The sequence below is a fragment of the Maniola jurtina genome, chromosome 24 (genome assembly GCF_905333055.1).
Source record: "Maniola jurtina chromosome 24, ilManJurt1.1, whole genome shotgun sequence".
Lineage (NCBI taxonomy): Eukaryota > Metazoa > Arthropoda > Insecta > Lepidoptera > Nymphalidae > Maniola > Maniola jurtina.
The window spans coordinates 4,391,235-4,535,413 of NC_060052.1; the positions used below are offsets into that span (position 1 = coordinate 4,391,235).

Here is a 144,179-nt window from a genome sequence, read left to right on the forward strand (position 1 = left end):
CCCGTAATCCCGGTCACACACATTTTACTCCTCAGATTAGCCAAGGTAATAAGTTCCGTACATTTTATTGACTTAGGACGTCCCGAGACTGAAATAATAAATAAACATTTCCCGGCAAGCGCTTACCAGATTTAAGAGGTGTTTGTCTGGAAGACCCGGCATTTGGTAAAATTTGATTGCCCTTTTATTCGAATTGTGTAAACATAATTGGGGGAAACGGCCGTTTGCTTTTTTTAAAGGTCTGTTAATTTTTTATAGCTGAATCAAAACAGTTTAAGGTGGAATCATAATATAATTTATAGATGTTGGAATTATAACTCACAATTTAAAAACCTCTATAAGAAAACTAGAAAAGAGCTGATAACATTCAAAAGGCTGAACCGATTTTCTTCAATTATAGCTAAGAGCACTCTCGATCAAGCCACCTTTCAAACAAAAAAACTGAATTAAAATCGGTTCATTAGTTTAGGAGCTACGATGCCACAGAGTAGATACACAGATACATAGATACACAGATACACACGTCAAACTTATAACACCCCTCTTTTTAGGTCGGGGGTTAAAAATACAAACATCTACTACTAGTGTTCAACTTAACTTCTAAGTTACTCTGGCTCTCCTTAGGATCTCCTCATTTCTGATTTGATCACGTAGAGCAACTCCAAGCATCGTTCTCTCCATTGCCCGTTGAGTGACAGGTTCAGACTTAAGTCAATATTAAAATGAGACAGCGCTATACCGTTGGCATAAATCTGCCTCGTTTTAACTGAAACTTAAGTCTAAGCAAAGTCAAAGTTCGTTCTATAGATTTCAACCTCAGAGCTTTCATAAAAGGCTCGTAGTTAGCGATCATGTCTCGGATCCATAATATGTCATCATTGGCTATACGCATCTGTATAGCCAATGATGATATCGAAGAACTGAATCTTCAAGCACTAAGGAATTTTGGACGAGAAGAATATCGAAGCTTCTTGAACGCTGCGCAGCCAAGTTGGGTTCAGCAGTTAAGCTTTTTCCCGAAATTAGACGTCCTAGCTGGATTGTGTGTCCCAGTCTACAATTTTGAGTGCAAAATTCTCAAAAATTACTGGATGGGGCGAGGCATGATTACTTTACCATTCGGTGTTGTAGGCAAAATTTTGAATCTGACAGAAAAATAAAAAAATAAAGAAAAAATAAAAATAAAACTTTTATTTCAGGCCGTTACCCATAATTATGTGTTAGTACAACAACAATCACTTAATCTATGTTAGTACTTATTTCTAGCTTAACAACTAATCCTACTAAATTAAAACTAATCCTACCGCCTACTAACTAACCTACCTATTAATACATAATAACGTCTCATTGCCATCCATCGCGTACTTATAAATTTGATCAGAAGTTCGTTTCGCTTTTGTCCCAAACTGGGGTTTCTAAAGTCGATACGGATTATTCTTTGTGCTTGACCCCTTTTCAACCAATAATAAGCATAATCCTTTTTATGAGATCAAATCGGAAACGAGGAAATCCGTAGCAGAACCAAAGTAACCGAGATTGCTCAACGGGTTCGAAACTGAAGTAAATGGCGGTGTATACCTATAGCTCGAAGAATCGTTAGACGTTAGAGACCGTTATCCCTATCATCGATTCGCAAAGCAGATTCTACTGAGAAGAGACTACAAGAACTATCATAGTCTAGCTACGTCAAACGTTATTTAAATCAATATAAATCTGTCCACATGAACGAAATTCACTGTAATCAAAAGAACATTTTCAATTACAAATCTCGTAACATAATTTAAATTAAACACTCGGACATCGTTTCAGTTTAATTAAAACTGTGCGATAGTATTTCCATTCGATAGGTATTTTATGATACTTCGTTAATTACAGCGTAGGTACGAACACAAATGGGGTGCCAGCCAGGCAACCTCCCAGTGTGCCTGGATGATGCTGGTCACTTTTGGATGCGTCTGAGTGCGATGGTAATAAATTTTTCTTCGGGGAAATTGTTAGCTATGGCTAATGACCTGGTACGGGGAATCGCATTTCCCAGCTATAAAAAATTGTGCGAAAACTAATAACTAATTATTCAAACTTTATACCTCTTCGTGGTCTGTCGGGAATAATTTATTAGTGTCATAAATTTTTACAACACTGCACCAAATTTTTCCCGACTCAAAAACCGCTGTGTGTCAAGATAAAAGTTGTGAAAAAAGAACTGGTGAAACTGTAAGAAATAGTACTAAGAAAAATTTTGTACTTTAGATATAAGTGTTATTTTTTACTTCTAAGAGGGTAAAAAGGGATTTGAAATTTGTATAGTCCACACGGACGAAGTCGCGAGCATAAAGTACTTAATAGAAAAATATAAAATAAATCTGCAAAATTAAAAAAAAAAAACAAGATACTCTCAAACAAAAGTCAACAAATTGAAGACGCTTACACGTCTCAAGACGTAAGAACAAAAGCTGAATAATTGAGTCACGATTCCAATTATCCAGGGCTTCCCTTCATCTCACCCCATTCCGCCCCGACTTACCCTTTCTAACAAAGAATTGACAATGACGTTAAATGGCCACCATTTTCACTAGACCTGTTTTCAAATTTAATTAATTCTACAATTTTACAACTTCATCATCATCATCATCCTATGGCCGATCACTTCTGGACATAGGCCATCTCTAGAAAGCGTCATCACACCCGGCTTCCCCCCAGCTTCTTTAAGCATCTTCGGTCCATCGTGCTGGAGGACGCTATACTATTTATACTTTCTTATACTCGTACTCCAGGACTTTCCAGCTCCAATGGCGATCTCCCCTACGACAGTAAAACAAGTGTAAATTAAAAATTTATAACACCCCCGACAAGTGAAGGTTACAGTAACTAGAAAAGACCGAAAAGAGCTGATAACTTTCAAACGGCTGAACTGATTTTCTTGGACTATTCCGCGCCTACGATCTAAAGTATCTGGGTTTTCCAAAACATCATTTTCAAATAAATAATTATGTATTTAGCCAACGTCCCTCTTGACAGCTTGACATGTGTCAATTGACATAATATTATGAACCTAACGGTTATCTAACCTTCTTTTCTACAAGAAAACTAGAAAAGAGCTGATAACTCTTAAACGGCTGAACCAAATTTTTTGGATTATAGGTAAGAACACTCTCGATCAAGCCACCTTTCAAACAAAAAAAAGTAAATTAAAATCGGTTCATTCGTTTAGGCGCTACGATGCCACAGACAGATACACAGATACACAGACACACAGATACACAGATACACACGTCAAACTTATAACACCCCTCTTTTTGGGTTCGGGGGTTAAAAAATCAGCTTGCTCCATCCAGTAGTTCAAGCTATGCGTTGTTGAATTAGTTAGTCAATCACCTTTTCCTATTATATATTTAAATAGATAGGTTAACAGGTATATAAAATAAGTAAAACAAGTGTAACTTAAAAATTTATAACACCCCCGACAAGTAAAAGTTAAAGTAATTAGAAAAGAGCTGATAACTTTCAAATGGCTGAACCCATTTTCTTGGATTATAGCTAAGAACACTCTCGATCAAGCCACCGTTCAAACAAAAAAAAACTAAATTAAAATCGGTTCATTAGTTTAGGAGCTACGATGCCACAGACAGATGCACAGATACGCACGTCAAACTTATTACACCCCTCTTTTAGGGTCGGGGGTTAATTAAACTTTATTGAAACAAATTAACCTAATTATATAACGGCTAATTTATAGCAAACTAGTTATATAAGATGTGGGTGAAAACGTAATAGTTTCCGAACTTCTGGTCAATTAAGGGAAACTTATTTCAAAGTTGTTCTAAGAGTCTTAACCTCTAAACGACGTTCGGAATTCTAAACAGCGTCTCAAGTTGGGACAAAGAAACGTTAATGAGACGACAGAAGCTTTAATAGACATTTATTCAAGTTTCACGAAACGATTTTGTTGAACTTTTTTGATATGAATCGAAACGTGTAAGACGATCATCAAAATGCAATCCATACTTTTCTATACTTTATTTTATTTTCATCCATTTTTATTTTATTCAGATACAAGTTAGCCCTTGACTGAAATCTCACCTGGTGGTAAGTGATAATGCAGTCTCAGATGGAAACGGGCTAACCTGGAAGGTTTGGTTATGGAAAATCAAAAAAAAACAATTTGGTCATGGAAAAGCATAAAAAAATCGACTTTTGACAGTTTTATTGGAAATCTATCAAAAGTCCCCATTCCAGGTTAAAAAGAGCTTAGAGTCACAGTTCACGACATGCAATGATCTTTCTAACAAAACTCCCGAGGCTTCGACGTCGCTAGCATGCGTACAGTTAGCCCTAAGGTAGCCCTATTTTTGTATGATTTTACGTCACCGTAGCCTAATATTTCACATATCGTCGATTCAGAATCAAACTAAGAGTTTCCACACTCTAGTTTACTCTGTTAGGTGGAATAATAAGTTGATTCAAGTTGATCCCCGACCCAAAAAGAGGGGTGTTGTAAGTTTGACGTGTGTATCTGTGTATCTGTCTGTAGCATCGTAGCGCCTAAACGAATGAACCGATTTTAATTTTGTTTGTTTTTGTTTGAAAGGTGACTTGATCGAGAGTGTTCTTACCTATATAGTTTGAAATTTATCAGCTCTTTTCTAGTTACTGTAACCTTCACTTGTCAGGGGTGTTATAAATTTTTCATTTACACTTGTAATATACTAAATTAGTATACTTAAGCGTTTTAGATGTTACTCTATAAGTTATAAATTAAAGGGAATTTAACTATTTGCCTTCAATGCTTACATAATACAAGTATTAAGCTATATAATTGTACAGTTTATGGTAGGCTACGTAGCCGACATGATTTATAAGCGTAATAATTCAGTGGGTTAACGGAGATTAGGACAGTTGCACACAGAGAGCTATTTAATAATGTTATACTCATTGGTACCCTACATGATCTATTTCTTTTTCTCTCTGTCTTTGCATTGTATTTTTCACTGCTGAAAGTTGTTAGTGAAAGTGAAAATGTTAAGATTAAAAATAAAAAATAAAATATATATCTTTCTTTATTTTTATTTTACTTAGGTAAACAAAAATCTATACTAACTCCAATATACGAATATTGTAAATACGAAAGAATCTGTCTGTCTCCTAGGTTTTCACGGTCAACGGTTTAACCTATTTTGACGAAATTTGGTACGGAGATAGATTGCATCCCATGGACAGAAACAGGCTACTTTTTGTCACTCAATCAGTTCCTACAGAATTATTAAAAACTTATATTATCTACGTAGTTGAAGTCACGGACATCATGTATGTGGTATTTGGATAGCTTCCATCCTGAAATGAATAGGACAGACACTACTTTTATCCCACAAAATCAAAGAGTTCCCACAGGATTTTTGATCAACTTAATCCACAAAAACGTCGTAGACATCGTCTAACATACCCAATATAAATATTGAGACATTAATGTATATGAGAAAAATGTCTCATTCATAAATAACTTAGAATATTAAATATCTCATTGAAACACCAACTTTATTGCCGTTTGAACGCTGGTGGGTCGTAAAATAAATTATAGCCACATAATTCTCAGTATTTGCATGCGTATAAAATCGGCAAAAAATTAAAATACTACCACGGGTTACATTGTGTTAAGAATAAATTAAACGAAAATATTTGAATGTTTATTTTATTGAATCGCTAAGTGGTGTCCGCGACTTCATCACTTGAATTTTTCAAAAGTTGTAGGAACTCCTTGGTGTTACCTAGTCCCGTTGTCCCCGTCAGCCGTGTCCCCGTTAACGGGGACAGCGGGGTTTGCATAAAAGTAGCCTATTGCTACCGAGATGCATCATGCAAGCAATCTCAATCCATACCAATATTATAAATGCGAAAGTGTGTCTGTCTGTCTGCTACCTTTTCACGGTCCCATTCTAACCGATTTTATTGAGTTGCGGAGTAAGCCTACATCCCAGGGAAGGACAAAGGCTACTTTTTATCCCGGAAAATCAAAGAGTTCCCGCGGGATTCTTAAAAGCCCATCTATTTAACCGATTTATCTAGGTACAGAGGTAGCTTGCATTCCAGAAATTGACAGTAGCAACTTTTTATCCTGGAAAATCGAAGAGTTCCCGCAGGATTAAAAAAACCTATATCCACGCAGACGAAGTCGCGGGCGCCATCTAGTGCCAAATAGATCGTGCCCACTAGGAGTAGGATCTAGGATTTTTTTTAATATCGTGATTCGTGTTAAGTAGAAGCACGTACGTTTACTATGGGCCTGCTTATGACAGCGAATACCATTCGATAGCTTCGGGTAAGCAACATTGACGCAAGTTTATGAATGGATTACATACTTTGCAGAACCGAATTACCTAAATCTTATTGATTTCTCCGAGCTTCGTAGAGTAGGTACGTTAAGCCGTTGGTTTTGGTTAAAGTTACCAAAATCTAATAATACGTCCAGTGCACGTACCCCTAACTTTTCGAAACTATGTATAATACTTACCTACTTGTTAATTTTCCCTTTAGTTCCCAAAAAAGTGAGAACTGTTAAAAGAGTGAGAGCCTTCGCCTTTAGCCTTCCTTTATAGGTGTTTATGTACACATGGCTAAAAGTATTCATTAAACGTGTGTGTATGTGTGTGTATGTGTGTGTGTGTGTGTGTCTGTGTGTGTGTGTGTGTGTGTGTGTGTGTGTGTGTGTGTGTGTGTTTACGTTTTGCACTTTTAGTCTCAGTCTTGATTTCTTTCTTTTCCTATTTATTATACGAAAAACCAAAACAAGACGTTACAAAAATTGGCAAGCGCTCTATTCCTTACAAATGCACGTCTCACTCATACACAGTTCGGAAATAAAACGCAACAACAAGTTGGAAGGTCATTTGGATTGTTTGCGGGCAAGTATAAAAGGAATTCTACATTTTTCCTTCAGCACAAATGCTGCACAACTCGTATCCTTTTCTTTTATCCTTTGGCATTGATATTGGTATTGTTCAATGCAGAGTGCGATTAACTCTACATGTTACAGCGAGCTATACAATGGATTACTATTCCTATTTCGTCAGGCTATGATAGAAGGATTGACTGGGGGAGTTTTCAACTGGTATATCAACCTTAGTATATTAGCGGTCTTGCCTATGATAGGGATCCGAAACATGGTAAGCTTAGACATTAGACCACAGAACTTCAAATATGTAGTGCATTAGACACTCAGCCAGCAATGGAGAAAGTTATGCTCGAAATTTCTTGACGGGATCAAAATTGTATAATGAGATCCATAGAAGAACCAGAGTTACTGACATACTTCAACAGGTTGTAGGTATGGAGCAATGGAGAGGCACATAGTTCAAAACCCATAGACTGGTAGAATAGGGTCCGAAGGTGCTGGAATGACAACCTTGCACTAAAATGCGTAGCGATGACAGATCTCCAATAGATGGACAATCAATTCCTCTAATCAATTTCAATTTTTCTCTTAAAATCTAAACTTGATCTAATAATATGATTTTAATAATTTGTTTGATTTCTTTCTCTGATTATTTTTTCTTGTTTTTCACGTTATTATGCTTGAAAACAATTTACGACGCACTTAATTGCCAATCGGTTCGCAAATCAACTCCCGGAAAACATTTTTAACGAATCATAATTTCGTTGGGGGAAAATTTTATTACATGATGTTCCGACCCGTAAAAATATAAATTAATCATTATATCTTTTATCTAATGATTAATTTATAATAACTTATTACTTTACTTTGGAAGGATTAAGTATATAGGTGCATACGCAGGCTAATTTATGATCATGTGAATTTTGACAAAATAAGCTTGCTGATATTTTTTTCTTTCCTTTATTTGAATTGAGAAGTGGAAATTAAAAATTTATAACACCCCCGACAAGTGAAGGTTACAGTAACTAGAAAAGAGCTGATAACTTTCAAACGGATGAACCGATTTTCTTGAATTATAGCTAAGAACACTCTCGATCAAGCCACCTTTCAAAAAAAAAATACTAAATTAAAATCGGTTCATTAGTTTAGGAGCTACGATGCCACAGACGGATACACAGACAGATAGATACACACGTCAAACTTATAACACCCCTCTTTTTGGGTCGGGGGTTAAAAAGGGGAGGACTTTGGGCCCTCAAGGGTTACACTACCTAGAAGCCTCAATATGGCTTAATCCGGCTCTGTAACCATGCAGTGATTTTATATCTTTCCGTTTATTGAATATTCTGCTAGCGTTCGAACCACAAACCCTAACTTTGTTCAGTTAATCTAAAGTTTTATTAGTTTTCGCATAGCAAGGTGATAAACAACTAGGTAGAGGGAAAATTCAGAGTTTCTTACCATTACGTGTTCAGGTTGTATGGAGGAAAAAAGTAAAATTGTTATTAGCAAGGAGTTTCTTTCTGGTGCTGTATCATTTTTTTTGCCCAGCGTAGCCCAAACATGGCTCTTTGAAAACTCTTTTCTTGAACTTTTCAAAGATTAGCTCACTATTTTTTTTAAATGTCAGTTAGTCAGTAAGTTTATCCTTTTTTTATGATCCTCTAAATAAAAAACATTGGTCCACGCTGGGAACTGGATGGTTGACCTTAAAGGTCAGAATTTGGGTATTTGTATACATGAGCGCTGAAACAAATTTCCCCGCATTCTTTCGTATTTTCTCGTTCCAAAAAGGAGACCTTTTAATAAATAACTTATTTTATATTATTTATCGTAATAAATAATTTTGGAAATAACGAGCAAACGAACAGGCGGGTCACCTGGTGTTAAGTGATTACCGCCGCCCATAAACATTTGCAGCACCAGAGGCACCACCGATGCGTTGCCGGCCTTTCAGGAATTTGTTGGTCCGCCCCTTGAATAACCCCATGTTGTAATCTAGTGGGAACACCACCAAAGGTAGTTGATTCCACTGTTTGCATGTCCGTGGAAAAATTGAATTGTAATATTTTGCAGTTTTCCGGTAGGGTCATAGGAGAAGTTATGAAATGAAAGAAATGCATGCTGTCTCTCTATCAAATTTCGTCAAAATTAGTGAACCGAATGGGCTTTTAAAAATTCATGCGAAATCTTTTATTTTCCGGGATAAAAAATAACCTATGTCCATCTTCGGGTGCAAGCTATCTGCGCAAAATTTTGTGAAAACCGGGTAAACGGATCGGTCGTTGAAAAATATGAAACAGATAGATAGACATGATATTTTTACGTGCCATGTTCTAGGAACTCTTCATAAATTGTGATTAGTTTCATTTAAATTGTCTCACTGAAACTCCAATGAAATTAAAATTTTTGAAAAAATTGAAGTAGAAAATAGCTAACTGGCTATTGCTGGCAAAATGATTATTGTAATTTGTACCTTCAATTGTTTTTCCTAGTTAGTGTTCTACAAATGCGGTTTACAATAAAAATTGTTCCCTCTTCCTTAACCCTCCCTACCTAAGATTGCTTTTTTGCAATCTTCTAAGTGGTCTTGTTCTTAGCAAAACTAATTAGGTTAATCTACAATAGCAATTTGCTGCATTTCTGTAATCACATTCTCAAGTTTATTTGTAGTTATTTATGTAAGTAAGATAAAATATATTAATTAACATTGCTTTCATCGCAGGTGCGCCATGAAAAACCTACTTTCACTTTAAACTTTAACTTGAATTAACCCACCTAGACACCGTGGAAGGTTTAAGCTATAATATTCATGTTAAAAATATTTTGATTTGGTTTTCATGAGCTCAACTCAACTGAGCTCGGGGCTCTTCTAAGAATGAGAAGTGTTTAGAAATGCGTGGCCGGAATCGAACCACGAACCCCCCAAATAGAAGGCCGACGTCTTAACTACTAGACTATCGCCACTTATGACATAATTAATAAAAAACCGGCCAAGTGCAAGTCAGACTTGCGCACCGAGGGTTCCGTACTCGGGTATTTTTTTCGACATTTTGCACGATAAATCAAAAACTATTTACAGACACGACGGACGGACGGAGACAGACAGACAGATAGACAGACAGACAACAAAGTGATCCTATAAGGGTTCCGTTTTTCCTTTTGAGGTATGGAACCCTAAAAATCCATAATTATTCCAGATCATTTTAGAGGTTTGTCTATAACATACTTTATGATATAAAAGCGGGTGTAAATATAGCCAACCTTAACAGGGCTCTCTCCGTCACTCGCTTCATACAATCGTAGTTCCAATACCAAAGTCCATGAAATTTTGCAGACATATTCTAGAAACTAGTTCTGTGTTTGTGGTGTTTTAGATTTTTCTAAAAAATCTTTAAAAAACCTTCATGTCTCACAAATGCAAAACTCATTTCAACAGTACTCAGAACAAAAAGGAACATAATTTTTTAGCTGACTCCGCGAATATTTTATGGCGGCGCTTTCAACCATAAATTCGAGTTTGTGCAATCAAAATTTTTGTCTTTTTAACCGTTCTCCTTTACCTCATCACGTTATTTCGTTTTTATTTATGCCAATCCGTTGCTATTTTGTCGAATTTAATATCGCCATATTGCGGCAACAGGCGGCAGCTTTCTAGGGTACCGTACACAAAGGGTAAAATCCACAGAAATCCAAATAAATACAATTATATCTATGGTAAAATCAGAGTCCTATTAATGTCACTCTGCTGTCTGTCTGTCTGTCTGTCTGTCTGCGTGTCACAGGTCTCTAACTCGTAGACTAAATGAGTTGCAAACCTGAAATTTTCGTGTTTGCTGTAGGACGTTGCCCCAAAACCAAATATTGAATTAAAAAAATAAATTAGCAGGTTTTACGAAACACCGGACTGGTCTTACTATTGTAATATTTAAAATGTATTTTTGTTATAAAATAACATGAAAAATTTATTATTATTTTTATGTACAAAATTAATATAAATAAAAGTAAAGACTTGAAATTCACAATACGGGCCACATTTATATAATGCTGTCTCTTCTACTCTTGTCCAAATATTTCGACAGATATTGGATGGGAAATCTATCAATTCATTCATCTGTTCGGTTGTCAGGGTTGTCACGATTGAAAAATCAGCGCTCTTAGCCCTTAATCAAGTATCTGACATTTTGTGAGGGATGACGTCACCCTCTCTCACAATTCGATGCCAGACGGTTTCCAAATTGATGATAGGCGTGGACCAAGGCGTTGACGGAATCGAATTTCCTTTGAAAATTCCTTTGATATTGTAACATCAGATCATTGTTCAGGAAGTATTTACTATCAATATTATGGTGTGTTCATACTTTTATTGTATCTGAATAAAAATAGTGCAATTTGAAATTATCTTTTTAAATTATTATTATTTTTCTCTATAGTCTGTCTATCTGTCTGTCTGTCCGTCTGTCCATCTGCCCGTCTGTCGTGTCCGTCAAGAAAACCTATAGGGTACTTCCCGTTGACCTAGAATTACGAAATTTGGCAGTGTTCAAGACAATCGCCTGACAAAAGTGTGGAGCAAATGAACAACTCGTTATTTTAACTATGTGTGCCGTGTTTTTTCTTCTTGTCATAAAAGTCAAGCTGTCAGTACTATAATTCTTTTCTGTTCCTTAAAAATAATTAAATTCAGTCCTGTGAATTCGAAACCAAGTTGTTTTAATATTTTGAGCCACAAAGTACAATCATTGGTCAGCTTCGAGCCCAGATTTGCGCCAGAAATCAATAATCAAGAAAATTGAATTCGCTACAGGCGTGGCTACTGGCGGTGGAGGTCATTTGGACAAAGAACGAATTTGGAAAGAATTTCAGGAGTGAATCTTGGACAAAGTCGGTATAATGTGTGCCTTGTCTTTTTCTTGTCATAAAAAAACTGTGCTGTCAGTACTATAATTCTTTTCTGTTCTTTAAAAAATAATTAAAATCAGTCCTGTGAATTAGAAAAACAAGTTGTTTTAATATTTTGAGCCACGAAGTGCAATCAGGCAGGTAGGTAGGTCTTATAGCACAAATAAAGGGAAAAATCTGAAAAACGTGTGGTTATATCACTAAAAAATGTGTTCATGATGAAATTAGTATTTTAATTTTCAAAGTAAGATAACTTTACCACGTAGGATATCATATAAAAGGGCTTTAGATATACATTCTAAAACAGATTTTCATTTATTTTTACGCTCAATAGTTTTTGATTTATCGTGTAAAGTGTCGGGAAAAATACCCGAGTACGGAACCCTCGGTGCGCGAACGCACTTAGCCGGTTTTTCAGTATTACGCTACACTTTAGTAGGTACCTACGTAACGCTCAAAACAATAAAAGGTACCTTATCGAGGTAAAATATTATAACTGTTATATTCGTACTTGAACGAATTTACGAATGGACACGTTTTGCCCCAAAAAAGTGTTATAACATCATGATCACACGCAAACCATGAAAAAACCTACCCTTTTTCGTCAAAATTATGTAGTAAAGTGAAGGTTACATAATATTTTAAGAGGGCTCTCTCCGTCACTCGTTTCATACAATCGTAGTTCCAATTTCATTTGAATATTAAGCAACCAAAGTCCATGAAATTTTGCAGACATATTCTAGAAACTAATATCTATGTCTGGTTTTCCAGATTTCTTTTAAAATATTCGGTTTCAAAGTTACGCGGTCTTAAAAATTTTCATACAAATCTTTGAGCCCCTGTAATTTTAAAACTACATATTTTTAGAAAAATCTAAAACACCACAGACACAGATATTAGTTTCTAGAATATGTCTGCAAAATTTCATGGACTTTGGTTGCTTAATATTCAAATGAAATTGGAACTACGATTGTATGAAACGAGTGACGGAGAGAGCCCTGTTAATACCGGCTGAAAATTCTGTAATGCGCATAAAGCTTAATGTTGGGATTTCATTAGCACTTATTATTTCAATACCCAAAAGTCGGTCGGTACTAAAATATAGGCTGACTTTCATTTTGCCACAGTCGAAATTAAAGTTGGGAACTTAGTCTCGAATTTTAGTTTTAAACTAGCTAAACTTCAGCTTTGCTTTCTTAGTGGAGATCTATACAACGTAGCAATAGATGACATAATTTTTTGCACGTATATAGTTAAAAATATAAAGAGTGACATGGGATACTTTTTATCCAAGAAAATAAAAAAAATTCACGGGTTTTTAAAAACTTAAAACCACGTGTAGGCATCAGCTATTACCTGTTGTACAAAGAAAATAAAAATATATAAGAGGTAGGAAGTATTTTAGTAGGTAAAGTTCGCATTAAGTTGTTATCTTGGGTTAATTAACAAGTGTAAATTAAAAATTTTCAACACCCCCGACAAATCATTTTCAAATAAATAATTATGTATAATGTATATCTAGGCAACGTCCATCTTGACAGCTTGACATTATTTTGTCAATTGACACTTGAATATTATGAACCTAAGGGTTATCTAACCTTTTTTTCTACAAGAAAACTAGAAAATAGCTGATAACTTTTAAACGGCTGAACCATTTTTTTTGGATTATAGCTAAGAACACTCTCGATCAAGCCACCTTTCAAACAAAAAAAAGTAAATTAAAATCGGTTCATTCGTTTAGGCGCTACGATGCCACAGACAGATACACAGATACACAGATACACAGACACACAGATACACAGATACACACGTCAAACTTATAACACCCCTCTTTTTGGGTCGGGGGTTAAAAAATATATTTCGCATAAGTATCTAAAGTTTTTTACTATTTTTGCGTGACAGAAGCAAACAATCAAAATCTATTTTCAGAATTTATTGTCTGTTTAGCAAAACAAATTTATATAACTAGCGTTACTCCTAAAATAGGTTCTGAATAAAAAAATATTGTCTGTGACACGCAAACGGATATGATGAAACTTTGGTAAGGGTTTCCTGTTTTACTACCCATAAAATTGGAGCCAAGAATAAGTATTTTATAAGTCGTACTAGAATATTCAAGGCCTTTAGGCTTAAGAAGGAATTTTGTAGAAACGTTCCGGGAACTAATATCTATGCCTGTGGTTTTCCAGATTTCCATTAAAATATTCGGTTTCATAGTTAGGCGGTCTTAAAAATTCACATACAAATCTTTGAGCCCCTGTTATTTTAAAACTACATATTTTTAGAAAAATCTAAAACACCACAGGCACAGATATTAATTTCTAGAACATGTCTGCAAAATTTCATGGACTTTGGTTGCTTAATATTCAAATGAAATTGGGGCTACGATTGTATGGAGTAAGTGACGGAAAGAGCCCTATTAATCACTAGGCTATCACGGCTCGCAAGATGATAATCACACAACAGCCATAAAAGATCTTCAGCAAGACTTTAATAACCTGTGCAAATGGTCTCACGATGTTGGACTAGTGCTCAACTCGCAGAAAACAAAGCTTTTACACGTACGTTCTAGCTATAACAAAAGTACTGATAAAATACACCTCATATCGCACACTCATGACTGCCTACACTCCCTTCCGCCAACGTGCAATTGCAAGGCCATTGACGAAGTTACAGAACACACTTACCTTGGTTTGGTCCTGGATCATAGATTTAATTGGGATAGACACATCGAGATCGTATGCAACAAACTCAGGACAATTATGGCAAAATTATATTTAGCTAAAACCAAATTGACATTTAAAACAGCCCTATTATTATACACTGCACTCATGGACAGTGTTTTGTCATACGGTCTTAGTGCGTACGGACGAACATTCAAAACCTACCTTACTAAAATACATAATATACAAAAACGGACCCTAAAAATGATTTTACCCCCTAACCTTAAAGAAAAATTTAGACAAAATGAGGAAGCAGTATTCAAATTCTGTAAAGTACTACCAATAGAAAAAAAAGTCAAACATACCCTAATTACTCAAAACTACTTTGAATATTATCAAAACTATGTCACACACAGTATTACGACGAGGGCCGTATCGGGACACAAGGTAATTACGACCAAAGCAAACAATTTTTACGGTGAACGAACCACGAATTATCTATTACCAAAATTAATCAACGAATTACCAACGGAAATTAAAACTAAAATAACAAAAAACAACATAAAGTATAAAATCAAGGAATATTTATTAAACACGTCTTCCCTTACGTAAAAAATTCAATAATATATACATAATAACAGAAACCCAATTGCTTACATAAATACACGCACACGTATACTACGCATAGTAATTCATAATTACATTCTATAAATATCCTATACTACTTATAGTTTTTATCTAATTTTTATCTACATAGAACAGCCTGTATAGTGAATAAGTCCGGTAACGAGCTGGCTAGCATCGCCTCGGTGCCGAGCGCCACAAATACCTACCTAATGTTCGTGCGCTGTGCAACCGAGTAGGTACCCTTCCTTTGCATAATATAATATTATCTTATACCGACATAATATGATATTGAGTGTACTGAGTAGTCTCACCCGTATAATATGATATTATTACAGTTAATTTTTAGAGGAATGTGCAGCGCCCAGACAAGTCGCCAAGACTTCAGGGCGCTAAGAATTCAATGTAAATAGTTTTAGAATATTGTAAATACAATAAAATAAATAAATAAATAAATAATATTAGATAATGTTTGTCAATTCAATGAAATATTTGCCAATCTACGGGTCATAGACATAGATGGGCGCCTCTGGGATGGGTATTACCTGCAATATGTGTCTGCGTAACTAGGTCAATGTACAAAGAGTGCGGGCATAGAGTATAAATTTACTACGTTACATATATACTCATACTACGTTATATGATAGATTGATTTTGCAATATTGGTCATATTGTTGCTAGCTTTCTATGTTGGATTACGGAAAGGTGCATCCAATCTCATTTGTTGTGATTGGTTGAATTTATGGAATTCTTGTCGCAACAATGCATTGTAGCCAATACGACATCGCCCACACTCCATACAAGCTGACAATTTATTTTCCTGCTGCTACCGGAACACCGGCCTGTCCCCACAGGATTTGCGTGTGTGGATAACGTGGACTGTAATCTGAGTGAAGCTACAGGTACGTAAGCAACACCAGTGCTTCTCTTTCATGTGACGAAAGGTAAGTGACGCCAACTTGGCATTAGGTGAGAACCAAGGTGACAGATGCCGCGTTGGGCAGTGCCAATAGCCGTGCCATTACTTTGCAGGCGACGATAAATTGGCAGGGAGGAGTCAGTGTCGCTTCTTTACATAGTAATAAGCTCCCTTGCATTTTTGCCATGGTCAGCTTATCATGCTAGCCAATTTAAAAGAGTAGATATAATTTTTACTTGGGACTCCGAACTTTGATCTAAGATTTTATCAATGACAGTGATTATGGCCATCATTGTTATAGAAAGGGCTTAAGGTACCTTTTCATTTTTTAGGTTATAATTTCCTTTTAGAATTTCTTTTTGTGCCCAGTATTTCTTCCATGTTATGTTTATTCTTCTGTCCACTTCTTTTTCATTAGTGTTCGCTTCAAAGGAGACCAGTTTACCCAAGTACACATAGCTGTCCACATACTCTACTGACTTTTGTTCTATTTTGATTGTTCTCTTGTGACTGTTTGTCATGATTTTAGTTTTGGTAGTATTCATGTGCAGACCAACTTTTTGACTTTCTGAGTCTAAACTCTGTAGCATTTTCTCCAGATCTTTGGCGGTCTCGCCAAAAATAGCTATGTCGTCCGCAAACCTCAAATGTGTTAGCCTTTTGTGTAGCACCCATATTCCCTTATTTTATTTATATTGATAATAATGGATTCCTGCATCCTCCCAAGCCTAACTTATGCAAGCCAAACATGGGTATTCACCGAAAAAGTCAAAAACAAAATCCTGTCCTGCCAACACGCCATGGAAAGAAGCATATTGAAGCTGAGAAGAATACAAAAAACTAGAAACATAGACATCCGTAAGAAAACTCAGATAATAGATGCTCTTCAGTATGCCCTGGAACAAAAGTGGAAATGGGCAGGACATATATCAAGGTATAAGGACAAAAGGTGGACTTATTTAACAACAAAATGGCAGGGCCCTACAGGCAAAAGGAGTGTAGGAAGGCAGAGGAAAAAGTGGGAAGACGAAATTATAGGCGTCGCAGGAAGAAAATGGATGGAAGCCGCAATCGACAGAGAGGCCTGGAAAAGGATGGGGGAGGCTTTTACCCGCAGGGGGCCGCACGCCAAGATTGTTAAAATATTGTAAAAAAATAAAAATTGTAATAGGTGCTAATTAGGGTGTGGAAAATTAAAGCTTTAATAATAATAATAAGGTACCTTTTGTAGGCATTATAAAGTTTGTCCAAGAGCTATAAGACGCAATCTACGGTATTGTCGGTTTCCTTATACAAGTTAAAGGGCATTTGTGGGATGATAAAATTGTAATTATCGCATCTGCGCGTCGTACATATATTTTTTTGTAATAGATTATTTTCTCTCTCGTCTGGCTTTACAAAAATTAGCCAATGTCAAGTTTGTAGTTATTTGTAACAAGTTAGTTAAACTATACAAGTATGGACCCCGTTTGTGCCGGCGCTCGCCGACATATGCACGGCACCCCCTTCTAGAGCGCTTTCCAGTTAGTTTTGACAAAAAAAAAATACGAAAAAGGCAGAGCACGCCCTCCAGCTAACACCAACACAGACGAAGTCCTAATAGATTATTAAAATATTTTATTCCTTTGTCGTTATGTTCAACAATTGTAAGCTATTTCATTCAAACGATCTAATAATAAAATACGGTTTACTTTGCAATATTTTTTATGAGAAAATATTTATATTGATAAAAATCGAGTAACCCCAACCTCTCAGCTTATTGCCTGTACGCAATACTATAAATAAAACACGGTTTACTCTATTATATGACGCGTCAGTTCAGTCGGGAAATCAATAGTGCGGTGAATGACCGAGCTTCGTCCGGGTATGCCAAGGGCGGTTATGTTGTCCCTACTATTTAAGGAAGGCCATGGTTGTACAAATATGTCTATTTTTAACCCCCGACCCAAAAAGAGGGGTGTTATAAGTTTGACGTTTGTATCTGTGTATCTGTCTGTGGCATCGTAGCTCCAAAACTAATGAACCGATTTTATTTTTTTTATTTTATTTGAAAGGTGGCTTGATAGAGAGCGTTCTTAGCTATAATCAAAGAAAATTGGTTCAGCCGTTTGAAAGTTATAAGCTCTTTTCTAGTTACTGTAACCTTCACTTGTCAGAGGTGTTATAAATTTTTTATTTACACTTGTGCGTTTAAGTGGGTCGTATGTGAAAGTTGGATAAGTCTATAATGACATGAAAAATCCTACAATTACCTACGTAATTAATGAAAGGGTTAACAAGCCTTGGAAATAAGTTATGGAAAAGGATATACCTACCTTCCATCATGCTTCAGAAACTGTGTAGAAATACCAAAAATACGATTTCAGCAAAATACGAAAATACTTTCATATTTTTTTGCTGTGTCATGGATACCAATATTGTCCCAAGAATAAAAGAAAGCACGTTCTTTTAATCCTTTGGAATTTGCGTTGAAAATGATAAATTACTTTTTCAGCTTACGAGAGTTGAGTTTTTCACTGGGATTTATAACTTTTTCGGTGATTATTATTTTGAACGATGAGAAAAAAAAGTTGTTTTACTTACTTAGTTATAAAAAATAGTCAATTTTAGAAATGCACTTCTAGGCAAGCGCGCTTCATCTTAGGCTGCATCACTTGCTAACAGGTCTGATTGCAGCCAAGCGCTTTTATATAAACTAAAAAAAAAAATATAGAGTATCAGATTTATACAACTTTAAGATAGCTGATGGTAGGTAAGAAAAGACAGAAAGAAAGAAAGAAATATTTTCTTACTTACTTCTTAAATTGTGCCACATAAACATAAAAAAAATAGGGATTATAAATTTGTGTAGTCTACATGGACGCAAATGATCATTGTATATATTATAAATAATTAATTAATTAAGGTTAATTTACGGAATTATGTATTAAACATTGCTACGAACATTAACAAATGTGTGATATAAATGTAGGTAGTTGGTTATTACTGTTTGTACAGTTAAGAAAATAAAATTGTTTAATTTATTTGAAAAAAACTGGTAAATGCTGGATCCACACTGCATTGTATGTACTTGCATTTAATATAAGTGCCTCTATAAAATATTTGCACGCCATCGCATGGCAAATGTGGTGATACTAAAATGAATAATTGTAATATCTTTGTTAACCTGCATTTAGAGCAAATAAATGATTGATTTGATTTGAACACAATGTTTATTTATTTATTTAAACAGCTTTATTGCACAAAAATTCAAAGATAATAATAAATAATACAATTTTAGAAATGCAAAGGGCGACCTTATCACTAAAGTGATCTCTCCCAGGTAACCCGTATGTTCGAACCTACAGAACTATAAGAGGAGGAGGAGGAGAATGTTAAATACATAAGAGTTGGTTATCCCGGCCCTTCCTAAAGCAACTACTTGAGCAATAAAGCTAAAATGTCTCACAGGTACACCAACAAATAAAGAAAAATATTACTATGGGTAATTTATTTAAGCTAGAAATTGGCAATCGTAGCAGAGTTAATAGGTCATTCTGGCGTAGTGAGGTCAAACCTCTAAATTATCAGCTAAATTAGTGTGTGCCAAAAGAATGGGAATTTATTACAGTCTAGGGCGTAAGCCACATATTTTACTCGGACTTTATTAAATCTTGCAATGTAAGCCGAAAACATAAAGATGGATCCATGTGAACAATGTATGCGCATAATATGGGGTCCATACGCACATATTAAAGATTCAAAGCGAAATTCGTGGCTTAGCATTTCGTAGGTAAGAATATTCTCATTAATTCTGACTTTCTTATTGTTACCAGAATACAAGTGTAAATTAAAAATTTTATAACACCCCTGACAAGTGAAGGTTACAGTAACTAGAAAAGAGCTGATAACTTTCAAACGGCTGAACCGATTTTCTTAGATTATAGCTAAGAACACTCTCCATCAAGCCACCTTTCAAACAAAAAAAACTAAATCAAAATTAGTTCATTAGTTTAGGAGCTACGATGCCACAGACAGATACACAGATACACACGTCAAACTTATAACACCCCTCTTTTGGGTCGGGGGTTAAAATTATTACTATGGGTAATTTATTTAAGCTAGAAATTGGCAATCGTAGCAGAGGTAATAGGTCATTCTGGCGTAGTGAGGTCAAACATCTAAATTATCAGCTAAATTAGTTTGTGCCAAAAGAATGGGAATTTATTACATTCTAGGGCGAAAGCCACATATTTCACTCGGACTTTATTAAATCTTGCAATGTAAGCCGAAAACATAAAGATGGGTCCATGTGAACAATGTATGTGCATAATATGGGGTCCATACGCACATATTAAAGATTCAATGCGAAATTCGTAGGTAGGTTATATTCTCATTTTTAATTTTTTATTTTTATTTTTATTTATTGTATTTACATAATTCTTACAACTATTTACATTGTATTCTTAGCACCCTGAAGTCTTGGGGACTTGTCTGGGATTCCGTGGAATTCTGACGTTTCTTATTGTTACTACAATAAAATAGTTCCCCCAAATGAAGGTGACCAAGCCAAGTGTGGATAGGCAGACTTCACATACCTAGCTTTGAAAATATTGTGAAGAACTCTTGGACATGCAGGAGTTATTCATGATGTTTGCATTTACCGTTATGTAACTGCCACTTCCTTTTAAAAGGCAAAATGTCAAGTGGGCTCTACGAAACTGAACGAACGAACGAACTGCGAATCACGAGTGTAGATGTTGTTCATCGGGCTTTCCCCGATCAGTGTCGGTTGTTAGTCCGCGACAAAAAGTTTCGTGCATAGTCACGAACAAGACTGTGAAGATTTGCGAGTGTGGAGGGACACAGTTCACGCGTGGATCGCGGCATACGTTCACGGCGTGAAATAACGGCGCGACTTCGCGTGCGAATGAAGTGAAATAAAGTCGATTGACAATCTACCGTTTAGTCATAATATTACTAGTGAGATTGTAATATCCCGGCTTTGACAATATACCTGCGACATATACATGGAAATGAAGTTGTTTCACTCAAAACCCCTTACGAATTAAGAACCTTGGTTCAGACTGTGAAGATCAAAACACAAACATGCTTATTAAGTATAGCCTTGTACTATCACAGCGGGCCCTCAAGACCTTGATAGACGCCGATAGGTCTGAACAATCGAGGAAATAAGGTAGATTTACTTTATTTGTATTTTTTTACTTGATTGTACTTGAACTATGAATTTTGATGTATGGTACAAGATGATGCCTAATATACATAGAGGAGACGTTACAAGTGTAAATTAAAAATTTATAACATCCCCGACAAGTGAAGGTTATAGTAACTAGAAAAGAGCTGATAACTTTCAAACGGCTGAACCGATTTTCTTGGATTATAGCTAAGAACACTCTCGATCAAGTCACCTTTCAAAAAAAAAAAAACTAAATTAAAATCGGTTCATTAGTTTAGGAGCTAGACAGATACACACGTAAAATTTATAACACCCCTCTTTTTGGGTCGGGTGTTAAAAAGGAATGTATTTGAAGTGCACTCCATATGAACAAAGTTTGATTTCTATTTGAATATTTACTAATTAAACTCAAATTATGTACTAACGCTCTACAAATTAATATTTGTTTCTGTGATTTGTCAGATTCCCGAGAAAATATGTATCTACCTAACAGTTTCAAAGTTACAGAATACCTACTTAAAGATTTATAATACAAAGTAATCTTTGTATCTTTGAAATAACATATTTTTACGGAAATCTGGTAAACCACAGGTATTTATTGTTTATTTACTGTCTATAAAATTTTAATGTTTTTTAAAATCAAATTTATTTAGTCCTGTTTTGGTCTATAGTGAAAATGCCTATAGACTTTCAACCATAAAACATAACTTAATCTGATTGGCTAACATTCAAATAAGGAACAAAAAGTTTGTATGGAGCGTGCTCCAAATGCACTCCCGGAGGAACTCTGCACGCGTGTTTAGACACTATGTAGTGAGATTAGTGTGATCTATAATATAATATCACACTAATATTATAAAGGCGAAAGTTTGTGTGTCTGTGTGTGTGTGTATATTTGTTACTCCTTAACGCAAAAACTACTGGACGGATTTGGCTGAAATTTGGAATGGAGATAGATAATATCCTGGATTAGCACATAGACTACTTTTTATCCCGGAAAATCAAAGAGTTTCCACGGGATTTCGAAAAACCTAAATTCACGCGGGCGAAGTCACGGTCATCGGATAGTAATTAAATATCTCTGTAAAAGAAGGTGGAACAAATAAGCACTTTTACAAGGGCTCGGTTTATTTTCTTCCTGGAACTCTAATAAGATAAAATTACCAATTCCGGAAACTCGGTGACTTGGCAACATTACGCTTATATGCCTATCCATGTCAAATAAATCGACGTGACCCGTCGCACTTCCCTATGTCAGACACATTGGCGACTTCCAAGGATAACCTTGATCAATGGAGGTTATTTCTGTCGTTTATCTTCGGTACCATTTATTTTGGTTATAGTTTAGTTGTTTCTATTTCTATACTTTATTCAAGGAGAGAAGTAACTATAACTATAGGCACAGTAACGCCTCATTTACACGAGAGCCTTTTTATCGTACGTTAGTCTGTTAAGAGGGGTCTCTCCGTCACTCGCTCCATACAAACGTAATTCCAATTTCATTTGAATATTAAGCAACCAAAGTCCATGAAATTTTGCAGACATATTCTAGAAACTAATATCTATGTCTGTGGTTTTCCAGATTTCTGTTAAAGTTTCAAAGTTACGCGGTCTTAATTTACATACAAATCTTTGAGCCCCTGTACTTTTAAAACTACATATTTTTAGAAAAATCTAAAACACCACAGACACAGATACTAGTTTCTAGAATATGTATGCAAAATTTCATGGACTTTGGTTGCTTAATATTCAAATGAAATTGGAACTACGATTGTATGAAGCGAGTGACGGAGAGAGCCCTGTTAACACGCTATGACTTTTTGTCCTTTTCATTTATATAGGATTATGTAACAGAGACAGCCTTATATTAACTCTTCTCCGTGATAAAGTATAAGTGGGCTCCTAGAATATCACTCAATGACAGCGACAATTGTTTGCAAAGTTCTCCAACCGAAAATCGACCCGAATACCTTTTGATTGTATGTTTGCCATGCAATCAAAAGATTCCCGAGTCGGTTTTGATTGTACAGTAAACATTATCTAGCTTGAAAACAGCGATATAAATGTTCCGCTAGATGAGGCGCTTCCCGTAATAGGCTCGCATATCCTACGCTCCGCCTCAGGAAAATGGGAAAGTCATTTGTGGGAATGAGCGTAATCTATACTAATATTATAAAGAGGAAACCTTTGTATTTTTGTATTTTTGTATGTTTGTATTGAATAGGCTCAAAAACTACTGGACCGATTTCAAAATTTCTTTTACCATTACTTAGAGGAATTCTTCCGAATCCGTATAGGCTATATTTTATCGAGGAAAATAGAAAAAATAAATGTCCACCCGTGCGAAGTCGGGGCGGGTCGGTAGTATTTTATTATAAAATTCCACAATCAATTTTAAAAAATCTATTAAAAGTATGCTCCTGAAAAAAGCTTATTATACAATCGAAGATTATGTAAATGACAAAAAAGCTTGGATTTGACTTGCTCCAGCAATACACGGCGCTGCAATTGCTTTTATACAGTGTGGGATATTATTGTAAATTGAATACTTGAAAAGAGCAACCGCCGAGTTTCTTGCTGGTTCTTCTCGGTAGGAACGGCATTCCGAACCAGTGGTAGATTATTTTGACGATTCAAAAGCACTTGTAAAAGTTTAATTGAATAAAAATATTTTGAATTTTGAATTTGAATTTTTCATGTGCACGTACCTCATCCGCGTTAGACCCATTCCGTTTGTAAAAATAAAACTTGCGCTTTGCGTTAACACTAAATTATTATTCACTTTATCATATTTATGTAGGTTAATAGGTAGCTTTAGTACTACTATCTGATGCCCGCGAGTTTATCCGCGTGGATTTAGGTTTTTAGGTGAGAACTCTTTAATTTTTCGGGATAAAATGTAGCCTATGTCTCTCTTATGCATGGTTCTAACTGAGTCTTTAACTATAACCATATAAGAAATCACGTCAATCCGTTGCTCAATTGCAACTGGTTGTAGGATAAATCAACAGACCAATAAATACACTTTCGAATTTATAATATGGGTCGGGATGGGTGGTGATAGTCTGTTCTAACTTATCAATATGTTCGTAAAAATGTATAACACCCCCGACAAGTGAAGGTTACAGTAACTAGAAAAGAGCTGATAGCTTTCAAACGGCTGAACCGATTTTCTTCGATTATAGCCAAGAACACTCTCAATCAAGCCACCTTTCAAACAAAAAAAAAACTAAATTAAAATCGGTTCATTAGTTACGAGCTACGATGCCACAGACAGATACACAGATACACAGACACACAGATACACAAATACACACGTCAAACTTATAACACCCCTCTTTTTGGGTCGGGGGTTAAAAAACGGACTGTAGCGTCTAAATTAGATTAAGTTTGACAAGAGTCCGGACACCGATTTTCGTTGACACATTATGTTTGTTACTTTGAAATGACCCATCTAGTAAAATATTTCTTTCTCTGCTTGAGAACTATTCAAAACGTGTGCAGAACTGCACTTGACCTCAACAAAATCACCCGGCGTCGATTCGTCTACGAACCCTGAACTGGCGAAGCTGAGAAAGTTTGGCAAGCGCTCGTGAAATTTTTATTAGCAGAGCGTTTGGAACGATTTTCCGTTTATACGGCGTCAAATATGAAGGTCTGTATGTACTCGTATGACGTCAGATCATACGAGTGTCTTAAGGTCAAGTGTTTACTGGCAAACGACTTCTATACACTAGAACGGGTATTTATAGGTCCATGACTATAATATATCCGCGGAAAGAAGTTAGTATAGCACTCGTAGCTTTAGTTTTAAGTTACGTAATTAATTATCACCACTATATCGTACAAATTTAACAATTTCGACCATTAAAAAGAGTACAATTGTACCTACTTTGAATAAATGATTTTGACTTTGACTTTGACTTTGACTCTCTCTGTTACGTTATCCCATACAAATGATAGAGCCAAACATATCATCGATCCAAAATCAAACCGAGAGTTCCCTCACTCTAGTTCACTCTGCTATAGGGCTCTCTCTGTTTCGTAATCTCATACAAATGACAAGGACAAAAGAGTCAGTACGCGTTTACCATTTTGAGACATCAACCAATCACTTAGAGCAACTCACTCTCTTAAGAGGGGTCTCTCCGTCACTCGCTCCATACAAACGTAGTTCGTCTCTCATTTGAATACTAACCAGTCATACTCCATGGAATTTTGTAGGAACGTTCCGGGAATATCTGTGCCTGTGGTTTTCCAGATTTCCATCAAAGTTACGCGGTCTTAAAAAATCTTTGAGCCCCTGTAATTTTAAGACTACATATTTTTAGAAAAATCTAAAACACCACAGGCACAGATATTAGTTTCTAAAATATATCTGCAAAATTTCATGGACTTTTGTTGCTTAATATTCAAATGAATTTGGGACTACGATTGTATGGAGTAAGTGACGGAGAAAGCCCTGTTAACGCCGAAGCGTCATTCATCCATGGGTGAATCACAAACTAAGGTGACATGACAAAATAAGTCTTTTCTCAAACACATAAAGTACATATATTATTATCAAAACTTTGGGTTCTCAAGGCAAATCGCAGCGAAAAGTGTGTAGGAAGAAGCGTGGGCACCTGTAAAACGAAAAATAAGACAAAAGATTTATTTCAAAGTTGGTACAGTGCACACTTTTGTAATTACAACAGTGTTAAACTAAGTAAGTCGCGGGCATCGATTATTATAATATAATAGCAGAATACACTGATCAAATTTTAAGTCTGTTATATATTTGCATTCACGCAAATCTGTCAAAGTCTCTCTGCTTCGTAATTCTCATTGCTGAGGGTCGAACCCAGGCCATTGATGAGATAATGGTAGTGGTTTTCTTGAGTAAATAATATGGTTGGCTCCAAGATCGCTTCGCGAATACATCCTTAGGTAAAGATTTATATAATGGCAGTCGAATCTAGGTCACGCCACCCTTAACCTCTAAAAATAGGTACATTACAAAGCTTGCGAAAAGATTTAATTCATTAGTGCCAGCGTTGGCCTGTCTGCCAAATCGGAAAGATCAAGGTTAACGGCGGGTTACAATCAATGTAAAAGGGTTGCAACTATATATTTAAGCTATATATATAAGAGTTGACTGTAATGCTCTTTACGTACTGCATCCGATCAGAATCCGAAAATTCTCATAGCCATAGCATTCACATCTATGTCCTTTTATAAGTGTGGGGGACTGAACTTATAAAAGACCACTAAGCAAACCTCGATAGCTCAACGGTTGAGGAGCAGACTGAATTCCGAAAGGTCGGCGGTTCCAAACCCCACCCGTTGCACTATAATGTCGTACCCACTCCTGGCACAAGCTTTACGCTTAATTGGAGGGGAAAAGAGAGTATTAGTCATGATTAGCATGGCTAATATATATATATATATATATATATGTAGGGAAGCCCTCAGCAACCTGGTTTACTTCGCTTCTGGAGCGAGTGGAGAGCGAGAGAAACTCCGTTGAAGCACGAAAACCAGCCCAGAAAAGAAAGATGAAAGGAAAAGGGGTTTTGCAATAGATTTAGTTTTACGGTTGTCAAATTTGGAAAACGAAGTTGGGATCTAATACGCAACCCCTTATACAAATAGTAGGTACTATGGCAACTTTGGATCGAGAATTCTCGGATACGGATCGTCATCGGATCGGATGCAGTGCATAAAGAGCCTTAGATCGACCTCAAACATCCGGAATAGCATGCTGAATTAAGAAACTGAATTTAGAATCTTAAAATTGGACACTTGCCTTACAATTCGCTTATAAATTCAGATCCCTTTGAAGTCTCTTGGGTCCTATTGTAAATGCGTCGCTCGAAATGAAATAATGAAAGAACAAGTGTAAATTAAAATCTTATAACACTCCCGACAAGTGAAGGTTACAGTAAATAGAAAAGAGCTGATAACTTTCAAACGGCTGAACCGATTTTCTTGCATTATAGCTAAGAACACTCTCGATCAAGCCACCTTTCAAACAAGAAAAACTAAATTAAAATCGGTTCATTAGTTTGGGAGCTATAGTGCCACAGACAGATACACAAATACACACGTCAAACTTATAACACCCCTTTTTTTGGGTCGGGGATTAACAAAATGATATATTATATTCATCGTGCTTTTGTCAACCATAAATAAATAAAACCTTACCTTGATTTTCAGAATACTCACAAAAATCTGCTCATTTCCTGATCCTGAAATCTGATCATGAAAAATTTCATTTCCTCGGTGCCTAAGAGATAAGCGGTTATATCTGATTTTAATATTGCCGTCATGAATCCGCATCAGACGATTGAAGCATTGTACCAGTTACAGTTGTTACAGTGTACCAAGTTTGAAATAAATCTTTTTTGTGTTTTTTAGGGTTCCGTACCTCAAAAGGAAAAACGGAACCCTTATAGGATCACTTTGTTGTCTGTCTATCTGTCTGTCTGTCCGTCCGTCCGTCCGTCCGTCCGTACGTCGTGTCTGTCAAGAAACCTATAGGGTACCTAGTCAAGTAAAAGTACAGGAATAAATCCGAAAACCGTGAATTTGTATTTAAATCATTAAAAAAAAAAAATGTGTTTCAATTTTCAAAGTAAGATAACTATACCATGTGGGGTATCATATGAAAGAACTTTACCTGTATATTCTAAAAAAGATTTAAAGATGTATCCTTGGCCTTATAATTACAAAAAGTGTACAGTGTTTTTACCTTGAGTTTAGATTCTATGAACCCACTGCATTACTATACCGAGTACCCCCTACCATTAAAAAGTTAATGAATAGGGGTCACGACCATCAGTAATGAGAAATACGACCCAAGGAAGAACAAACCCAAAATACCCATTTTTCAAAGACGACACTCAATATCGTTGTGGTTGGTCCAAATTAATTTCTCTCAGCAAAGGCTACGCTCCAATACGCCTTAATTGATTCCACCCCTTCTCGAATAGAATGACATCAGCGCCTTTCAAGTTGAAGATGTTTTGCTTGTATTGTTGTTTATGTAAATTAAACGTCTATTTTCAGCCCGTTCTGTGCTATTATAAATTTCCTTTATAAGGTTATTGACACGGACAGTAATGACTAATTAGTAATCGCAAAGTTAATAATGATATTCGTACTAAATGATGCCCGCGACTTCGTCCGCGTGGATTTAGGTTTTTAAAAATCCCGTAGGAACTGTTTGATTTTCCGTGATAAAAGTTGGCTATGTCAGCTTCGTTCCTTTTCCGAATCCCGTGGGAACTCTTTGATTTTTCGGGATAAAAATTAGCCTATGTCCTTCCCCGGGATGTAAGCTAGTACTTACTAGCTAAACTGTTGCGCCGTGAAAAGGTAGTAGACAGACAGACACACTTTCGCATTTATAATATTAGTACGGATTTGAATTTACAATGCAATCGCATACATCTCCTGAGGATGCTCCGGTATCGGGGCAAAACGTGCGTCGCGTGGTTTTAGGATTTGTGTGGTGCTGCGTGGTAGTGGTGCGAATTGCTTGCTTGGTGGCTGGCTTTTCCTGCATGTTTAGTAGTGGTAGGACGTGCAGTCCATATCGCATGCTGCAAGTTGCACCATACAGATCTGTCTGTTTCAGCGGACTATAGCAAATTAAGATTTTGGTTCCCATGGCTTTTGGTTCATGGACCTCCGCAAAGTAACGCATGCTTCTTTCTATACAACAATAATAAATTTGACTCTACCAATATTGACTCTACTAGATTAGGCCATATTTCGAAAAGAAATATGCCTATAATGCGATCACACCTGGTATTAAGTGATGACTGACAATGCAGTCTAAGACAGATGCGGGCTAGCTTGAAAGAGGTATGTAGGTAGCTGTGCCAGTTTTTTACTATCTACAACCAGACTGGGAGCTCTGGCATATAAGACCACAAAAGTCAGCACTCACCATCAAGTCGTTATAAATTTCAAAAAGCATTAAACAGCGCAGCGTAGCGACTTATGTGAAAACATTTTTAATCATTTGAAAAATATAAAAAAAAAAACAATGTTTCTGTTATTCATGTTTCCATTAATTGAGACTACGATTAAAAAAAAATTGTGGCGCTCCAATATAACTTAAAAATAATTTTGCATTACTTCTACATCAGCTAAGGAATTACTTAACTAAAACAAAGCCATGAACAAAAGTTTTAAGTTAATAAGTCTTCAGGAGACAATATAAATGAAAATGCTGGCCAGCAGTAACTGAGCAGCTAAGAATTTCCATTCATTTCTTACATTCTCTTTCAACTTTTACCGGACATTGATGAATTAAGTACGATTATTTTTATTCATTTTAATTATAACAGAGTGATCTAATTATAGTGTCAAAAGTGGGTCTGATAAGAAAGCTCAAAATCATGAAATTTAGTCAAAAATGAGAATTTAGGCGACGATGGGGCTGGCGTGTCTGTGTTGGACAAAAATTTCACAAAAAGTAAGATAATCCATACTAATAAAGTTAATGTGAAAGTATGTCTTTTTGTCTGCTGGCTTTTCATAGCCCATCCGTTTAACAAATTTTGACGAACGAAAGGTAGAGATACTGCTAGCATCCCGGGGAAGGACATAGGCTAATTTTTATCCCGGAAAATCAAATAGTTGCCACGAGATTTTCAAAAACGTAAATCTGCGCGGATGAAGTCGCGGCAGTCATCCGTGTTGTAATCATAGACGTACAATTTTCGCTTCTTGGTTGTAATATATAATGATAAAATCTTCGCATCCATTACGAAATGACAGTCCATGTAGGTAACAAACAGTGATATAGGCGTACATTTTAAGAGGGCTCTCTCCGTCACTCGTTTCATACAATCGTAGTTCCAATTTCATTTGAATATTAAGCAACCAAAGTCCATGAAATTTTGCAGACATATTCTAGAAACTAATATCTGTGACTGTGGTGTTTTAGATTTTTCTACAAATATGTAGTTTTAAAATTACAGGGGCTCAAAGATTTGTATGAAAATTTTTAAGACCGCGTAACTTTGAAATTGAATATTTTAACAGAAATCTGGAAAAACACAGACATAGATATTAGTTCCTAGAATTTGTCTGCATTTCATGGACTTTGGTTGCTTAAAATATTCAAATGAAATTGGAACTACGATTGTATGGAGTAAGTGACGGAGAGAGCCCTTTTAAGTCAACCCTCATTTTCATTGCTATTTTCAATGACAGCGGTTTATCGATTTCAATTTTTATACGCCTCGCAATTTGTTATTAAAATCTCTTGATATCTTGTTATCGATCTTATTATTTAGGATTTAAGGTAAATTTTACAATAACAGGCGATACCTACTGGGGATATGCAATTGTCTCTTCAATTTTTATTCTTGTCAAGAATAACAAGGCTTTGAAACATCGTAACCTGATAGATTATTATGCGTATAACCTGAGTTTACGCCTGCAATCTTATGAAATGGTATATTATATTTTTTAAAATCTGCACAGTTGCACACTGGGCTTTTTTCGCATTGCATACTATCCGAATGCGAGAAATCTCACTCCAAAGTAGCCAAAAAATAATCTTTGAGTTATCGTCAAAAAATGCTAGAATTTTCAAAAACCAATACTCTATTAAAAAGAATACTACCTCGAATTCAAGTTATTAGTTAGTTTTCGTTCTTTTAAAAAAAAATTTGTATAAAAAACCATTGTCTCGTCCGAGTACAGTTATCAGTACAGGTATAGATAGCATTGTAGTTTGTCTGGTTAAAAACAGCAAAAATATTAAACAATTTTAAAAATCAAACAAAAAGTGTACAATGTCACCCATTAGGAATAAAATATGCTTTGAGTTTTAAAATTGAGTATATTAAAAAATAATACCCATAATATTAACTGTACAATCATAGGCCACAGAGCACAACAATTTCGCGCGCAATCAACACAAAAAAAAAACCTTTAAAACCGACACTTTTAATTTAGGAAGTGAAAATTAATACATTTTACACACATTTTTCCCAAAACCGCCATTCCGTGGTCGCGCGCTTGTCGCCCGGGACCGGTCCGCTTTATGACCGGAACGTTATTAAACCGACATGGTTTTAATTATTTTCGACTTTTGTTCTCTCAGTTTTGCGTATCCCCTCGACGCGGCGGGTGCATATAAAGTTGAACATTTCAGAATTTTCATGATACATTCACTAGCATTATTATCGGTCACTTTGTTCCACAGACGTTTTCCAAAAGAATTCCGCGAAACTATTGCATCAAAAATCTGTCACACTTATGACTTTTTCTATAAACACGCCACACGCAATTGCATGTATGCATAACTGTGCAACGTGGATATATTCGGCCTTTGACTGTACCTTCATGCAATGTACAAAAATTTCAATATTACAAAACAAACCTATCACAAAGGATTATATAGATGACTAGAAGATGCCCGCGACTCTGTCCGCGCGGATTTTTAAATAAACCTAATATTTAAAAACCCCGTGGGAACTCTTTGCTTTTCGGGTATAAAAAGTTGCCGAAGTTAATATTCGGGACGTAAGCTACCTCTGTACCTTTCATATAAATCGGTAAAACGGATAGATTCTTAAGAGTCCCGTAGGAACTCTTTGATTTTCCGGAATAAAAAGTAGCCTATGTCCGTCCCCGGGATGTAAGCTAACTCTGTTCCAAATTTCATTAAAATCGGTTCAGTGGTTGAGCCGTGAAAGCAGACGGACAGACAGACAGACAGACAGACACACTTTCGCATTTATAATATTAGTATGGATGGATAAGAAAGCTTTGAAATGAGTTGCCTAAACAGCTTTTAGTCTGAGTTACTGCCATGCATTTAGCATTTATCACAAGTCAATCATTTTTTTATATTGTATTTTTGTGAGTACGCGACAGGTCGATATGGCAATCGGGGTATGAGGCGGGGGGGGGGGGGGGGGAGCCCCGCACAATCAGCTCTTTACTAGTTACTGTAACCTTCACTTGTCGGAGTGTTATAAATTTTTAATTAACACTTGTAAACGAAGTTATATGCAGCAGTTGCGCCAATCTAACAAACAAATCAATCTAGTAAACAAACGTTGCTAGTCCACCAGTTCAAACAGTAGATTACTTTGGAACTGTGTAGAATCTACACATTCAAAGTTCTACTTTTCAACAGTGGCATAACTTATCTCTGCCGTATATCGACTTTATTCATACGACCGACTCATTCCCACATTAAACGGAATGGTACGGGCGCTACAGCAGGATCCGCTTGGCGAATTGATCAAATGATCAATTATTGAAATGTTAATAAGCGCGCTCCATCTTAAGCTGCATCATTACTTGTCAGCAAGATTCCTTGCACCCAAGCACGGATGGACGGACGGACGGACAGACGGACGGTCGGACGAACGGACAGACAGACAAACAGTATACATTGTATAATTAAGTATTATTTCTATTAAAAGGTACCTACTGACCTCAAGAAACAGGAGGTAACCTCCAAGCTTGCAGAATTGTGAGCAGATTTTTTTTATAAATGTTAGAAGAGCGCAAGATCTCTAGGTACATAGGTTGAGCCACTTTTTACGAACTCAAAGATTGACCCATTCAAACAAATAACATAGACTCAATAAGGTACAAAGAATGACAATGCCGGCAATGGCAATGCAACAATGCGAACTTTGATCTGTAGAATCTATTGTCCACGGTACTAATATCCGACTATACCATAGTATAAAGAGACTCTGTGACTATACTATACATACCAGAACATACCTACTATATATACCAAAGAGATGTCATACACGGTGTAACCAACGCTAGCAAAAACGAAGACAAGTGATAGTACTCATGATTACTGATAAGATGCCATAAAAAAACTACGAAAAAAACACTTGTATTTTTAAATAATTCACAATACGTTGCAAATATAAGTAGAGATAACCGGCAGAGGTCAACGGACGTTCCGTAAATAGGTCATTTGAAGTATGCTACGTCATAGGCGGGGCATTGACTCGTTTTTATATACGCGGTTTTGAAAAATACTAAATCACTAAAACTACAAGAGTATGCAAATGGTTATTGGCATTGGATTGTGTTAAGCTATTTATTTGCTAGCAAAACTAAGCTTTATTATTATACCCTTTTGTTTATAAAACGGATGAGAGCAAGCACAAGCTGCAATTTTATATTTTTGGACTATAAAAAAATGCTGGTCCAATGACCAGCCGGTCATTTAACCACACGAGCGTATCCAGCCGCTTAATCTACTTCTGTGGTCACCCACCGAGACAAATCCACATCGTTCAGTTGATACAGCGTGATGGCTCATCTTCCCTAACCAAGCATCAGAGCAAGGAACGGGTCAGTTAAATGACTGGCGGTCAAATAGCCGTCTCGATTCATAATATAGCAATGCATAAATCATAATGGCATATTATTATTGTAAATTGAATACTTGAAAAGAGCAACCCCCGAGTTTCTTGCTGGTTCTTCTCGGTAGGAACGGAATTCCGAACCAGTGGTAGATTATTTTGACGATACAAAAGCACTTATAAAAGTTTAATTGAATAAAAATAATTGGAATTTGAATTTGAATGTATATGAGTGCTCGCACATGTGGCAATTTTTCCACATCATCGTGTCGTGTGGTGCAGTATAAATTTAGGTGTGTATAATTATTGACTGCTGGTCGTTTGACCACCCATGCATTATCCATATTAATTTTTCCATATTATAACATTATAAATACGAAAGTGTGTCTGTCTGTCTGTCTGCCTCTCTATCTGTCTGTCTGTCTGTCTGCTACATTTTCACAGCCCAACAGTTTAACCGATTCTGACGAAATTGGGTATAGAGTTAGCTTATATCCCGGGGATGGACATAGGCTACTATTTATCCCAGAAAAATCAAATAGTTCCCACGGGATCTTTAAAAACCTAAATCCACGCGGACGAAGTCGCGGGCATCCTCTAGTAACTTATAACCCAAAATCGCGTTAGATTATTATTTATTCTAGACCAAGCTATTTACTTACAATTTCGTACTTATACACGAGGATGACTAAATAACTCATTTGTAACTCCACATAATTTATTTTAAGTACCCTACAAAACTCAGCGCCTAATCCCACTTCAGAAATACTAGAACAAATGGAACCTCAAAAAGTTTCCAAAAGTTCTAGCATCAATCATCACAAAGGGTCGTAAGTTCATCAGATACAACCCGAAACTTTGTCGGATTGCCCAAATTAATTTACCCTATTAACATTAGTATAAAAGTACCCTTGAGTGTAATCTTCAACGGTATAAATTGTTGCTGAAAATCCTAAAGGTGTGTGCGTACTGATCAGACCCATTATGTTATTTCGGAATTCAATTTTGAGCATTTTTTAGGGTTCCGTAGTTCAAAAGGAAAAACGGAACCCTTATAGGATCATTTTGCTGTCGGACTGTCCGTCATGTCTGTCAAGAACACCTTTAGGGTACTTCCCGTTGACCTCTACCATCATGAAATTCAGCACGTAAATAGCAAGCAAGTAAAGGAAAAATTCGAAAACCTTGAGTTCCTGGTTTCATCAAAAAAGAAAAAAATGTGCTCACGAAAAATGAATTTACTAAATCTCATATAGATGGCGCAGTCCGTAATTAACTTGCAGTGTTCCCTACATAAAAGTGTTAAGTACATCTTGTACGATAGTGCCAAGAATACTGACCGCATGCATTCCCTCGTTGGACAGCCAGGTTGATCATTTACCTAAGAAATGAGACAGCCTTTTTGTGGCCAGATGCGCCTATTAACTGCGGTGAAAAGTCTCCAAATTTTTTTTTTACACAAATAGCTCGTCCACACAGGCTGCGTAAGCGTAGACGTAGCGCGTACCATTGCGTTGTTATATATGGAACTGTATGAAACGTGGCATATGTGTGAGGGGTTTACGCGTGTCACTACGCACGTGTCACGTGTACGCAATTGGTGTGAATCGGCATGGCCCCAGGTCTCCACGGCAAACGGAACATTCTGAGCATTATATTACAATGGTGTAACAAGTTACTACTAATGATCGGAAAAATATTTTTTATTTAAAACTTATTTTTTATGAAACCCAATGATACTTATCCTTAATGGATTCCTACGTAGCATCTTATATTGCTAAATAACTTGGCAAAAATTTTTCGCCAGTATTATGCCCTCATTTTTGAGACAAAATAAAATGGTTTCTAATAATTATGATTATAATACCGCCAGAATGCGAAATTAATGAAGAAATTCGATAATACTCAAAGATATGGTGGATTAATCTCCAACATATAAATCAGTCCTCTATTTAAACTTTTAGGAGATTCCATTTGTCGTTTAGATGATCCCTTCGTTACTGAGTAACCTCGAAATGGACTTTACTGCAATGAGGATAAAAACCATTTTGCAAATTAAGGACCTGTTACACGAGTCTAAAACAATCTTGTGGTTTGCCTTCGCAAAACTTTTTTTAATACGATATCGAACTTTATCTTGCTAAAGTAAAGAGTCACTGTGGTTTTAAAGAATGTTTTTTGAATGCTTGTTAAGTTGGTAATGAAATTTTATTCTCACGGTGTAGAAGGTTTTGAATTGTTCATTTCGCTCATGTTTTTCTTCAGTTCTGCGGATTAAGTTTCTTTCCCTCCAAGAAAACAGTGTGGCAGCTACGTGATAAATTTTATTTTTTATTCCAATGCATTTTTAACATGATTGCGAGCAAATTCCTACATTTTGGAAGAAAAATCTAATACTGAGACTTCTAGACTCCCAAAGTTTTGCTTACATACCTCATCACAGATTTTTTAATAATTTAAAACGAAAAATATATTATGTTGTTTTAAAACCTAGTAATAATGTTGTCGATTTTCATCAACACATTTACCCGTAATGCCATATTAATATAATAATATGCGAAAGCGTTTCTGTCTGTCTTTTTTTACTTTGACAAGCTGTGGTTTAGGGCATAGGCTTTTAATACTGAAATTCAAATATTTATTTTTTTAATTTCAAAATAACCGTAAACCGTAATACCGTATAATTACCGTAATACCGTTCAAGATAACCGTAACCGTAATAAACCGTATCCGAAGGGTGCCAAGTGCCAACGGAAGCCTATTATTAGCCTCCACCGTCCGCCCATCCCTGTCTGTCCATCTATCAGTCTATCTACAGCGAGCTCTACCTACCTATCTCATAAATACGAAGTAATAAGTAGAGAGATGAAATTTTCACGGAGTTATCTATTGCCGCTATAATAAAAAACCGGCCAAGTGCGAGTTAGACTCGCGCACGAAGGGTTCCGTACTCGGGTATTTTTTCCGGCATTTTACACGATAAATCAGAAACTATAATGCATAAATAAATAAAAATCTGTTTGAGAATGTAGAGGTAAAGCCCTTTCATATACCCCATTAGGTATTATCTTACTTGAAACACATTATAATTTTTTTTAATGATGTAACCACTTTACAGTTTTCAGATTCATTCCTTTACTTGTGCTATAGATATAAGACCTATTCTACCTGCCAAATTTCATGATTCTAGGTCAACGGGAAGTACCCTATAAGTTTTCTTGACAGACACGACGGACGGACGGACGGACGGACGGACGGACGGACAGACAGACAAACAGACAGACCGACAGACAGACAGACAGCAAAGTGATCCTATTACCTTTGAGGTACGGAACCCTAAAAATAATAAAAAACCAAGATGGCGAATTTCAATATCGCCGCCATACAAATTTAGAAAGTGCACGAATCCGACTCGCACTTGACCAGTTTTTTTTAAACTATCAACTAACATTACAGGCAGTCCATACAGTAGAACTAATTGACTTCTACGAATAGGCAATAAGTAAGGTCGCTCAGAATTTCCTATTACATCGATCGCGATTGTCCTTGCAAAAATTGTAGAGCTGGCTATGAAATGAATGTCAACCTCTATTGATTATAGCCTTCGTAACGATTCTTTTAATGAATATCGGACTTTACTACCTACTTCTACTACCAACGGCGCTAGTTATATTGAAAAGGAGAATATTTTTCTTATCTAATCTGAGCCGACTGACTGACTGATTGATGTGATCTATCAACGCACAACACGAAGCACTGGAATAAACACTCAAATTCAAAGTATTTTTATTCAATTAAACTTTTACAAGTGCTTTTGAATCGTCAAAATAATTTACCACTGGTTCGAAATACCGTTCCTACCGAGAAGAACCAGCAAGAAACTCGGCGGTTGCTCTTTTCAAGTATTCAATATACAATAATATATGCCATACTGTATACAAGCAATTGCAGCGCCGTGTATTGATGGAGCGAGTTAAATCCAAGCTTTTTTGTCATTTACATAATCTTCGATTGTATAGTAAGCTTTTTTTCAGGAGCATACTTTTAATACATTTTTTAAACTTGTGTAAAGTACTGGATGCAATGTGTAAAGAGCCTAATCAATGTCAATGATCATAGTCAAATTCAAATTCGATATAAGTACATCAAAACTAATTGCACACGAGCTCACTATCAATAATAAAATTGATAAGAGCTTGCAAAACTACATTTGCATTTTATGGTTTTGAATTTAAATTCAGAATAACATGCATAATCTACAAAGCGTAGTTCGTTAGAACTGTAAAACTTCACTTAACTAAAATCTAACTTCACTGATAACATAATACGCGAAAGTTAGTTACTCATTCACTCGTTCAGTTGATATAAAGTTGTTACTATATGTAAACTAGCCGATGCCCGCGACTTCGCCCGCGTGGTTTAGGTTTTTCGAAATCCCGTGGGAACTCTTTGATTTTCCGGGATAAAAAGTAGCCTAGTGCTAATCCAGGATATTATCTATCTCCATTCCAAATTTCAGCCAAATCCGTCCAGTAGTTTTTGCGTGAAGGAGTAACAAACATACACACACACACACACACACACACACACACACACACACACACACACACACACCTTTCGCCTTTATAATATTAGTGTGATTTTCGAACATCGATCGCCATGAGCATCGCAAACATAGAATCGGTCAAGTTGAAGTAATGTCAATTACGGATGGTATACACATAGTCGGCTTGGCATAGCCTAATGCTATAAGAGCCAGTGCGTGCCAGACCTTCGTTATTTTATAAAAGCTGAAAGTTTCTCTGCGTATTGTCACCAACACAGGGAAGAATTATCAGCGACTATGATGTTTGGATGATGATGGCTTTAGGAGATAACGGATAATAAATGTGTAGACATCCTGAAACTTTGAAACTCATGGCGCATCTAGCAGGGGGTTACCCGTGACTTCGTCCGCGTGGATTTAGGTTTTTTAAGATCCCGTGGGAATAAAATTAATTTAATTCCGGGTTAAAAAGTAGCCTATGTCCATCCCCGGGATGTATCCCAAGTCTGTACCACATTAAAATTGGTTTAGTGGTTGGACCGTGAAAACGTAGCAGACAGACAGACAGACACACTTTCGCATTTATAATATTAGTATGGAGGAAGTATGGATAGAGTGGACATACTTTGTTGTAAGATTGTTTACCCCTCCAAACTTCATGGTCGCTGATCGTTCCTCCCTGTGTTGGGGGCAATACACAGAGAAACTTTCAGCTTTTATAAAATAACGAAGGTCTGGCATGCGCTGGCTCTCTCTCTATAATGAACTTGACTGAATTTGAAAATTCAGAGCTTGGATAAAATCGGCCGGTTTAACCGCATGAAAGTCGAATATAATATCTATAACTAGAATTATTATAGGAGTTACATGAATGAATTTTGTTGCTGGTGTTTGTCTCCTCTCTTAGGTAAATAGAAGGATTTAAAATAGTGAAGTAAAAATAATAAAAAAATCTCTCCTGCAGACCAAACCGACATACATGTAATGATTACATAATGTAATTATTACATGTATTATATAATAATGTTCAAGCACATTACAAAAAAAAAACACGGGTATGTTATTGGAGATAATTAGTCCCACTTAACAGGGCTCTCTCCGTCACTCGTTTCATACAATCGTAGTTCCAATTTCATTTGAATATTAAGCAACCAAAGTCCATGAAATTATGCAGACATATTCTAGAAACTAATATCTGTGTCTGTGGTGTTTTAGATTTTTCTAAAAATATGTAGTTTTAAAATTACAGGGGCTCAAAGATTTGTATGAAATTTTTTAAGACCGCGTAACTTTGAAACCGAATATTTAAACAGAAATCTGGAAAACCACAGACACAGATATTGTTTTCTAGAATATGTCTGCAAAATTTCATGGACTTTGGTTGCTTAATATTCAAATGAAATTGGAACTACGATTGTATGAAACGAGTGACGGAGAGAGCCCTCTTAAAAAGCTCCATATCAAAACGTTCCATTTGACCTAAAATTGACGTGGAAGCGTAAACTAGTCATTAATAACTGCAACATCACAATATCTTTTCATTAAAAATCCACAGTCATTTTATAGATAGATATTCATTAAAATGTAAAACTGGCTCTCTTGCTTTTATAAAAAAATACTTTATCAAGTTAATAAATAAAACTCGCACAAAACCTTTTTATTAAAAATGCAAACTGAGATCGGTATGTACACTAACGAAGTCCGTGACTGTTCAGAAAAATATTTAACGTTTAGTAATAAATTTATTTAATTTTTAATATTAACTGCATTAAAATTAATATATGCCTGTCTATTTCTCTATTAGCCGTAACACGTTACCTATGCATTCGCGATTTGAGCATCCGATCGAGTTAAGACTTTTTTACAATTGTTGTAGGGACTTGCGGGAAGATTTTCGGTTCGGGGTTATGGATCAATAAATCTCCGAAAGACCGGCAACGCATTGACGGTTCTTCTGATGCTACAATTGTTCATGGGCGACGGTAATCATTTAACATCAGGTGGCCCGCCTGCTCGTTTGCTCGCCATTTTTATTTAAAAAAAAAAACCACACCTCAGAGCCCGAACAATACGCCAGAAAGGTCGTAAATTGTTATCGAAGACTCATGTAATATTTTATTAAAGTAACAGACAAATAAAGAAATCAAAAATCTTTCGTTTAGCGTTCATTGTATTCATTGTTATTTCAAATACGTACCAATACAAATAATTTCTATAAAACTTCTTTGTCATCATCGACGAGCTTCGTAATTTCTCGCTTCGATTTCTTTTCATCTTCTAATGAGGTGTTGCTTTCGAAGTGAATATAATATCTATAACAAGCTATGCCTGCAGCTTTGTCCGCGTTTTGGGTTATCCCGTTGGACCCGGATTTCCAGGATCCAACCCATGTGACTCTTTAGTTCTATAACTATACCTACCCATGTAAAAGAAGGGCAATCCGAAAATGAAATATCTAAATATGTAAAAGGAAAAGCTAACTAACTGCACAACGCACAGCTCAAACTACTGGACGGATTGGGACGAAATTTGGCGAGCAGATAGCTATTAGACACGTAGACATCCGCTCAGAAAGGAATTTCGAAAATTCAGCCCCTTAAGTGGTATAATAGGGGTTGAAATTTGTGTAGTCTATGCAGACGAAGACACGGTCATAAGCTAGTCTGAAAAGACGTCACGGCTCGATGAATATTTTGATCAGTTGTTATATTATATACTTATATTCTTGTTTCTCAAAAAATTGTTGGTATATTTATTTTAGTTGTATTAGCATCGATCGTTACTCGTTATATTTATATTTTGATGTCTCAAAAATTGTATAAATTTTTCCGTAGGCCATTAAAATATTTAATTTTTGTTTTAACTGTTTCGACAAGATATAAAAACATAAGTTGTTGAATATTAATTTTGGCAGTTATTCGTCAGCATTAACAATTTTCCATGTACTACGATTATTGATGTTCATGTAAATAACCCTCTACAAATCTTAGAATAGCGATTTGAAGTAAATAATGATGTAGATAAGCACATTTGGGCTTTATATAAACTGAAGTGGAAGTGTACAGTGGGCAAATATTCTGTGTTCCTTATTACATGTGTGATAAAGGCTACATTCGTATGATATATTTTTAAAGTACGCCGTTGTCTGTACACTTCCTATCTGTATTTATTTTAAAGACTTAACTCCACTCTTGTTTGACAATAAGGGATGTTCAAGCTTTGTAAAATACTTTTATCGATAAACACATGATACAATAACTATAATCTACCTATAGTGCACGACAGGTTGAGATGGCAACCGGGGTGGGGACGCCCTGCACACCCGCACTGATTGCCATCTCAACTGTCGCGTACTATACTTTGCTATTCAGATTTTTTGTTGTGTTAAAAGCAGATAGTAAAACATTCAATATTTGTTATTTAAAAAAAAAATAGGAGTTCCATGTTTAATCAGCATAGTGGTCCCATATTTTACTACGGGACGCTAAAAACTAAATCCACGTAGACAAAGTTGCGGGCACTAGCTAGTAAATTATAAAGCCCTTTACACGAAAAACGTTTATTTATTTACAAAGTTTATAAGTGGGTAGTAATAGACTTTTCCTAACTTTTATCGATACTCGGCTTAGCGGCATCTAAAAGATTAATGGAAAATAATTGAGTTTTACTTAGGAAGGATAAAGAGTAATAACTAAGTTACTTCTACTTTTAGATTAGCAACGGGATCACGTATTTCACAAAGTTAATAAATGTAGGTAGCTTTTCTGTAACAAGAGGAGGAATACTGTGTATGTATTATACTTTTTTTTAATCACGCTGTAACTAAACTAACGGGGTCCTAAGAAACTCTACTCTATTTTTTCTTCGGATCTTTCTAAAGATTACGTTTTAAACAATTTCTTTAAAGTGGCACGTGTATCGTATAGCGGTAGGACCCCTTGTGATGTTGTGTCCATAATAAACCAAGAACTTTTAGAGCGTCGGAAATAATGAGTTCATCAGACTTAAACGACTTTACGGAGTTCAAGTATTGAAAATGTGTGATTGCGTATAACGTTTCTCAAGTATTCGGTCCGGCAAGACTATTGCCAATGCGAACTTAGTTCGAGTATTGAAGGTGTGTTGTTTGTGTATGAATATTTATTTAGCATTTGGTCTGATAAGACAAATGCTAGTTCAAGAATCAAAAGGTGTGTTCCCGCTTAGGACCGAATTAAACTATGATAGGATCATGAGACAGCCTTACAAGACAACACATTATAAAGAGCCCTACTTATTAGACGTGTGTGTGTGTATGTGTGCTCCTTCCTTCATAAAGGAAGAAGTTGTGTAGCGGCACCATTCACCCCAATTGGCGTAAAAAGGGTTTAGAGTGAATGATGGTACGTAGCTCCACCACGCCACGTACGGTGAGCTTCTGCCTTCCCTTGGTATCCCATCGTCATACTGGGACCCTCAATAAATCAAGAGATCAATATGGCACATAAAATACCAAAGAACAGTAGCTCCCCCCCCACACACGTCATCATCCAAATAAACAGCGCAGCGTATGCAAGCATACTTTAGGAAGTGGTGCGTTCCACTTATGATCCCACGTTGCAGCCGAAGCTGAAATAGCATTTTTATAGTGGTGCCCTCCCACTACAGACCTGTAATAGGTTTCAAGGACGGGTCAGACTCACTGCGGGAATATCCACAGGCCTTAACCCGACCTTCAGTACATATGTATTAGCGTAATTTTGTATTGGTATGTTATTGATATTGAGTAACCACTGCAAGGTGGTTACGCATTCCAACGAATGTCAGAATACAAGCAGAACAGCAGTATTACCTGCCCTCTGCGGTCAGTCTGTTATTAAAGCACATTAGAATCATCTCAGCAAAGGATTCACAAAGCACCTAAGACACTAGGCTCTCCTCAGTTAGGATTTACAAAGCATCAAAGGCACTAGGGTTCTCCCTCGCATAAGTTTCATCCAACGCGCCTGTTATATGTCAGATAGTTAATATCATCGCTAGCCATCTCAAGCAAAGATCACCGAGCATCCGGCGGACATGCGGTTCTCCCCGCCTGAGCAGCCACGTCGTCAACAGTTCAAACATAAATCGCTTTTAGATCTTAGGAGGTATCGCCCCTATATAACAAATATATCTGTGTAATTAAAGTGGTCCCTTCTATTAGAATATTTGCTTAGAGTGTTTCTCTCCAAGCACCAACTTGGTCCGAGTTATCAACTCAGTATTCTTTAATATAAACTTTATGTATCGCCCCAGTACAGAATTTAAACAAATTAATTATCTCCGCGCATTACGACGTCCGCGCAGGCACCGCCCGCCGACGCAAATGCACGCGGTCCCGCTGTGCGGGTGTTACTTCGTTCACGTTCTGATTTCGACTCTGCTCCGAGCGTTACGACGCCCGCGCACACAACGCAACGCAATTCGGCCGCGGTCGATCGCGTCTCTGCATCACCGACATGCGAAACGGTGTTTGCCTCTTTTCGAAAATTGAAAAATTAATTTTATGTTCGTATATGTAAGTTCATCTCTACAAGTATTCACTGACCTGATTTTGATAAAATTGAAGTAAAAATCTTAATACTTTTTTTTTTTTTTTTTTTTTTTTTTAATATTATTTTATAACACTTTGATGTAAAATGTAGGGTCGTTACAACGCCTGCTGTTAAGTGGTATTTTCAAAAATGCTATCTATTTCTGAATGCTGCTAATGATTTCTATGTCGTTTCGGGTAAATTCTTTTTCCAGTAGGCATTTGTCTACATTTTATTTTTGAAATAATGTTTTTACGAAAAACTTTCTTGAGTGTGTTTTTTTTAATTTAGTTAAATTAAAAAAAATACTCAAGAAAGTTTTTAGGTTAAAAATATGAATATTTAGACGCTAGTAACTTTTAACAAAAGCAATATTTCTTTAAAATTAAAATGCACAAGCATAGTTCTTCATTATATCTACAACATTTCTAAAAATTATGAAAACGTTATCGCTTTTTGTGTGAAAATTTACAACTAAACGATCCTCTTAAAAAACAAATGTTAATGAGATAATATTATCTCATAATCTGAATCACTTATAGTTTTTGTGTTTAAAATTCTTAACAAAACATAGACAGTAACATTAACACTTAAAAAGACAGGAAAATCGAAAACTTAACTGAAGATTATATATAGAGACTAGAGCCGGAGAAGTCCAAAGTTCTTTAAGAATTCATGTAGACAAAGCTACTCAAGGAAAGTAAAGAACTAAAGGAAAGTTTTGAAATTTCTTTAATATTTATTGTATTCTACAAAACAATGCGCTTTTGCACTAAGAAGATCTTATATACATTTAGAGTTTTTTGGGTTTTTTATACTGATATGATTCTGATATTTTTGACAATTATAATTTAGTATTTAAAGCGCTTAATGACTCTATTACCAACAAACTAGTCACAGTTAAAGTATCTCATTAGTCAAACATAAATCCACATTATTCATACTTAATTTAATTTACTAACAATTTTATGGAAACACACAGTACAATAGTTAAATGACCTGCAAAACATATGTACATAAAACACTCATAACTGTCTCCAAAGGATCAATATAATGTAATAATACTTAATATTATAAATACAAAAGTGTGTATGTATGTATATCTGTCTATTACCTTTTCACAATCCATCTGTTTAAACAATTTTGATGTGTAAAGGATAGATTGCACACGGTAGACGGATATACTCGTAGCTTACTTTTTATCCCGTAAAATCAAAAAGTACCACAGGGTATTAATCAGGGTTTTTATTCCGCGCCATAATTTTTTTTAATCTAATCACACCAAGTAGTAAGATAAGGGATGATGTAGGCTAAGGTGCAGCGCTGCCTAGAGGCTTATTCATTCTTCTCTTGAAGGTACAAGATTATAGCTACATCTCTTGAGGATGCTCTGGTGTCGAAGCGAAACGTGCGTCGAGTGGTTTTGGGATTTGTGTGGTACTGCGAGGTTGGCTAGCTTTTCCTGCATGTTTAGCAGTGGGAGGGTGAGCGATGCATATCGCATGATGCATGCACCATACAGATTTGTCTGGTTTAACAGATTATAGCAAATTAAGCTTTTGGTTCCTTGTAATGTAGTGAAAAATATTTAAAGTAATTTTTTGTAGTATGGATATTAAATTCCAACTGGTTATCGATAATGAGAACTTTTACATCCCTTACTCGGATTTAATGAGCATGGCTTAAGACCTCTCAAGCTCAAATAAAATTTCTGGTTCAGGAGATCGTAACATGACATATAAAGATACCCTCGTCAGTACGAAGTTTTAAATCCATTGTTTCAACTCTTATTGTACATTTTGAACATTATCTTGTTTCATTATAATATGCAAATACTAGTTACAGTAGTACTGTTATTTTTGTCTTTTGTCATTTGTATGAGCTTACGTAACAGAGAAAGCCCTATATTAACTTCTCTCCGTGGATAGAGTATAGCTATTAATGTCCTGTGAATAGAATGTTGTAACATTAGAAGTAAGCTTATATAAATGAACTCAGTAATATTTTATCAATGGACATAAAACCATGTCATTAAGGCTTACAATCTAAAGGTCAAGGCTCATTCACTTATTCATGTTCGACCTTAGAGTTTAATAAAGTTTTATAATATAGCTCTTAACACATTTAACATAAGGGTCATAACTCATAGTTTAAGAAAGTGTTCATACTCACCTGGAAGATGCTGTCAACTTTAAACTCTTGCATTTTTTATTAACTTTTTATACTACAATTCAAATTGCCTTCTTAACACATTTTAAAATTCATCATTATAAATATGAAAGTGCGTCTGTTTATCTGTCTATCTGTGTGCTAGCTTTTCACGGCTATATATTTAACTGATTTCGATGAAAGGTGCAGTGATAGCTTGAATTTGTTTTATTATCCACATACAACTTACCCCTCGGCTGCCATCTCATCTGGTGGTAAGTGATGATGCAGTCGAAGACTATCTGGCAATATTTTATTCCGAAGAAAATATAAAAAAAATACATTTCTTACGTTGAAGTAAGATTTTTTATACCTTTTTTGCCTAATGTTTCCCAAAGCCATCGTGATCATGACCATTGATTTTAGAAGAAAGTTTGCTTATTCTAAGATCATGAAAATACGCAGAGAAACTTATATATACAGCTTTTATAAAATAACGAAGGTCTGGCCCTTGCTGGCTCTCTCTTAGTGTTACAGTAGTACACTTAGTGTTTTTCTATTTAGGTACAAGAGGGTACAACTCGTTCACTCTAGTACAAGTGACACAAATAAATCTTGACATTTCAAAAATAAAGCGAGCTATAAATCTAGAGTCGAAACTCCCGATCTTAACCCGTCACACGGAGAGATCACACGCTCGACAAAAGAAAATTCTTTACGCAAAACGGCAACAATGATTCCCGTTGAAGCCCTCAGCAAACAGCCTGCTACAGCCACTGTATTGAGATACCGTATTTAGAGACAGAAACAAACATACAGATCCTAATAAGCGGAAGCGAGACAAATAACACAGATATTAGCACACGTAGCGGCTATGTAGCTCCGTAGCTGCTACGGCAGTTCTCCGTCGTAGGCCGATCGCGTAGCACGTCTACGCAATATCATCTCTTGAAAAGATATACGTAAATATTACGGGTATGAGTGAATATTGTATATTGTTCCGCACGTAATATTGTTATGTAAAAAGTGGATAAGTTTCTATCTGACAAGCAAACGTACAATATCATAGTGAGAGGGAATGCGAGCGGACTCTATGGATTGGAAGGTATTGTATTTTTTTTTTACTTTTGTTTAAAACTGGTATGCGAAAATTTGAAAAACTGCTAGGTTTGACGTTTAGCATTATTTTACTAAAAAGCTCTATAATTTTTTATGTACCTAACTATGTATATTTTTCAGTTTTAGCCATTTGTTGCATATTTGTCTTGCCATTCATAATTATGTAATATGCAATGCAATGGTAAATAAGTTAGAAAGAAGATATTTTAGAAAAAAAATTTGATACTTACCTACAGCTTCGGCTTAAAATAATAAATATTTACAAACTTATTTCTTTTTAAATAATTAATGGATCGAAAAAATATAACTTTATATCGGATGGAATATAGTGGAATATAGCTGATGCCCACAACTTCGTCGTCTGGATTTAGATATTTAAACTGTCCGAAATTGAATGTTGAATTAAAAATTCAATTGAGTTATTTTTTAGGGAGTCAATACACCTTAATCTAGGCTCTTACATTTTATTTTTCTAGTATTTTAGTTTGTTTATATTTAAAAAAAAATTCAAGAATGATTTTAGGTCAAAAATATAGATATTTAGACGCTAATAACTTTTAACATAAGCAATAATTCTTTAAAATTAAAACGTACGAGCAAAAGTCTTTAATATATCTACAACATTCTTAATAACTTAAAATTTAAAAACCCCCGACACAAAAACCTCTAATAATCTTCAAATGGCTGAGCAGATTTTCTTGGATTATAGCTAAGAACAATCCACCACCAATCCACAAGATCAAGACACCTTTCAATAAAAAAAAACTAAGTCAAAATCGGTTCATTCGTTCAGGCGCTACGAAGCCACAGACAGATACACAGACACACAGATACACACGTTAAACACCCCTCTTTTTGGGTCAGGGGTTAAAATTATGAGAATTGGACTACTTTTATGAAGATAAAAACGTTATCGTTTTTTGTATTACATTTTACAATTAGACGATCCTCTTAAAAGAGCTAGTCCAGACTCGCATTTGATACTATAAAACGTATTGGGTTGGAAGGAAGCGCGGCCTAGCTTACCTACATATAAATCTGTGTCAGTGAAGATGAGGCCGACTTAAAAAGCGGTCTGTAGGTATCTAGTCAATTACCTTCCCCTAGTTTATAACTTGAAATTTTATTTATCTTACTTTATTTATATGACTGGTTGATTTCTGCGACTTCATTCATGCTAATTTAACAGGGCTCTCTCCGTCACTCGTTTCATACAATCGTAGTTCCAATTTCATTTGAATATTAAGCAACCAAAGTCCATGAAATTTTGCAGACATATTCTAGAAACTAATATCTGTGTCTGTGGTGTTTTAAATTTTTCAAAAAATATGTACTTTTAAAATTACAGGGGCTCAAAGATTTGTATGAAATTTTTTAAGACCGCGTAACGTTGAAACCGAATATTTTAACAGAAATCTGGAAAACTACAGACATAGATATTAGTTTCTACAATATGTCTGCAAAATTTCATGGACTTTGGTTGCTTAATATTCAAATGAAATTGGAACTACGATTGTATGAAACGAGTGACGGAGAGAGCCCTCTTAAGTGTCTTAAGAACCCTATTTCTTTGCATTTTCCGATGTAAAAATAAAATATTATAACTGTAGTTGACTTCAAACAAAACTCTCTACAATATTTCTGTTCCGGGATATTAGAACCGATGTAGCACTCGAACGGTGTAACCAAGGGTAACAGCCAGACAGACATACTTTTGCATTCATATACATACTAGCCGATGCCCGCGACTTCGCCCGCGTGGATTTAGGTTTTTCGAAATCCCGTGGGAACTCTTTGATTTTTCGGGATAAAAAGTAGCTTTTGTGCTAATCCAGGGTATAATCTATCTCCATTCTAAATTTCAGCCTAATCCGTCCAGTAGTTTTTGCGTGAAGGAGTAACAAACATACAAACTTTCGCCTTTATAATATTACTAGCTGATACCCGCGACTTCGTTCGCGTGGATGTAGGTTTTTTAAAATTCCCGTGGGAACTCTTTGATTTTCCGGGATGAAAGTAGCCTATGTGCTAATCCAGGGTATAATCTATCTCCATTCTAAATTTCAGCCCAATCCGTCCAGTAGTTTTTGCGTGAAGGAGTAACAAACATACACACACACACACATAGAAACTTTCTCCTTTATAATATTAGTGTGATTAGTGTGATTAGTGTGATAGTGTGAAGTGTAATGTGATACAGATTTTCATAAGCTGCCAATCCGTACTCGGCAAATACATGGTAAATATTTTAGGCCTACTCTTTCTGAGATTTGTACTCAATAGTGAATCGACAATAGCTTGACTTGATAATGATATTTATTTTCATAATTTAATTACGTAGACAAAACACTAAAACCAAAAATATAACTACATTAAAATAAACTAATATACTCCTCAAGACTACCTATTTAGCTTAAAAATTAGTTACAAAAAACGTGTGCAACAGGTAAGTTTAAATTTGTCTGTAAAACTACAGCGCAGGTTAACAAGTATAGATGTAACAAGTGAAATATGCTTTTACCAGACCGTGTAAGCTCGGCACAAAGGCGATTATTTCACTAAATTGGCGTTGAAAGCCTATACAAGCTTCTATTAAGAGTAAAGCCTGCTTTGAACCACACCTGGGGTGACATTGCTGCCTTTACCATAAGTCTACTATGAGTTTGACAACTTATGTTTACGTTATTACTGGCTGATGCCCGTGACTATATCCGTGTGCACGTTGGTTTCAGGGCTCCGTACCCGAATGGTTCCAAAGCCCGTCTGTCTGTCTGTCTGTCAGCGGGCTATATCTAGTGAACCATGATAGGAGAGTTGAAATTTTCCGAGAATGTGTATTTCTATTGCCACTCAAATAATGAAAATTTACATAGACACCATGAAAATTAAAAAAAAAAACTGTATGGCATGGTCATAGTATGGCATTTTGTACATGGCATAAAACAGGAACGCTTAATTGCTTAGCGGCTCAGCCACAACCAAAGCCTCTTAATCCGCCAGACCAAAACCAATAAAGAAATAATATATTTGCGAATTAGTCCTGCTAAGATTTAAGCTCAGAATCTCCCACTTATAAGGCAACAAGGCTCATCACTACAAGAGAACTCATCAATCTTTTCCATCTTAACTCTTAAACTGTTAATTATATTATTGTATCTTCATAAAGGAGGTGTCGCTAGCTTTGTTAAAATATGATGCGAGTATATAATGTGACAACATAAAAATATCAACAAACACCAAACATACAAATTGTTGTTAACTACATACAATATTGAAAGGAGAAATTCACTTTGAGCCCGCTAAGGGTGCCTTTCCACCAGAGATGTGCTATGCAGCTATGCTACGAAGATGTGAAATCTACGCTACGAAAATATGTAACCGTTTCCACCAATACTAAGCTATGTAGCTGTGCGAGGAGGATGCGCTATGAAGATGCGCCGCCGCAAAGTAGCTGCGCGAGAAAGATGCGCAGCTCGAGCTATGCGATGTATCGATAGTAGGGAAGCGCTCACACGGCCTGCCGTGCCTGCATATAGCTACACCACTCGCGACGGCCCATAGCAGGCATCCATAGCACGCATTCTTCCATATAAAAAACATATCTTAGTTGAATCCGTTTCCACCAGTGCTAAGCTACGTGCACCAATGAATATGATTGGTGGATATCAAACGCATCCATAGCAACGTAGCATAGCACATTTCTGGTGGAAAAGCAGCCTAAGGATGACAAAATAATGAAGACCCCTACACTAATTGGCTTATCGACTAGAGAGGACATTGTAGGAAATGGTAAACCGCTTGGCAATATTACATTGCCGGTTTAAGATGGTCACTCTAGTCACTACCGAGTGAATCAACTCGAAGTAACTAATGCTGAGTAGTTTGAAACAAATACTCAAATTTATGTGTAGATCAGATAATTTTATCACGAGACTCCGTAGAATTCTTGTGATTCAGAGTTCGTTCACACCATTGCGTATGCAGCACGTACACGTGACATGTGCGTAGTGACGTGCGTGAACCCCTGACACACCGGGTTACGCATAGTACGTGGTACGCTTACGCAACGCAATCTGACCGTTGCGTCAGCCAGCGGCTGGGTACGCAACGGTCAGGTTGCGTATAATAATTTCTCCGCTTGAATCTTTGTAGTAATTTTGTCTTTGTAATTTGTGTAGAACAACTAACTAAGCGTAAAGGTAAAACAATCAATGGAACGCGTCTGATAGATATGCCATGACAGCCATTTGAAAAGCGGCTTGGGAGATATCCGTCATGTCCGCGACAAATCAATAAATCAATAACGTTCGATAGTTCGCACAGTTTAGTATGCTATGTATTATCCAGATCACTACAATTCCACGTCCTATAATTATTATTTTCCGCCTTTTCACTAGTAAAAGCTTCCAATGTAAGTATTAGACTAGAATACACTTATTTCTGTTGGAGTTGCTATCCCAAACACAGCTAGGTATCAGCTATTTTCAATAATCTCCCTAAATCAAGTTAGTGATTGAATCCGGGTATTCCCACTTGTGTACTAAAACCATATTTAAGGTTATTAAAAAAATACTTCAGGAATTTAAACGCTACAATGCATTTTTTTATTTTTCAACGACTAAGCAAATAAGTTAAAGTTTAAATAGGAAAGACAACAAAGTTAACCGTTGTGAGGCGCTGTGTATGCATAATGTATTAATAGTGCTCGCTGAAATTATGAGAGATACGCTTTTAAACTTAACACGCTTATATGAATGAATAAATTGCTAGAAACCTTTTAAGTAAACTAAGGAAAACTAAAGTAGGTATATGAGTATTATTGATGGAGGAGGTATTTTTTAACTACTGAAAATATTGCAATAAAACTTAAGGCTAGCCTTATCTAATTACTAGCCGATGCCCGCGACTTCGCCCTCATGAATTTAGGTTTTTCGAAATCCCGTGGGAACTCTTCGATTTTCCAGGATAAAAGGTAGCCTATGTGCTAATCCAGGATATTCCAAACAGCCAAATCCGTCTAGTAGTTTTTGCGTGAAGGACTAACAAACATACACACACACACACATACACACATACACACAAACTTTCACCTTTATAATATTAGTGTGATAGTGAGAAGTGCGATACTAATCATGCTCGCATGGAATGGTGCCAAGAATACTGGCTGCATTTCCGTGCTGCACAGCCAGGCTGATCCTTTGCGCATTGCCGTTTTCAGCCATATTTTCTGGAGGTATTGCATTAAGTATCACATACATTCAGTTCTCTCAAGTACCACATCTATGTCTGTTGCAAGTCAAGCGGGTAAATATCTAATTGAAGCTCACTCGAGAATGTAAATGGACATTTGCTTTGAACTGAAGCGTATTGATGCTTAAACTTGTGGGTGATAATCATCGATGTATGATAATCAATATCTATATTTAGGGTCGTTTTAGGGTTCCGTGTACCAACGGGAACCCTATTACTAAGCCTACGCTGTCTGTCCGTCAGCGGGCTGTATCTCGTGAACCGTAATAGATGGAGAGTTTAAATTTTCATAGAATGCGTATTTTAATTGCCGCTATAACAACAAATAATAACACTTCAAATTGACTGCCATGGAAATCTAAAAATAATAAAAAATATTTCTTATGTTATTTCTTATACAGCACGGAACCCTTCGCGTGCGATACCGATTCGCACTCGACCGATTTTTATGAATACGTTCGGATTCAAAGTAATTACTCTACTAATGGAAGATTATTAAACAGTTTAAGACAGGGTTTACACAGAAGTGATGTTGACATGTCTTCTCCATATGCCTGTAGGTATAATAATATGACTTTACATATAATCATCCCATCATTATTCATAGTTGTCATAATCAGCCACGCTGGCCCAGTGTGGATTGGTAAACTTTACATACCTATGGAGATTACTTATGGAGATGCCTCAGGCATGCAGGTATCTCATGATTTTCCTTCACTGTTAAAGCAAGCACCTAATATTTAATTGCCCAAAAATCAAACCCTAACCCTCCAAAGAAGAGATGAATGTGACGATGAAGGTGTGCGAGTTGTTAGAATTTTATTAAGGAGACAGCTTACAAGTCTGTATCCAAACTGATAAAAATACCTTATCTTGACATATTATCAAGAGTGAAATTAATGAATAAATTGCCCACTTTAGAACTTAATTTCTTGAGAAACTGTTTATAACTTAAAATCTATTTTAAGTTAGGAAAATTTTCCGTTCATCTTAACGTGTCTTGATAATTACGAGTAGAATGGTAGTAGAATGGCCAATGGTTATGTAAGGGAGTCTAGGGTTCGATCCAGAGCACCCACCTCTAACTTTCTACGTTGTTATGTACGAGTACTATGTGTGTTTTTAACCCCCGACCCAAAAAGAGGGGTGTTATAAGTTTGACGTGTGTATCTGTGTATCCGTCTGTGGCATCGTAGCTCCTAAAATAATGGACCAATTTTAGTTTAGTTTTTTTTGTTTGAAAGGTGGCTTGATCGAGAGTGTTCTTAGCTATAATCTAAGAAAATCGGTTCAGCCGTTTGAAAGTCATCAGGTCTTTTCTAGTTACTGTGTAACCTTCACTTGTCGGGGGTGTTATAAATTTTTTATTTACACTTGTAGGCAGTTAAGTATATGACGTTATGTAGTTAAGTACTTATGAAGGAAACAGTGTGAGGAAACCAGCATGTATGAGAGTACGCCATAATGTTCCCAAAGGTGTGTGATGTCCGCCAACTATATATGTATATACTACTACAGAATATAAAGCGGCTGGCAGAAAGTGGCTAGATGAGGAAGGTTGAGGACCGGATGTGGTGATGCTCTTTAGGGAAGGCCTATGTCCAACAGTGGACATCCACAGGCGATGATGATGATGATGATGATGATGATGATGATGACATAACAATATTCAATAACAATAATACATGGTTCCAATATGTACACTTCATAATAGGGCTTCTCAAATATTTTTTTTTTTTTTTTTTTAAATTATATAGACTAGCGCTTGGCTGCAATCAGACCTGCTAGCAAGTGATGATGCAGCCTAAGATGGAGCGCGCTTGCCTAGAAGTTGCCTATTCACTCTTGACTTGAAGGTACCCATATTATAGGTGGAAGGGAAAACTGACGCCGGAAGGGCGTTCCATATCCTAGCGGTTCGAATTAGGAAAGAGGAAGCAAATCGTTTTGTACGTGTTCGAGGAATTTCGACTACGTACGGATGCAGACCTTGACGATGCCTGGCAGTACGATGGTAGAAAGGTGAAGGAGGAACCAGGTCAAAGAGTTCTTGTGCACACTCTCCGAAATATATCCTGTAGAATACCGATAGACTGGCAACTTTACGCCGATGTTCTAAACTTTGGAGTTTAGTATTCATCAGTGCAAGTATAAAAGTTCAATATAACCAAGTTTACCAATAAGCAAACACAAAGATGATCAAATGTTGGTCCAAACTAAATCATGCAAGCTAAGTGATCGGGTAATCATAGCTCATTCATCCATGCAAGGATTTTGGTTATGATTTAGTTATCCCTTATTAGTTCATGATTCACTCTATACCTTACCACATCGCACTCTTTTATGGTAAATATCAAATCAAAATCAGTTATCACACTAATATTATAAAGGCGAAAGTTTGTGTGTATGTGTGTGTGTGTGTGTGTGTATGTTTGTTACTCCTTGTACGCCTTTTGTTTGTCCGATTTTTTAGATTTGAAAGATGATATTATAGTGGTGGTAAATAATAAAGTAAACTTAAAACTTAAGCTACGAGGGTTCCAAACGCGCCCAAGTCTGAGAAGACTATGTACCTGCTTACTAACTACTAGTGTAAAGTTATAGTTACCATCCTAGCGGCAAAGCCGTGCCGCCAAGCGACTTAGCGTTCCGCTACAATGTCTTGTAGAAACCAAAGAAGTGGGTTTAATAAAAACAACCATAACCTTTCCAGGTTAGCCTGCTTCCATCTAAGAGTCCATCATCACTTACCACCATGTGAGATTGCAGTCAACGGCTAACTTGTCTGTGAATAAAAATAGTGAAAAAGTAGACCGGTATTCGAAGAAAGAGGTCCAGCAATAATATTTCTTATTATTTTACTATAGATATGTTAGGTAATACGTCCATATCAAATTGCGTATAAAATGTGTGCTCAGTACGCAATGTGACCCAATTACGGTAGTTTTTAACCCCCCACCCAAAAAGAGGGGTGTTATAAGTTTGAAGTGTGTATATGTGTATCTGTCTATGGTATCGTAACTCCTAAAGTAATGAATCGATTTTAATTTAGTTTGTTTTTGTTTGAAAGGTGGCTTGATCGAGGGTGTTCTTAGCTATAATCCAAGAAGATCGGTTCAGCCGTTTGAAAGTTATGAGCTCTTTTCTAGTTACTGTAACCTTCACTTGTTCTTTCTAGTTATTGTCACCTTCACTTATACGTTACAACTTCTCTAAATATAATATTATTGGTTCTAATCTAAAGTTCTAGTAAAAGCAAAAACCTTTATTACGCATGAAGATTTCGATCATCTGTAAAAACAGACAGTAGTTTAAAATTCAATCGTTCGAATAAATTGTTAAGCAAAAGGAAAACTCAAGGCAAACAGATTTGATTTGATAAGCAAATTGGTTGAAATCTTTGATTTTACGGACCACTTTACGGACCTTTGGTTTAAATTTTAATTGGCATCAAATTGATAGGTAATTGGTTTGACTGTCAGTTTTAAGTTTATTAATTTAATTGTGATCAAGCATCTACAAGACACAGATAAACAGAAATAGACCGCTATTTTAATTAGGGGTTGAATTTTTAAAAATCCTTTCTTTGCGGATGTTTACGTTATAATAGCTATCTATCTGCATGCCAAATTTCAGCCCGATTCGTCCAGTAGTTTGAGCTTTGAGTTCATTGGTCAGTCAGTCACTTTTCCTTTTATTTTATTATGTATAGTACGCGACAGGTCGAGTTGGCAATAGGGGTGGGGATGCCCCGCACACCTGCACAACCCCAACCCGGTGTGGGATAGCACGGGTAACGTGCGGGTGAGCGGGGCGTCCTCCCGCCTCATACCCCAATTGTCATCTCGACCTGTCGCGAACTATAAATTATAATATGGGTCAGATACCTATGGAGTTAGATAAACACCAATATTAAGATATCGAACTAACATTCATATACCATCTGACCTTTGCCGAAAACACTATCAAAATGTAAGATGGAGAGTACAATTATTGTATCAGAAAGGCCATTAATTTCCCCATAATTCTCTTGATTTAATTGAACTCAAATTCAAATTCAAAATATTTTTATTCAATTAGACTTTTACAAGTTCTTTTGAATCGTCAAAAGCATCTACCACTGGTTCGGAATGCCTTTCCTACCGAGAAGAACCAGCAAGAAACTCGGCGGTTGCTCTTTTCAAAGATTTGATATACAATATTATGCCATGTATAAAAGCAATTGAAGTCCTGCGCATTGCTGGAGCGAATTGCAGGTCAAATCCACGCTTTTTTATCATTTACATAATCTTCGATAGTATAATATGCTTTTCTCAGGAGCATATTTTTAATAGATTTTTTGAACCTGTGTAAAGGCAAGTCCAAAATTGGCTGAGGAATTTTGTTATAAAAGATTATACCCATTCCCACAAACGACTTTTGGACCTTCCTGAGGCGGAGCGTAGGAGTCGCAAGCCTGTTACGGTGTCTAGTCAGCCTGTTGTGTAGATCGCCAACTCTCTTGTAACTAAGAATATTTTGTCTTACAAAAATTATGTTGTTGTAAATATATTGAGAGGCTACGGTAAGGATACCTATTTCCTTAAATTTTTCTCGAAGTGAATCGCGTGGTTTTAAGTTATAAATTGCGCGTATTGCCCTTTTTTGTAATACAAAACTTCTCCCAATATCTGCCGCTCTACCCCATATTAACGACGAACTAGTGATGGATTCAATGAAAGGTCACTTATATACCTTGTAACATTAATTGTAAGGAAAACTGCAGTAAAGAACTAGTATAGTTAGACGGTGTGGTGTAGATATTTGATTCAAAAACTACAAGTGTAAATTAAAAATTTATAACACCCCCGACGAGTGTAGTTTACAGTAACTAGAAAAGAGCTGATAACTTTCAAACGGCTGAACCGATTTTCTTGTATTATAGCTAAGGACACTCTAGATCAAGTCACCTTTCAAACAAACAAACTAAATTAAAATCGGTTCATTAGTTTAGGAGCTACTATGCCACGTCTGTGGCATCGTAGCTCCTTCGTCTGTCTAGATCTGTGTTTCTGTCTAGATACACAGATACACACGTCTCACTTATAGCACTCCTCTTTTTGGGTCGGGGGTTAAAAAGAATTCAGCTATGCCAAAATTGTGCAGAACAATAACAGACGAAACGAATTCCCACCACGTGTATTAAAGGAAGATATAAAACATTTTTGCTTTTCCGGCTTGGATTCATTCTAGCGTCCGTCCCTGTGGAGATTAAAAATGCACGGTTCTAACCGTATTTCCATTTCATAATAAGTAATGTTATACATTTTATTTTACCTTGCTTACTGTACAGTTTACAAATTAATGTTTTAACTCAGAGGTTACTTATCTATAAGAGCTAGTGAGATGGATGGTCCTCTTATGGGGAAACTCATACAGAAGATTTAGCTCGTTCACACAGGCTGCGTAAGTGTAGACGTAGCGCGTACGATTGCGTTGTAATGTATAGAACTGTATGAGACATGGCACACCGCTCGCGTAAAGCGTGGACGTATGCGTAACCCGGTGTGTTAGGGGCCTACGCGCGTCACTACGCACGTGTCACGTGTAATTGGTGTGAATCGGCCTTAAATCCTTTTTAGTGATTAAGTTCTACCATAGTCATTAATTATTTTGTTGGAAAAATTAATCAATTTTGTGGTCTGATTAAATAAATTAATGAATTGTTATTAATGGCCTTTAAATTGCACATATAATATGTGCAACTAGAGGTTGCCCGCGACTTCATCCACGTGGATCTAGGTTTTTAAAAAATCCTGTGGGAACTGTTTGATTTTCCGGGATAAAAAACTGCCTATGTCAATTACATGGACGCAACCTAAGTACGTACTTCATTACCAAATTGCAAACAAATCGGTTAAGCGGATAAGTCTTTAGGACACGCACAACAGACGGAAACGTTTAAGTGCGGAAACCAGCCCAGAGAGAAGAGAAGTCTTTAGGAATCCCGTGGGTACTCTTTGATTTTCCGGGATAAAAAGTAGCCTATATCCTTCCCCGGCATGTACCCCAAATCTGATCCAAATTTCATTAAAATCGGTTCAGCGGTTGGGAAGTGAAAACGTATTAGACAGACAGACATACAAACAGACACACACTTTCGCATTTATAATATTAGTAAGGAAGTAAAGGATAATAGGTATTCATAAAGAATGAATTTTCAAATCCATCAGAGCGATGATCAGAGTATACGTGTAGGCACATAAATCAAACTCCAATCGAATAAACCTGCAGGCAGTCTACCTACTGACTGTGAAAAGTAAAAACGTTCACATCGTTTACTGTCCCTCGAGGCGATTTGATGTAACACTCAATAATACAATTGTTTCTCGCCCGAGGGAAGATCTGGGAGATTGCTTTTCTCTACAAAAGCCACTAGTTTTCCTGTTAGACAAAGGGGTGTTTAATGTTTGTTTCTTTACGTGGTTATCGGTTTTAGATAGAACTTTTTGCGCTTTATCTGTGTCGCAGTCTTTTAACTGTCGGTAATGACAAATGGCTTTTTAACCCCTACCCAAAAAGAGGGGTGTTATAAGACACATATACACACAGACTGACAGACACATAGACAGATGCTTATATCTGTCTGTGGCATCGTAGCTCCTTAATTAATGAACCGATTTTAATTTAGTTTTTTTGTTTGAAAGGTGGCTTGATCGAGAATGTTCTTGGCTATAATAATTCAAGAAAATCGGTTCAGCCATTTAAAAGTTATCAGCTCTTTTCTAGTTTTCTTGTAGAAAAGAAGGTTAACTAACCGTTAGGTTCATAATATTATGTCAATAGACAAATGTCAAGCTGTCGAGATGGACGTTGCCTACATACATAATTATTTATTTGAAAATGATGTTTTGGAAAACTCAGATACTTTGGATAGCTATAATCCTAGAAAATCAGTTCAGCCGTTTGAAAGTTATCAACTCTTTTCTAGTTACGGTAACCTTCACTTGTCGGGGGTGTTATAAATTTTTAATTTACACTAATTGTATTATAGATAGAACTTTTTGCGCTTTATCTCTCTGTGTCGCAGTCTTTTAACTGTCGGTAATGACAAATGGCTTTTTAACCCCTACCCAAAAAGAGGGGTGTTATAAATTTGACGTGTGTATCTGTGTATCTGTCTGTGGCATCGTAGCTTCTAAACTAATGAACCGATTTTAATTTAGTTTTTTGTTTGAAAGGTGGCTTGATCGAGAGTGTTCTTGGCTATAATTCAAGAAAATCGGTTCAGCCGTTTGAAAGTTATCAGCTCTTTTCTAGTTACTGTAATCTTCACTTGTCGGGGGTGTTATAAATTTTTAATTTACACTTCTCAATTCAATTAAAGGAAAGAAAAAAATATCACCAAGCTTAGTTTGTCAAAATTCAAATCACCCTAGATCTCCATGTCTATATTATATCGCTAAAAACCAGCCAACCGTTTAGATGTCAAACATACTTACCATGCTATATGTAGGTATACACGATTTGCCAACGTTTAGAATTTTTCATCAAACCCTTTTATGTACCCCTACTTGAATTTATGTGCACCAGTGAACCGTAAAAATGACACGGACAACTAAAATCTACTAACGCTGAACGAAATGGAACGTAAAGGCTTTAATGCTGAATGTACATTACAGATAAGCCGCACGCTTCAACCGCACCCAAGGTCCATAATGCTTCAATTTGTATTTACTTATTATACTCGTAACGATATAACTTCTCAGTTAAATGAACCTAGGCCACAATACGACATGAAACTTGTTACGCAGGCATAGTCAGGCCGCAACGCTAGACGTGCCTGCTAAAACCGTTCCCACAGTCGCCGCGTAACCTGACGCCTGACGCAGCGAAATTGACGGTCACCATGCGCGAGGACTGGGCACGAACACATCACAATTAGCTTTAGAAGCCTCCGCCACAAATCGGCGGAGCAATTAGGATTATTTTATGTAATAGTTAGTTTATAATAGTTTAAATTCGTAATAAAATTAGGATAAGGAACTGGTGTTTCCTTTCACACCCCCTGAAGCCGCCCTAATGTAACTAACTTGTAAACAAAACGTCAAAGCTTCGCCTACAATGGCATGTGGCAGATATCAAAGTATGTAGGTTAGTAGGCTAGGCTTATAGGCCTATGATTTTAGATATTTTACAGAATGATTATTTATTTATTTATTTATAAGTTATTCTAGTTTAAGTACTCTGCTTTGACACTGTTTTAAATTTGAAAGTTCAATATTTCTTTTCGTAAAGCGAAAGTTTTGGTATGAAGCGATTTTCCTCCTCATTTCTGATTTGAACCTCTAGGCTCTTTCCGGCATAAGTTTTTCCTTCCATTTTTAATATGGGTCCTTAAGAGTCCTTAATAATGGGTCTTTAAGTCCAGAATAAATAAGCATCTTCTAGGCAACCACTCTTGCCTGGAAGATTACATCATCACTTGCCTCTGCATGTCTAATTGCAGCCAAGCGCTAGTCAAAAATTTAAAAAAATCCATCCGCTTAGGTCACTGGCTATGACTATATTATGGATGAACTTGAACCTGAAAGCAAGTCAGTTTAGGTTCATTTTTCTTTGAAGCTAAATTATTATTCCTTTTGATTCCTTCTTTCGTTACGTGCGGTGCGTACGGCATGGCCGCCCGATTAGCATGGAACCGAACAAAATCAAACGTATGGTCGCAAAAGATTATCTACAACGAATCACTTTACTCCTTCAGAGACCCGATAACGCATACCCTCTTCATAGCAGTCGGGTAATCTTGAACATAATAAATCTTGTCCCTTTCCGCTTTAACGATGACGAATTATATGCTAACGTATGCAATATTAAACTCTGTATTAGTTAGGATACGGTTTAAATTATGTTGACGTTTAAGGAAATTAACAGATTTCTTTTCTGCCCATTTTCGGCCTTTCCTTAAAAAGCAATTTCACGGCTACAGTCGATAACAGAGGTTTTCTGTAATGGTTATACGATAGTTTAGTATACTTGCTTTCGTTTCTGATAGATTTTCTCTGTCTATAGTTCAAATTACTTCGTTTTCTTTGCAAAGTTTAAAGAAATAAATCTTTTATGTTTATACTATAGTGCTTGTCTATTTGTTCGTTACCTGTGCACTCGTTCATAGGTCTTCCAATTTCTGATTACATTGAAACTTAGTGCAGTTGTTGTTGGGAATTTTTGTTACATGAACTCAAAGATTTACATCCTACTAAGCCATGTAACTTTGAAACTACAAGCAAGCATATTTTTACGAGGCAAACCATAGACACACATAATATTTTTTATTTATTGTATTTACATACTTATTTCTTACAACTATTTACTTTGTATTCTTAGCTCCCTAAAGTCTTGGCGACTTGTCTGGGTTTGTTGATTTGTTTCTAGAATGTACTATATATACCTAAGTATCTACTTTCGTTGAGTTTGAATGGTATTGAAATGCGAACCAAACTACGTTTGTATGACAAATGCTGGAGAGTGCATTAGGGAAACTTCTCCTAATACCACCATAACCCACCATATCGTTTAGAAACATCAAAAGAATAATAATGTATTATACATGCAGCATTTACCTCTAATATTCTAAAGCTATGTCCTTTGCACCACTTTGGTTGCCTGGAAGAGATCGCTAGGTAGCGATTAGGAACGCTAGATTGTAGTCTGTCTGTATATTTTTGTTTAACTTTGTATATTGTGTTTTTCTGTACTAATTTTGTATACAATAAAAGTATATTCATTCATCCTTTCATTCATAAGAATAAAATATGTTCTCAAACAAATCACTTTAGTATCCTAGACACCAGATAACTTTTACCCTTCTCAGTGGCAGTTGGGTAATCTCGAACATAATAAATCTTGTACCTTTTTGCTTTAACGACGACAAATTACAAAGTGACGGAACCGAAACGAAGCTCTTTGACAGTGATTTAAGGTTTAATATAGTTCGAGGAATTAACAGATTTCGTTTTTACCCCATTTCAAAGTTTATATTCACGGTCAATAACGTTTTATTTAGGACTAGATCATGCACGCGATTTCGTCTGCAATTTAAGTTTTTAAAAATCCCAAGGGAACTCATCGAATTTCCGGGATAAAAACTAGCCTGTATTCATATACGGGAAGATGATATTTCTGTACCAAATAGAAAACATACCCGTGACTTCATTTACGCGGGTTTAAGTTCTGTAAGAATCCCGTGGGAACTCTGTAATTTTTCGGGTCGAACGCCTATCCGTTCGCGAAATGCAAGATTTCTCTGTTCCTTTCCTTAAAATCGGTTATACTGGTGGTTTTGTGAAAAACTATAAGCAGACTGACAGATAAACAGATAGGCAGACCGACTTATTATCGCTTTTGCATGAGTATAGTAATTAAAGACTTGGAAAGTGGCAAAGGCTATTTTTAAACCCGGACCCAAAAAGAGGGGTGTTATAAGTTTGACGTGTGTATCTGTGTATCTGTCTGTGGCATCGTAGCTCCTAACCTAATGAACTGATTTTAATTTAGTTTTTTTTTTGAAAGATGCCTTGATCGAGATTGTTCTTAGCTATAATCCAAGAAAATCGGTTCAGCCGTTTGGAAGTTATCAGCTCTATTCTAGTTACTGTAACCTTCACTTGTCGGGTGTGTTATAAATTTTTAATTTACACTTGTTCATCCTAAAAAATCAAGGAGTTTTGTCGGGATTTTTAAATACGTAAATCCATGCGGACGAAGTCGCGGGCATCAGCTAGTGATTCATATATTCACATGTTTTGTGAAAAATGCTAGGTACAGCAAAGTGTAAAATGAATTTTAAAGTTGTAAGTAAATTAAGTGCCTCTTGTAATATTTTCTCTCACACAAAAAAGCGTAAAGCGTTTTTATCTCTCACGTAATATACGTACGCGGTTGTGATGTTTTAGAGAAAAATATAAAAAGCGGTCCATTTCAACGTAGAAAGCGCTTCGGGATTTTTATATCAGACCAAATACTACAAGAGAGAAGTTAAACCACAACAGCCTTAGCACAATCAGGAGAGTAAAACTCTCACGCAACTTTTTATTGCTTAAGGGGAGTTTATACATATAGGTACAGTCAAAGGCCCTAATTCGTTTAGCACCTTAATGATAATATTTACGTGTCACTGTTATGCACATGCGTTAGGTGTGTGAGGCGTTGGTTATAGAAAAATGTCATAAGTGCGACAGGTTTTTGATGCAATAGTTTCGCGGAATTGCTACTAGAACTCTGAGGCCAACCGTGAGTAGTATCTCAAAACGTGCATGATATAAGTCATCCTATCCCCATCCATCCATCCAAATAATATATTATAAAAGGAAAAAGTGACTGACTGACTGACTGACGAATCTTTCAACGCACAGATCAAAGTACTGAATGGATCAGGCTGTTTGGCAGGCAGATAACTATTACAATGTAGACATTCATTAAGAAAGAATTTTCGAAAATTCAACATCTAAGGGGGTTTGAAATTTGTGTAGTCCACACGGACGAAGTCGCGGGCATACGCTAGTGAAACAAAACTTAAGTTTTCAACTCTGTTGATAAAAAAGCCGCGAGAAAATGCTGTCACACTGGTTGTGCTTGGACTGCAGTAGGTATTACTTTTCCAGTGCACCGCGCGGTGGATTAATGTTTATCACTGTCATTTGTTACGCTCACAAAGTCACAATGTAACAGGTATTATCTAAACTGTAAATGGTTTGTCTGTACGTATAGTAAAAGCATAGGGTCTACACACACTACCTTTTTTAACGCACTGATAATATCACTGAAATGGACAGATATCACAAATATGCTGGAAGAGGTGTGCCGTCCACAATGTCAGTTATTTTTGTACCGATTCAAAGCGCTCCACTGAGAACATCGGGAAATAAAATTGACGGATATCTCATCATACCGCTACAGCTATAGACGCCAAAATGGCGAAAATCAAGTTACTTCAACAACAGGTGGGCAATCACACGTCCAGCGTGCTTGATTAGTAGAGGTTAGTGACTGATATGCACTATTTCAATTATGAACATGAGATGGCCTTGCCATCCGTCATACGGTTTTATGACTGTCGGAAATTTGAAGCCTTGCTCTTAAAAACAAAAATCTCGCACGAAAAGAAATAAATTAGTTAAGATTCTGAGTAATTGTAGGAAAGGAAGTATAAAAAACAAAAGGGCAAAATAAATTGCTCTAAAGCTAAATTGCGTTAGGGTCGGTCATAAATTAGATAAAAGTCGTAAATTTTAACTTAGAAATCTCTACAAGTGTACAAAATTGCAATCACGTGTTATGCGAGTGGTCTAGGCAAGGCAAGAGCGTGAGAAAGCAAAAGGTACGGCCCATTAAGGGATGTTCGAAATACATTTTATTTTCAGCCAATTAGCCATCAGCCAGGGTAATTCTGTGCGCAAGAGTGAACCAATCAGAAACCGAAATTTCGCTGGGTTTTTTTTCATTTCAGATCATGGGCGTGAACAAAAGATATCCGTGTGGACGTTTTAAGGCTACACTGGGGGACCGAGAGGGACATTCGATTGAGGTCTGGCTCAACGTGCAGTAGAGCCTAACAGTGAATATTAATTAAGTGTAGAAATATATTGCAATTGTATAGTTAATAATAGAAAAATTATAAATAGAATAAAATAGTGTGTATCCGGGCCAGCAGAAGCTGATATATGGTGATGTACTAATTTACATTTAATTTTAAACTAGATTATTTGAAAATCAGTTCCAAAAATCTTGAGTAAAGAATTATTTTACAAACTAAATTAGAGATGATATTATTATTTGGATATTAGGAGGTGTTACAATATTGTGTATAACTATTAGATTTGCATCCAAAATTATAGAAATGGGACATTTCTCTTTGTGGAACTAGGATTCAAATATATCTAGAATAAATAATGAATATATTATAATTTACGCATAATGTGTGTCCTTAAAATTTACTTTATTATAGAAGTAAGAATTGTAGATAATATCTCTATTGATTATGTGGGCATGTGTGTATTTTAGATAAAATGGTGTACATAATATTATATAAAGCCGAAAGGGTTTTTTTGTTTGAATATTTGCTTTTCCCTTTCAATAATTAGTATGGCTTAGGAAGCAAATGTTCGGCCGGGAATTAATTAATGTAATAAAGTTACTTAATTCCCAGTCTAAATAATAAATTCAGTTTCTCTTCTTTTTTTCTAAATACTCAACTGTATGAGTAAATAAACAATTATTTACCAGAAATAAATGCACTTGGGTATAACTATCATCTTTTATTTGCTATATTTAGATACATTTTCCTAGACATTTAATAATGGAGATTCAATTTGTTTGGAGGCTAGACTATCGTATTGTAATATTAACAAAGCCAAAGATACGAAGAAACCATGTATCGAACTAACTTGAGCTCCAATATTAAGATTTTCTCATATGACCTATTTACCAATCACAATTCCTATTATTAAGTAAAAATTAGGTTAGGTTTTTTTTTCAGCAGTGCACCTATTTATAATACTAGCTCTTATTCAGCATTAAATAGGGAATAAAATTGAATTAGCAGTCTAATGCAGTCTGATGGAATGACACTTGTCGTTACAATTATAGATTTGGTAGAAAAATTACTCAATAGCTAAAATAAGGTGGTGTGCTATAAACTACTAGCTACCGCGGTATAAACATCGTCTTCATCAACATGAACAGCTTTCACCGGCTCACTACTGAGCGCGGACTTCATAGAGAACTCTCGATCAAGTTTACCTTCATCATATGGTATTTTATACCATTATGTGAAATTCTCACGATGGTTTTTCCTTATACTTTTATTATCACAAAACGATTAGTACTAATATACCAAGAATGCTCTCCACTACTAAAGATAATAGGGTTGGCTGGGTTCGAATCCCAGGCTAAAGACACCTTAAAGGGACCTTGTCGAGGATACTTTCGAGTAACAGCTAAATTTCATCTACCTACTAAAATACCCTGAACGAGACAATGGAATACACGCTGCCTCCGGAGGACAGATGGCGAGGCAGGTAGGTACCTTTTTTTTTATGGTGTACCGATCTTTCCCAAACAGCATTTTAGGTAACATTATCTGTTAAAACCGACGCCAGCTGAATTTGTGAATCACCGAGTTTTTGAATAGATAAAAATACTAGTTTTGCTGTACTTTGTAATTCCTTTGCTTGATATTATATGGTACATGGTTGATTGGTGACGTACCAGCAGCGAGATTCCGGCACAAAGCAAACACGTCATGTCTTTATACAGCTGGACTCTCCGAACTAATAAATTGGCCAATTTATTGACAATCAATCAAACAAATATATATATATATACAAAAATACCATGGTTTTGGGGCGAGCCCAGAGCTCATTGAAAAGAACCTAGGTTTCCGTACCTAGGCAAATTGAAAACGCTTCGCAGCGAAATAGGAGAGTCCAAGTGCTGTGCCCCGATAACAATGCTAAAAGACTGAGATTTCAGTGTAGGGCTCCCCCCGTGCTTGAGGAATGCCGGTTGGTCTCAAACCGATGGCCTAAATAAGGCAAATACACGTATCAACTGATTTTCCACACTAACAGGACGTTCTAAATTAACAAATCTCTCCACTCATTATATTTATTTTGAGGAGTTGAAATTTTACATTAATTTTTTATAATTCAATCCGTGTAAACCTGTTAGCTGGTCGAGAAGTCTACGTGTTCACCCAACGTACTGTACCAATTAATTACTTGTAAATAACTCATGACTTAAATACCTAGGTGTTTCTATAATTCAGCTGAGTTTATTTCTTATTTTATCTCTTCATAATGCCTAATCTTAACCACTAGTATAGACGATCACACCGTACCATCACAGAAATTTGATGCCGAGTGACCAGGGATCTATGTACGTATTCGAAATAACGATATGACTAGATTTACATTAACATAAAAATAACACAACGTAGAAATTGTGATTGGGTATTTGAGAGAGAAAAATTTATAAACTTACATTGCTATTTATAAATTATAAGTTTTAAGGACACACTGCATGTTGTTTTATATTTATATGTTGTACATTTACATTTATTTATGTATAGGGGGAGCAGGAGAGCAGAAATAAGCTGTATGTCTTATAAATGTAAAATTTACAGGTTTTCAGAAGATACTACAGAGATCGAGCTATTATTCCTTGCTTATTTCTCAGACTTAATTTTTTTCAAACTCTGAGAATACATATAATCGAAGCAGACCCAAACATGTGATTGCAATTAGTATCAGTAATATATTAGTATTAAAAATACGGCTTCGCGACTTATGAAAGTTATTCAAATAAAATTTAAGTTGGCACTTGGGTAGGTAAAAGAAATAGGGTCAAATTGAAAAAAAAAGATGTCTTCAGGTAGGAAGGGACGTAGAACAAAGCAAGTAGGTGCGGGGCAAAGCGATGTTAGTACCGTAGAATCGAGCGAACAAACAACGACCTTAGGGAATGCTACATTAGAGTTGATTTTGAAAAAAATCACCGAGTTCGAAGCAAAATTACATCAGTTAAATTCAAATACCGGTTCAAATGAAATCGCGAGCGTCTCTTCACACGAGTCGAACGGAATTAATGAAAATGAAAAATCTGATAGGCAGGGGTCAAATCTTGAAACCGCGAGCACAAGTACATTATCTGAGACCCGGAATTTATATGTTGTACAGCCGTCAGTAACTAAACCAAATTTCGACGGAAAACCATTCACTAACCCCATCGTTTTTCTAAAACGATTAAAGAAATATATAAGGGCGGTAAATGGATTAGATCGCGAAATAGATATAGCGTTAGGTTGCATCTCGGGGCATGCTCGGAAGGTTATGGACTTGTATTCGAAGGGCTGGACTACGTTCGCTGACTTCGAGATTGATTTTAGACGAAATTATTGGACCGAACAGATTCAGGAATCTATAAGATATAAATTGATTAATGCGGTATATTCAAGCGATTCGGGAATGTCGATGTCCGAACATTTTGCTGAGCAAGCAGAATCAATGCAGTCATTAACTATTGCGTTTAGTGAGAGAGATTTGGTCAATTCTATTATGCGACATTATGCTATAGATATACAGCGATTATGGTTTACTAGAACAGAGGAAGTTAACATCATGAACGGAGCGAAATTTCTTCGAAACATAGAGCAAAATATTGTTGAAAAACCTAGGCAATTTACGAGAGGTAGCGTTAGTAATAATTACAGAGGTAGACGATACAATGAGTCATCATCGAGACGACCTATTGTAGCAACAATGTCAACAAGAAGTTGGAGAGCTAGGGGAAATTCGACGAGGGGACGCGGCTATCGTGGTCGATTAGGTTCTAGGGTTAACTTTAACAGGCCTACGGTATCCGAATCTAAACAAATTAGGCCGACTATCACGTTCGTGAAAGAGGGCGAGGATCTTACTGTGTCTAAGAATGTGGGGGAGGGATCATCAAAAAACTAGAATGCCCAACACAAACGAGGTCAAATCAGTTATTCTTGTGTGGCACGGGCGTCAGAAAGACCTCAGATCACGAAAGGACAGGTGTAGTCTATAGGATCTTAATTAATAGTGGATGGAAGCCAGGACAGAGTCTGGGGACCGGAGATAAGGGACTTAAACGGTTATTAAGAGGCGGCGTTGATTATAACGAGTATAGTAGTCAATTTGAAATTAGGAGTATAGGAATCTTATTGGAAAACCAGTTTGAAAATGTAACAGAGTGTAATGAGTTAGGCGTGACTTGTGAAACTTGTATGAGGAGAGGTTTGAATGTGTACACAATGTATCATGAATTAGATGAACAAACCGATGTGAGTGTTGATTATTCTTTACCTAGGTTACCTGAAGTATGTGTTAGATTGTATGGAAGAAGTATGAGTGCACTCATAGATACGGGAAGTCAGATTAGTGGAATAACTAGGGAATTGTACGACTCTATTCTAAGAGAACATGGGACATTGCCAGAGATCGCTATTCCAGCAATTCAAATACAAGGCGCGTTTGGGTCGCGAAGTGAAAGCACGAATCGGTTAGTGCTAATAGAGTTTCAGTTAGGTAGTACTTTAGTTGAAGCACCTGTACTAGTTATGCGACGTCTTCCTAGGTCATTGATACTAGGATACGATTGGTTAGAGCGGGTAAAAGGAATAGTGAACTGTAATGGTGAACACACTTTGACTATTGAACATATGGGCGTTAGGTCTTGTGTTAGGCTGAATTCGGACTGCAAAATCGAAAGGTTAGGGGGAGAGACGAACGCAGCCACGATTAATTTAATATTAAATCAAAACTCTAGGCCAGTGGAACAAAGTGTATCAGACATGAATTTAGATAATGAGAAATTTAAGGGATTAAAATTAGATGACGCGAACTTAAGTAATGAACAAAAGGAATTATTACTACCTGTGTTAAACAAACACTGTAAGGTATTTACGGAAGGTTTAGGTTTGACAAACAAGTACGAACACGTTATTGAGCTATTAGACGAAACACCTTTTGTAAAACACAGTTATCCGGTACCTTTGGCGTATAGGGAACAGGTAAAAGCCGAATTAGAAGAGTTAGAAAAACTAGGCGTGATCAGACAGGAAGCGACTCCTTACTGTAGTCCTCTCACTTTCACTAAGAAGCGAGATGGGTCAATAAGACTCTTATTGGACGCACGAGAGTTGAATAAGAAAATGGTAGGTGACGCGGGCGCGCCTCCACTCACATCTGAGATTTTACAATCCTTTCATGGAGTAAATTATATCAGTTTAATTGATTTGAATAATGCCTATTTTCAAATACCTTTGCATAAAGATTCTAGGAAGTATACTGGGTTCTCGTTCATGGGGAAGACGTATACTTATAATGTTTTACCTCAAGGTTTAAAAACTTCTGTAGCAGGGTTCTCGAGAGCAATGGATTATATCCTAGTAGGAGTACGAGAGTTTTGCGTAAACTATTTAGACGACATAGTCATATTCACTACGGGGGACATAAAGTTACACTTAGAACATTTAGATCGAGTGTTAGATAAATTAGAAACCGCAGGCTTAACTGGAAGATTAGAGAAGTGTCGGTTCTTATGTGTAGAGGTAAAGTTGTTAGGACACATAGTAAATACTAACGGGGTACGTATGGATCCTGAACGGGTTAAAGCTATATTAGACTTCCCTATACCTCGGACTATAAAACAATTACGAGGATTTCTGGGATTAATAAATTATTTCAGAAGATTTATCTCAAAATACAGCGAAGAGGTTAAACCACTGTGCGACCTATTAAAACAAAATACGAAATGGTCATGGACAGAGGAAATTAATGATTGTTTTGAAAGGGTCAAGAAATTGTTTATAGATACGATACTTCTTGTACACCCAGATCCTAAGGGAACTTATTATTTACAAACCGATAGCAGTAATTTGGGGGTTTCGGGTTATGTCTATCAATTGAATGAAGCAGGTGAAGAACAAATATTAGGGTTCTGTAGTAAAGCATTGACAGAGACAGAACGCAAATGGACAGTTACTGAACAAGAACTATGGGCCATCATTTTCAGTTTGTCAAAGTTTGAAACATATTTGAGAGGAGCGAATTTAGTCATTAGGACTGATCATAAAAGCCTGATATTCTTGCAGACGTGCAAATTATTGAGCGCTAGGATGATACGTTGGGTACATTATATAGGGCGATTTAATTACACAGTCGAACATGTGAAAGGTAAACTAAACATTGTAGCAGACGTATTGTCTCGACATTTAAAGGGGACCACCGATGTATTAACTAACAAGGTCACGGGGCCTGAAATGAATCTATTTAAAACATCATTAGGACGATTAGTGCGGGAGCGATGGAGAGAGATAGGTAGTTATCAAAGTCGCGACAAGACTGTTAGTGAGATAATTAGACGCGTGCAAACAGCAGACACTTCTGAATCAAAGTACTACGTGCTTAAAGAAGGGATTCTTTATAGAAGAGACATAAAAGTGGATATCTTAAGGTTATATGTTCCCGAGAACATACTAAGGGATTTGATAGTTAGCATACATGAAGAAGTAGGTCATTTCGGGCGATACAAGGTTTATGCTCTGATGAAACGTCAATATTATTTCCCAAATATGTCTCGTATAATAGGTCGTGTTGTAAGAGCTTGCGAGGCATGTCAAAAGTCAAAGCATGCTTTGGAAACGCACACGGGGCCGATAAAAACTGTAATAGCGAAGGAAATAGGGGAGAGAGTTTTTTGCGATATTTTTGGACCTTTACCGGCAGGACGATTTGGTTTTAAATACATATTCGTAATGCAAGATGCTTATAGTAAGTTAATCAGACTATACCCACTACGCCAGGCTAGTGGGAAGGCTACTTTAACTTGTGTAAAAAAGTTTCATAAGCAGGTCACAATTAAGACATTATGTTCAGACAGAGGCGCGAACTTTACTTCAAAAGTTTTCGAGTTAGGTATTCGCCAACTAGGTATCGAATTAACGCACACATCTGTTAGAAATCCGCGGCCAAATTCGACAGAGAGGGTTAATAAAGAGTTAGGTAGATTATTCAGGACGTATTGCGACAAATCGCATCGTTCATGGGTAGATCTATTATCGGATATAGAAGATTGTTATAATCAGGTAATACATACTACAACGGGATATTCGCCAAACGAGATTATATATGGAAAACGTACTCTGCTATCGACTGATTTCAACACTGACTCATCGGTGAGGACAGACTTACAGGGTGAACCGTTAGAACAGATTCGACAGCAGGCACGACAAAACATGGATAAGGCGGCCGAAAGTAGACAATTACATTATAACAAAAATCATAAGTTAATACAATTCGAAATCGGAGATTTAGTGAAACTTAAGACTTTTACGAAGTCAGATGCGGATAAAAAGTTGACAAAAAAATTCATGCGCTTATATGAAGGACCGTACATAATAGGGGCAGTTCCATATAATAATGTATATACATTAATAGACGTTCATACTGGTAAAGTTAAGGGTAACTACAATGCCATTCATTTGTTTAGGTACTATGTAGATAACTAGAAGGATAGGTAAAACTAGAGTATTAAAAGGGACAGAAAACAGGTAGTTTGGGGTACACTAAACAAAGAGATACCTGAGTTAAATAGCTATGGTCATGCCCGAGGGTATAATAGATAGGCGTAGGAGGTCTGATACTAGCGTTCTAATACAGATAAGGGGAAAAATAGATTTTGAAACGACTAGTACAGCTGCAGGGACAAAAGGAGCTACGTGTATTAAAAATCTATTTTGGGGGAGCGTGAGATGGCCTTGCCATCCGTCATACGGTTTTATGACTGTCGGAAATTTGAAGCCTTGCTCTTAAAAACAAAAATCTCGCACGAAAAGAAATAAATTAGTTAAGATTCTGAGTAATTGTAGGAAAGGAAGTATAAAAAACAAAAGGGCAAAATAAATTGCTCTAAAGCTAAATTGCGTTAGGGTCGGTCATAAATTAGATAAAAGTCGTAAATTTTAACTTAGAAATCTCTACAAGTGTACAAAATTGCAATCACGTGTTATGCGAGTGGTCTAGGCAAGGCAAGAGCGTGAGAAAGCAAAAGGTACGGCCCATTAAGGGATGTTCGAAATACATTTTATTTTCAGCCAATTAGCCATCAGCCAGGGTAATTCTGTGCGCAAGAGTGAACCAATCAGAAACCGAAATTTCGCTGGGTTTTTTTTCATTTCAGATCATGGGCGTGAACAAAAGATATCCGTGTGGACGTTTTAAGGCTACACTGGGGGACCGAGAGGGACATTCGATTGAGGTCTGGCTCAACGTGCAGTAGAGCCTAACAGTGAATATTAATTAAGTGTAGAAATATATTGCAATTGTATAGTTAATAATAGAAAAATTATAAATAGAATAAAATAGTGTGTATCCGGGCCAGCAGAAGCTGATATATGGTGATGTACTAATTTACATTTAATTTTAAACTAGATTATTTGAAAATCAGTTCCAAAAATCTTGAGTAAAGAATTATTTTACAAACTAAATTAGAGATGATATTATTATTTGGATATTAGGAGGTGTTACAATATTGTGTATAACTATTAGATTTGCATCCAAAATTATAGAAATGGGACATTTCTCTTTGTGGAACTAGGATTCAAATATATCTAGAATAAATAATGAATATATTATAATTTACGCATAATGTGTGTCCTTAAAATTTACTTTATTATAGAAGTAAGAATTGTAGATAATATCTCTATTGATTATGTGGGCATGTGTGTATTTTAGATAAAATGGTGTACATAATATTATATAAAGCCGAAAGGGTTTTTTTGTTTGAATATTTGCTTTTCCCTTTCAATAATTAGTATGGCTTAGGAAGCAAATGTTCGGCCGGGAATTAATTAATGTAATAAAGTTACTTAATTCCCAGTCTAAATAATAAATTCAGTTTCTCTTCTTTTTTTTCTAAATACTCAACTGTATGAGTAAATAAACAATTATTTACCAGAAATAAATGCACTTGGGTATAACTATCATCTTTTATTTGCTATATTTAGATACATTTTCCTAGACATTTAATAATGGAGATTCAATTTGTTTGGAGGCTAGACTATCGTATTGTAATATTAACAAAGCCAAAGATACGAAGAAACCATGTATCGAACTAACTTGAGCTCCAATATTAAGATTTTCTCATATGACCTATTTACCAATCACAATTCCTATTATTAAGTAAAAATTAGGTTAGGTTTTTTTTTCAGCAGTGCACCTATTTATAATACTAGCTCTTATTCAGCATTAAATAGGGAATAAAATTGAATTAGCAGTCTAATGCAGTCTGATGGAATGACACTTGTCGTTACAATTATAGATTTGGTAGAAAAATTACTCAATAGCTAAAATAAGGTGGTGTGCTATAAACTACTAGCTACCGCGGTATAAACATCGTCTTCATCAACATGAACAGCTTTCACCGGCTCACTACTGAGCGCGGACTTCATAGAGAACTCTCGATCAAGTTTACCTTCATCATATGGTATTTTATACCATTATGTGAAATTCTCACGATGGTTTTTCCTTATACTTTTATTATCACAAAACGATTAGTACTAATATACCAAGAATGCTCTCCACTACTAAAGATAATAGGGTTGGCTGGGTTCGAATCCCAGGCTAAAGACACCTTAAAGGGACCTTGTCGAGGATACTTTCGAGTAACAGCTAAATTTCATCTACCTACTAAAATACCCTGAACGAGACAATGGAATACACGCTGCCTCCGGAGGACAGATGGCGAGGCAGGTAGGTACCTTTTTTTTTATGGTGTACCGATCTTTCCCAAACAGCATTTTAGGTAACATTATCTGTTAAAACCGACGCCAGCTGAATTTGTGAATCACCGAGTTTTTGAATAGATAAAAATACTAGTTTTGCTGTACTTTGTAATTCCTTTGCTTGATATTATATGGTACATGGTTGATTGGTGACGTACCAGCAGCGAGATTCCGGCACAAAGCAAACACGTCATGTCTTTATACAGCTGGACTCTCCGAACTAATAAATTGGCCAATTTATTGACAATCAATCAAACAAATATATATATATATACAAAAATACCATGGTTTTGGGGCGAGCCCAGAGCTCATTGAAAAGAACCTAGGTTTCCGTACCTAGGCAAATTGAAAACGCTTCGCAGCGAAATAGGAGAGTCCAAGTGCTGTGCCCCGATAACAATGCTAAAAGACTGAGATTTCAGTGTAGGGCTCCCCCCGTGCTTGAGGAATGCCGGTTGGTCTCAAACCGATGGCCTAAATAAGGCAAATACACGTATCAACTGATTTTCCACACTAACAGGACGTTCTAAATTAACAAATCTCTCCACTCATTATATTTATTTTGAGGAGTTGAAATTTTACATTAATTTTTTATAATTCAATCCGTGTAAACCTGTTAGCTGGTCGAGAAGTCTACGTGTTCACCCAACGTACTGTACCAATTAATTACTTGTAAATAACTCATGACTTAAATACCTAGGTGTTTCTATAATTCAGCTGAGTTTATTTCTTATTTTATCTCTTCATAATGCCTAATCTTAACCACTAGTATAGACGATCACACCGTACCATCACAAACACATAGATCACTCTATCACATCCTAACGCCATGTTCGATGCATTATTAAATTGGACTTTCTCGAATAGAATAGAATAGAATAGATTTTTATTCAAATAAACTTTTACAAGTGCTTTTGAACCGTCGAATAGTTCACCACTGGTTCGGAATGCCATTCCTACCGAGAAGAACCAGCAAGAAACTCGGCGGTTACTCTTTCCAATTATTCACTTTACAATAATATTCTATACTATACAAGCAATTGCAGCCCCGCGCATTGCTGGAGCGAGTCAAATCCATGCTTTTTTATCATCTACATAATCTTCGATTGTGTAATACACTTTGTAATATGCTCGGTTGACCTTTCTCGATAGTAACAAACAAAATTAGCCTTGAGTTTAATTCAGTTTCATTTATATAATTGCACATAACTTTTACGTTTATTTCATTTGCTGCTTTTATAAGTGGGAAATTTAATTTATCAAACGAGATAAGTGTCTCGCTCCTTGAGAACGGTAGCTGCGTTGCAGCGTGTTCGAAGTAATTAGAGATCTTGCTAATCTTTTTAGTAAAGAGTGTCTTACGATATTTTCTTAGCTAATACAAAACTTCATGTTTGACGCTTCTTAACTGGATTTTTAAGTTTGTTTTTTGTTTTAAAACTACTTAACTGGGCTATCTCCGTCACTTACCCCACACAATCGTAGTTCCAACGGAGAGACCCCTCTTAAACCAAAATGCTTCCCCGCTTTCCATATTAACAAGAGGACTTAAGTACATATTTTTATATTCATCGCACACTTGCTATGGTCGCTCACTATGGATCTTATAAGAAAGCTCATAGTCAAACAAGGTACAAATAATTGTTTCTGCTTACAACTAAAAAACCTTTTTTCAACTGCAAAACGCAAAACTCTTCATCAATCAAAATATTAATGCGCATAGACAGGGGCGGATCTACTTAAAGGCTTTTTGGGCTGCAGCCCAGGGCCCCGTGAATACAGAGGGCCCCAACCGAACTGAAACCAATAGACGATATTGTCAATAATAAAAATTATCTAGAATTAAAAAAATCCGATCATAAATTTGGCAACACTACGATCAATCAACCCGTGTTTCAAACAGAAAACAGTTTCTTGTCAAAATGGCAATTAGTATGCAATTAGTTGAGTAATTAGGTAGGGCCCCTAAGCAGTATTAGCCCAGGGCCCCACAAATTCAAGATCCGTCCCTGCGCATAGAGGACACACATGGGACACGCCACGGATAAATCAACGGACAAACAAATAAAATGCTAAAAGCTTCCTATAGTAGTCGGGTACTGAAGGGATTATTTCGGTGCCTATCAGTAATCACAATAAGTCAAGGGTGGGTGTTTTTCAAGGGTAGGTATAGCGTGCAAGGCCGCTCCAACCTCGCTTGGAGATTTTGCTTCCGACTGTTTTCGTGTCCTCACTTATCGTATAAATAGAAACTTATATAAAGCGCAAAAATAACTCAGTAATATTGGTGCTACGCCGATTTCATTTCTTATGACTTCCGTATTACGGCGATTATTCGATTTTAAGGGTTCCGTACCTCAAAAGGAAAAACGGAACCCTTATAGGATCACTTTGTTGTCTGTCTGTCTGTCTGTCTGTCTGTCCGTCCATCCGTCCGTCCGTCCGTCCGTCCGTCGTGTCTGTCAAGAAACCTATAGGGTACTTCCCGTTGATCTAGAATCATGAAATTTGGCAGGTAGGTTGGTCTTATAGCACAAGTAAACGAATAAATCTGAAAACCGTGAATTTTTGGTTAAATCACAGAAAAAAAAAATATAATGTGTTTTAATTTTCAAAATAAGATAACTATACTAAGTGGGGTATCATAATATGAAAAGGCTTTACCTGTACATCCTAAAATAGATTTTTATTTATTTTTATGCATAATAGTTTTTGATTTATCGTGCAAAATGTCGGAAAAAATATCCGAGTACGGAACCCTCAGTGCGCGAGTCTGACTCGCACTTGGCCGGTTTTTTGGCATTTTCAATCTAAAACTAAGCCAAAGCCAGATATCCATTTATTTATCTATTTTCTATGCTCGACAACAATAAAATATAATATAACAAAATTATTATGTTTATTTTGAAAGTTCAACCTTAACCATCTTTGAAGCAAAAAGGCAAACCCATAACGTTATTCCATAGTAATAGTATTAATATTAAAGTACGTCTGTAAATATATTACAAGTAAACTCGGTGTCAAGTATGAACTTGATTTATACTTCACTAGCCGATGCCCGCGACTTTGCCCGCGTGGATTTAGGTTTTTCCAAATACCGTGGGAAATCTTTGATTTTCCGGGATAAAATAGTAGCCTATGTGCTAATTCAGGATATTATCTATCTTCATTCCAAAGAGCCAAATCCGTCTAGTAGTTTTTGCGTGAAGGAGTAACAAACATACACACATACACACAAACTTTCGCCTTTATAATATTAGTAGTGTGATTATACGCAGTAGGCCTTGACTAGGTCGCTGAACACTGATGAATATTCGAGTACTTATCGATCTAGCTTATATTTGTCAGTCGATACCTAGTAATTATGAACAATAGAATACGACCGGCTTGACCGGACGTAGGAACAAGGGAAGCCATTTTCAAGCTTACCTTACTTAGCTTACCTTAGTATTGCGTGCAACTGAGGAGCAGAAATACCTATGTCCATTCAATACCTCCTAAAATCATAACCCTTCCTTTTGTCTTTGCCGTAGTCGGTTAAAAAGAAATTGAAATTTTTCTAAGAAAGTGTTTCTCCATTAATTTACCGTCAATACTTTGCTGGCAGCTCTAATTTAATTTACAATTCCCAAGCGCTTCTCTGATTAGGTAGACGTCTAGACTTAATCGGTACTCTATTAAAGTTATGCTTTAGAGAATTTGCCGAGTTATGCTTAGACGACTTGGTAATTATTGTCATTTATGAACTAATCGTTTTAATTTCTATTAACGATAAAGCAAAGCTTTGATATTTATTAGATACTAGCTGATACCCGCGACTTCGTTCGCGTGGATGTAGGTTTTTAAAAAATCCCGCGGGAACTCTTTGATTTTCCGGGATAAAAGTAGCCTATGTGTTAATCTAGGGTATAATCTATCTACATTCCAAATTTCAGCCAAATCCATCTAGTAGTTTTTGCTTGAAGGAGTAACAAACATACACACACACACACGCACACACACACATACAAACTTTCGCCTTTATAATATTAGTGTGACTAGCTGATACCCGCGACTTCGTTCGCGTGGATGTAGGTTTTTAAAAAATCCCGCGGGAACTCTTTGATTTTCCGGGATAAAAAGTAGCCTATGTGCTAATCCAGGGTATAATCTATCTACATTCCAAATTTCAGCCAAATCCGTCCAGTAGTTTTTGCGTGAAGGAGTAACAAATACACACACACACACACACACACACATACACACAAACTTTCGCCTTTATAATATTAGTGTGATACAGATATTGTAGTAGGATGATTTTTCATAACAACGTATAAAGGGGTAGCTGTTATTGATTTGGCTGCGTCGAAGGTCATTATCTTGGCACAGCTTGGAATCACGCCAGGGGTCTAGTTTATGCTCGTTCGACGCCAATATGCGAACTTGACTTGTACCAAATTGCCGCTTACACGTTCCGTTTCAATCGACTTTCCATATGGAAGTCTAATAAATGGGGATTAAGCTTCCCTTAAGGGATATCCCTCAGGGGTACAACTACCTTGTTGGCCTAGAGGTTAGCATTTTTGATTGCAGGTGAGGTGCTGGGTTCGATTCGGGTCAGGCCAAAAAATATGTTAGATATTGGATTTTTTTGTTGAGAAATTCACCGCAGTTAGGAAGTTGGCGGTTTTTCACCTCCGTGCCTTGGAGAGCACATAAAGCCTCGGTCATGCGCCTGATCTCTGTCCGGTCGTGTCGGATTTCCATCCCATCGGGCTATGAGAGTGGGGGAATAGAGAATGGCTAATCTTCATAGAGATTGACCACCGTGGCCGAAATTCGGAGAGTGGTCTGTGTGTAATATTCAAAACCAACTGACTCTCTCTACTAACAGGTCAAGCACAATCGAGGCGACAAAGGTTTCTAGCGGTTTTTGCTCGCGATGCAAAAACCGCTATGAGAAAACGTCGTCACATTGATACCTACTGTAATTTCACTTCATTATAATTAGCTATTTGAAGTTATTTTTAATTAAGCATTATTCTTAGCTTGATGATAGAAGTTAGCAATAGGGGAAGTTGGCAATCGGGGTGGTGACGTCCCGCACATCCACATATCCCCCGCTCTTACCCGGTGCAGAATAGCAGGTGACGTGCGGCCGATAGCCATCTCGAGTTGTCGCGTACCTACCATAGGTACCTACTTCATAAGGAATCAAACTCACTCTCTAAGCATGAATAAATGAAATTAGATTTTTCTAACAAGAAGCAATGCTTTAAGATGTTACAACCAAAAAAATACATATAAGTATTAAAACCCTGCAAAATAATCTAAATCCCTATCTCTCCGTTCATTCAAAAGAGTCTAGACGTGTTAAGAATTCCTATCTTCATCTCTTGAAATTGAATTTGCAAGAATGTAAAATTTGAATCCACCTTACGACCCATTTTATTGTCATTTGGTTTTTGATGATGGCCGTAAATGTCTTATAAGTTGAAATAAACCTCTTATTTACATTTCAATGTTGTTAAGATTCAACAGCCGTGAAGAGTTTACATATATCACAACATTTTTTAAACACTTTAGAACCTATTGCTGGCCCACTACTGAGTACGGGTCTTCTCTCAACACACCTTTGAGAGCATTGTAGAGAACTCTCAGGCATGCAGGTTTCCTCACGATGTTTTCCATCACCGTTAAAGCAAATGATATTTAATTTCTTGAAACTCACGTAAAGTCCGAAAAGATTGAGATGCGTGTTCGGAATTAAACCCTCGACCTTCCAAATAGGAGTTCTAACCACTAGGCTATTATCGCTGTCCCATTCGCTCCTAAGTTCGTAGCTCATTTACACGACACCGTTCTCACAATATGTTGTCACACAACACCCGCACGGCTCTGCCTCAAATCGAAGTTACCGCTAGTTCACGCGTCTATAGCTAGTAGAAATGTCGCTATCCATGCGATGACCGATGACATAGCTAGGCAGTGCGGCGTCTTTACAACTTGCTATATAGGTCCGGTATCCACCTAAACGGAGAGGAGAGATGTGTTCAGTCGACCAGTCAGATTCATAATATGATGCGAAAAAATTATCACATCATCTTTTCAAAATCTGATTGGTTAACTATACACATCTCTCCTTTCCGCTTAGGTGGATACCGGGCCTGAGTGGCCCGCACGCTGTAGACACGTGGGCCGCTTGCAATTTTCATGTTGTTGCTGTGAAATGTATGTAAAGAGCACGACTTTAAGCCCATATTCTAATGTTTATTTTTTTAACGTGTGCGAGCGTGTCGTGTAAGTGAGCTACGACCTTATGCACCGACAGCCCCAAAAAAAGAAGTTTTTCATCAATAAATCAAATTAAGTTTTATATATAAAAGCTGTAACGGCAGTTCGATAACAATTTTGTACTTTACCGAGACCTTGGTTCCAAAGTTAGACCTTTGGCACGAAGCCAGCCTAGTCAAGCATAGGCTCGATAACGATCAGTTGTTACAATTTAACATAGCCTTATTGTTCGTAGCTGTATATTATTAGAAAAACTTCTAAGAAGTAGTATCTTTTTGCGTCGTATTTCACACAGCTGAGGATCGTGTCTCGCTTCTTAATAACCTAATGTGTCCCCACCCATTATTCTTGAAAATAATTCTGTGGCTTCTGAGATCCTTCTGCCTGGACTCAACTGAGGCTGAGATCTATACACTTTGTCTTTGCTCAGACTTAAGACACTGTTAAAACGAGACAGCGTTTTACCACTGACATTTTAACTGAAACTTAAGTTTAAGCAAAGTCAAAGTGCGCTCTACAGATTTTTTTTTCAACCTTAGAGTGTGATTGTGAATCTTAAACTGATATCTACAGAGCGTATTTTGGCTTAACTTAAAGTTCAAACGAGACAGGTTCATCTATAGCTAACAATTATCACTGACCTCTACTAATACAAGTACACTGGACTTTCGATTCGCGACCTGTTTTTGAAGCAACTTGATTTTGGTTATTTTGACGCTGATAACAACAGTGAGCTTCATGTGCGTGAGCGTACCATGGGTGTAGGAAGTGATAATTCTTATTACACCAGGTACTATTTAGTTACTTAGTTTTTCTATGAAGCGTACAGTACTCGATACTAAAATGTTATGTTAGTGATGAACATATTTTATACAAGTAAACTTTTGCAAGTAATTTTGAATCGTCAAAATAATTTACCTACAAATATTAAATAATTAAATAATTTACCACCAAATATTAAACATTTTAAATAATTTACCAATGTCATTTTGTATTGCATACCGTTTCCTGGCCACTTGTAGATAGTTATGTCCATGTCACGAGTACGAGATAGATTTATATCTGTCTAAGTTTGAGCCTACGATCTACAACTTTGAGCAAACTCAAAGAAAGACAAGGTTTAACGACTATTGTCAGATTATTTTGATAATAACCGGGACCGGCGGGTTAACGAGCTTTTTGAGGCAAGGAGGAAATGGAAAATCCATATTTGGACCTCAAAAATCGGTCATTCATCCAGCTACTGAATTGAATCTATGTTGCAAGTAGTCCTTCGAAGAAGTGTACTACTTGTTATTATGTAAATATATTATACAAACCTTACAAATAAGCTTCCAATTCCGTGAAAATACGGATGAGTGCGTAACCGCTCTTAGACTTACATTAACTACCGGAGGTCAAAATGTTACCTTCTAAAAGATTAATCAATTATCTTGTTGATAACAATGTCAACGAGGCGCCACTTGGGTTTGACACTAATCAATTCCGTGACCCGAGTTCTGAACTTGACCTTTGGCGCTTAGCCAAACTGCAGAATCATGTGAGGGTATGATATCCATCAACCATAAGTACAAAATAAATATTATTCGTAGTCAATGTCAAAAATCATTTTATTTTGTTGGGTTCAATGCAAAATAATATTTTATTAACCCCCGACCCAAAAAGAAAGTGTATCTGTCTGTGGCATCACAGCTCCTAAACTAATGAACCGATTTTAATTTAGTTTTTTTTTTGTTTGAAAGGTGGCTTGATCGAGAGTGTTCTTAGCTATAATCCAAGAAAATCGGTTCAGCCGTTCGAAAGCTATCAGCTCTTTTCTAGTTACTGTAAACCTTCACAATGCGGGGGGGGTGTTATAATTTTTTAATTTACACTTGTCTATTTAGGTACCAGAATATATAAAGATAAAATTTTATTTTTCATTACGTCATCAGGTAGATATAGTGAGGCGAAGGTAATATAGCTAAAGTACGCGACGTACGGTCGAGATGACAATCGAGGTAGGGCGCCCTACACACCCGCACAGCCCCCGCGCTGACCCGGTGCGCAATAGCGAGGTGACGTTCGGGTGTGCGGGGCGTCCCCCCTCATACCCCAATTGCCATCTCTACCTATCGCGTCCTGTCCTTGCGTCAACAAATTCAAGATGTAATTTTTTTGACAGCTCTAAATAATAGGTGAAACATTTCTGCTGGACAATATACTACATAGTAAAAATCAATTCGGGGTGGTCAGGGTTCGGTTCCGAGCACGCACCTCTAACTTTTCAGAGTTAAGTGCGTTTTAAGCAAGTAAATAATACTTATGTAAATGGTGAAGGAAAACGTCGTGAGAAAACCTGTAGGTATGCTTGGGAGTTCTTTATCATGTCCTCAAAGGTGTGTGAAGTCTACCATGACTACTATGACTCATTCTGAGAGGAAACCCCTGCTCAATAGTGGGCAACGATGGGTTGAGATGATGATGACGAACCAAACACGAAAGGCCTTCCTTCCCCCCCCCACTGATAAACATGCAGGATAAGCCAGCCACCAAGTAGTTAATGTAAGGTCTACATCTCCTGAGGATGCTCCGATGTTGGACTTCCGTTTAACGCCGGCTTCTATACAACAGATATTAACAAGCTTTATATTTACTCAAATTAAAGTAAGGTCGAGTATAAATTATTATCAAAGTAAAAGACGTTCTTAATTAACAATTTTTCAATTAACTGAAACCACACCGAGATGTAATAGCTTAATAATGCGGAAAATAGCTTATTAAATTTTTTGGGGCGGTAATCGATTTCGAGCTTTTCTGTTACCCGTGATATTAAGTTGACCTCTGGCTTATTGCCAAGCTGTCGAGCCAAACGCCCGGTTAGATAACGCCTTACTTTGCCAAATAAATAATGTTTCAATGTCCACTATATCTGTCGGTACCAGATGTTCATATACTTATAAGTTAAGTTAAACTCCGCAACAAAATTAAAAGATTTGAAGCGGTGAGTAATTTTCACTTATTTATTTATAGTAGCTATATATTTTATATTAATTTAATCTAATTATTTAATAAATGATTTAAAGCAGACTTAAAATTACAAGAAAGTTGCATAGAGCTTTTGATTTAGTTAGAGTACGTACATTACAGTGCGAAGATTTTTATTTAGTTGCGTAGATTTTTCTAAAGCAAGTAACATAAAATTGTAATTGCAAAGGCATTATTAAGAACAGAACTTTTATTTTGATTTATACTCAGAGTGCGTAGATATTGTAAAGCAGATAACAAAAAAATGTAATATCAAAAGCATTAGGACACTTATTTTGATTTAGTCAGAGATTGATACTAAAGTTACTATTTACAAAAGTACTTAACATAAAATATCAAAATTTTCAATGATAAAGGCATTGCTAAGATTTTCGTTTAGTTAAACAGCGTAGATTCACCACACTTCGAATGTTCAAACTCTGTGCTAGCAGTTTGAGGCATATAATTTCAGATTAAACAAAGACTAGAAATCCATGTTAGAAAATATTGCTATAGTGCACAAGTGTGTGCACAAACACAGGTGCCCTCTCTTATGCATCTCACTAAAATCCAAGTGGATGGCAATCTGACACAACCGGAGAAAGATTAATGGAAAAGCCGACAACTTTACGTACCTTCAGAGACACGAGCCAACTAATTTTCCACCTAAACTTTGACCTGACATTGTGAGTTTCGTAAAAAAGCGAATAACTTTTTAGCTAAACAAGTGTAAATTAAAAATTTTAAAAAATTTATCCGACAAGTGAAAGTTACAGTAATAACAAGAAAAGAGCTGATAACTTTCAAACGGCTGAACCGATCTTCTTGGATTATAGCTAAGAACACTCTCGATCAAGCCACTTTTCAAACAAAAAAAAACTAAATTAAAATCGGTTCATTAGTTTAGGAGCTATGATGCCACAGACAAATACACAGTTACACACGTCAAACTTATAACACCCCGCTTTTTGGGTCGGGGGTTAAAAAGTAGTCTCCGGCGATGGTCACTTTCGATAAACTTTGGTGTCTCGAGCTGCTGAAATGTAACCCTGCATCAGTAGACTTGTAGAGGCGATGTAATAATTATGCCCTCTTTCGACCCGGTTTATAATAATGATTGATTTGACACCTCATTCATCAAAATCGGTTCAGTAGTTTCGGCGCTTTAGGGTGGAATACACAAAAGTACAAACCTACAGATATACCTACATAGACTGCTAAAATCACAACCCTTCCTTTTGACTTTGCCGTAGTAGGGTAATAACTTAGGCCGTAAACTGGTACTGAAAACTCGAAGCACTTTAACAGTATTAAAAGCACTCTAAATTGTTGAAAGCTTTGCGGTCGTATTGTGAGCTTTTTGGAAGCTTTAGAAAAAATGTTTATTTAATTTCATTATGACTTCACTTATAAAGGTATCTCATTGAAATTAAGTACTAAGTAAGCTTCCTATCGCAGTCTCTCTCTTTCTTACTCCGCATCGTATTTCAGACTAGCTGCTATATCTAAATACTAGAGGATGCCCGCGACTTCGTCCATATGCATGTAGGTTTTTGAAGATTCCTTGGGAACTGTTTAGTTTTCCAGGATAAAAAGTTGTCTATGTCAATAACATGGACGCAAGCTACCTCGGTACCAAATTTCGTTAGAATCAGTTCCAGTTAGAATCGGAAACAGTTTACTGTTGGGCCGTGAAAAGGTAGCAGACAGACAGATCGACAGACAGACAGATAACAGACACACTTTGCATTTATAATATTAGTATGGATAGTATGGATTATTTTAATGTGATATAATTTTTTGTATGAATATAGTTAAAACCTGGAGAGTGACATATAGGCTAATTTTCATCTCTGAAAACCAAAGAGTTCCCACGGGATTAAAAACCTACATCCATGCAGACGAAGCCGCGAGTACCATCTAAGTCAAAGTCAAAGTCAAAATCATTTATTCAAAGTAGATACTATTGTACTCCTTTTGATGGTCGGAATTGGTCTAATAATCTAATAACTTACGCTTGCCTCTGCCTACCTTGATGCAGCAAAAATACGTTACGTAATTACGCCAGACGTCGGGAATGAGTTTTCATATTTCCTAGTTGACTGACCCGAGATAGTTTTGAATAGTTATGATTCTGCCACGTCATGATAGTTCAAGAGATAAGCGTTAGATTTATCGTGAATTAATTAAAATTAATCTTTTCGCTCAATCAATCAGCCTGTTTGCGTCCACTGCTGGACATATGCCTTCCCAAGGGCGCGCCACCACACATTATAGCGATACTATTGTTATGGAACAGCGGTGTCTTCTGACACAGAAGTAGTTATCCTACTCCCAAAAGAAGTCTCCACCCTCTTAGAGATGATATAAATCGTTATTTGAAAGAAACAATTTTATTTTTATCTTTATATTTCTAACTAGCTGATGCCCACGACTTCGTTCGCTTGAATGTAAGTTTTTCAAAAATCCCGCAGGAAATCTATGGTTTTCCGGGATAAAAAGTAGCCTATGTGCTAATCCAGGGTATAATCTATCTCCATTCTAAATTTCAGCCCAATCCGTCCAGTAGTTTTTGCGTGAAGGAGTAACAAACATACACACACATACACACATACCTACATACACACAAACTTTCGCCTTTATAATATTAGTGTGATAGTGTGATATTAGTGTGATGTGATAGGTATTAAGTATGAAAATATGAGTTTTAATACAAGCACAGTTTTGTGATTTTAGTATGGCAAACATAAACATAGGTTGGTATCTATACCTACTTAATAAGCTTCTGTTTGAGTTAGAAAGCTCTCCTGTATGCAAAGCTTGAAAGTTAGGTATTCCATCTAAGTTTGGAGCGTAGGTTAGATAATATATCACAAACTTCAGTGAAAATAAAGCACGGTTACTAATTCTGTTACACATGTCTAAGCTACTCTAAACTGATAAGTGCAGTTCTAAATCTAGTGTTATCCTTTTTCGTGGGAAGTACCTACTATGAAAGTGATATAGCAATACATTCAGAACATTTTGAAATATTTTTACGTTGTTATAACACTACGTATATAATTTTAATAATATTTTTATAAGTAGGTATATTATTTAATTTTAATACCTACAGTTTTAAAATCTATCATTTTACTTTAGTTCAGTGTGTACAACAGAGTACACTGGCAAGATGAATGCAGTACGCGGCAGGAAATATTGCATATAACTAGGTACTACTTTAGAAAGAGATTTTGGCTTCGTAGAGCGTCGTCTCTGTCACTCATATCTGTGTGACGTTTTGTCGGTCTCAACGACAGAGACAACGCTCTACGAAACCGTTATCTCATTCTAAAGTTCGAATATTTTCTGTCGGGTACTTTATTCATTTTTTATTTATTTTAGCAGGTAAATAAAAGTAAAGTAAATTAAAAAAGCCTTTATTATCTAATACGTTTTCCTAACACATTGATAACTATCTCGTATTGCAATAATTTATTTATTTTGCGTCAGTTATTTATTTTAGCAGGTACCTAAGCAAAAATGTATCTATACTTAAAGAACATCTTGTCTCATTTCTTTTCACTTAGAAAACAAAATATCTGCTTCCCTTAGCCGATGTATTCTAATGATAAGAATTTTCCGCCCGTCTCTTAGTCTATAATTAAGGCCCTCATTAAAACTTGCTCTCCATGGAACCCGAGTTTCTGTGTGAGCTGCTTTAAAAATATCTTATTTTATGACCTTTACTGGAAGCTTAGACTTTATTTACATTAAACAAAATATCATTTTATAAGTCGCTTACTGACTTGCCCCGGCTTTCCATGGGTAAGCTTGTCTTCCTATTCTATATCATCGTCATCATCATCTCAACCCAGATTGAAAAGAGCTTAGACCATAGACCACCACGCTGGCCTCTCATGGAAGACTCTCAGCTTCATGAGTAAACATGTTATTCTTAGGCCTGCGTGGCCTCCTCACGAAGTTTTGCTTTGCCAGTGTTCTCAATAGTAAATGTAAGATTTTTTTAATTACATTCTGATAGAAGTTAGCCCTTGAATGCGATCCCACCTAGTAATAAGTTATGATAAGTTAAGATGGAAGCGGAATAACTTGGAAGGGGTATGGTAGTTTCATTAAACCCATACACTTGATCGGTTTCTACTCGGTATCATACCGAACGCTAAATCGCTTGGTGGTACAGCTTACCGGTAGGGTGCTAACTAGCCACGGCGGAATCCTTCCACCAGACAAAATTTGCAACCAGATATCCTGGTAGTTAGCCCGCATCAGCGCTGACTGCCAGTTGAAATTGTAATTAAGAACTAACTAACTAGTCGTTGAATTAAAAAAAGGGAAATCGGAGAATTCATAGTCCAGGATTACACAGAAATGCAGATTTTACTTTGACGACGATTCAGCAAACGTCAGGGTAATGGATTTTTGAATATGCATTAACCACTCAAGTTTAATAAGGAATTCTTTAAGGTCAGTAGAACTGTAGAGCAGCTCGTTTTTAGCCACCGATACAAAAAGGGAGGTATGAAACTCGTAAGTTTGATCAATTTATCTGTCTGTCTGTGTGTCTATCGTGGTTTAATTGTGCATTGTGAAAAGTATGTGAATACTTAGGTGTAACGCACACCGACAGAATCGTGGCGCAGCGACTTTCTAGACAACAATACAAACTAAGTCTTTATTTAGGAGTACGCGGCGGCGCATGGTAAGCCTAGATGCGCAGCGCGCGTCCTATGTGTTTTATTTTCGGTATACGGATTTTAATGGTATTTTGAAGTACATAAAGATGATTGATAGTCCATCAAACGATTTTAACAACAATTACTCTATCTGTATACGTCAACTCTTAAGCATGGTTGTGAATTTTGGTCTGAAGAATCAAGGCTTTTTTGTATAGAGACACACGCTTATGTTGACTCAATGGCTGTGGGTCAATCCTGACGACAGGGTCTTCTCCAGTTGGCTGAAGGCCAAGCGGGGGTACGGCCCATGAGGCATGGCTTCCTTACCTGGGTACAAACCAGGGCAACTTTGTACCCTGGTGGAGATCTTTTAGCCAGGATTTCACCGGTTAGGGCCGCCAACTTGGCTTATGGTCTTGGTCAATCCTGTTGGGATACGGTCTAAATGCTCTTTTTTGTCAACAGATGGCGCTCTTCGGGGGGAGGTAGAAGTACGCGGGCGCGGTACGGAGCCAGCGTTACTCAACGACTTGCACTCAACGCTGCCGCCTGCCGCGCCCGAAACCCTGCACACCATCTCGCTCGTCCTCAAAGGCCTGGTTTTCATCATCATCATCCTCGGAGCGCTGCTCGGGAACGCCCTCGTCATCATATCTGTCCACCGACACAGGAAGCTTCGCGTCATCACCAACTACTACGTCGTCAGCCTCGCAGTCGCCGACATGCTGGTGGCATTGTGCGCGATGACATTCAACGCGAGCGCTGAGTTGACAGATGCCTGGCTGTTCGGGCCTCTAGTCTGTGATATCTTCAATTCCCTCGATGTATACTTCTCCAGCGCTTCTATCCTCCATCTGTGCTGTATATCCGTTGATAGGTACTACGCTATCGTCCGGCCTTTAGAGTACCCAGTAACGATGACACACAGAACTGTTTGTTTTATGCTCGCCAATGTTTGGTTATGGCCAGCATTCATTAGCTTCGTTCCAATATTCATGGGATGGTATACGACGGCGGAACATCGGCACTACAGAAAAATGCATCCAGATGTTTGTATATTCAAAGCCAATATGGTGTATGCGATTATATCGTCGAGCGTTTCCTTTTGGATACCGAGTATAGTCATGATATCAATGTACTGTAAGATATTTAGAGAAGCGGTCCGGCAAAGGGAAGCTTTGACGAGAACGTCGTCGAATATTCTTCTAAATTCTGTCCATATAAAGCATACATCGCACAGTGCGCACCATTCACATTACTTACACCCCGATAGAAGGCCGTCAGACATAAGTCCAAACTATAGCACTTTTACGGAAGTAGGACCAGAGGAGACTGAATTTGGTGGAGAAGTTGTGATGGCGTTAGGAGATATTTGTCCAAGCAAAGAAGCAAGTCCAAGAAAATCAGTGAACATTAGCTGTGATACAGCGAGCTCGGGGTATTGTTCTGGTGGGTCAAACAAGAGATCTTCAAGCGGACAGCCTCCCATTGGATGGAGACCCAGTTGTACATCAGCTGTTGCAACAAGAGACTTAGCGAGAGCAGCAACAGAGCTAAATTCTCAAGGTACTTAAACATTTCTAACCACATAAATAGACCTTATAACGTATCTGATATCAAACCTGTTTAATTATATCGGTTATTATTCGCAGTCTTTTTATACAATCGATAATTTCACAGAAAGGCTATTTTTTTTTGCTACTTTTAGGACCGCATATAAGTTATAAGCTACGATAAATAGTTACTGGGAAACAATGAAATAATAAAGTTCATTTGACGATGCGAATTTTTACCGGCCTTGTTTTGCAGATTCAACTTTAAAGTTTGAGCTTTAATACCATAATCAATTCTATGTGGGTTGGGTCCTTTCTGTTTTGTGTTGGATCGAATTTTAAAACATTACCAAAGGAGGTAGTTGCTAGCTAGTTGATTTTTGAAATTTACCAGTTCTAATTTTTAAATTTATTAGACTATGTTGTAGCCACTCTTAGCTTAGATAGATAGGAAAGGGAAATATATTAATCGTGTTTTGATTTAACTACAAATCTCACAAAAATCTAATGCCATCACAACGTTTCAGATGATCCTAAAGTTAGTGCTTGTTTAGCCCAATGTCTAAACCTGACAAACCAAAGAGGTAAGCCAGCTCACACCGTCACTCGCTCCATACAAACGTAGTTCGTCTCTCATTTGAATACTAACCAATCAATCATACTCAATGGAATTTTGTAGAAACGTTCCGGGAACTAATATCTATGCCTGTGGTTTTCCAGATTTCCGTTAAAATATTCGGTCATAAAGTTACGCGGTCTTAAAAATTCACATACAAATCTTTGAGCGCCTGTAATTTTGAAACTACATATTTTTAGAAAAATCTAAAACACCACATGCACAGATATTAGTTTCTAGAATATGTCTGTAAAAATTCATGGACTTTGGTTTCTTAATATTCAAATGAAATTGGGACTACGATTGTATGAAGTTAGTGACGGAGAGAGCCCTGTTAATGAAATAACTAGTGCACTTTTTATTTAAAAAATCAAAAATGAATTTTATTATTTCACGAAATCGCTGCTGGAATGCACGCTTATTTAACATACACGCGGGTTAAAGTCACAAAGTAGGTATTTTGTTACGTAAAAAGGTTTCAATAGCCACCGATCTCGATTCACTTCATGTTGCAAATTAAAACAGAAGCTCATTGTTGCGTTTTGTATCATCAAGCAATCCATTATCCCGTACAAGTTTAATCAAGAGCAGCACATTCGTGACATACACAGTGGCGTAGCTACGTAACCAATTGCCCTGGGGCAAATCAAAAAATGGGGCCCCACTGCTATCTTAACTGGTTAGGTTTTATCAGACACTAGCTGACGCCCGCGACTTCGTCCGCATGGATTTAGGTTTTACGAAATCCCGTGGGAACTCTTTGGTTTTCCGGGATAAAAAGTAGCCTATGTGCTAATCCAGGATTATCTATCTCCATTCCGAATTTCAGCCAATTCCATCCAGTAGTTTTTGCGTGAAGGAGTAACAAACATACACACACACACACACACATACAAACTTTCGCCTTAATAATATTAGTGTGATTAATTAATATACAAATACTTTTAAAATGCTTAGCTACTTTACGAGTATCAACAACCCACAGAAAGAATTTAGGGGAATTCCCTAGGTTTTTTCTCTCGTCGAGCAATTCCCCAGGTATAACTTTCGGATATCTCTCAATTGAGTTGCCATGATTAAAGTCGCATTGCAACCTGTAGTATTTTGAAAATGGGAATAAAATAGAAATTTTCAAAAGTTCAGTTCGATTGAGATTTTCGGTAAGGATTCGAGGGCCCACTGAGTTTGAGGGCCCCGGGGCACTGCCCCGCCTAGCCCCTAGGTAGCTACGCCACTGGACATACAGACAACATACAGATAATGATCGTGTCAACTATACGAACAGACATCAAAGTGAGACTATCTGATGTTGATATTAAATGTCAGGGTATTCATTCAACGCTCTAACACAATATAGCCCAAGAGTCAATAGAAGTCTTTTAAAAAGGTGCTTGACAAAAACTGAAAGTATATTCGGTATAGAAAATTTGATCTTATATTAGTAAAAACTAGGTGACGCCCGCGACTTCGTTCGCGTGGATTTAGGTTTTTCAAACTTGCGAAACTATTTTTAGGGAATTTTAGGAAGCTATTTGATTTTTCGGGATAAAAAGTATTCTTTGTGTTAATCCAGGGTATAATATATCTCCATTCCAAACTTATAACACCCCTCTTTTTGGGTCGGGGGTTAAAAAGCAATGATCAAAGTTGGAATACACTTGCCTAAAAATGTCTTTATCAAGCACCTCTCCGAAACTTCCCAGTCTTTCAGCATAATACTCTTATCTTCGTTCCCATCTCTCGCGCCCCAATGTTTTTCAATTTCGTGTAACAATAGTTGTAACTACATTTCATGTAATTGAAAATTAACAACGTTGATATATTTTATCACGTTCTTCCATTTCAAAGTTCATTGTGTTAACCCTATGTTTTCTTAAATGATCATTCTTCAGTGGGCGCTAGTTCAAAGATATACCTACTCGTTTATTAAACTTCAAAGGACAGATGAAGCTACATTTATTAAAAAAAAGCGGCCAAGTGCGAGTCAGACTCGCGCACCGAGGGTTCCGTACTAGGGTAATTTTTCCGACATTTTACAAGATAAATCAAAAACTATTATACATAAAAATATAAAATAAATAAAAATCTGTTTTAGAATATACAAGTAAAGCCCTTTCATATTATGATACCCCACTTGGTGCAGTTATTTACTTTGAAAATTGAAACACATTTTAATTTTTTTTTAATGATGTACCTAACCATAAATTCGCAGTTTTCTTTATTCCTGTACTTGTGCTATACGACCTACCTACCTACCAAATTTCATGATTCTAGGTCAACGGGAAGTACCCTATAGGTTTCTTGACAGACACGACGGACGGACAGACAGACAGACAGCAAAGTGATCCTATAAGGGTTCCGTTTTTCCTTTTGAGGTACGGAACCCTAAAAAAATTGCGGTATATATACATAGTCGTATGAATATTAATTAACTATGGTATTTTTGTGTGGCAAAATAAAAGTAAATATTAATTAATAGGCTCACGTTGGATTGGATTTTAATCCAAATAAAAGGCAAATAATTGGCTTAACAGCTGCAAAATTTAGATTTATGGCTTGCTTTTGCTTTTGTTCGTGGCCTTTAAAATGCTTTCCTCGCTTACGCAATCATTAAAATATTTATCAAAGACCTTCTGGATTATATGACCCGAATAATTTTATAGTCGTTATCCATCTGCAGGATATAAGCTATGTCTTTACCTAATACGCGATAAATGTATAGTTTAGATACTAAAGTTTAATTTGGTAATATAAAATAAAACATACAAGCGTTACTTTAATTTTTATTTGCCAATATTGTGGACGGTAATTTCAGTCGGCCCATGCCGACGTTGGCGCGTGGGGCACGTTTTGGTTTGTTGGCTATGGCCAACGTTGGCGTTGAAAAGGTTTATAGATCTACGCGTTCATACAAACATACATACAGGCAGCGGGTAGCGACTTTATTTTATAGTATATTGAGAAGTAAAGCCCGAAATTTCCATAACAATTCCAATACGAAACGTACCTACCTAAATAATAAATATATATTATATAATATCATCCAAGGCTGTAATCTCGATAGACTTGGAGAAGTTACAATTATTCCATACATATCAAAGTTAGGATTTCGCTCGAGAAATGCCAAACTGATTTATCCGACCAAATGAACTCAATACTTTGACTTTCCTATCATCACCCTCAGGAATTTATTATGTTTTACTAGCGATCAGCTTCGCCTTCGCACGGGTCCAATGTAGATATTAATGTGATGTCAGTGTGAAGTGATTTTCTAGAAGTCCTAATAAGGGAGAACAATTCCATCATGCATTTCGTCAGTGAAGTTGTTACAGTGCGTAACTCATTTTTGGCTAGTTTTTAACCCCCGAACTAAAACGAGGGGTGTTATAAGTTTGACGTGTATATCTGTGTATCTGTCTGTGGCATCGTAGCTCCTAAGCTAATGAACCGATTTTAATTTAGTTGTTTTTTTTTGGAAGGTGGTTTGATCGAGAGTGTTCTTAGCTATAATCGAAGAAAATCGGTTCAGACATTTGAAAGTTATCAGCTCTTTTCTAGTTTTCTTATAGAGGTTGTTATGTCGGGGGTTTTTTAAATTTTGAGTTATAATATTTGTCATTTGATGAAAATAATCACCCGCTCTTATTCGACCAATCAGAAACATATTAACGTCTTTTATTTCGTCAATAACTTAATTTAAATACTTTTTCAATATATCAAGGGTTGTTAACAAATATTTTATACAGTTTTATTACTTCCCTGTAAAGTAGACTTTTTGACTTATGGTACCTACTGTTAGAACTTCACTGGCGACTTGATTTTCAAAAAATAAAACAGCACTTTCGATAGCTCTCAGTCGGCTTGATTTCTTCCGACATCTTCAAGCTAACATAAAACAATTTTTTTTTACGTTAGCTTGAAGAAATATGCCCTTTTCCCTGCAATTAAGCGTAAAGCTTGTGCCAGGAGTGGGTACGACAATAGTGCAACGGGTGGGGTTTGAACCGCTGACCTTTCGGAAGTTAGTCCGCTCCTCAACCGTTGAGCTATTGAGACTCTAAACTTTATGAACAAACCTTCCTCTTGAATCACTCTATCTATTGATTGAAACCGCATTAAAATCCGTTGCGCAGTTTTAAAAGACTTAAGCTTTAGTACAGAGAGACAGAGGCCAGGAAGCGACTTTGTTTTGTATAATGTATACTTACTTAGAGATTTTCCGCAATTATAATAATTGCAAAATATAATACCGCTTGCTGCAGTGCCGTACTCTAAGTAAACATTATAAACACAAAAGCCAATGCGCTATTTCTGTTGCTCGTAGTATTTCACTGAAAGTTAGCACTCAGACTGCAAGGTGCATGCAAAATTTGACTCGGGCCCGATATTGGTATCTAGCTATTCAGAATGCATTTTAGGATATTAAAAAACCGGTCAGGTGCGAGTCAGACTGCCACACAACGGGTTCTGTACAAGAAATAACACTTTTTACTTAACGGACGTTAAAAAAGTTCTATATACTTTTTACGTCATGTTGTTGACAGTTGACAGTTGACAGTTGACACATAGAGCTAAAATGACGAGTGAGGTCTCAAAATATATGCATTACAGGGTGGTTTTATTCTTAAAATAGTTGCAAGTTGCAACCTGCTATATCCATACTATCCATACTACTTAATATTATAAATGCGAAAGTGTGTCTGTCTGTCTGTATGTCTGCTACCTTTTCACGGCCCAACAGTTTAACCGATTCTGACGAAATTTGGTACAGGGTTAGCTTATACCCAGGGGACGGACATAGGCTACTTTTTGTCCCGGAAAATCAAAGAGTTCCCACGGGATTCCCAAAAACCCATCCGCTTAACCAATTTGTATGAAATTTGGTACCGAGGTAGCTTGCGTCCCTGTAATTGACATAGGCAACTTTTTATCCCGGATAATCAAACAGTTCCCACGGGATCTTTAAACACCTAAATCCACGCGGACGAAGTCGCGGGCATCCTCTAGTACCTAATATTTTCAATGTGCAGGGGTTAATGCTGTTACAACGTAAGAGCTTTGTTTAAAACTGTACAAAGAGTATTTATACAAAGCGTATGTCAAGAGCACAATATGTTCTAGAGTAGGTGCATACCAACTCTATTGTCTTATACTTACCTCTTTTCATTCTACACGAAGCCTTACAATCGGTAAATAACGAGAGCAGAAGAGAAATTAAATAGTAAACTTCAAAAGTAAGCTACGCACTGTTCGATTCTTTTATTCCGATACAAATAAGCCCTTGACTGCGATCTCACCTGGTGGTGAGTGATGATTCAATCTAAAATGGAAGTGGACTAACTTGGAAAGAATACTTATGGCAGGTTTAATAAACCCATACACTTATCGGTTTCGATGGCACCATACCGAACGCTAAAGCGCATGGCAGCGGATGGGAATTAGCCATGACTAGGCAAAGCCAGAAGCAACTTAAAAATTATAAATGCCCAAATCTTGGCGGCACAGCTTTGCTGGTAGGGCGGTAACTATTGACGGCCGTAGCCTCGCCCCTACGACCATAGACAATTTAAAAATTATAAACTCCCAAATTGTCCCTGTCTTGAATCGAACCCGCGGCCTCCCACTTTTGTGACACTGCTCCAGGGAGATAATTTTTTTTTTGTTTTTTTTAATAATAAAATAGTGAGCAAACGAACAGGCGAATCACCTGATGTTTAGTGATTACCGCCGCCCATGAACATTTGCAGTACCAGAAGTACCGCCGATGCGTTGCCGGCCTTTCGGGGTTTTCTAACGTAGATACACCGTACTTGCCTATTCTATAATTATTGTCTTAAAGGTATTTTCATTCTGCACGTAGCCTTGGTAAATAACGAGGGCAGAAGAGAAATTTAATAATAAATGTCTAACTTCATTTGTAAGCTGCGAAGCTGTTTGATTTCCATATCGATTCTCGATATCGTACGATTCTGTAGCAGAAGCATGAATAGGTAATGCTTTATTACACCTACACATAAGGCACAATCTATTTTCTTAAGAGGGGTCTCTCCGTCACTCGCTCCATACAAACGTAGTTCCAATTTCATTTGAATATTAAGCAACCAAAGTCCATGAAATTTTGCAGACATATTCTAGAAACTAATATCTATGCCTGTGGTTTTCCAGATTTCTGTTAAAATATTCGATTTCAAAGTAACGCGGTCTTAAAAATTCACATACAAATCTTTGAGCCCCTGTAATTTTAAAACTACATTTTTTTAGAAAAATCTAACACACCACAGGCACAGATATTAGTTTCAAATATGTCTGCAAAATTTCATGGAAATTGGTTGCTTAATATTCAAATGAAATTGGAACTACGATTGTATGGAGTAAGTGACGGAGAGAGCCCTTTTAAAAGGATTTATAAAATAAGTGGTTCAAAAGCGGCCCGAAAAATAAAAGCATTGACCTTATATTTCAAATTAGTTTACACTTATTGCTTAGGTTTTAAGTTTTATTTTTGATTTTTGTTCTCATTTTAACAATGTTTTCGTATTTTTTTTAGGTGTAAACAGGTGTAGGTTGTGTGCAAACCTGGGCACTTGAACGATGTCATTTTGTTCATGATCTGTCATCCATACTGAGTAGCGAATCAGACCCAATCCAGCGTGCGTTTGTAAAATGCCGACTCGGTTTATAAACTGCAACTACTACTACTGAATTCTACTATTAACCTGCGACATAATCCATACTAATAATATAAATGCGAAAGTGTGTCTGTCTGTCTGTCTGCTACCTTTTCACGGCCCAACAGTTTAACCGATTCAGATGTTTGGTACAGAGTTAGCTTATATCCCGGGGACGGACAAAGGCTACTTTTATCCAGGAAAATCAAAGAGTTCCCACGGGATTCCTAAAGACCCATCCGCTTAACCGATTTGTATGAAAGGTACTGAGGTAGCTTGCGTCCCTGTAATTGACATAGGCAACTTTTTATCCCGGAAAATGAAACAGTTCCCACGGGATCTTTAAAAACCCACATCCACACGGAGGAAGTCGCGGGCATCCTCTAGTATTAAATATTTTAAAATTCACAGGTGCCAGTCTTCGTGCAGCCGGCAAGTCGTGGCGAGCTGAACATAAGGCAGCGCGCACACTGGGCATCATCGTTGGTGCATTCTTGTTGTGTTGGCTACCATTTTTTCTTTGGTAAATATTTTTTTTTCATCTTAGCTACAATATTTTGACCCACAATGTGTTTAATCATGAGATATCTGACAGAAGTGAAGCTTTTTACACATTGTAATATGAACTTGTACTCTGTCTCACTCACTCATAATAGTAGAAAATTAGAGAGCATGAAAACAGCAAAAGACTTTTGCTGCCTGTTGCATTTTCTCCGTCTTGCTCGCTCATATTATTATGCGCAATATTATACGCTGTCCAGCTAATGAAGTCTTCATCGCCGTATTTGTTTGTGCATTTCAGTTTTGACAAGCTAGGTCCCTATCTCAATTTTTAGTTACAAAGCTTTATTTACCAAATTTCTAAATTCATTCACTATTTCATTATTGCACCAATTTTTTTAAAAAACAAGACCCCTTTTCACAGGTACGTAACAACAAATGTGTGCGGCGAACCATGCGAGACACCAGACGTAGTAGTCGGTGTACTATTCTGGATCGGCTACTTTAACTCCGCTCTAAACCCACTAATCTACGCGTATTTTAACCGCGACTTTCGGGACGCGTTTAAAAACACGCTCATGTGCGCCCTACCTTGCTGCTTCAGCTGTTGGAAAGATACGGGTGCGGCGGCTTTTGTGTGATAAAGAATATTTTGTAAGGACTGTAAACTTCGGTGAACATTATTTAATTATAATATTTGTTATATTTGAAATAAATTTTATTATCTCGAGTGTTCTTAAAGCCAAACTTTCAACTCAGTTCTAAATCTAGTTAAACTATGCGTATTTTAACAGCCACTTTCGGAACGCGTTTAAAATAACGCTCATGTGCGTACTGTCTTGCTGTATCAGCTATTGGAAAGACAGAAGTCGCTTTTATGTGATAGACTCGCATTGTGTATATTATAGGATTATTTTAGGTGATTGAGGACTGTGAATCTCGTTAAATATTATTTAATCAGGGTGGAGCCAAACGAGCGTAATTTCGTGAAATGTTAATCGTGGTATATTAACAGCAAGAAAAAAGTAAAGCTGGAGTATCCCAATTCCTAAGAAAGCCACAGCATGAACAGAAACCTAGAATTGGCTATGGACCATTATTTCAACAATTACACATTCTCCCACTCCCGTCTATGTATATATTTGATATTTGTGTATTTGTTAAACAACACGAATATTTGTTTAGCAAAGCACGTGATATTTATCCGAGGAACTCAAGAAATAGGGATCGACTAGTAACAACATATAGAGCCAATAATGCAGCATACCGAAAGTGTAGTCATGCCATGTGCATAAAAATATATAATAAACTACCCCCAGGCTTACGTCAGTTAACTTCTTTAGCACGTTTCAAAAAAGATCTTTTTTCGTGGTTGATAAATAAATGTTTTTATTCAATAAATGACATGTTGGCACTGTAAAATAATATAGGTATAATAATAATTTTATTGTGACATAATATTAATTTTTAACATATTTTAATTTTTGACATTGTACTATTTGACTAATTAATTATTATATTAATTACTATATTTGCATGCCAGAAATGGTGAATACATTGGACTCATTGTATGCTCTTTGTACAACTTTTTTTTACCTGTATTCACCAAATAAAGAATATGATTATGATTATGATTATGATTAAGCGGTGCCACCTCGATACAGCAGCGTCGAGACTATAATTGAAACCACACCTTTCTGGAATCAATTCATTACACAAGACGGAGCTTATAACACTTGCGGACCATGTGACAAATTGAATGTAACGCACAACTCACAAAATTACGCTTATCTGACCTCAGCCTTATTGTTTTACTCAAAATGTAGTGTTTAAAGCCAAGCCAGTACATTATGAAAGTATAACTACCTACTTGTATATATAATAGGTATTTTTTGTTCAGATTATTGGTCTATGGAACTATTTTTTTACGGATTCCTTGTTATAAAGTTTGAAGGAAGATAAGAAAGTAGTTGTCAGTCTGTTTGGTTGTTACATATTAAACAGAGAGGTATTTGAAAAAAGTAGTCTTGAATTACAGATATTCTTGGACATATCTTTGGTAATATTTTAAATAAGTAGCTATAACAATCTGTTCGCCTATTAGAAGGCCATTTGTGCAGATCAAACCTAGTGTTAAAATTAAAATATAAGCAAATAAGTACCTAAATTTCTTTATTTCCAACTAGGAACTTTTGTAATTATTATGTTTAATTTTTTTATTATAAAAAACACAATATTATTATACCCACCAAATAAAATATTATACTTAGGGCCGATTTTCCAATCGTCGAATAACTATTATCTGGGGAATAAAGAGGTATTATTTAAAACGTTAAATTTATTCCTTAGATAAAAATTATTTGATGATTAAAAAATCGACTCCTAGTTAATATAAAAAATAAAATACCACAACAAATTTTATTTAAATTTCAAAGATCATGAAAATTTTTAACTATAGTATATTCTAAGAGTAATTTCAAAATTACTTACCAACTTAAATTTTATTTTAAGGCTCGATTTCACCAAGGTAAAATAAGTCGTATCTGAGTCTGTCTAAATTATTTCCAATTATGCTTGGCGAAATCGACATTTAGAATATTAAAATAACAATAGATATAAATAAGCGTAATAATGTAACAGCATTAAAAGTCAAAGCAATAATTACATATAATATTAGACAGTCTCTAATGCCGCGGCTACATTTACGGCCATTAACGCGTTTTTCAACGGCATTCCGAACCAGTGGTAGATTATTTTGACGATTCAAAAGCACTTGTAAAAGTTTAATTGAATAAAAATAATTTGAATTTGAAAAAATTTGAATTTGAATTTGAATTTGAATTTCCCTTAACCGTTGGTGTAGCCACGGAGGAGTTGTTCTGCATGAAGTAATTTGAATTTGAATGAGGCATTATAATAGTTATCAGTGTGTAAGCAGCCTAAGTTCCGTTTTCAAAACTTAATAGGCGCTTTTAAATAAACCTAATTAATAATTTCGTTGTGATAGTTATTAGATAATAATTATACATATTATGTAGCTTAGATAATAAAATTTATATTAAATAAATGTAAAATATGTCAATACCTTGTAAAATATAGTTATCGCGGTTATAGTAGTATTGTAACTTGGCAATAATTTTAAGGATTTGATTGGATTAAGCACTTAAAAATAGAAATTATAAAGTTAATATTTAATGTTATTTATTAGGCTGAATTATTTATTTACCGAATGATATCATACTTTGGTCATGTGAATTTGGTAATCTTTTATTTAATACAAATTATTTCTTTACACAACAACATAAAATTATATCTCCCTTCCTTCCTGTAACCTCCCTTCCCTATGCTCTTTCCATTTCTCTGGGTGCTGAACATTTCTCTATACTATAGTATAATATAATATATATAGTATAGTATAATGCTAATAAGCATTACAAAATATTATCATATCATAATATGAGAGAGAGAGAGAGAGAGAGTAAGAATTTAATAAAATGATACTCTATTCGTGGAAAGAAGTTAGTATAGCGTTCTCTCTGTTCGTAATCCCATACAAATGATAGAGCCAAAACTCTCCGTGGGCGTTAACCATTTTGAGTCACCAACCAATCCAAACAATATGTTTTCAAACACATTCGAAATTCAAATCGAAAATGTTTTCAAAAAAACATTCGAAGTCAATCAGAAAACATAGAATTCGTTTGTGATTGGTTAGTGACTCAAAATGGTTAGCGCCCACTAGATTTTTGGCTCTATCATTTTGTATGGGATTATGTGACAGAAAGAGTGCTATAAAGACTTATTTCCACGGATAGGGCATAGAAATAGATGAGAAATAGTATAAAAGAGGCCAAATACTCACTAGCAGCTGGATGCATTGCTAAGCTGTACATATAAATCAACTTTTCTTGCCATTTGCTCAGAGCTTGGCTCTATCGAACCGGTAGCTATAGTATAAGATTTTATAGTAGAGTTCAACCTCCTAGCACATATAGCGTCAAAACAAAATGCACCTTCATCCACTTGATTTTAAGTTCAAGTTCGTACATAAGCCTACAGCAAGGATTCCAAACGGTAAGCTTGCTAAATTAAAATCGGTGGTATTGAATTTTTTACTTTAAGTCAGCAGAATAAGGTCCATTTTACTCTAAAGTTTTTGAGTTTCGACGCTCAAATTCTATCAACGTTGGTGAGTAGTACTCGTACCTAAAATCTCATACTAACCACGGATTTGGCACTCAGAGGTCAGAGAGAGACGTATTTTGTTTCGAATACCGAATTCAGCACATTCGCAAATCGATTCGAGTCTGACTTAGCTTTCCTGATATAGAAGGAGGCTGATGGAAGTATTCTCAAATTTTATTTACTAGCTGTTGCCCGCGACTTCGTCCCCATCCCGCGGAACTGGCTTTTCCCGTGGATTTTCCAAAAAAATCTTTCATATAAACCTTGTCCTAACAATTACAGACACAACAAAAAAGAATTATCCAATTTGGCTCAGTCGTTTTCAAGTTATGGCGTGACCAAGGGAAATAGGGATTCATTTTTACACATAAGACTAGGACTATGCCAACCCGTGGGAACTCTTTGATTTTCCGGGATATAGTAACTTAAGCAAAAAAATGAGAGGTAATAGATTGGCATGGTATGGGCACGTAATAAGAAATGCCTCCGCATTGTAATCTGCCAAAATCGTGGAAGAATATCGTATCACTAGAAAAATGTCAAATATATGTCTGTGAAAGGAAAAAAGAGGAGAGGAAGACCAAAGACAAGGTGGATAAACTGTCTGAAAGAGGATATGTGTGTAAAAGGGGTGGAAAATGCTTTGACGTATGACAGAAGTGAGTGGAAGCAAAAGACATGTGCCAACCCTACATAGCTTGGGATAAAGGACAAGAAGAATAAGAGTCAACTTAGGAAAGTGAATTCAGAACGGTAGACCGTCGGCAGTGGGTTTAACGCCCGAAATTATTTATTTATAGGCCATTAGTTAAATCAGACCAATACGGAATATCACTCAAAGATTATGTCTACTGATTTTTCGATGTATTTTCTCTTTTCCTTTGATCACCGCCTTCGCTCAAGGGACTCGTATCTGTAAGATTATGTCTAATGAACGTCAATCAATAAAGTTTCCTAATCTGGCATTGGCAAAGAGATTGACGGAAGAATAGCAAAGTATCTGGTTGAAATTAATCTCCTAATAGTGTCATGATTTTTTTAAATAGATACCTGTTATACTATAAACATATCCGTACTAATATTATAAATGCGAAAGTGCGTCTGTCTATCTGTCTGTCTGCCACCTTTTCATGGCACAACAGTTTAACCGATTCTGACGAAATTTGGTACAGGGTTAGCTTATATCCCGGGAAAGGACATAGGCTGCTTTTTATCCCGGAAAATCAAAGAGTTCCCACGGGATTCCTAAATACCCATCCGCTTAACCGATTTGTATGAAAGGTACCGAGGTAGCTTGCGTCCCTGTAATTGATATTATAGGCATTTTATCCCGCAAAATCAATCAGTTCGCACGGGATCTTTAAAAACCTAAATCCACGCGGACGAAGTCGCGGGCATCCTCTAGTACGTTATACTTCGTTAAAAACTTGGTCAAGTGCGAGTCAGATTCGCACACGAAGGTTTCCGTACTATCCTTTTAATTTGTTTATTATTATTTTCATGGCAGTCATTTTGAAACTGTTATTATTTTGTTGTTCTAGCGGCAATATTTCACAAAATACACATTTTGTGAAAATCTCAACTCTCTACCTATTACGATCCAAGAGATACATACAGCCCGCTGATCGGTTCTTCTCCCGCTGAAATGGCAATAGGGCCGTTGCCACTTTTCGGGTAACGGAACCCTAAAACGATCAAACCGAAGAAAAGGAATCTAAGGCCTTTGCACATGATAAGATTTTCACGTGAAATCAACGCGATATTGTTTAGTGCGATAGCAATATTGTTTAGTTCTGTTTTCTAGTTTTCTGAAATTTTAGTTTTTGGTGTATAGCTGTTCTAAGCGACACGTCCATTATGTTATTGACTGCATATGTACACACTTTTTTTTGGAGAGTGGCTAGTTTTTTTTTTCATGGCTTTATTGTAATATTGTATTATTATTGTCATTATCTGTATTGTGTGCTTAATAAACAAAAACAAAACAAAACGCGTGTTTTACGACCGTACGTGGACAGGCAGCGTTAAAAATATAGTGTTGAGAAAAAAGAAACGCTAACAAAAGATACGATTACGATAAAAAGGTTAGCGTAGGTCATAGACTAACGGCCAAAATTCATATTAATAAATTATTAATCCATCTGTAATCTGTCCGGATGATACTTAGCAAGGTTATCATTTTTTTTTAATTTGTATTGTCTGTTTATACAAAACAACAACGTTGCTAAGTAACTTATCGATAGATTACAGACAGATTGATTTTACAAGCCCGTCTGAGATTTCTTTGCGTACAATGCGTAGTCATATGGCTTGTATTCAGTTTGAAATACTTGTTTTGCGCACACTATATGAAATAGTGTAACAATTTATAGAATAAAATTAATATGATACTGTTTGAAAATTGTTAGTTGTGAAATATTTGAAAATATTATGAAACAAACTATTATTCAAGTTATTTTACATTTAACTAAGGAATTCGGGCAAGTTGCACCAAATTAACGGGTATTAAACCGTGATTAATTAACGGTTCCACTAAATAATGTATGTTTATAGTAAAATTGTGGTTAGAATTAAATTAGAATACGTGTTGTGATATCCTAGTAGTGTAAAATATTGTTAACTCAGTAATGTTTAACCTTTTTAATTTAATCTCTCTGTTGTAATAAAAAAGCATTTCCTGGTTTTGTTTTGTCCAATAAATTCACTCGTATTATAAGTAGCTAAAGTATTGGTAATTTCCTAGAAACTAATTAAAAAATAATTACTTATTAAGGAATTTTATTTATTTGGTTTTATTTGCAAAAGGGGAAAACAAATACGTAATTATTAAGCGTTGATTGAACGTTTTAAGTTACATATTGTGGAATTAATAACGAATAGAATATGAAATATTATAATATAATATTTTAATTATTGGCTGTAGTATAGGATTCAATGTACATAGTTAAATTATAAAGCATAGCGTGAACATTGTTTCTTATAAGTACGTACTACATAAGTAAATATTTTCTTATATGTATAAAAAAATCACGAAGATTGTTATTAAACCAGATACTGTTACTGATACTGAACAAAACTAAATTTTAGATTATTCGCATCTTCTTCTTACTAATGTAATATGAAAAGGACAGACATAGTTTGACAGTTTGAAATTAAAAAAGCTATCAATTTAGATGCCAGCTGCAAGCCTGTTGTTTAAATTTGTGATGTGCACTAAAATTTAGAGTCTTTAAATGTAAAATGTTCCGTCCTTTTTAGCAATATTAAAAAGAAAAAGATGCAGATACTTTAAATTTAGTTTAGAGAAAGACAATAGAATCACAGAATCGGCGCTACTGTTTCAAAGTAGAGTATAGGTATTATTTTTATAGTCGTTCTCATGAATTATTGTGTTGTAAGTAAATCAAAAATATACTTTAGGAAATTCGTGTAAATATTTTTACTTCTTTGTTAAAGTACGTACCTACCAACTAGTGAGAATAAAGATTTGTTTTGATACATAAAAAATAAACAAAGATCTGAAGAAGAAGAAAAGGCAAATATAATAATAGGCATCGTAAGAAAAAAAAGTTTTGACCTTCAAAAAACTAAAGTTAGATACAAATCAATCTCGCTATAATTACTGTCTCTAGACTAGACTTTAATATCTTAATATTAATATTGTCTTTATATATATGAATACGAAATAGAAATCCACTAGTAAAAAGTTTGGGCGAAACAAGATGACATCGTTAGGCTACTAATCTAGATGTCTCTGGGGTGCGACCATTTCCAATCTAGACCCGATTCCCGCAGCTTTGAAATTCGTGATCAGTATTTTCGTTTTGTCAATAATTCTTAAGTCCCCAAGTCCGTGACGGACTAAGAGTGGAGCGAAAAGTATGATTTGCACTGTGAAGGGCCCTTCAAACCATGAAAAATCATTTAGTGAAATAATCTCTCAACCTCCAACTCCAAGTAAATAGGAGCAAGTTCGGAGTTGGGGGCCTCAAAGTGTAATTTGAAAGGCCTACTCTAGAATTAATTGTGTAGAATAAATGGTAAAAGTTCTAACATACAGTTACCAATGTTTCTTGTTCATTTTCGAATACAGTAAATATATTTTACAAAATTTAGATAAAAGAGATCCCGCTCGTATTACTCGTAAAGTAAAAATAAAAGTAAAAATTCAGGCTTGTTTCGCTCGCGTTTATATTTCATTGTTTTAATCGTAAAAGAATTTATGGGCTTTTGCGGTCGAAGCCCAAAAGAAACAACAGAGGACGGGGGCCTCATGGAGATGCCGCTCCAGGAATCCAAGTGTCTTAGTCCGCCACTGCCTCTAGCGTCATGAATTTTTGATGTGAATGGTTTTATTCCAATGTAGGCCAAAAAAGATAATACATTTATCCCGCTTTCCATTCACTAATTTTGTCGAATAATAGGGATTTCAGTCTAAAACTAACCCCCTGGAGACTATTAATATGGTGACCTATGTATGAATAATTAATCTCATCGTCTCACAATCTTAACCGGTGGAAGCCCACCGCTGGACATTAGGTCTGTTCTAGTCTATTTCCACATTCATGTGCCGCTTATACCCAGCAGCATCCTGCAACTCGCTGATGTTATCAGTCCATCTCAGGACTGGAGGGTCTTCCAACTCCATTTCTGGTGTCCATCTAAAATCTTAGAACCTCAAGATAAAAGTTGTGAAAATCCATAAAATATATGATACGATAAACGGTCGGAGCTCACAAGTACATCTCATTTTCTTTCTCGATGTTCATCTTTACCGGTATAGTAGTAGCTAGCCGAGATCGACACCAGATTCATCGTCGTCTCTTACGGTATCAGATTAACGACTTTTCACGTGTTTAAGCTCGTTTTTGTACGTGGGCATACGCGTGCCTTTTTTCACATGCGCATCTTGTACGAGATTATAAGCTTACGAGCGAGTTATTTCTTCCTTGAACTTTATTATTAACTGACCCACTGGTTGGAGCATGCACATTCGTTTTATTGAAGCGCGAATAAGCGCTGTCAAAACGCAGAAAAATCGCTAGTCTGAAACTGCAATAAGAAAAACTAACTATTTACTTAAAATATGATTTGAAAAGATATTAAAATATGATTTGAAAATAAATCTTGAAATTGTTTCATAAATCATAATTATTTACTACATGAACAGCGGAACGAAACCTATGTTTTAGAGTAAATGACTTAAAATAGATTAGTTAACCTGTGGTTACATATAAATGGTAGAAGCGAGCTATTTTATGCCAATACTAATACAAATTGCGTGTGACAAATAAATACTCTCTTACTAAAAGAATAGTTACAAAACAAACACCGTCTCAAGCATAAATTTAGTATGTACTAGATCAACAATGACAGATTACCGGTGTTACAAAAAATGAAACGTAAATGTGTGCGTGAAATAGAGTTGTCTTGACTGTAGCATTGTATTATCGATAGTCTTACTGGCGAAATCATAGGACACTAATGAGTTAGTTTAACGACGTGAAGTAAACAGTATCTTATAATCTTAAAAAATCAAATACATTTCAAATACACAAATAGCAACAAAGCTAAAGCTGGGTAACAAATTATTATTTATTAATGAAATGACTTGGTGCAGCTACTACAAATAAGTATAGTTATCTTACTTTGAAAATTGAAACATATTTTAATTTTTTTTTTAAATGGTGTAAACACAAATTCACAGTTTTCAGATTTATTCCAGTATTTGTGCTATAAGATCTACCTGCCTGCCTTTCATGATTATAGGTCAACGGGAAGTACCCTATAGGTTTCTTGACAGACAGACAGACAGACAGCTTAAGCCTATCACATCAAACCTACCGGCAGACACGATTATCGACTATCGATACTTGTGACGTCATCACTTTGTCAATCCCTATCGTAACCAAACGTTTTTAAATTTTACACAAAATATCCAAAAATTCTTCATTTAGCAATGTAATTTGATGATAAGTCTTAAGGGAAACCTATCATCTAAGCTTCCAATAGTTATTTTGCCTAATTTTCAAACAACAAATGACGAAATAATGATTATAAACAATTAGTATAAATAATCAGTAATTACATGTGAAACGTGTATTTACGCGGATTATAACGTCTTGTTACGTCACATTCGCTCACTGAACAAGACACCATGGTGGCAGGACATAGATTTTACGTTTTAATCGTAAAATTATTTAGTAAATGCAAAAAATCACCTCGACTTGGAACAGGCCGAACTCATAAGGACCGATACTCACGTAAACAATGACTTATCGGCATCTTGTTTCGCTATCTCGCTTTCGCTCGCGGCAGTGTGTCTTATCTAACTACTCTCGCTCCCTCACTTTGTCAGTCTTTGAGCGAAGCGAAAAATCGTAGGTCTATGGTCTCAAGTATCGTCAATGACCCTTGGGTTTATTCTTCTTAATGAGTAGGGTGGGACTAGGCTTTTAGAAAAGTGAAGGATGTTGTGTCTTACTCGTAAGCTAGACAAAGATATGACCGAGTAAATAAAGCTGTGTTCCAGACATTCTGAAATAATTTACTTTGAAACTAGCTTTTGCCTGCGACTACGTTTTTAGGGTTCCGTATCTCTAGAACAAAAAAGGAACCCTTACAGGATCTGATCTGTCAAGACCAGAATAAAAACTATAGTGTCCTTCCCACAGCCTAGAATCTAAAATCCGGTGTTTGACAATTAGTCAAATCAATATCCTTTATCAAACGTTAAAACACGTGCTTAGTACGCGACCTGATTGAAAGATTGACATGTGACGTCACAACGATTTGACGTGCTTTTTTAGTTTAATCGATAATTTAAAATGGTAATTACACTTAAAACTAACAAAAGACGTGGATTTTACGTATTTTGGAAGACCCTCTATTTAATAATTCTTAAGAAATAATTTATTTTTCACATAAGCAAAAACCGTATTGGGTAGACTAGACCCTAGCAATGTCTTATACTTAGCACAAGCAAAGGCGAAAATTCGAATACCGTCGATTTGTGGTAACATGAAAAGAAAAAAAACAAAAATGTTATTTCTTGTACAAATGGTACGGAACCCTCCGAATGTGACTCCGAGTCAGACTTTCACCTTCCTTTATAACACTTTTTTTTTTTTACTTATAGTTACTTATGCAAATGTATCTAGATTATATTATAATGTAAAGAAATGAATATCTAAAATTGTAAATAATGTAAAAATGAGAAATTAAAAGCAATAATTACTGTACCGCGTTAAGCTTGATATTATCTGTGTAAAATATTTAGAATATTATTATTATTATGATTAAAAATAAAATATTGTTTTTATCTTCGAGTCTTGTTGCATATTGAATGTCGTAATATTATTGTAGATATACTGCATAAAAAGTTATTATAATAAATGGTTAAAATGTGCAAATTTTGTTTTAAATTTTAAACTTTTAATTTTTATTAATTAACTCTTATCCATGAAAAAGGTTAAACTTTATACGCGCTACTCTTAAAGTAGGTACTTTTGTAGGATTAGATCTAAAACTAAATCACTATTTAAAATTAAAAAATCAATCATTGATTTACCTTTTCTAACTTTGTCCACAAGAAATAAACAAATACCAGACCCCTTTTTTATGTCTTAGGGGTTGACTTTTCAAAAATCCTTTCTTAGCGGATGTCTATGTCATCACACTAATATTATAAAGGCGAAAGTTTGTATGTGTGTGTGTGTGTGTGTGTGTGTGTGTGTGTGTGTGTGTATGTTTGTTACTCCTTCACGCCAAAACTACTGGACGGATTTGACTGAAATTTGGAATGGAGATAGATAATATCCTGGATTAGCACACAGGCTACTTTTTATCCCGGAAAATCAAAGAGTTCCCACGGGATTTCGAAAAACCTAAATCCACGCGGGCGAAGTCGCGGGCATCGGCTAGTAATAGATATCTGTATGCCTTTCAGTCCAATCCGTCCAGTAGACAGCTTGAGCTGTGCGTTGATAGAACAGTCAGTCAGTCAGCTTTTCCTTTTATAGATTTAGATTAAAAAAGTAATTGAGATAATAATGTGGTGAGTTCCCAGATCCTTCCGTATATCATCCATAAGACCTCCTCACTAAACCCTTGCTAAAGGAAATTGTAAGAATTAACTCTACAATTTCCTATTGCTTATTATTTATTAATACCACTTCAGCGAATAGCAAATCCTAGCCAGGGTTCTCTGGCTATGAATTTAAATTTTAAATTATATTTTTAATCGAGGATTTACTGTACGGTCGAATTGGCTTTTTGAAAATATTTTTTTTCATCCAGGTTTTTCAAAGTTATGAATTTTTCAAACTGTGGCTTGTTGGACTCAGATGACAACTGTGCCCAAGAACCACAAAAAAAATGTGTGTTTGTCTTTATCACTCTTCAGAGCTTTTCCATACACTTAGCTTGCTCTAACAAGGTATTATTATTTTGATGTCGAGTCCACCTTGATTCTTCGTCTGAGATAAGCGCGTTATCTACCCAAGCCTTTTGATCAACTGAAAAGTTTAACACGATTGTTATTCAGTTAGCGTATCGCTTAATTTATTCAATCTGTTTGTCCTCTGCCGAATCGGGGATCAAACGCTGTCCCGTTGGCTTATCTATTTGTAATACTTCGACAGTGAACCAAATTATATCTACATAAACTTTAAAATCTATAGCTCTGTAATTTTGTGACTTGGAATGGTCCTAGTCTAAGAGCCGATTCACACCAAGCACGTACACATGACCACGCGCGTAGTGACGCGCGTGAGTCCATAGACATGACAGCACGCATTACGTCTACGCGAACGTTCACGTCACGCAAGCGGTATGCCATATCTCATACAGTTCCACCGTCATGGTACGTGCTAAGTCTACGCTTACGTGCTGCATACGCGTTTGGTGTGTCCCAGCTTTTAATGCCCATAATGCCCGCGACTTTGTCGGTGTGGGTTTAGGTTTTTAAAAATCCCATGGGAACTCTTTGATTTTCCGGGATAAAAAGTAGCCTATGTCACTCTCTAGGTAACTATGCCCATGCAGAAAATCCGTTGCTCCGTTGCGTCGTGATAGAAGGACAAACCAACAAATCGATAAACCAACAAACACACACATTTCGCATTTATAATAAGGGTATTGATTTCACTCGCCAGGTCTTTAACAATGCCTATGCAAAAAGTCACGTCGACTCGTTGCTCCGTTGCGACGTTATTGAAGGACAAACCAACAAACTAATAGACCAACAAACAAACACACTTCCGCATTTAAATAAGGGCAGTGATTTGTCTTAATGCACGGCCAATTTAGTCATAAAATTTAGGCGATAGGTTCAGTCATGCATCAGTAAACTCCGTTAACGGCGAACTCCCTGTTAATCACTCCATACAACACAAAAAAAAAATACAAAAATATTTATTTCGGTAAAACAATTTTTTACATAGAATACATAAAAACTCCATACAAACTAAGATTGGTTCTCATTTTTTAACCCCCGACCCAAAAAGAGGGGTGTTATAAGTTTGACGTGTGTATCCGTGTATCTGTGTGTCTGTGTATCTGTATATCTGTCTGTGGCACCGTAGCGCCTAAACTAATGAACCGATTTTAATTTAGTTTTTTTGTTTGAAAGGTGGCTTGATCGAGAGTGTTCTTAGCTATAATCCAAGAAAATCGGTTCAGCCGTTTGAAAGTTATCAGCTCTTTTCTAGTTACTGTAACGTTCACTTGTCGAGGGTGTTATAAATTTTAAATTTACACTTGTTGAATAATAAAATCAATGTAATTTTGTAGACACGTTCTATGGATGCCTTACATTTTACCATTATGAGGTAACCCTAAAAGGATGAAGGGGTTACGTAGATTACAGCGGCTTTGAGCGTATTTTAGAATAACATTGGCATATTTTTCTTCGGCTCCATCGAAAACGCCCGCACGGAGGTCCCGGGAGAGGTATGTATCTTATTATTTTTCTTTTAGGTAGATACGTATGAGAAAATTGAATATAAATATGGAAATTTTATATCTTTTTAGGCTGTTCGTGGTATTAGGTTGTATGTTGTATTGAATCTTCTGTAGTTTCACTTAGATTTTTAATTTATATATGTAGCATTTAAGTACAATACTTTAACAGTATGGGGATCATTATATTTTGCCCGTCATCCTGTATTTTTCGTACATTATATTTTATTCATTGAAAGTACCTTGGCCATAAGTAGTAGGTAAACTACACTGGCCAAATGCAGATTGGCAGACTTCACACACTTTTGAGAATATTATGGAGAATGGAATCTCTTATTATGGGAATCTCAGGCAGGCAAGTTTCTTCACGATGTTTTCCTTATCTGATAAAGTAAATGCTATTTAAAACGCACATTTAACTCCGAAAACTTATACGTGCGAGTATTATTTATTAGAAATAATATATAGGTAAATAAATATACGTTAATAATTTTAGCAAAAATATTATATTATTTGCTAAAGTTAATGTTATTTCTAATGATTCAGGGCTATTGGGTTTTCTATTCTTTGTATTTTGTAGGTCTTCTGGGTACACTTGATACGAAAATTATTGTAGGTTTTCTCTTAATCCAAAGAATGTTATTGGCTTTTCGTCTAAGTACTTAATTCATTTCTTGCCGATTACATAACATTATTCTCGCACCATAGTAACCAATGACTAGGTAAGCGAATTTAATAGCTCGTGTCGTGCATCGTCCTCAAAGCGCGACTTCATAATATAGGTAATAGGTATGTCCCGGCTACACGATATTCAACGGCGTTTCCCGTTTAACGTAGATGTAGCCACGATCAATGCTCAACGGCATTCACAATGCCATTTGGCGTTAGACGATTTTGACCCCAATTCAATTGGCATTAGATGTTAACCGTTTAAGTGTGGCCACTCAGCTAGACGCATTGATTATCGCGATAATTATAGCGTTGGTGGGCATTGACGTGGCCCGAGCAATAGCATATCTTACCCACTCCACTACACAATTAGCTTGGGTAGAAATAGACACAAACTTCGTAGCTTATATAGCTTTACTCTCGCTTGCCGCTTAGCTACATCGCACAACTTTAGTGGAAAGGCAGCCTTAAAAACTTTCTCTATAAACTTATCATACACAGCTTATAACTGCGACATTGAACTTCAAATCGTCCATGATAAGGAAGTATTCACAGAAATTCAACCCTTATGTCTAAAGCAATAAAGGCTCTAATAGGATCAAACTTCCCTTCAACAATTTGTCTATTCAGGACCATTAAATGGCAAGGGCTTAGATTTCAAAACTAGATTAGATGGAATTGCTTTACATACAAAATATATAATAGCTATGATAAGTTATTATTTATAACTAATATTAGGTATACATATTATAAATACAATGTTTTTGTTGGTTTGTTCTTCAATGTCGCTTCAACGGAACAACGGATCGGCGTGATTCTTGCGTGGATAAGTATATAGACGTGGTAAATGGCAAAGACTTACTTTTTAACCCCCGACCCAAAAAGAGGGGTGTTATAAGTTTGACGTCTGTATCTTTGTATCTGTCTATGGCATCGTAGCTCCTAAACTAATGAACCGATTTTAATGTAGTTTTTTTGTTTGAAAGGTGGCTTGATCGAGAGTGTTCTTAGCTATAATCCCAGAAAATCGGTTCAGCCGTTTGAAAGTTATCAGCTCTTTTCTAGTTACTGTAACCTTCACATGTGTGATGATGGGGTGTTATAAATCTTTAATTTACACTTGTTATTCCGTAAAATCGAGTTCCAGAGTTCCCATGAGATTTAAAAAAATATAAACAAAAGCTTTACAGTAGGTAATTTTCAAATTATTTCTTGCCTGGTCTGTTGACTGATAAGAGATTTAGCTCTCTTAGGAGTATGGGTTTAACGGCTAAGTTTGCTGTAGGCTCTTGTCAGACCTGGGCACGTTTGGAACCCTCGTAGCTTTAGTTTTATGTTAATTGTGACAATCAGACAGTGGACAATAGTACCCAATTTGAATAAATGATTTTGATTTTAAAATTCCAGATAGGCAAAAAGCATACAATTGTATTGTATTTTAATAGCCTCGATAGCTCAAGGGTAAGGAGCGGACTGAATTCCGAAAGGTCGGCGGTTCAAACCCCACCCGTGGCACTATTGTCGTACCCACTCCTGGCACAAACTTTACGCTTAATTGGAGGGGAAAGGGGAGTATTAGTCATGATTAGCATCACACTAATGTCGTTAACACCGTGTGTGTGTGTGTGTATGTTTGTTACTCCTTCACGCAAAAACTACTGGACGGATTTGGCTAAATTCGGAATGGAGATAGATAATATCCTGGATAAGCACATAAGCTACTTTTTATCCCGGAAAACCAAAGAGTTCCCACGGGATTTCGGAAAACCTAAATCCACGCGGACGAAGTCGCGGGCGTCAGCTAGTGGCTAATATTCTTTTCTAAAAAAAAGTGAAGACAAAGTACGCTTGCCATATATGCGTAGCAACACACACTACATAAATATAGCGCAAGGGTTTACGCACCATTTGACACCTACAAGTGTGCTTCAAAAAATAGCTAAGGGAGCAGTTTGAAAAAACTGTCATGTCCGTGTACCAAGTTAGACCGCATCCATGTTTGATTGCATCATTACCTTCAGATGTGATCACAATCAAAAGCTAAGTATTGTAACTTGTTATTGAATAAAAAATTCTTTTGCTATACATCCGCTTTCAGCTCTTCTCATTTGCTGTATCATTCTGAACTGGCTCCTCATTCAAAGGAACTTGTAAAAGCCAATTTGAATACATGCATACTCATTACTTATACAGGAGCTTTGTACAAAGCTTTTTCATCAATTTTGCAAAGTAGCATCTGCCCTTGCATCTCCAGTCTACCTCTAGAGTCTGTCTGACACCGCATTTGGCAAACTTTATCAAGGATTTTCATCCAACATACAGGGTGTAACCAGAACGTTAGCAAAAATTTATCGTTATTATTATACTACTTTAACACAATTCAACACCAATAACGTATTATAGAAGCAGGCGTTATTTTGCGGAAGTCCATGATAAACAAGGAACTAAAAGCTTAATTTGCTATAATCCACCAAACCAACGAAATCTGTACGGTACGCAGTACCACACAAGTTCCAACACCACTCGACGCGCGTTTCGCCCCGACACCGGAGCATCCTCAGGAGATGTAGACTTTACAATGTACAATTGCAAACTTTGCAATATTAGCGTATCTTGTAATTTTAGTGATTTAGTATTTTTCATATACGCATTGTATAGCGTGCAAAACTCGAGTCAATGCCTCTCCTACGACGCGGCATTTACTTTGAGTGACCTATTTATGGAACGTTCGTTGACCTCTAGCGTCTGTCAGATGCTTTATTAGCAATATATTGTGAACTTTTAATAAATACAGGATTTTTTTACGTAGTTTTTTATGGTATCTTATCAGTAATCATCAGTACTATCACCTGTCTTCGTTTTTGCTAGCGTTTATTACACACTGTATTAAAATGCCTAGAGATAAATATATTTTGATCTTTGCCCCCTACATTAGGAATCGACGGTGGTGAAACATGGTCAATAATAGCACAGTTCACTCTGCTAATAGCGAGGCTAAAGTAAGAATTTCACTCAGCGTGGTATAGGGAAGCTATGCTCGGAGTTTCTTTGAGATAATTCGTCAAAGAACTATAGTAACCGCGTAGCTTTTGTGGCTAACCAACTTTACCTACCTACCTACTCTTACATAAATTAAAACTGGATATAAGGTTAAATACGATACAACAGAAGATAGTAGGTATTACAAACACATTTAACTGTAATCGAACAGGAAAACGACCAGCCTATGAATAAACCCAAAGGACTACAACAAGGTTAGCGACCAATGAATTTAAACCCAATTGGTATCAGCTTTAAAGAATATTTTTGTGTGAACTCCCCTAATGTTTGGTTTGTTCGGGTCTATTAAATTTCACGGACTCAGATTTTGGATTAGGCCGAATTGGTTTACGGGCTAAAGATTACAAATAGATGGTCAGTTGGGATAGGGCCAAATTGAGTTTTAAGTATATTACTTTAATCTAAATATATAAGGCCAGGGAATGTGTTTGCACTGTTATATAACATAGGTAGGTATATCTATGTACTTACTGCTAAAGTCAGAACTAAGGACGCGCCATGCCACTCCAAGCGTGAAATAAAATTTCCAAAAAAATTTAAAAATAAGTTTTATCCCTGGTTGCCCTAATGTTTTATAGTTACATTAGTGTGATAGACTGTCTGCTTAGACTAAGAATTGTTCTCTGCTGAGGAGACCAATCCTTAATCTAAGACTGTCTGTAATCCATATTATAATTTACTAGATGATACCCGCGACTTCGTTCGCGTGGATGTAGGTTTTTTAAAATTCCCGTGGAAACTCTTTAATTTTCCGGGATAAAAAGTAGCCTATGTGCTAATCCAGGGTATAATCTATCTCCATTCTAAATTTGAGCCCAATCGGTCCAGTAGTTTTTGCGTGAAGGAGTAACAAACATACACACACACACACACACACACACACACACATACACATACAAACTTTCTCCTTTATAATATTAGTGTGATTATTTAACAATTATTATTTAACACACCCAAATGCTGAAAGTCTGAAAAGTTAAGGATCATAAATAAATTTTTGTCGTGTTATTAATTTTTATGATGATCCAAGTGCTATTTTCTAAATAAATAGTACTTTTTTACACTATTTTCTTTGAAAAATCCCAACTTATCGCTACAAAATAATAATCAAACATATTTACCTTATTTTCTCAAAAAACAAAAATGTCGCTTGGTTCACTATTGGTTCTACCATCGCCATAATTTAAATGGGAGGTACTACCAATACAGATAGGGTATCTCTAGAAAGTTGTGAAATGCATGAAGTTGTGCGATTATTCGCACGTGCAAGTGCTTTGGTTTGTGGTTCGTTGGGTAATTTACTATTAAACTTTTTGTTATAAAATGTACTTGCACGTTTACCGGTGTAGTTTATAGCTTAGAAAATACATATGTATTGATAATAATCTGACCTCGATAAAAAATTTCAACAGTATTCTGACCCTACTTAAAATTACTTGTTGACCCCTGCTATAATGGTTCCTTTTTTAGGGTTCCGTACCTCAAAAGGAAAAATGGAACCCTTATAGGATCACTTTGTTGTCTGTCTGTCTGTCGGTCAAGAAACCTATAGGGTGCTTCCCGTTGACCTAGAATCATGAAAGGACGGTAGGTAATTTTCAAAGTAAGATAACTATACCAAGTGGCCTGGGGTATCATATGAAGGGGCCTTTACCTGTAAATTCTAAAACAGATTTTTATTTATTTTTATGTATAGTTTTTGATTTATCATACAAAATGTTGGAAAAAATGCCCGAGTACGGAACCCTCAGTGCGCGAGTCCAACTCGCACTTGGCTGTTTTTTCTTCTTTAGGTACGGAAACATAAAAATAAATGTTTTTCTTTCTTTCTTTCAGTTCTCTTACCGGGAATCGAACACGTAATCTGCCATTCATCCTACTATCCATCCATCCACTATACCATCACTGCACTATATCGATGCGTACTCCACTCGTTAGCTCATCAAAATCTTGTCAAGTTTATACATAAGTAATATAAGTCAATTCAGTAGGTAAACAAGATTTGGATAACACATTCGAAGTACGGATCATCGATCTTTTAGCCTTTTGCGCGTAGCTGTCAAGAGCTAATGGAGGATACATAAAGCAGTAAATCCTTATAGATGCCAACTCAGCGCCCTTGTGTACTGGGAAATGACGGGGAATCGATTTGGCGATGATTTAGGTAGGCACTTTTAGGCGCAACGCTCGTCCGTTGAGTGGAGTAGACGGCGATTACGTCTTTCTTGATAACAACTCAAACTAAGCTTTATTTTTTTTATTACGTTCGGATGAGAGCGATTATGCACTACATCCGATACGAATCCGTGGAATTACACACTAGTTACTAGCTCCGACTTCCGTCATCCGAGTTCTCTCCGACATCCGTGAGAATATATTTCTCGGATGTGCCTCGGATTCAAATCGGACATAATAATATGACGTAGATATGTCAAAGATGTCCACTGAATGGCTTACTTTTTAACCCCCAACCCAAAAAGAGGGGTGTTATAAGTTTGACGTGTGTATCTATTTCTGGCATCATACCTCCTAAACTAATGAACCGATTTTAATTTAGTTTAGTTTTTTTGCTTGAAAGGTGGCTTGATCGAAAGTGTTCTTAGCTATAATCCAAGAAAATCAGTTCAGCCGTTTGAAAGCTACCAGCTCTTTTCTAGTTACTGTAACCTTCATTTGTCGAGGGTGTTATGAATTTTTAATTTACTCTTGTAGAACATTAACAACAAAAAATAGCATAATCGGCGTAAATATTTGTATGGAGAAGTCCGTAGTAGGACAAAATAATATTCAGTCAATTAATTTAAAATTCCCGATTTAACCCATCTGAGAATCAAACTCCGAGACCTACTCCGGGTATCTTTAAAACAAGAGTGAATAGGCACCTTCTAGGTAAACGCATCCCATCTTAGACCACATCATCACTTTCCATCAGGTGTGATTGTGGTCAAGCGCTTACCTTAGTGAATAAAAAAAACTTATAAAGCTAGAGAGTAAAATAAGTCGAATAATAAACAACATTATTCAGCAAAGTTACAAAGTAACAGCTGCATTTTCTCGAGAAAATCTTTTCCATCATCACACTGTGCAGTTAATGTTGCATGAATCAGAATTTACTGCTGATATACTGCACTACATTACACTACATATATGATGACGAGGTTTGAGAATAAGTTAACGGTGGTCTCTCCTTCACTCGCTACATACAAACGTGATAAGTAGGTATATTAACCAACTAGCTGATGCCCGTGACTTCATTCCGGTGGATATAAGATTTTAAAAATCCCGTGGGAACTGATTGATTTTTCAGAATAAAAAGTAGCCTATGTGTTAATCCAGGGTATAACCTATCTCCATTCCAAATTTCAGTCAGATCCATCCAGTAGTTTTTGCGTGAAAGACTTACAAACATCCACACATCCATCCATACATCCATCCATACATACAAACTTTCGCGTTTATAATATTGGTAGGATCAAACTTTGAAACCATTTGAACCATTTGATCAAACTCAAGGTAATTTTGTAGACACGCTTTGGAAAATAATATTTATGTCTGTAGCTGTGGTAGTAAGTAGTTAGGACATCTATTTTCCTATGGAGGTCGGGGGTTCGATCCCGGGCACGTACCTCTAACTTTTAGGAGTTATGTGCGTTTTAAGTAATAAATATCACTTGTTTTAACGAAGAAAGATGAAAGAAAACATCATGAGGAAACCTGCATGCCTAAGAGTTCTCCATAATTTTCTCTAAGGTGTGTGAAGTCTACCAATCCGCAGTTGACCAACGTGGTAGACTGTGGCCAAAACCCCTTGTCACTCTAAGAGGAGACCCGTCCTCCGTAGTGATACGGCGATGATGATTATCTATGTCTGTTGTTTGCCAGGTTTCCGTAAGAATAGCTAGTTTTAAAGTTCCAAAGGTTTAAAGACTTTAAAAATTTGTTTGTCAATTCTTAAGACCGTGTCGTGAAACCAAAGACACGGATTAGTTCTTAGAACATGTCTACACAATTGCATTGAGTTTGTTTGGTTAGTATCCAAATGAGAGCCAAACTACGTTTGTATGGAGCTCACTACAGATAGACCCCTTTTAAGAGGGCTCTACATATTCTAGAAACTAATATTTATGTCTGTGGTTTTCCAGATTTCTGCTAAAATATTCGGTTTCAAAGTTACGCGGTCTTAAAAATTTTCATACAAATCTTTGAGCGCCTGTAATTTTAAAACTAGATATTTTTAGAAAAAATCTAAAACACCACAGACACAGATATTAGTTTCTAGAATATGTCTGCAAAATTTCATGGACTTTGGTTGCTTAATATTCAAATGAAATTGGAACTACGATTGTATGAAACGAGTGACGGAGAGAGCCCTGTTAATGTTGCATCAATCAGAACTCTAGACTACCTACATTAAACACACTACATTAAATTGAGCTAGACGGTACATCGTAAAAAGAATTTGATATTAAAGTTTTGCTTTATGCTGACATTTACAAGATAGGTTATCTTGTAAATATCTTTCACTAGCTGATGCCCGCGATTTCGTTCCCTTGGATTTAGGTTTTTTAAAATCCTCAAAAGTAGCCTATGTGCTAATTCAGGATATTATCTATCTTCATTCCAAATTTCAGCCAAATCCGTCTAGTAGTTTTTGCGTGAAGGAGTAACAAACATACACACACACACACACATACACACACACACACTCACACACACACACTCACACATACACACACACATGCACAAAAACTTTCGCCTTTACAATATTAGCGTGAAGTGAGATAACAACAAAATTTTCTCGCGTAACTATTCATCTCAATTCTCAACCAAATGCCCACTACTTACTAATACTGGGCCGGCAATTGGTTAAAATGTGCCTAGGCAATGGACCTCCTCTCAGATTGAGAACGAGCTAGGCCATAGTCTACCACGCCGGCTAAGTGTGGATCAACAGACTTCACACACCTTTGAGAACATTACGGAATACTTCAGGTATGCAGGTTTCCTCTCGATTTTATCGTTCACCGTTAAAGCCGTATTTTTACCCGACTGCGGCGAAGCCCAAAGGAAGGTTATGTGTTTGATTAATTACTCAAAACGCACATAACTCTAAAAAGTTAAAGGTGATGGAGCCCGGGATTCTTTTATTCACTAGCCAATTCCCGCTAGGAATTCACTAGCCAATGCCCGCGACTTCGGTCGCGTGGATTCAGGTTTTTTAAAAATCCCGTGGAAACTCTTTGATTTTCCGGGATAAAAAGTAGCCTGTGTGCTAATCCAGGGTATACTCTATCTCCATTCTAACTTTCAGCTCAATCCGTCAAGTAGTTTTTGCGTGAAGTAGTAACACACACATACACACACATACACACAAACTTTCGCCTTTATAATATTAATGTGATGTGATATGCAGGATCTATTTAGGGTTTCATACTAAAATAGCGAACAAGGATAAAAAGATGAAAAAAGGCGGTGCAATTCCTCAATCCTCATAATATATCAATGGCCCAACTTCATCTGTCCGTTTGGCATATCAGATTATTTCAGTAATGCATCGAGTTGAATTTTAAACAGGTTTAAATCAACCGGTGACCCCGCCGTACAAACGAAGGAAGCACAACTATCGACCAAATCTCTGTAATTACACGTCACGCACACAAACTCAACATAAATTCTACGAAACTGGCCACTTAACACCTTCCGATACGCATTTGACACAACGTAGTGATTATATTTTTTTGTTTGACACTTCAATGAAATAATTTAATTTTAAATCGTATCGTAATCGTGCTGTGCAAATTACAAAACTTCAAATTGAAGTCTAGGGTTGTCAGAAAATAAATGGGGTAATTTTGCCTAAAAATGAGCAATTTTTTTTCATTATATTTAGTCAAATTTATATTTTATTTTTGACTAGCTGTGCCCGCGACTTCGTTCGCGTGGAATTGTGACTTTTTGGGCAGCGTGATTATTTAAATTGACATAACTTTTTTATTTATGAACCGATTGACATGAAATAAACACTAAATGTTAAGTGAAGCTTACTACAATATATTAGTGAAAACCGTATCTAAATCGAATAAGCCGTTTCTGATATTAGCGTGCACAAACACACAGACAAACAGACAAAAAAAATTAATTACAATTTCGGGTTCGGCATCGATATAATAACAACCCCTACTACTTTTTTTATATATTTCTATTGTACAGACATCACTTTTCTACAATTTTATTATATGTATAGATGACAATCATAATATAATTAAGCGAAAAGGCTGTTTTGTTAATTAAAAGATTTTAAATTTATATTGAAATTTAATTAAAACAAAACTTATTACTAAATTGTAGTACATTTAATATCTCCGTCTCCGTCATAATAGCTGCATGCCAAATTTATCATGAAGTACCTAGGTACCTACGTAATTGGACAGATAAAAACGTATGTACCTACACGTACCTACCATGTTGTCTTCTATGTTTTTGACGTGACAACGTCTTATAATTCGATAGAGCCGGCTGCACGCACGAAAAAACATGACTCATGTGGCGTTACCTCGCTCTGAGGCGTTCCATATAAGGCTTGAAGTGCAAGCGAGAGCGCGGAACGAGCGACAAAGAAGCACAATCGGCCTTTGTTGTCACGTTCAACTATCGTCAGTAAACCGACTTTACAGACAACCAATTTTTTTGTAAATGTATATGTTTGTGTGTGCAATAAAGAAATAAATAAATAGGTAATCAAAATCTTACTACATTAATAATATTATTTAGTTATAGTGAGTCCATGATAGGTAGTAGGCGCCCACCAAAACAACCTTAGCGACGAACGGAGGACTCGTCACGCGTGATGTGGTCAAAGATGGGACGCTATACGGATAGCTAGAATATTTATCTTTATTTAGATATTTTTTTAAGGTCATAAATGTCAGAAAACACAAGACAAATAAAATATGAACCCATTTTGAATAAATAACTTTGAATTTGGCTTAGAGAAAAAAAAACCGCTACCCAAGAGCCGCTTTGTGTAATTTGGTAAGAGATCTACGATATAAGGATGTAAACTTGCCCGGTGTATAACACCAAAAGTAGTGAATAGTCTACTAACCCTGCGAGCTACGCTAAACAAAATCGCCAACTGGTACATACTTGGATTATTATTAAATATTTTTAGGGAATATATTGTTTTTATATTTGACTTTTTAACTTTTTTATTGTTAACTGTCAGGATACGATTATATAGTATATATGGTGATGGGCACCCTGTTAAGCAGAGATTTTCAATAGGGCCAGAGGCCCTATACTGTAAAATTCAAAGTTATGTAAAAACAGAGTAGGTAAATTTTAATACGTTGCAATCTATTATTATTATTTTTAGCATCGAACATCCATTGATTTGTAACTATCATAATAAAGACTAATCTAATGAGATCTCATTTATTAATAATAATCATCGTGAAAGGGAAAAATAGGGAAAAATAGGAAAATAGGCAAATTTTCATATGTGAATGGTATCATTCCATAACGCACACATACTCATCAACTGACAGTTAGCCCTGCTTCATTTGACTTTTCGGAGCATACCATCCTGAGTATTTATTCATCCAAGGTTTAAATAACCCTTGCCAACCTTTATAGAAATGAAAGAGCTTAATTCTCAAATCAAATTTAGTTTCATTGACCTATGCCACAGGGGGTCTAGAGAGTTCAAAGTCAAAGTCTAATAATAATTTATTTAGAGTTGGTAATAGTATATATTTTGATTGTCAATTGTTGGATTTGTAAGATGATGTCCTGACCACTGCCACTTCAGCTTGTAAATAGTTTGGGCTATGTTAGTGACCTTGGTTTTCCTGCGGATCTCCTCATTTCGGATCTTATCCCTGAGGGAAACTCCTAACATAGCCCTCTCCATAGCTCGCTGAGCAACTTTGAATTTGCGAACATCATCTCGCTATGTATGTAATAATATAATAGGTAAAAACATTTTAAATAAAGCTTTTGTACTTACCTAATAATAACCCATATTTATTATACGATCTAAAACCGTAAGAGGGGTCTCTCCGTCACTTACTCCATACAATCGTAGTTCCAATTTCATTTGAATATCAAGCAACCAAAGTCCATGAAATTTTGCAGACATATTCTAGAAACTAATATCTATGCCTATAATAATAATATAAACATAATAAATAATATAATCATTCGATTCGGAATATTGCTAAACGAAATTGAGTTACATAATATTCACCAACCGAAAACTAATAATAATATCCAAATTCCATCATGTTTGTATAATACGTATTTCTCTAACCCAAACTCCGTAATATAATTAACACTTACGTAAACACTGCTATCAATTATTTTGTGTTGATATTAAAATAGGAATCATAATATTATTTTAACGATAATAATATTAATATGACTAACGAATTACGAGAGTGCTGTAGCCTTGTCGGAACAACTGAACTATTGCAAACAAATGAAGGCCTCATTTGTTTTTACAGTACTTGTGAAATATATTTAGATTTTTGTACAATGCGGTTGTAGTTAAACATTTCCACTTGGAATTCAATGCTGGTTTCACTATCATTCCCAGAGAAAGAAGTTAGATTAAAATACCCAATATTGCTATTAAGATTAAAAAAAGTTACCTTTGCAGTTTATCTTTCTATTCTTCTAATCGATTAATATATTATTACCAACTAGACCGCGACTTCGTCTGCGTGGATTCAGGTTTTTAAAGATCCCGTGGGAACTATTTGATTTTCCGGAGTAAAAAGTTACCTATGTCAATTACAAGGACGCAAGCTACCTCGGTACCTTTCATACAAATCGGTTAAGCGGATAAGTTTTTGGGAATCCTGTAGGAACTCTTTGATTTTCCGGGATAAAAAGTAGCCTATGTCCGTCCCCGTGATATAAGCTAACCCTGTACCAAATTTCGTCAGAATCGGTTAAACTGTTGGGCCGTAAAAAGGTAGCAGACAGACAGACAGACAGACATAGACAGACACACTTTCGCATTTATAATATCAATAGACGCGTTTTACCTACCAATAAAACGCTTATTAATTTACTTACCTTACTCGATGCTTAATAATATGAGATAGGCGTCATTTGTCCCGCCTTAACGCATCTATCTCGCTCTATCATATAGCGCTGTCCCTCTCTCTCTCTACCACCACCGCCAAGCAGTGCGGAGCGTGGCCCAAATTGGCCGCGTTCTCCATTTTTATTCATTGCGTTGAAAATCACCAGGCAGAATTCAAAGTAAGCATCGAGTAAGGTAAGTAAATTAATAAGCGTTTTATTGGTAGGTAAAACGCGTCTATTAATTTGACTGTACCTTACTCGATGCTTAATAATATGAGACGTGTTTGTTATCGCCTGGTGGTGGTGGTGATCTGCGCCATACAAAGATTTAACATCTTTGACGCCAATGTGACATATATATATATAAGACAACTGATATGTTGAGCAAATAAAGCCATTTTCTTGCTAAGAAAAGAGAAAAGAAAAATTACGGGGTGTAAATCCTCATTAACAAACTATTCACATGATTGCGAGTTAAGAATGAGTTTGCAAGTCGACATACAAAATAACAGAAAAGATATACGCGTGTATGTATTACATCAGGCAAACTATTATGAGCTAGGCAATAAATTTAGCAATTAAAATTATATGCGTGCCTGTATGTGTAATACTCAGTCAATAGGTAAGGCTGACCTCACAAACACTTGTAAAAACATTCTTTACATATAAAGTCCACCTATTAATTAGACAGCATCAATATTAGGATAGTGATTAGTCATGAAAACAATTGCCATTGCAAGATTGATTAAATATTTTAGACTCACTCTATGAGTCAATAACATAATATATGGGTACCACCAAAAACCATATAACTGGGTCAAAATACAGCTATTTCAACAACATTAGACAATTGACCCAATCGTTTCGAAATCATACTGAAATTATTACCGTCCTGCATGAAATCCTCGGACATCTGATATCTTAGATATCTACTAAGAACAATTTAATGACAATGAACAATCCTGGGTAAAAATAAGTAACTTAGTACATGCGCAAAACATGCCCTGGAGCGAATTTAAAATGGAAAGGTTCCTTTGTTTAAAATAACTATTTTCACTATGACCAGGAAAAATCTTCCCAGAACAGTCTAGTTTCTTTAGTTCCATGTCCTTTTCTTGGCTTATAGCTTTGCTATTTAGAAAAGTTCGTACAGTTCTCACCAGAACAGAAGAAAGTTTTAATTTGAAACTCATAAATAAACAATTCATCATTGTTTAGGTATTTCCTTCTTACTCTTTGTTTTATCATTCTACAAGAATTGGGATGATGCCACTGTCAAAAATAAATTATAGCAAATTAAGCCTCTGGTTCCTTGCATATCATGGACTTCCGCAAAATAACGCCTGCTTCTATAATACACGATAAAAAGTCGCTGATTTGACTAGCAGCCATTCTTCCTATTATTAGAATTAGAAGTTTATTTTAAACTAAGCATGAAAAAGCTATAAAGGAAAACTCTCTACAACCTGCGTTGGGCGGCTGTAGCTAGGACACTTTGAACCAGACCAGGACTTGTAATGACTTATTGTTAGCCGAAATGTTGACTTCATTAATTAATGATGAAGGGATTAATGAGTTAATGCCCAGCTATGGTGATAAAACGTAGTTATTAAAAACTGTCTTCTGGCACAATGCTTAGTCATTCCAAGATCTATCTTGGCGCGCTCAATATTATAATGTTTTAAAGATTTTAATTTCGAAGCAATAACGGAACAAAAACCTTTTGGAGACGTTTTTCAACAAGCTTAAAGTTTCATAAAACGAAACTTATTGGAATCCTATCACAATGTAAAGGATTATTTAAATGATAAGAAAGCTTAAGAATGAGTTTCTTAACAACTCCGATAGCTTGTAAACACTACATTATGTGAAGTCAATAAAGATTTGTTATTATTAAATATTAATAATTTTGTGAAGTGGTGATAATTCAAAGAACAGGGAACTACCCAGCTGAGCCTTGTGAGCCTTTCCCATGCCTGGGCGCATTTCGAACCCTCGTAGCTTTCGTTTTTAAGTTTACGTAATTAAGTATCACCATTACATCATCATAAGAACCCAAAAATTGACCATCGAAAAGTGACAAAGACAAGGTAGGTAAGTACTACTTTGAATAATTCATGACAACAATGTTTAACTACGCTGACTTGAAGACAGTCAGCAATGCTCGTACAATTGACAAAAGATATGAAAAGAAATTGACCAAGTTCAATCATAAAAGTGGATATTTTACTGGTAAAAACAAGGAATATTCTCACAGTTTCAATTTATTGAAAGTTTTATGGTAATGTTACCCAAATAGCCCGTGTCGAGGATCAGGACATAGTCAGGGGCACGGTAAGCTGATTCGGTACGAAAATTCATTCCTTGCACAATAGTATCCGAACGAACTGTACAATAAAACTGTCTTAACCTGTTCCTTTGACATCTTTGATTGGACTGATATCGTTCCAGCGTCGGACATACCTTGCTCCTGGAACTTTTACGATCCAGACCTACACATGACTATTAAATCCAGCGACATCATAGAAGATGTCGTAGATTTTAGAATTACAGCCCACTTATAACATATACAAGGTAAGGTATTGTGTTAATGCTTCTTGTAGCATCCTTGCACACAGATCTAATTCACTCAGAATTAATAACCATGTTACAATTACGAATAACTATGAAATTAAATCACACCCCCTAAACAGATCTTAAGTTCTGATACATCAGGCTGGATCAAAGTTATTATTCGAATATAGAAATTCGTTAGATTTGAAAATTTTTGTCCACTGAATCAGTTTCTGAATTTCAAAATTCAAAATTTTGAAAAATAAAGGGGTTGTTTTATTTTAAAAGTATAACCATGAATCTTCTGCCACGAGCAGAGCATATGAAATTTTTTGTCATGTGACTTTGAACTGGAAAACGATTTTAACAGTTAACATTAAATTTTCCATGTAAGAAGGCTATCTTGTTTAAGATTATAGAATGAGATAGCAGCACAATTTTAAAAAGTTTTGCTACACCGTTCACGGCTAGGTGCGAATAAATCTAACATTTCATTCTAAGGTCTTTCTCCGCCATACGAGTATGCGGTTAGCAAATGCTAAATCCGAGGAATGCCAAGTCTAGAAACATAGTCGGCATGACCGTTGTTTTGTTGCAAAACTGAAAATGTATTAGACTATGATCCAGGATTGAAACGTACAAAATACTAAATAACTATTAAATGTCCCAACTTTGAAAGCATGTTTCTGAGAAGGAGCAATCTTAGATTTAGGGGACATGATATGAAGCTACATGTCAATTATCATTGTCAAATCCATTAAAAAACTTTCTGACCCACAAAGTCGGTCACATTTGGAATAAATTGCCCAAGGATGTGGTTATGACAAGCTCTGTTAACCAGTTCAAGAAAACATTAAACAAACATTCGGAAAAACTCGAAGTACCTCTGATATAGACGAATCAGCGAAAGCTGCTTAGTCTATTATAAATAATAAATAATGATAATAGTAATCTGGTGGCCACGATGCCAAGCGAGGAGCAGATTGCGTCCTCTTCTGTCATAAGTCCATGCCAGACGAAAAAGCTGACCATGACCTTGGAAATGAGGTGATACTTTTAAATAAACTCTAACATCCTTGTTGACTTTTCCATTAAATGCATTGCACTTAGCATACATGCATTTACATCAAAAATATATTGATTGATTGAAACTTACAATAACCGGAAATTTCTCCTGGAATGCATCGGTTTGGTCCAAGGCTCGACAAAGAGAAGTCTGCCCAATCAAGCACGACACGCGATGTCCATGCAACGTTGTTTGTGAGAGAATAAGCTGCAAAAGGCATGTAGATGGAAGAAAGGAGATTCTGATACCATCATCTCAAATCCTTCGCTTCATGCAGATCAATAATATGAGGGAAGGTGCAAAAACCTGCTATTCTTCAGAAAATACAGTTTCGAGAGCCGAAAGAGTGGGTCACGTGGATGCAAGCCGCCACTGCTGGCGCAAACATGCACTCGCACTCGCGTACTGCAGCGGGCGCCACTCACGCACGAGGTTCGCACGTTCATGTCAGTCACTGAACAAATCTACCTGATCAGTTGATCACTGGGCATGCTCATGTAGACCACAACGATATATTATGACGAGTATAGAGTCATTAGGTTAGTTGTAAATAGTAAAAAATATTATTATAATTCAAACTATTTAACCCTTCTCATTTAGTGAAGACAGCCGTGCTCTGTAGTAAGCTGGTGATGCGTTTATCATGATAATGAATTTAGGTTAACGTATCCATTGAATTAGCGTGTAATGATAGAATTAAGTTTTCCACATAAAAATAATAAGTTGCTATGTTGGCTTATCTTTTCATGTTATTTATAGGCACCTTTACTTGGTCAGAAGTATGGCTCCTTTAGCTTGAGAGATGTGAATAACACATTGTTATAATCTTAATACTTGCTGTAATTAGCCAGCAGCAAGAGAGCGACAGCCAATTAAAAATGATTGCATTGCCCACTGTACACACTGTAGATGTCAATCTATGGCAATAGGACTGCGATATTTGGATGACTCCCATTAAAAATATCGGGAGCTTGTAAAAAGCGGTATGCGATACGCTTTATGAGATATAAGAATATATTTATATTATGTGTAATTTCGGAGCTTTTACTTTTCCCAATTTGTTTGTAACGCGACGCAAGTGGCCTCTGAAATTTATATCAATATATTTGCATTCGGTATCGCTTTGAACCCATACTTTCCTTAATAAGGTCATGCAAAAGACCATAAAATTATTTACGTCGTGACTGAAAACGAGAGCAGCTGTGCTCCTAGCAACGACTACCCTGCAAGGGCAAGTAGGCATGGACCATTACAAACATAAATGCATGAGGTGTGCTGACCAGCCTGCGTAGTTCAACTGTGCCTGCGAGGCGTAGCTAGATTTTTAATCGAACAAAACATTAGGTCATAAGCCTGTACCTGTGAAATTGAGCTAAAGTTCTTCAGATATTTTCCCTCAACCAAGACGAACCAAAGGAGGTTTCGACGAAAAAACAGGTATAACGGAGCGTAAACCTTAGCATAAATATCAGTGGCGCCCAAGAGCGACTGATTGATATGCCACTGAGAGTTGAGACCATAACATGTCATGCACACTCCCGCGAGGAGTTGCTTACTTGGCTTTTACACTGCGCCTGCGAGGCGTAGTTAGCTTATTAAATGGCCCATGCACTCCTGCGAGGAGGCATTTAATTTCTAAGTTGCACCTGCGAGGTGGATCTAGGTTTTTTTAAAAATGGCTCATGCACTCCCGCGAGGAGGCATTTAATTTCTAAGCTTCGCCTGCGAAGTGGATCTAGGTTTTTAAATGGTCCATGCACTCCCGCGAGGAGGCATTTAATTTTTAAGCTGCGCCTGCGAGGCGAAGCTAGATTCTTAAATGACCAAAACCACTGCCATGTAAACTCCCACGAAAAGCCATTCTGTTTTCAAAAATACGCCTGCGCGGCGAAGGTAGATTTTCAGAAGGTAGAAGGTAGGAACTTTTTAACATTTCTTCGAGCCTTACACTTTCACTTCTCTTAGGTAACTCTAATACCGTTGTCCATTAATTCAAATTCAAATTCAAAATGTTTTTATTCAATTAGACTTATACCAGTTCTGTTAACTCGTAAAAGGCATCTACCACGGGTTTAGTTCATGAAAGCCGGTCAAATTATCAACATATCGTGAGAGATAATATATTTATCGTGGTAGGTGGATAGGCATGAAAGTTTTACATCATTTGATAAGCTATAAATTTGTTCACTTTCAATAGGCTCGATTAATCTGAAAACTGGTATCTGAACCTTTTCCTTTCATGTAATCAATTATGTACTTCTACCCTGCAAGAATCTAAAAGTAAATGAAACGGAAGCACCGGTACTACCGGGATACCTTTTATATTAAATTATAAATAGCATTAGCTTTTTAAAACAATAACTATTTCAAGATTTCTTTCCATAGAAAATAATAGCATTTAAAAATATGAATGACGTGAATGTTCACGACGTTGCACGTCGCGCTGCACATTGTCCTTACCTACCCACAAGATTAAGTACTATGTACCTACATTAACAATTTGGCTTTATGCTGGTATAATTATTTATATTGTATAGCTATTATTAATTAACTCAGTGCCAGGTAAAACCAACTGTGGTTTTTGTGGCGCTGAATGTAACAAAAACTGCAAATGTTTTAAAAACTACCTACATTATGAAGTAGTTTTTCGTTCACAATGAATTGTTGGAAATTATATAGGATTCATTGACGGTAGCTTAATAAAATCGATATTTGACTCATTCGATGTCAAACTATCTGTTGAATCGTGTATTTAAATTAACAAACTACCTTTAAGATGACATTTTCATAAATAGCCAATGAATTTAGCTATGCAGTAAAATTTTGCTTAAGAAATAAAAGCATTTCTACACTCAAACATTTATAAGAATTAAATAATTGAAAAACTCACGTGATCTGGTTTACCGCCTTTATGAAATATTGTTTAGTAATTATACTCTTGCACGAGTATTATAATACTTTATCCAATGCAGGTAATTTTTTCTCCAGAGTGCTGCTTTAAGCAAGCACAACCGTTCTCGGCGGGAAACAAAACGCCAATGCAATGAATAAAAATGGAGAACGCGGCCAATTTGGGCCACGCTCCGCACTGCTTGGCGGTGGTGGTAGAGAGAGAGAGGGACAGCGCTATATGATAGAGCGAGATAGATGCGTTAAGGCGGGACAAATGACGCCTATCTCATATTATTAAGCATCGAGTAAGGTACAGTCAAATTAATAAGTATATAAGTATAAGTATGGATGTCAATTTCAATGTCAAAGTATGTACAGCTAAGTTTAAGTTGGTTTTTAACCCCCGACCCAAAAAGAGGGGTGTTATAAGTTTGACGTGTGTATCTGTGTATCTGTGTATCAATGTATCTGTGTGTCTGTGTATCTGTGTATCTGTCTGTGGCACCGTAGCGCCTAAACTAATGAACCGATTTTAATTTAGTTTTTTTTGTTTGAAAGGTGGCTTGATCGAGAGTGTTCTTAGCTATAATCCAAGAAAATCGGTTCAGCAGTTTGAAGTTTTATCAGCTCTTTTCTAGTTACTGTAACTTTTACTTGTCGGGGTTGTTATAATTTCTTAATTTACACTTGTTATTAATAAGACTCATCTCCACTCCACTTTTTCGCAGCTTCGAACCTTCACTCCATTTTCTTAACTCCATGTGTTGAACGAACCTCGTCAATATTTGTTCACTGTAAACTCTAATAACATTACCGCTTCGCTCTATTAGGCATTAACGTCGGCGACTGTATTAGCTAAGTAAACATCTTGTTTATAGTCTCAGAGTCCGCAGAAAATTTAGCGGAGGTGCTTGATAATATCTCAAAGTGGTTCTTATATTATGTTTTTAATAAAAAATAGCAGGTGGTTTAAGTGATGTTAAGTAATTACCACCACCCATAAACATTTGCAGCACCAAATATGGTAAACTAGACCAACAAATAAAAATATGCGATTTGCAAATATGCATTAACTATATAGCTGATGTTTAAGAGATTCTCTCCGTGGATTCAGTTTTTTTTTAATTATGCAAACTGTCCGTCTTCAGGATCTTTAGCTATCTCTGAGTCATCATCAGAAAGGTTATGCGAAAGGTGTTCAGAGATAGATACAAATACATAATAGACAGACAGCCACACTTTGAAATTTATAATAGGTCATCCTGCTGAGATTCAAAAGGTGATAGGCGTGGATAAAGTTCTTTTTTTTTAAATGCCTGAACCTGATTTTATAAAAAATTCTCTTTACAGCACCTGTTGTATATTTCATTTCATTTCATTTATTTATTGAATGGACAACAAAAATCCATTTTGTATATGTATAAAGGAGGTTGTTACAATGTCTGATGATTAAGAAAAACCGAAATCCATTCTTAAATTAAATAAAATAAAATAATTTTTTTCATCAAAAATTGATTAAATAATGGAATCTTGGGTTCTAAATTGGTCAAAAAGTCGTATAAGTATAATTTTTTTAATGGTTAAATATGAATCTATCAAGAGCAAGCACAACAAGTCTTATTTGTCATGATCTAACAACACAAAAGAACCATCATACCAACAGAGCTTTTACACAACGCTTCTTCAAAATTTCATACCAGCTCTCAGCCTACTAGATATTCGCGTCTGCCGATACGACATGTTACATTATTTTTATGTACTGAAGTTGTTACGTGTAAGGAATTTTCTTCGAAAACATTTAGGTAGATACAGCTTGCTGACAGACAGACGGACGGGCAGCAGACTAAGCCTCTGCTCATTAGGACCCCGTTGGCTCCCTTTGGGTACGGATTTCTAAAAAAGTGCCATAATAAAAGTACTCAATAAAAAAACCGGCTAAGTGCGAGTCAGACTCGCCCACCAAGGGTTCCGGACTCGGGTATTTTTCAGACTTTTTGCACGATAAATCCAAAACTATTATGAATTAAAATAAATAAATATCTGTTTAGGTATGTACAAGTAAAGCCCATTTAGTATAGTTATCTTACTTTGATAATTGAAACTACTGATTTTATTATTATTTGTTCACGAACACATTTTAATTTTTTTTTTGTGATGTAACCAAAAATTCACGGTTTTCGGATTTTTTCGTTTACTTGTGCTATAAGACCTACCTACCTGCCTTTCATGGTCAACTGGAAGTACCCTATAGAATTTCTTAACAGACATGACAGACGGACAGACAGACAACAAAGTGATCCTATAAGGGTTCCGTTTTTCCTTTTCAGGTATGGAGCCTTAAAAAAACTTAATAACTAATTAGGTTCATTTCAGTTTATTACCCAATTACATCATGTCTTCATTTTGTATTCAGACGGTGTCCTCAAGGAAATGAATGCAAAACTTTCTCAAAGGTAATTATAATTAAATTATCGTCAACCCGGAGAAATTAATGACGACGACGGTCATTAATTTCCCCAGCTTGGCGACAGTACATTTTATGATTGTCATTACATCCATGTATAATTAATTAGCTGATACCCGGCGTGTGCTACTACGCTAACAAAAGAATAGAATAGAATTTATTTTTATTCAATTAAACTTAGCTTAATGCATTGTTTTAGTAATCTTAAACCATCTTCGCATTATTACCTTTCTGACGAAGCAGTTTTAGAGCATATTGGTCGAATGGTTTAAAACAAACCCCCGCGGGAACTGTCTTTTCCCGTGGATTTTTCAAAAAACCTTTCATATAAATCTTGTCCTAACAATAAAATTACAATTAACAACAAAAAAAGAATTATTCGATTTGGTCCAGTCATTCTCAAGTTATGGTGTGACTAAGGGAAATAGGAATCCATTTTTATATATATGTATATAAAATGTATAAAGATTAAAGAGTCCTGTATACGTTGGTCCAAATAACTCGGCCAATGCACTTGGCAACCGTTTACAGGACCACTTCTTGGAAATCGTGTAGAGAGCCACTTTGTGTACATTTATACCCATAACCAATAGTGGCCGGCTTGCCGAATTTGGTGGTTATTCATTCAAACATCAAAATCTTGGCGCAAATCAAACACAACGTTTATGCACTGATCGGCACTTAGCACGAGCTAAATAGACTATTATAAGCTAACAGTTTAATGGAGATCATTTTTATTTTAGGTGGCAACGTTAAAACTTCACCATCCTATAAAACATCAAGCACTACGATTAGTCAAATAGTTAAATCAAATCAATGAAATAGTTTAATCAAATTTGTATCCAGACATAGGTATCTATTATAATATTCTTGTTAAAATCAATTAGAATTTTTAGAAATAATTTATAATAATTAATAATAATATTATTAGTTTCAGTATGATTAAATTGATATTGACACATTCGATGTGTGGTGGAAATGATATGTACAAATATTCAGAATCAGATTGATTGATAAATATCTCCTTTCTGTTCCACTTTAGTAGAAACCAAAAATAATTGATTAACAGTGGTCCTCAAGTGACGTTCGCCGAATTCTTTAGCTAAGCGCGTTGGGTCAATGTGTCCAAAGCTCTTTTTTTTGCTCTCTCGTCTGGCTTTACAAAGATTAGCCAATGTCCAATTTGTAGTTATTTGTAACAAGTTAGGGAAACTATACAAGTATGGACCCCGTCTGTGCCGGCGCTCGCTGACACACGCACGGCACCCCCTTAGAGTGCTTTCCAGTCAGTTTTAACAAAAAAAAAACACTCCGAAAAGGCAGAGCACGCCCGCCAACCAACACCAACACAGACGAAGCCCCAAAGCTCTGTAGACATGAAAAGTATTCCAAACCAGCCACGAAGGAAGCAAAAATCTTGATTACAAATGCAGCAAATATATCACATTTTCCGCCAGCATCTTACAGAGAATATTCCTATCTTTCGAAATTCGTCCCCGCGACGTGAGACTGTAACCTGCGTCACACCTACTCTGCGAAATGCAATGTCTCCGACAAGATATTTTAGTTCTCTACTTCTCTAATAGAATATGTCCCCTACTACTAGAAAACGTAATACACAAAATCTCTTTTCCAATTTTTAGGGTTCCGTACCTCAAAAGGAAAAACGGAACCCTTATAGGATTACTTTGTTGTCTGTCTGTCAGTCCGTCCGTCCGTCCGTCATGTCTATCAAGAAACCTATAGGGTACTTCCCGTTGACCTAGAATTATCAAAGGCTGGTAGGTAGGTAGCACAAGTACAGGAATAAATCTGAAAACCGCGAATTTGTGGTTACATCATTAAAAACATTAAAATGTGTTTCAATTTTCAAAGTAAGATAACTATACCAAGTGGGGTATCATATGAAAGGGCTTTACTTGTACATTCTAAAACAGATTTTTATTTATTTTGAAGCATACTTTTTGATTAATCATGCAAAATGTCAGAAAAAATACCCGAGTGAACCCTCGGTGCGCGAGTCTGACTCGCACTTGGCCGTTTTTTTTTTCTTATGCTTTTGCTATCGATTGGTACTGATTTTGTGTGATTGACAAACGATTGAAGATTTTTAAAACTTTTTACTCTAATTTTAATTTACCTAATAGCTTCTTGGTTTTATTAGTCCACCCATTGGCGGTAAATTTGTTTATGTATCATGATTATTGAAAATAATACTTTTGATTAGATTAACGGATGGGTCAAGACAGGCCTTATTTGGGATTTAAGAAAATAACATCGTTTTTGTATTGATCTTGATAATTTTGCGATTATGTTTCCCTCGGGTTCCAGACAGCTAAAAGTAAAGACCTAAACATCAAACGATCTCGGCGCAATTTAGAAATAGTGTTTACAAATTGCCCGTCACTCATAGAATCCATTTAGATCAATGTGTATGGGTACTTTAAAAAATGTAGGTAGTCCTAACTCCTAGGTATAAATGGTAAGAGACAAGCGAATATATGAAATTTGCTCCACGGCGTTGTATGAGCTAGATGTATTACGTTCTTCCTTCTGTTTGTGCCAAGAGTATCTAATAAGTACTAAGTAAGTGATGCTAGACCATAGTATCATAAGGTCTTAATAGAATGCCTGGATCCTTATCAAGCGATACAAAATTTTGTACTAGAAGATGCCCGCGACTTCATCCGCGTGGATTTAGGTTTTTAAAGATTCCGTGGGAACTGTTTGATTTTTCGGGATAAAAAGTTGCCTATTGCAATTACAGGGACGCAAGCTACTTCGGTACCTTTCATGCAAATCGGTTAAGCAGATGGGTTTTTAGGAATCCCGTGGGAACTCTTTGATTTTCCGGGATAAAAAGTAGCCTATGTCTGTCCCCGGGATATAAGCTAACCCTGTACCTAATTTTGTCAGAATCGGTTAAACTGTTAGGCCGTGAAAAGGTAGCAGACAGACAGACAGACATACACACTTTCACATTTATAATATTAAGTATGGATTAGTATGGATGATAAAACAGCGGTGTCGTCGTCTTTATAGATGGATGTCCTTTTTACATCATTATCATACAAATTCAATAATTGACAATCAAAAAGTGTACTACGGTACCAATTTTGAGTAGGTAATTATTAACTTTGATTTTGACTTTATTATTAGTAACAATGCGCAGTTTAGCTATGAGAGTTCTTAGAATTCCTAATGGCAGTATAAGTGTGCCTATAGGTACAATTCTTTTATTCACGTTCATATTTTATTTACAAAGAGCGCGAGCGTTAGTACCGCTATCTTTATAACGGGCTTAAGCGACTGTGAAGGTGTTTTCTTTACGCACGGTTAGATCTCCTAAATACCTACGACTTAGTGAGTGCGTAAATAAATACATAATACACATTTTAGATCAAGTCAGATTTTATTAAATCCACACTCCTAATCCAGTGGCTCCCTGCGAATCGTTTGAGGTCGTCTGTCCATCTGTCGGGGAACTGCCAACGCTGCGCTTTACATACACCCTTTTATCCTTTCTCACTAGTTATGTTATCCTCTGTAACTTGGTTGCCTGGCAGCGATCGCTTCAAAGCGATAAGGCCGCCAAATTGTACTACTTACTATTTTTGCTGTGTTATGTTTCTTTTTATGATGGTGTACAATAAAACATATTTCAATTCCAATGATTGTCGCTAAGCGAAAGCCTAACTCGCATTAAAACAAGTGTAAATTAAAAATTTATAACACCCCCGACAAGTGAAGATTATAGTAACTAGAAAAAAGCTGATAACTTTCAAACGGCTAAACCGATTTTCTTGGATTATAGCTAAGAACACTCTCGATCAAGCCACCTTTCAAACAAAAAAAACTAAATTAAAATCGGTTCATTAGTTTAGGAGCTACGATGCCACAGACAGATACACAGATACACAGATACACACATCAAACTTATAACACCCCTTTTTTTTGGTCGGGGGTTAAAAATAAGACCTCAACGCTTTACTATGCCAGCGAGGTGGTCAATAGGTAGGTACATATTGTACAAGTTCAAGTAACAAACAAACTGCTAAAGTTTCAGTCTTTCGTATAGATTCATATAAATATTTTTAATGTTTTTAGGGTTTTGTTGTCTGTCTGTCCGTCTGTCGTGTCTGTCTAGAAAACTTATAGGGTACTTCCCGTTGGCCTAGAATTATGAAATTTGGCAGGTAGGTAGGTCTTATAGCACAAGTAAAGGAAAATATCCGAAAACCGTGACTTTTTGGTACCATCACAAAAAAAATTATTAAAAAGTATTTAATATAGTTGTTGCGCGCGACTTCGTCCGCGGGAGTTGGCTTATTCCGTGGATTTTCCAAAAAATCTTTCTTATATATTGTACCTTGTCCTAACAATTACAAACAACAAAAAAGAAATATCCAATTTGGTCCACTCGTTTTCAAGTTATGGCGTGAAGAGAAATAGGAAAAAATTAAAAACCTTGAATTTGTGGTTACGGTTTGGCCGGTTTTTTCTTAATGTTTTTCCTTAAGCTTCAGGCTTTCAGGTAATGGCCATTCGCGAGGTCTAGAACGCTAGTCCGCTTAGAGCTAACAGTTTCAAAGCATCAATTTAACGAGCCTTCAACGACTTTGTTATTCAAGGGGATCGTATTTTAAGCCTCCTCGTTTTCTTTATTATCTTGGAAACTTGATACATGAAGGCCAAATAGTTTAGGTTTTTTTATTCAAATGTAATTTAGCCATTGATTGCAATCTCACTTGGTGGTAAGTGATGACACGTCTAAGATGGCAGCAAGCTAACCTGGAAGGGGTATGGCAGTTTTTATTAAACCCATACCCCTTTGGTTTTTACAAAGCATCGTACCGAAATACCAAATCGCTTGGCGGTACGGCTTTGCTGAAAGGGTAGTTACTAGCTACGGCCGAAGCCACCCTAGTAACGTATAGGCTAAGAGTCACACAGAATGTGTATTTATTAAATTATTCAATCAGTCCCTTTGTGTACACTGCTGGTTATAGTTTATTTATTTGTTGCTTATTGCTACGACAAGGAATAAAATACAGGATATACTTACTTAAAAACAAAGGGCGACCTTATCACTATAGGATCTCTTCCAGGGAACCCATACGTATGGAACTGTAACTTTATAATTTTTTTAAAACTATTTTAGTAAAACGTGAAAACGAACTATTAAGTAAATATTTTCGCATTTACCTACTTCGCCACACAGCCGCCATATTGTTTTTTTTTTTTTCAAAAAATTAAGGATTCTATTAAAGAGAAGTATTTTTTTAAATACCAAATACATAATAACTTTATCATAAACGTTACTGCAAATTTCCAGCAAAACCCCAAAAACTTATCCGGAGGTAATAGCTCTATGCATATTTTACATAGATCAAAGTGATTTATCAGTTTTGTGATTGAAAAATCATTGTTGACCTACATTGGACCTTTTGCTGAAGGCTTTAGAAGTGTTTTTGGTGTAAACGGGTTATATTTTCGGTGTATTTGGCTATCCATAAAATATCGCTTACTGTTTTAGTGACTACAAGATTACGAAAAAAAATAGAGCGGGCGATGTTCAGTTTTTACTTTAGCTTTTTTTATTATTTAAGGCAATCGCTATTGACAAATCGCAAAAATGCTGTATTTTGAAGTAAATTGTTTATTTTTCTAAAGCATCAACAGTAATTAAATACATGCAATTAAAAACTTCAGTTTGTGAAGATTATAACGATTTCTTTTAATTTTGAGTCGCAAGAATACGAAGTCAAATTCGTTAATGATTAGTTTATTTACTACTTAAAAATTCTTAACTATAATTATAATAATAATTTTATTACATAAATCAATCTTTGCTTGTATGGGGCGCGCTTCGAATACACTCTTTTTAGGGTTTCCTACCCGAATGATGCCAACGGGACTCTATTACTAAGCCTCTACTGTCCGTCCGTCTATCTGTGAGCGGGATATATCTCTTGAACCGTAATATGTAGAGCGCTGTTTATCTGTACGTATCTTTGCTGCCACTAGAACAACAAAATATAAAAAATTAAAATGAAGAATTTAAGTGTTATTTCTTGTACGGAACTATTTTTGTGCAAATCCGACTCGCACTTTGCCGATTTTTAAAAGCATGATGATGATCTCAATGCATACAATGAAACTATGATATTGAACAATTAGTGACAAATCCACTTGTGAAGCTCTCTCTACAAAATTTCGTAGCTCTACGCCGTAGAACAATATCGACCAAATTGCTTCTACAAAATTACACACTATAAATTATTCTACGACTTCCACACTTTAGTAGTCGGGTATTCCGTATAGATGGCATTTGATCGAACAATCTGCGTCGTATTTCTCATTACTGAGGGTTGCGACCCCTTTCAATTATACACGCAATGGGAGGTGTTTTCTTGGAATAATAACGGGTTATCGGTGCGCTGCCTACCGCATATAAATCAAATAGCGATTTCAACTGTAAAGGCCATCGCCTACTGGCAGGAACCAATGTATATCAGTATCAGGATGTCAGGGATGGGTAAAGCAGATTCAAAGATACATTTTTCAGTAACTTCATTGATCAATCGACCTAGAAAACGTTAATTTATAAACTCGTGAAATATATTCGTCTATTTGAGAAATTAAGACAATGCCTTGTCTTTGTATTCTCTTGCATTCATTTTCAGTGCGAACCTTTTGTTTCACGGTGGCGTGAAATATTCTGGGTTTCGTGTTAAACAATGGAACGTGGTTTAGACTTTGGTAGCTTTAGCAGTATTATGGTGATCGTGAAAATAAAATGGATGATGTTCTAGCATTTCAAACAAGTTTTTAAGCGTACTAAATTATAGTAATAATTTCAGTGGGTTTAAACAAACGTTAAACCCATTCCAAACCCAGGTGTTTAAAGTACCTACTTAAACCTCGTTTAAGTTTCACTCACCCCTGTTGCCGACTCAACTTGCTAAAATAAACAGTTAAAATAAACTGTCAACCCAAAAGATACCAATCTATTAACAAAAATCAGTTGCAATGTTACAAATTGATTATACAACCCAAATAAATAGATTTACAATAAAGAAAACTAACAAATCCCATTTAAATATATTAATATGATGACAGATTCTGTAATTTGGGTCCAAAACTTTTGGGTACAGTCGTTTATTTCGTATTAGATGGTAGGGAAAACTAAATTACGCTTGGCTCAAGATAATTTAAAGTAAATTGTGTTTTATACATAGTGTTTTTAAGATCTGTTTTTGAGCGCCGCACTGATAGTTTTACAAATCAGTGGAAATCCCGCGAACCGTATTTGATTGCGAAGCAGAAATATTAAAAAAAAATACCTACTTAGAAATTATTTAACCTCGATTTGCGAGCAATATGTTTTTTTTATTATGCAATATCTTTAGACTGCGACTTCAATCACGGTACATGTAGGTACGTAACTTATAACTTATTGTTACTTCGAACGTTACGGTTACAGTTAACAGGGCACTCGCCGTCACTTACTCCATACATTCGTAGTTCCAATTTCATTTGAATACTAAGCAACCAAAGTCCATGAAATTTTGCAGACATATTCTAGAAACTAATATCTGTGCCTTTGGTTGGTTGACTTTGACTTTGGTTGCTTAGTATTCAAATGAAATTGGAACTACGTTTGTATGGAGCGAGTGACGGAGAGACCCCTCTTAACCTTGACCACCAATAAAAAGCAAAGTGGGTCGCACAAACTAAAATTTATTTTAAAAACCCAATAACGAAAATAGTACAATTTCCAACGAAAATAGTACAATTTCCATTTTAGCCCACGCTGCACAACTCTAAAAAATACCTGAGTACTATATATTGTAAAAGATCGTGAAGAGTTCTAAAATATTCCAATTTCATGCCAAGAGATATTTACAATGGAGGAAAAAAGCAAATTTTCCGACCATTAAGTAAAAATGGGAAATGTTCGAGTCAAGAAATTCGAATTTACGGGAGAAGACCCTGGGAACTAATATTTATAGTCTATTCGTGGTCCATTATAGTTATATAATAGCTCGATTTGTAAAATTAATGTAGAGTTGGAATTCGACGGTTTTATTGACGGTTAGATTGGTTTCGCTTTTAACAGGGGTCTCTCCGTCACTCGTTTCCACTCGTTTCATACAATCGTAGTTCCAATTTCATTTGAATATTAAGCAACCAAAGTCCATGAAATTTTGCAGACATATTCTAGAATCTAATATCTGTGTCTGTGGTGTTTTAGATTTTTCTAAAAATATGTAGTTTTAAAATTACAGGGGCTCAAAGATTTGTATGAAAATTGTTAAGACCGCGTAACTTTGAAACCGAATATTTTAACAGAAATCTGGAAAACCACAGACATAGATATTAGTTTCTAGAATATGTCTGCAAAATTTCATGGACTTTGGTTGCTTAATATTCAAATGAAATTGGAACTACGATTGTATGAAACGAGTGACGGAGAGAGCCCTCTTAATTCCTCATCAATAAATGGTCTACGATCTATTTTCTGAGAAACAAAATGTGTGAGGATAGAAGTAACTGCTACCTTGCACCTCAGGCCAAATTAATTTAGGTCAAATTAACTTAGGTCAACCGTTTGTCTAACTTAAAAATATTAATACCATTTTATTTAACTCGACCATTCACGAAAAACTTATAGGTAAGTATTCCAATAAAAGTACAGGTGGTCTAATAATAACAGTTTCGTTTAACTAACTAACAATTGAACGCTTCCTATCGTAGGTCTATAAAATTAACCGCTACATGTAATTTCAGTTAACATTAGAAATGGAAATACCAACTTACTCTGAACAGATACCGTTGTGGGTGTTAAGTGGCTCTTAACTTTAACTTACACGATACGAGACTACCTCAAGAGCTTACAACAAGGTGTGAAAACGATGTAGGTATCTTTTAAACGTAAAAGATAGGTACTTGTGTACCTATATACGAAGGTGCCTCCATGCCTTAAGCCAGTTTCAAGGTCAAGTATTGTAAAGAAAATCTGAAACGTGATCTTTTAATTTTTTGAAAGTAAAAATATAGCCTAAACCCAGGAATAAAGAAGCTTTCTACTGATGAAAGAATTTTTAAAATCGGTTCAGTAGTTTCAGAGCTTACTTCCTACCAACAAACTTACAAACTTTACCTCTTTATAATATTAGTATAGATTAATAAAAACTTTAAATAATTTCACGGATTCTCAATATTTTCAAGAATAATATCATAATGCTCATAAATAAACAGTAATAAACCTTGTAGGTAAGCTCTCTCCAAAATAGGCTTTGTATTATTATTTTCCACCAGGTGCGAAAGCATATTTTTGATAACTACGTTTTTTTTATCTCATACGAAATACAAATAATATTGATGGAACCTGATAATGACTATACAATTTTTGAAAGCATTTCACCCTTTATAACTCATTTACAGAGGCTTCTACCATGTATAGGTATCTTGAAAGAAAATTTCGTATCTCACAAAAATATTTTATTCGAGAAAAAAAAGACAAAATCTCATTCGAGCTCAATTAACCTGGATAAAGGGATGAAGAAATTCACATTATAAAATGTAATACACACACAATCTTATACGAACATTATTGTCTTCTCACTCACGTATATCCGGCATTTTTTCTTCGGAGCGGATATCCGGCTTGAGCCTGTCTTACCCGCAGCTTACGTTCAAGGTGAGGCGGAAAAAATCTTTATAAGTTTCTCCGCTATTTAAAACCGCGAAGCTTGACCTTATGAAAGTGACCTTGTAAAACCTTGTGAAATACACCTACGTCCGGAAAATATCTCACGGTATGACACTTTTATAATCTATACTAATAAATAAAATTGGAGTGTCTGTCTGTAATTTCGAAATAACTACCTCATATTAAGCTCATATGGTTATTTGAACGATACCAACACTGAATCACACGTTTTTAAAATTTTTGTCTGTCTGTCTGTCTGTCTGTCTGTCTGTCTGTTTGAAAAGGCTAATCTTCGGAACGGCTGGACCGATTTTGACGGGGTTTTCACAGACAAGTAGAGGATTGATCAGGGAGTAAAATAGGCTACTTTTTTAACCGACTTTCAAAAAGGGAGTTGTGTTTTTCTTCCTATGTACACCGAAATCTCCGAGATTTCTGAACCGATTTGCGTAATTTTTTTTTTAATCGACAGAGGAACTTTGTGACAACTTTCCCACGGGATTTCAGACCCTAAATCCACGCGGGCGAAGCTGCGGGCATCAGCTAGTATTTTACTAAACCAGTTCAGCTGAGTCTATATGTAGGTATACCTAGACTATGCAATCAGTTTTTTTTTTATTATTGAAAAAGTTAAAAAGCGTTATCTAATTACTGCACAAATCCCTTCAGGCCCAAAACATTCCCGCGTGGAATGGTTTTTAAGTAGGTATTGTTTTTAACCCCCGACCCAAAAAGAGGGG

General features: G+C 36.2%; 1 protein-coding gene and 2 long non-coding RNA genes across 3 annotated transcripts; all 3 read left to right on the forward strand.

Moving 5' to 3' along the window:
* Positions 1 to 46,499: 46,499 nt before the first annotated feature.
* LOC123877522 (octopamine receptor beta-3R-like) lies at positions 46,500 to 99,169 on the forward strand. Its single transcript, XM_045924325.1, has 5 exons — positions 46,500 to 46,557; positions 46,794 to 46,871; positions 88,907 to 90,007; positions 97,690 to 97,801; positions 98,204 to 99,169. The coding sequence occupies exons 1-5, from the start codon at positions 46,500 to 46,502 to the stop codon at positions 98,418 to 98,420; spliced, it is 1,566 nt and encodes a 521-aa protein (XP_045780281.1). The 3' UTR covers positions 98,421 to 99,169.
* Positions 99,170 to 99,428: 259 nt separating this feature from the next.
* On the forward strand, positions 99,429 to 105,193 carry LOC123877695. The gene is made up of 2 exons (XR_006798652.1): positions 99,429 to 100,096; positions 105,102 to 105,193. It is a non-coding gene; the product is annotated as an uncharacterized LOC123877695 (long non-coding RNA).
* Positions 105,194 to 110,946: 5,753 nt separating this feature from the next.
* Positions 110,947 to 111,218, forward strand: LOC123877696. The gene is made up of 2 exons (XR_006798653.1): positions 110,947 to 110,991; positions 111,120 to 111,218. It is a non-coding gene; the product is annotated as an uncharacterized LOC123877696 (long non-coding RNA).
* The last annotated feature ends 32,961 nt before the right edge of the window (positions 111,219 to 144,179 follow it).

Coding starts and splice junctions, on each gene's coding strand:
- LOC123877522 (XM_045924325.1), top strand. CDS start 46,500: ATGATTCCCGTTGAAGCCCTCAGCAAACAGCCTGCTACAGCCACTGTA. Junction 46,558..46,793: donor AGCCACTGTATTGAGATACC/GTATTTAGAGAC, acceptor TTATGTAAAAAG/TGGATAAGTTTCTATCTGAC. Junction 46,872..88,906: donor CGGACTCTATGGATTGGAAG/GTATTGTATTTT, acceptor TTTTGTCAACAG/ATGGCGCTCTTCGGGGGGAG.